At 33.1% G+C, this 125175-nt stretch overlaps 8 protein-coding genes, 3 long non-coding RNA genes and 3 pseudogenes across 11 annotated transcripts; 3 read left to right on the top strand and 11 right to left on the bottom strand.

The window, feature by feature from the left end:
* Positions 1-18437: 18437 nt before the first annotated feature.
* Positions 18438-24193, bottom strand: LOC142627002 (laccase-14-like). The gene is made up of 7 exons (XM_075800776.1): positions 23853-24193; positions 23459-23610; positions 21445-21689; positions 21120-21245; positions 20286-20874; positions 19076-19428; positions 18438-18789 (listed from the first exon to the last, which is right to left on the bottom strand). The coding sequence occupies exons 1-7, from the start codon at positions 23958-23960 to the stop codon at positions 18650-18652; spliced, it is 1713 nt and encodes a 570-aa protein (XP_075656891.1). The 5' UTR covers positions 23961-24193; the 3' UTR covers positions 18438-18649.
* Positions 24194-33178: 8985 nt separating this feature from the next.
* LOC142627912 (pleiotropic drug resistance protein 3-like) lies at positions 33179-34294 on the top strand. Its single transcript, XM_075801816.1, has 3 exons — positions 33179-33313; positions 33672-33926; positions 34028-34294. The coding sequence occupies exons 1-3, from the start codon at positions 33179-33181 to the stop codon at positions 34292-34294; spliced, it is 657 nt and encodes a 218-aa protein (XP_075657931.1).
* Positions 34295-36656: 2362 nt separating this feature from the next.
* On the top strand, positions 36657-44994 carry LOC142628254 (pleiotropic drug resistance protein 3-like). The gene is made up of 16 exons (XM_075802321.1): positions 36657-36687; positions 37825-37878; positions 37982-38072; positions 38189-38490; positions 38583-38864; positions 38987-39300; positions 39598-39758; positions 39837-39940; positions 40753-40906; positions 40999-41136; positions 41267-41340; positions 41442-41774; positions 41870-42160; positions 42502-42585; positions 42712-42845; positions 44164-44994. The coding sequence occupies exons 1-16, from the start codon at positions 36682-36684 to the stop codon at positions 44249-44251; spliced, it is 2610 nt and encodes an 869-aa protein (XP_075658436.1). The 5' UTR covers positions 36657-36681; the 3' UTR covers positions 44252-44994.
* Positions 44303-45322, top strand: LOC142627908 (pleiotropic drug resistance protein 3-like). Its single transcript, XM_075801807.1, has 3 exons — positions 44303-44335; positions 44702-44941; positions 45074-45322. The coding sequence occupies exons 1-3, from the start codon at positions 44303-44305 to the stop codon at positions 45320-45322; spliced, it is 522 nt and encodes a 173-aa protein (XP_075657922.1).
* Positions 45307-50075, bottom strand: LOC142628255 (uncharacterized). Its single transcript, XM_075802322.1, has 2 exons — positions 48188-50075; positions 45307-46106 (listed from the first exon to the last, which is right to left on the bottom strand). The coding sequence occupies exon 1, from the start codon at positions 50073-50075 to the stop codon at positions 48273-48275; it is 1803 nt and encodes a 600-aa protein (XP_075658437.1). The 3' UTR covers positions 45307-46106; positions 48188-48272.
* A 10411-nt stretch (positions 50076-60486) lies between these two features.
* LOC142626953 (11S globulin seed storage protein Jug r 4-like) lies at positions 60487-63299 on the bottom strand (annotated as a pseudogene).
* Positions 63300-68722: 5423 nt separating this feature from the next.
* Positions 68723-70524, bottom strand: LOC142627347 (uncharacterized; annotated as a pseudogene).
* Positions 70525-75886: 5362 nt separating this feature from the next.
* On the bottom strand, positions 75887-76650 carry LOC142629974 (uncharacterized). The gene is made up of 3 exons (XR_012843178.1): positions 76588-76650; positions 76141-76259; positions 75887-75969 (listed from the first exon to the last, which is right to left on the bottom strand). It is a non-coding gene; the product is annotated as an uncharacterized LOC142629974 (long non-coding RNA).
* Positions 76651-76664: 14 nt separating this feature from the next.
* On the bottom strand, positions 76665-78496 carry LOC142629970 (uncharacterized; annotated as a pseudogene).
* A 17910-nt stretch (positions 78497-96406) lies between these two features.
* LOC142629976 (uncharacterized) lies at positions 96407-99166 on the bottom strand. The gene is made up of 4 exons (XR_012843180.1): positions 98005-99166; positions 97488-97742; positions 96750-97063; positions 96407-96651 (listed from the first exon to the last, which is right to left on the bottom strand). It is a non-coding gene; the product is annotated as an uncharacterized LOC142629976 (long non-coding RNA).
* Positions 99167-99503: 337 nt separating this feature from the next.
* Positions 99504-101769, bottom strand: LOC142629972 (uncharacterized). The gene has a single exon (XM_075804031.1). It carries the CDS (start codon positions 101665-101667, stop codon positions 99868-99870), a length of 1800 nt encoding a protein of 599 aa, XP_075660146.1. The 5' UTR covers positions 101668-101769; the 3' UTR covers positions 99504-99867.
* Positions 101770-104086: 2317 nt separating this feature from the next.
* LOC142629973 (ADP-ribosylation factor 2-like) lies at positions 104087-105253 on the bottom strand. Its single transcript, XM_075804032.1, has 4 exons — positions 105097-105253; positions 104639-104757; positions 104410-104491; positions 104087-104319 (listed from the first exon to the last, which is right to left on the bottom strand). The coding sequence occupies exons 1-4, from the start codon at positions 105229-105231 to the stop codon at positions 104314-104316; spliced, it is 342 nt and encodes a 113-aa protein (XP_075660147.1). The 5' UTR covers positions 105232-105253; the 3' UTR covers positions 104087-104313.
* Positions 105254-106118: 865 nt separating this feature from the next.
* Positions 106119-111995, bottom strand: LOC142629975 (uncharacterized). The gene is made up of 5 exons (XR_012843179.1): positions 111068-111995; positions 110437-110573; positions 109161-109748; positions 106329-106505; positions 106119-106187 (listed from the first exon to the last, which is right to left on the bottom strand). It is a non-coding gene; the product is annotated as an uncharacterized LOC142629975 (long non-coding RNA).
* Positions 111996-115949: 3954 nt separating this feature from the next.
* Positions 115950-118091, bottom strand: LOC142629969 (uncharacterized). Its single transcript, XM_075804030.1, has one exon. It carries the CDS (start codon positions 117833-117835, stop codon positions 116015-116017), a length of 1821 nt encoding a protein of 606 aa, XP_075660145.1. The 5' UTR covers positions 117836-118091; the 3' UTR covers positions 115950-116014.
* Between the last annotated feature and the right edge of the window lie 7084 nt (positions 118092-125175).

Raw genomic sequence — 125175 nt, 5'->3', positions numbered from 1 at the left:
TACTTAAAATTCATCAAAAATTTAGTTTTTTTTTTGTCCCTAAATTTAAACAATTTTTTTTTTATCCTTCTTAAACTACTGAAAAGGTTTTCACTTTCGTCCTTAAACTCATTTTTTTTTCATCCTAAATTATTGAAGAATGTTTTTTTTTTCATATATATTTTTGTCTCTAAACTATTGAACAAAAATCTTTCACAAAGTTTAAGGACCAAAAAAAATATTTTACATTTTTACCCAAAAAAAGAAAAAGAAAGCTATCCATGCCCATAAATAAATCTTCATTCAATTGCAATGTATTCTTGCAAGAATGAAATATTTATATAGAGAAGTGTTGCATTCATAACACTTTTACAACAAATCGTAGGTACTATGTTTTTATTGATTCTAATTTGAATCCACAATTTAAATGACTTTTTTCCCCACTCATAACATCCAATAACAATCTGCCATTTAAAATTTGTTGTGAAAATGTTGTTGACATAACATTTCTCATCTATATAACTTAACAAGTGTGTTTTTTTTTTTTTTAATGGAGATTTTCAACCTATAGCGTCTATTCTTGATGATAACTCTTTATCATCAAACCAAAAGACCAATAAGTTTTTTGTATAGGCGGGGATTGAACCTTAGATTTCTTATTCAACCATCAAAGATTTCACCAGTTGAGTTAGCTAGAACCCATCTTAACAAGTGTGTTAGAGAGGAGAAAATTTAGTTTTTTTTACTGATTTTAAAAATAATTATATTTCATTTTTCAAAGATTTTTTTTTTTGAGAAAAAAAAAATCTTAGTGTAGTATTTCTTTTTTCCTAAAATAATAAATCAGCTGTGTCACAAAAAAAAATGATGATGTTGTGGATAGGGTTTGAAATGTCTTTCAACAAGATAACCTATGCTATCTTGTTGGATGGCCTTCGTAAGAAAAACAAAATTGGTGAGGCGATGGCATTGTTTCAGGAGATGCAAGACAAAAAGTTGGGCCATGATATTGTGGTGCATCTTGACTAACGGTTAGTGTAATATCAAGAAACTTACAGCTGCAAGGGAACTCTTTAATAGTCTACCGCTAAAAGGATTGCAACCTAATGTTAGGACATACACCATGATCAATGGGCTTTGCAAAGAGGGACTGCTAGATGAAGCAAGTGAGTTGCTTGAAAAAGTGGATGGGAATGGTTGTTCACCTAACGATTGCACATATAACACAATTGTTCAAGGGTTATCACAACACAATGAGACACTAAAAGCTATGGAACTTGTCCAAAATAATGGTTGACACTGCCTCCATGTTGATTGACTTGTTATCTGCAAATCCAGGAGATAAAACACTTTAAGAATTACTCCAATAACTTGTATGAAGGCTTTTAGTATTTCAAAGTCAAGAACAACTTTCCCTTGGTAGTCCATCTATAAGAGTATGGATATTTGCTCAAAGTAGTTCTTTATTTTATTTTTCATTTTAAATTTTGTTACCTTCCTTTGCAATTACCATTACTTTTTTTTTTTTAATGTTAACTTTATGAATCTTTATTTTTGAAAATTTATGAATCTTTATTTTTGAAAATTTGACTGCTGAGAAGTTATTGCAATTTGTTGTTATTGTAAATTGTAGAGTTTGAGACACTTGTATGCCTATTGGCATGTCAAATTAAGTTTTCTATCTAATGAAATAAGATTTATGAGATGTATGTTCAATGTTATGGAATGGTACTATATTGTTCAAACATGTTGTATAACAGATTCACAATCTATTACATTAATTGCGCAGAAAATTATTTATGCATTTATGACAACTGATTTTTTTTTTCCTTATAAGCTTTGTGGTGCTATTGTGCAGTGGACTAGAAAGCAATTGTTATTAGTGTAGATTGGTTTTTCAAATCAAGGAGGTTGCTGGTAATTATGTACGTGCTTCCCCTTGCCTTGTATAAGAGAAAGGCAACTTAGCTTGTAGTGCAATATAAAATTAACTTTACAGCTTAATCATATTGACATTTACAATTTAAAGTAGCAAAAGTAATAACTTTAAAACTCCAAGCTTGTGACCATATAGTTTGCTGAAGAATAATTCATTTGTTAGTGATCGACTACATTTCAAGGACTTCTCAAAATCTCACATGGACACAAAATATAGAAACTGGTCAGAAAGCTATCTTGGGAGTTGTCCTCAAGGCCAAAGAACTTGTTTTATATGGTATATATTCTCATCCTCACCAACAATAAGCAAATATAGCAAAATTGGAAGAACAACACCAAGACGCGTTGGAGAACTCAGATGTGGGTAGCAGATCTGCAGCAAATGACTCAGCAAGGGCTTACCTTAACCATCAAAACAGTTCCAGCAATGATCTTAGATGCTGGCCAAGGTAGAACAAGAAGTCAAGAACTATGGCCAAGACACCCTTCCAGCAATACAAGTTTTATTTAGTTGTGTTGATTCTGTTTTGCTGGCTGTGTTTCTTAGCTTCTTGTCACTCTGAAATTTTGTTTTCCTGAACTCCTGCTTGTTGTATATAGGGTTTAATTCCAGTATATAGTTTCACTAGTAGAGCAGTAAAGTTGGAGTTATTATGTAATTAGTCGCTTCAAGTTTTAAAGGAAAAACTATATGTGGCTATATTTAATTGACAATTTACGACTAATAATTCATGAATTGCACATTTATATTTTGTACTGGATTTTGTTTCATTTTTTAAGATGTTATCATAAATTGTACGTTTGTATAGACTTCATTAGTTTCAGTGGGTCATCCCTAATCCTTCCTAGTATAACACAGATTTCGTTGAGTGTAGAGTGTGATTGTTTTTTAATTAAGAAGTTGAGAGAGAGAGAGAGAGAGAGAGAGAGCTGCAGGTTTTGCTTAAGTTTTGGTAATTATGACTACCACATAAATTTCTTTCCATCAAAAGGAATCAGTTGAATCAACTTGTGCTTTAAAGTTTAAAACTCAACAAGATTTGCTCTTTGCAAAGAGCAAGGATTTGCTACAAACATGATGAGGTGGCAACTTATGCAGCTAACATGTGTCCTACGCCATATGCATGTCACATGATCAGCCAAATTCACTTAATCACAGTTACAACTTAAACCACCGGTCTCTCTCTACCAACCCAAGTAAAACAAAACCCCTATCATCTCTCACTTTGTCATCCAACACTCCTCTATCTCTCAAAGCCTCTCCACCACCGGTACAGCTATGCTCACATCCTCAAAAATTACAGTAAAAAATAACAAGACCATTTTTTTTTTTTAATTTGCGAAGCCACAAGATTTAGAGATTTAGAATGAAGCAAAGCTAAATAACTCAAGTATGTTATCCTTTGAGTTTGATGAGAACATCAAGCTTGTTAATGGGTTGCTAGGTTTAGGATCCAGATTTGGGTTTTGTTCTTCTTGTTCTTGTTTTTATTTTTCGTCTTTTGTTTCTTCAACCTAGAACTTTCCTCTTTTCATTCCTCAAAAGAATCATATGAATATGGACATGGAACTAAGCTTGGAAGAAAGGAACCCACTCTTTGTTGTGCTTTTAATCTTTTGCCCGAGTTGCTCAAGATGATGGGTTTAAGGAATTTTGGGTTTTTGGTAGAAAGGAATTTTTTTAGATTCAGTTAAACTCCTCAATGAGTAGATCTGGGCTTGGATTTTTAATTTTTTGAATTCAATTTCTATTTTCTCAATTCTGATTTCAAGTCAAACTTCCCAAAAATAATTAACCTTGACAATTCTACCCAAGAAATTTGAAGCAAATCAAATGTTATATTTACAACTAAATCCACCCAATTAAACCATGGGTCAATCACATCTTTTTCCTTTTTTTGTTTTTTGTAAAAGAGTAAGACTAAATGGACGAAGAGATGAGTGTTCTTAATTGAGAATAGTTGACCAACCACCAAGGTACGGTGGCGGCGATGAACAGTGGTGGCCTAAGAGAGAGAAAGGGGAGCTACGTTTGCAACAAGAGAGATGATAGAGGTTTTGTTTTGCTTGGGTTGGTAGAGAGAGAGGCTGGTGGTTTAAGTTTTAACTGTGGTCAAATTTATTAGGCAAATCATGTGACATGCACATGGCTTAGGACACATGTTAGCTTCATAAGTTGCCATCTCATTTTGTTTGTAGAACTCCTACAAACATGTTTGTGGCAAATCCATGCTCTTTGGGAGTTTGGCAAATGCTCAGGTTTTTGGTTTGCTAGCCTTAATAGGTATAGTTGTTAGTACATCACTAAGGCAAGTGGACTTTTATGCCATTTTGAAACATGGATAAAATTGATGTACAAGACCAATAAAATTGACTCACGTGTCTACATAGACCAATAAGACATGCACTTGAATTTATTTATCTTGAGAGAGATAATATCATTTTGAATTTCATTTGTGAGAGTAAATCACATGATTGAATTTAATTAAAGATTCCTAATAAATGTGAGAAGTTGTGTTTAATTTTTACTTTTAAAACAGGAGAAATGAAATGCCTATAATATTTTCACAACAAATTTCTTTTTTTTTTTGAAGAGAAAATCATACTCATAATTTTCACAACAAATTCTAAGTAGCAAGTTGTTATGGGTTGTTATTGTTGGGGTAAAAAAAAGTAATTTTAGTGATAAGTTCAAATTAGAACCAATAACAACTAATTACCTATAATTTATTATTAAAATGTTGTAGATGTAACACTTATCTTCTTCTTTTTTTTCTTTTTTTATACAAGATAGAATTTCTACGTACTCTAACCTAATCTAAGTGTATATGTGTGTGAAACTCCCTTCTGAAGACTTGAACCTCAGCCTTACCCTCTACACTCCACAAGCATTTATACTTATAAGATGACCGCCGCACTAAGGATGCGTAGTGGTGATGTAACACTTATCTTAAAACATGCATATATATATATATATATATATATATATATATATATATATATATATATTGGCGTAGCTTAAGCTTTGTTGTATCAACGGTTGATTTAAAGAAAATTTTTTACCAATTATTAGAACTTTGAAACAAATAGTTAGTTTAAAGCTGAGTAGGATTGTTTTCAAAGTGGATGTAGATACAAGATTTTATTAAAAAATTTCCTAGAATACTTATATTTTAGGGAAATAACTTCTATTTTATATATTTAATTTGATTATATTATTTAAAAAATTCTTAAACATCTTTTTTTCTTGATTTTTGTAAGTGCACAATTGCACCTGGACCCAAAGACAATCACGGGCTCAGGCCCAATGAGCCTTAAACAATAAAATTTGTAGAGTGTGGGCTTAAAACCTAGGTTAGAAGTACTGGGAGCTCGATAACAGGCTTTTATAAACAAATACAGGTAAATAACGAACAATAATTGCAATGGATCTCCTCGGACTCGAGCCGAGGACTACTTCTTTAGTATTTCTCTTTCTTCCTTAAAGATTACAATTTCTCAATTTCTTTCTTCGCTCTCTCCCCTATTTCTTTGGCCTTTACCCCCCTTTTATACGTCCTTCCCTGACACTTTTTGAACAGTGACTAGAAGTTTCCACCTCACTGTTCAGGGGTCACCTCCCCATTAATGCGGCCAGGGAGGCAGGTGCAGAGCCTTTAATGCGGAGGTGGCAGCCTTTACTCTTGATATTTTCTTTAATACTGGTGCATCTAGAAGATTTAGGATGTCCCATTTTATCCATTAGTCTTTCCAGAGTTGTGCCTTGACCTTTATAATAAAATCTTGAGTTCTCTTGGATCTGTCCGAGGTGAAACTCTCCCTCGGCTGTATCCTCGGACTCTCGGCGTATGGGCCAACTCATAGAGTTTAATCCTGGAGCAGGTCGGCCCTCCATGTTACAACCCAAAGGCCCATAGGCCCACTTGGGTCCTTTTACTCCCCACAATTTTTATTTTATAATAGTTATATTTCATTTTTCAAAGAAAAAATAATAATAAATAAAAAGAGAAAAGAAGGCAGTTGGAGGCTCTCTCTCTCCTTTTCTTTTTTTTTGCCAAATAGTATAATTTTCGGGCCAAACTTACTTAGTTATTTAGTGCTTTTTCGGAACTTGAGTTCCATAATCAATGGCGGCTCTAGGAATTTTTTTTACGGTGGTCATTAAAAAGCTTAAATTATACAAAATCTAATAAAAAGAGAACTTCACATATTGACCAAAAAAGCGCGCACACACAGATGCAAATACATAAAATCTTACAATTTCATTCTACGAACTTTTTTATTTTGAAATCGTTACATGGTAGTCTTATTATCAATGTTGCGAATTACATCTCTTTAAAAGTTTAGTTAAATAAAATTTTTCTTGGACTTTTTCTTTTTATTTGTAAGGACCTAATATATTGTTAAGGGAACCAAAATTTAAGAACAAAATTTGGCTACAAACTTAGTTGTAGTCACTCTCACTAAATGAATTAACAATGTTACATATTTTGAAAATTTAATTGATGTATTGCATGTTCTCTATGTTCTTAAAGCATGTCAAAATTTCATGTCAATCGGATGTTTTTACCATTTGATTCGTAAAATTATTTTTTAGTATAATTTTAGACTACAAAAACTCAAAATTTAATTATTTGATTGATGATATAACTATTGATCTTTTATCTTTTTGAAATTTTGCAAGTATGGAGGATTTAAGAAGAAAATGTAATTAAATTGTGGATTTATTAAAATTCTCATTCAATAAAAAAAAAACATTGCATAGAGTTGTAGCCTTAGTCTACAATCAAGCTTGGTGCCAAATTTTGTTTAAAACTTAATTATGTTGGACCTAAAAAAATTTAGGGTGGTCATAAAGTCTTTCTAAAGATTAAAAAAAAAATCATAAATTTTTAAAATTTTATACATAATAATTTTTTTTTTCCAAGTCAGGGTGGTCCTGTGACCACCCTGAACTCTATGTCGGTTTAAACGAAGCAAGTTTAATCATTAGCAAAGCGGAAGTCGTGAAGGGGTACTACTGTGAAAAAATTAAAACCTCGAGCTCGAGGGCGTAGTTATCCGATAAAAAGACCCGCTTTTCATATAACTATTGGATTAAAAGATATATATATATATATATATATATATATATATATATATATATATGTGTGTGTGTGTGTGTGTGGGTGTGTGTGGGTGTGTAAAGAAAGTACTACATAGAGCCACCTCTGTCCATAATGCTTGATACTCTAGTTCAGTAAACTTAAGTTTCACTTGGACTCGAGTTCCCGAAAAGTGCTACATAATTAAATAAGTTTAGTGAATGCATTTCTACTCATTTTTTCCTAACTAGGTCGGGTGGCTCGTGCAAGGCATGTGCTAACTCTTGAGTGAGAAAATTAAATAAATTTCTATTTGAAGAAGTATGAAATTATATACATAAAAAATATATGTTATACAAAGTTAATCTTATTCATATAATAATTTTAATATTTAATCACACACAAAGTTATGGTAGCTATTTAACATATGAATATCTATTTTACTATAATAGTTTCTTAGTACTTATTTGCTAAAGGTAATATCTACTCACTAAAAACTTCTAAAAATGATAATAAATATCATCATCTTCCAAAATAAGCAATTGAGTTTTGCTAGCAAAACTCAACTGCTTATTTTGACAATTTAAATATTGGGAAAATTTAAATATTGTGACAGTGTCTTAGCTAAGACACTGTCACAATATTTAAATTTTCGTAATGAATAATGTCATATGCTACAATTGAATTTTTTTATCAAATATCTTCAACCATACACAATGAAAATTTTTTCATTCATACTTTCTTCTTTATCAGTTTACATGAGTCTAGGTGCAATATTTAGCTTACTTAATTTTTAATGAACACCCATTTTAAGCAAGAAAAAAAAAAGATAACAAAAGGCATATATAATGAAATTTCCCATTAGATAAATTATAAATTTCGAAGATTTAAACCTAGAAAATAAATGTTCTTTAGGTAATAAATAAAACACCTTATATCACCATTCCAACTTTCTAAGCATTCCTACCATCTAAAACTCAAAATACATGAAGAAATTTTTGGAATGTTAAAATTTAGTGAGAGTATTTTAGACATTATACAATATAATATTTTAATAATCATAAGTATTGATTAGGGTTTAACTAAGAGAATAATAATATGACATATTTACTATTTTCCAAAATATTAAGCGAAAAATTGCTTGATTTTAAAGTATAAGAAGGTATTGTGATCTACCTCAAATATAAGTGATGAAAAGTGTTTTTATCCTAAATTATTATTATTATTTTTTTGTGTATAATACCATATATTTTTACTTAAAATGGTGCATAAATAAAAAAATACAATAAAAAAATATAAAAAGTCAATTCAAGAAAACTGTTTGTGAAATAGTAAATTTTAGTTTGACAAAGTTTACTAAACCCAAAAAACAATTTCTAGAAACACAACATAAAGGTAAAACATTTTTGTATTACTTTTATAATTTTGTTATTTCGACATTTTAGTAATTGTGAAAATATTATGATGATAACAAAATGTCTTCATATTTCACAAGAGAAATGCTATGTTTACAATATTTCATAACAAATCCCAAAGTAGTAGGTTGTTATTACAAGTTGTTTTTGGTAGGCAAAAAAGTCATTTCATTGATAAGTTTAAATTAGAACCAATAACAATTTACTACTTATGATTTGTTATGAAAGTGTTGTGAAAAATGTTGTGGATGTCATGCTTTTTTTCACAATACCTTTATTTTTTCATTGTGGTTAGTTATAATATATATATATATATATATATATATATATATATATATATATATATATATATATATATATCCTATAAAGAATTAACACCTCAATAATTGTGAAAATATTGTGACAATTTATTATGATAATATTTTATTCTTTTAGGGTAACAGCTCATATGCAGATAAAAAAATAAAAAAATAAACATAAAAAGCGTGTTCAATAGGCAACATTTCCCAAAAAAAAGAAAAAAGAAGAAGCTAGTTTTCATGAGAGAAATGCTACGTTCACAACATTTTCACAACAAATCATAAAGTAGTAAATTGTTATGAATTGTTATTGGTATGCAAAAAAGTATTTTCATTGTTAAGTTTAAATTAGAACTAATAACAATTTACCACCTATGATTCGTTATGAAAGTGTTGTGAAAAATGTTGTGAATGGTATTTTTTTTTTTTTTCATTATACCTTTACTTTTAGTTTTGGTTGGTTCTAGTACGTTATTTTTTTTAGCTTATAAAGAATTAATACCTCAATAATTGTGAAAATATTGTGACAGTTTTTTATGATAATATTTTATTCTTTTAGGGTAACAGCTCATATGCAGATAAAAAAAAAATAAAAGATGCATTTAATAGTTGATATTTCCAAAAAATAAAAAATAAAGAAAAAAGAAAAGAAAGCTAGTGAAACAATTTTGATTGAATAAACTAAAACTACTATAGCTTTGCTATTGTAGCTTTGAGCATTGACCCTTTTTATATATAGAAGATTAAATTAGAACAAATAACAATTTACCACTTGTGATTTGCTATGAAAATGTTACGAAAAATGTTGTAGATGTAGCATTTCCTTTTCTACAATATCATTATTTTTAGTTGTGGTTAGTCCCAATACGATGTTTTTATTATTTTATTTTGATCTATAAGAACTCAATACCTTTAACAATTGTGAAAATATTGTGACAATCTTTTATTTTTAATATAGTTTAACATGAAATAATACAAAAAAAAAAAAAAAAAAAAAGAAGAAGGGCCGGTGGAACAATGCCACTTGAACAAACCAAATGCACGGTTGCTTTACTCATTTGCACTTTATATATATATATGTGTGTAGAAATTTAAATTAGAACTAATAACAATTTACTATTATAATTTGTTATGAAAATGTTGTGAAAAATGTTGTAAATGTAATACTTTTTTTTTTCTACAATACTATTATTTTTAGTTGTGGTTGGTTTTAGTAAGATATTTTAATTATTTTATTTTGACCTATAAGGACTTAACACCTCTAACAATTGTAAAAATGTTATGATAATTTGTTGTTTTAATAGAGTTGAACAAGCTATATTAACAACAACAAAAATTAAAAATAAAGAAAGGTCAATGGAACAGTGCCACTTGAATAAACCAAATGCACTGTTCCTTTATTCATTCCCACTTTTTATATATACTAGGGTGGGTTGCACATGCAAGGCACATGCTGCCCCTTAAGCAAGAAAATTAAAATTTTTTTTTTATTACAAGATAGAATTCTACTCTAGCCTAATCTAAGTGTATATGTGTGTGAAGCTCCCTCCTAAAGACTTGAATCCCGGCCCTTGCCTCCCACACCCTACAAGTACTTATACTTGTGAAGTAACCATCGCACCAAGGATGTGCGATGATTTTTTTTTTTTTTTTTAAAAGTATGGAATCATGTACTTAAATTTAATATGGCTATTTAACACATAAATATCTATTTAATATGATAATTTCTTAGATCCTATTTTACTAAAGACAATATTTACTCACGAAAGAATTCTACTAAGAATAATAATGAATGTTATCATCTCCAATAATAAGCAATTAAGTTTTGATAAGAGATTGTCACAATATTTAAAATTTCACAATAAATGATGATATATGCTACAATAATGAATATATATTTTGTTATTCATATTTCCTTCTTTTTCATCTTATTTATGAGTGTAATTATGATTTTTAGCTTATTTAATTTTTAATGAACACCCTTTTAAATAGGAAAAAAAAATACATATGTCATTAAAGTTTTCATTAGATAAACTTATAAATCTAGAATATCTAAACCTCTAATAAATTAGTGTTCTCTTAATAACAAATAAAAATCATAGACATCACCATTCTTACTTTCTAAATATGAACACCACATAAAACTCAACCATTCTTATTTATGAGTGTCATCCCCTTTTTTGTTTTACATCCTCAGCAACCAAACATATTAACATAGTCAAAATGTTTAAAGCAATCAAAGTTACTTTATCCTTTGGATTTCTCTACAATCAAGCCATATCTACGATTACCTAGATCAAATTTTAACAAAAATAATATATAGTTACCTCATTTCTATCGCCGTCTAGTGAGACTTGAGAGGAGAAAGTGTGTTAAGGTGAGAGGAAAAAAAGGAATATATAGTATCCTACACCTAGCACAAAACGACCATGTTTGATGCGTTTGTTTTTAAAAAATAGTTGTTGCAACAGTAAAACGCGTTGTTTTAATACAATAATATATATACACACACATACACACACATATAGGTCAGTTCGGTTTCGGTAGATTTCGGTTTTGAATTTGAAAATCTAATCGCTCCACCGCACCGGCATCAAACTTCCCTTAGCCCTCTACTTGCCGATCTCTGCTCAGTCAGTCGGTCGGTCTCACCAGCGGTGCGGCTACGTCGGCACCGGTCGATCTTGTTGGCTCCGGTATTGGTTTGCACACTCCTATTTGATACTATGCCTAGAGATGAGTTTTGTAATTTTTGTAGCAATGATTACTTTTTGTGGCAAATATTGGCCAACAATCGGCTTTGGAAGATGACAGATGATAAGTCTTGATTTTTTTAACGGGAGTGGTGTTGAATTACTTTATATTCTCAGCCATCATCTGCATTTTTTTTTTTTTTTTACAAATAACAATAGAAAATGTTTTTTGGTCAATAATGTAAAGAAAATAACCCAAAAAAAAAGACTACATCATTTTATGGGGTTAGTAACAGTGCACAAGCTGTCCACCCCACCGGACCAATGACCTAGCTACTGAATGGGATGAGAGGAAGCCACCGTACGTTTTTGTAAAACATTTTACCAAGTTTTTAAAGATAAAATGTTTTACAAATTTTATGAAGCATTTTAAGATCAATGAAAAATATTTTATAAATTTGATCACATTTTATATGCAAGCAAATACCTGAAAATATTTTACTTGAAAATAAACGGAGAGTTGAAGGATTGAATTGAATAAAATGGAATTTAAAGGACCAAATTGAATTATAGGCAAAGTTACAAGGTGTAGTTTGTAATTTAGCCTAATTTTTATCAATAATAATTACTCTATAATATATAATTGTAACAAATTAAAATGTCATAGTCTCAAAAGTAAAAAATTAAACCTTAATATTTTAAAAAGTAACCAATTATCCCTATAATTTTTAAGCAAAAAATTAAATCATGATACGTGTAAGGATGCAATTTGGTTCCTAAGCCCAAAAGGTAAAAGGATCTAGGCCCAAAGAGTCCAATACAATGAATTTGTAGAAAGTGGGCTAGAAAACTGAGCTTAAATGAGTTAAATAACAATTATAGTGGGTCCGGATGACAAGAAAATAAGAATAAACTAGTTTTTCCCAAAGAAAATCATCCTCAGCATAGTCTGAGGAGATCAGTTTTTGTATATATTTCTCTTGAATTTGGTTACAAGTCCAGTTCTTATTGCTACAGTGTTTTTCTCTCAATTCTCATATGGATCCCCCCTGTAAGGGGCTTCTTTCTCTATTATATACCCCTCTCTTCTTCATCTCCACCATCTACGTGGTCAAATTATTGGCTTTGATCCTTGTTCCATTAGCACCTTCTTGAAGTCTTTGGGAATAGCTGTAAGGTTACTTGCCACTGTTTAAGTATCACCTCCACATTAATGCGGCCAGATGGTTAGCTGCAAAACATTCAATGCGGTGGTAATAGCTTTCTCTTAGATATTTCTCAACTTCCCTTTGTCCTACATTTCCCTAATGTTTATCCTTATCAGTAGAACCTTTCAAAGTGTTGCCCTTAAGGGCAGACCAATCTTCCTGACCTCTGCTTTGCCTAGCCGATAAGGCATTCCTCCTCGGACAACCTTTCCAAACTTTCGCAATCATAGCTTGTTCGTGGCGCTCTGACTCTGACATCTTTCCTATCGTCTATCTGTCATCGAACCACTATGCGTTATTGAACAAGGCCCACGGCCAAATATATGCTCTTGGGCCCCTTTATCCCTACAATACATAAAATAAATAAAAACTCAATCCAATTAAATAGAACAACCGATATTTTAATTTATTACTTGTTGTCTCAAACCTTAATTTGTTACATTTGAAATTACATAATTTAATTTGTTAGTTTTTGAAAAATTTTAGTATTTTTTTTTAATTTTTGAAACCATTGGATTTAATTGGAGACTCTTAAGGTTTATAGATGTTATTTTTTCAATAAATAATTTTTTTTATTACAAGATTTTGTATATAATATTAGAGATTAAATTTCATAAGAACGTGGTCTAAAACCTATGTTTTACTTCTTCAATCCTAACATGTTACATCATTTTATTATATTCTATCAAGTTAAATACCGGTCACTGGATATTTATACTACCACTGACCCCACAATTTTGTAACTTACTTCTCGACATTAGTTTGAATTAAGATTTAATTCTTCCATCTTAATTTGTGAGTATACTGTATACTTTTAGAAATATTTATATATTTGAACGAGTGATAGTATGCTATATATATGAATATGAAGTTTTTGAGATTATTATTAATTATTACTATTATTATTTATAGAATATCAAATAAATATGTGAGTTTTCCATCAATATATATATGTGTGTGTGTGTGAGTTTCATGTTGAATATTGATTTTGTAAGGTACCATGCACGTAGGTTCATAACATATCTGGCTTACAGCTTACTTGACTGGTGTGTTAAAGTCATGTGTAACGACCGTTCACCTTTAAATTTACCAACTTTCGGACTTCTTGTTGTTGAGTTTATACTCTGATGGGGGAATTCACCATACAAATGTCTGAAACATAGGTGAACTAAAAGCTTTAAACTGAGAGAGAGAGAGAGAGAGAGAGAGAGAGAGAGAGAGAGAGCTAAAAAACGTTTGAAAATTGAAATGGAGAGATAGAAACCTGTGGTAGAAAACTAAATAGATACTCCCTCATTTCAAATTGTTGGTCATCTATTCTATTTTTGGATGTCTAAAAATAAAGTTCTATTTTCAAAATTAATAAATAAAATTATTATCTTATTCTTTAGTTTATTTAAAAAGTCAATGATATTTTTTTCCCTTTAGTTTAAAGGGTAAACTATATATTTGGTCTCTATCCTTTATACCCTATTTTAATTTGGTTCCTAACATTTTAATATCATGTCAATTTAGTCCCTTTTTTTTAAAGAGTTTCAACCTATGGCGTCCGCTCCTGATAATAGCTCTTTATTATCAGACCAAGATACCAATCAGTGTTTGGTGTAAACGGGGATTGAACCTCAGATCTCTTATACAACCATCAAAGATTTTATCTGCTAAGCTAACTGGAACTCACCATGTCAATTTAGTCTCTGCCGTTATATTTTGAATGAAAACTACTGACATGGCAAACAACCAAAATAAAATTTTAGCTTATTCTCAAATCAACTGAAGCTAATTTTTTATTTTATTCATTAAACATATTATTAATTTTCATCCAAAAGATAACGACAGAGATTGAATTGACACAGTATTAAAAGGTTAGGAACTAAATTGACACAATTGAAAAGTTAGCAATTCAATTGAAAAGTTATGGATCAAATTGAAATATAGTGTATAGAATAAAAACAAAAAACGTAGTTTACCCTAATTTAAATTAATAAGGGCAGTTTTGAAAATTTTTACATTTTTATTTGACCAACAATGAATTAAATGATATTCCAGGTTGGATTTTCTAAACATGACCGCTAATTTGGGACAGAAGGATACCCCCTTGCCCGTGCTGACTATGAAGACTCTATGTATTGGCCTTTTTTCATCTGGAAAGTAGACGTGCAAAGCGGGCTACAGATTTTTGAAGGAAGAAGAAGCCCTCCCTGCTCAGACTAAAGCTAACCCCCAGGATAAATCTCTATGGAAAGGAGTGTGGTCCCTCGATTCTACAAATAAAGTAAAACATTTTATGTGGAGAGCCAGCCACAATTCTTTATCAACGAAGCAAAATTTGGTTCAACGCATAATGCTACAAATAAACTATTTTATAACATTTTTACAAATTATTGATGTGGCAAATTTTTATTAGTTCTAATTTAGGCCATCACTAATTAACATCACATTTTTACTTAACAATAATTATTTGGAAAATGCTTAAACCACATTAGTAATTTGTAAAAATATTATAAAATAGTTTATTTGTGGCATTACTCCTTAAATGCTTAAACCACATTAGCAATTTATAAAAATGTTGTAAAATAATTTATTTGTAGCATTAATTCTTAAAAAAAATACTAATCTTTTAATTATTAAAAGACTTCTAAATTTATCTATTTTAAATGTTACCTATTCATATATTAGTGGTAATTCTGAAACCTACACCGATATCAAAATATAACATTCTTATCACTAAACTGAAACAACCTCAATCTCCTGATTCATGACCAATGAATGTGAAGCAGCATCTTCGTGGGCCCAGCCCAAGGACACTGTCGAACTAGTAGTAACCAATCCTTGGGCATGACCCACTTATTATATACGGTTTGGAGGTGACCCGCTTATTATATTTTCACTACTATAGGCGGGTTGAGCTTGGCCCAATAACCCATGATCTTTGGTTAGATATCCTAAAAATGCCGTTAAGACCACTTTCTTCGAACTATGATCTTTGGAACAAGGAGGTAGCCCTAATCTAACACCATTTGGGGGGTGGACTCAGCCCATCAATCCATGGTCAACAACCGGACATGAATATAATAAACAAATTAAGACCATTAACTCAAGCATTATTGTCTGAAATTAAGAAGAAAAAATTAACAAACAAAAAAAAAAAATGTCATATCATTGTTCTTTTAGATACATAAGTAAGAAAACAAACAAAAAAATTAACAAATAGATTAATATAAATTATTTTTAAAATGTAATAAACCAATAACATTCATTTGAAACTTGATCTGTCAAATTATTATGTCCAAATTCTACTGTAAATTAACGTCCTTCCTTCTGGTTTTTAAATTCTTGAGCACCAACACACGCAATTGACCATTAACAAAGTTGACTATAAAGAAGAAATTCAATGTAATGGAGCCACCGCAATTTGGTAAGTTTGATGTTTGAACGATAAATTTTTTTAGGCCATTAACAAAGTTGACTATAAATTAGAATAATTTCATTGTAATGGGACCACCACAAGAAGCTTGGTAAGTTTCTAGTGTGTAGTAAGGACCAAAATGGCCAAATAGCACTGTTGGCCAAAATATTTGGTGATCTACCACTGTTTTGGAAATATATATGAATGAATCACCCTTTTGAAACTCGAGTTTGTTATGTAACTTGAGCTCCATAAACTCAAGTTCTTTGAAAAAATAGTTTTCAACTTTGCTGTGCTATATTTTATGAAACTTGAGTTACATGAAAAATTGGTGCCTATTTTTCATAGAACTTGAGTTCCTGAAATTCGAGTTACACGGCAAACTCGATTTTCAAAAAAGTGGTAGATTCCTAATTATTTCGTAAACAGTGGTAGATCGCCAAATATTTCCACCAAAGATGGTATTTGTCCATTTTCGCCTTGTAATTTTTTCAGGCATTAGATGTGATACCATCATACCAATTATCAAACCAAATTCAAGGGAAATATATCTTAGCGCATAAGCTAAAAGAAAAAAAAAATCTCTCTCTCTCTCTCTGGATTAAAATTGTCGTAGCTAGGGAGCTAAGAGTTTTCTTTAGCACTTTTCAAAAAAAAAAAAAAAGGAGTTTTCTTTAGCGTATAAGGAACAACTCGAGGTAAGATTTGTTGCATTAAAAAAGTGATTTGGGGTTTAATACACACTTATACCAAAAGTTAATTAGTATTTTGGCATAATGATAAAAAATAATTATCATAGAGCAAATCTCAAAGGTTTGAAATACTATGGTGTGTTTATCAATACTCACTTATTATGATTATGCTTGTATAAAAAGCTAAATATTCTATTATTAGGCATTTATCATGATTGTGTTATATATTCTACAATTAAAATAAAATATGATATTTCAAGATTTTAATGAATATATTAAATATAAAATGGAATTTAAATTCAATTAAAATATAAATAAATAAATAAATAAATATATATAATATTTTATAATAATGATGTATAAAATTGTGAGCTCTCAAAATTTTATGTGACATTGTAATGTTAAGCAAAAGTCAAACATTTTCGGCTTTATATAGATTATAGACTAGAAGGTAATCCATGCAATACATCAGAAAGTTTCACACACACACACACACACAGATATATATATATATATATATATATATATATATATATATATATATATATATATCTGTGTGTGTGTGTGTGTCTAAATATGAATTTTGATCGTTATGTTAGTTATTAATAAACATTTATTTAGATTATATCTGTAAATGAAACTATATATTCTAGTAGGGAAAAGTTAATGAATGTCCTAACCCTTGAGACATTGGTTTATGAAATATTTTTAGAAAGTTTTTATGAGAAAATAAAAAAGTTATTAACTTTTTTCACAACTTCTTATTATATTTTTCATATAAGCAATATTAAAATTTTAAAAAAATTTCCCATTAACAAATACCTAAAAGACACTCGTTAAGTGGACTCATTCTAGTATTAGATTTTTATTATAATTGTGTTTTCCCATGGAATTTTAGTGCATGGTTTAAAAATTGAACAGAATTAAAATTCATATAATTGGCCGTACTTAATTACTTAACTAATTAGGTGGGCTTATAGATAAAGTGAACTTTGATGCTGCAATTTTTTGGGAAGGTTTAGGGGTGGTAATCCGAGAGTCTACTGGGCTTATCATTGCTGCTCTTAGCCGAAAAGTGCCCCTGCCTCATTCGGTGCTTCTACCAGAAGCTTTGGCAACTAGTAGAGCACCGTCTTTTGTTAAGGAGCTTTGTAATTTTCCAAGTTGAAGTGGAGGGCAATTGCAACTTGGTAATATCGGCTATTAACAACCAGGGTCCTGCGAGAACCATGTATGGCACCTATGTTATTGAGGAGATTTGACATTTTTTGTCAACGTTACATAGTTGTAGTTTTAATCAAGTGAAAAGGGAGGACAATCAGCTTGTTCATTCAGTTGCTAAACAAGCAGTTTTATTTGCAAATTTGGATGTATGGGTATAGGAACTACCAAATGATTTAGATACTATATTTCAAAAAAAAAATATTCATCAATAAAGGCCAATTTAGACTTCTTCAATTCTTCTAAAAACAAAAAATAAAACAAAAAAGAGTATACAAAAGGTAGATGTGTGTTTTTAACGAAGTTAGATTGATTAAATCAATTAATTATCATCAAGAGTTTTATAACTCAATTGACACCTTTTGGTGTTTCCACGAAAACATTCACCGTTCAAATCACATTCTTTAACCATAAATGTAGTACTTGATTAATTCTCAAAGAAGTATGACTTCAGTCTTAATCTTTATAAATTTAATCAAAAGATTTCTCTTATGGGAAGAAATTTCAATAAATGTTACGCAAGGGCTAAAGGTAGCCCAATCTAACACCATTAGCAGATTGGACTCAGCCCATCAATCCATCGTCAACTATAGGATATAAGCATAAAAATTTAGGCCATTAACTCATTGCATTATTGTCTAAATTAAAAACAAAAATACTTATTTAGAATTATTATTATTGATGTATGACAATTTAAGTAAAACTTTCTTAGAACTATGACTTGGAACAAGGAGGCATATATTTAGGAGGAGGGCGAATGCTTGTTGCACTGGTTCCCCCATTCTTCACAATAAGCACAGTGTCCATGCCCCAGCTAGCGTGCCTTTCCAAATGACAATGCACGAACCATACCCCTGAAATTAAACCATCATTCAAGTTAGCCATCATGATTGTCTTTTTTTTTTTTTTTTTTTTTTTATCATTGTGGATAATAAATCACAAGTAATTTTCAGTAGCGTTAAACTTGTTCACACAAACTGTGTTACACAGTTTTATACACACCCTAAAAAGTAACTAAAATTATGACTTTCATTACTACTATTTTTTACATAACTCGAATTAGGGTAAGTATGACGGCATAGAAAAAATCAAAGTATTTTATTCAAAAATAAATAAATAAAAATTTATTCAAAAACATACCAGGATTATCAGCAATGAATCTAATTGTAACCCATCCATTTTTAGGAACTCCAACAGTGTTGACTTCTGGTGGATCAATCAAATTATAAGACTTAAGGTTAGTCTTATTGTTGAAATTTCCAAAACCCATTCCCACCACGTAAAAGCTAAAACCGTGAAGATGCATAGGATGATTCTCTGCAGCCCCAACATTAGTTCCTTGAAGTACTATCTCAACTGCATCGTTGTAATTTACTGTCAAGACTTTTGTCGCTAGGGCTGGGTACAATGAATTGTTCCCCACATCTCCAGTGAAGTTGAAATAATAAAGAGGCTGATAGGGGAAATTGCTTGCAAATACTCTGGGCAGTTTCCTGTGAAAAGAGGAAGCATAAATTATCCTGTTTTAAGCTTTCTATTCAGTGGCAAGAACTTGGCTATAATAAGACTAAATTTTTTGTCATAATTTTCACTTAAAATTAAGTTAGATTACTGATTTGGTCCTCTAACTATTGATTAAAGTTTAATTTTGTCTCATAACTATTAATTATGTCAATTTCATATCTCAACTTTTAAAATCAAATGAATTTTATTATTGGGTATCCTATCCATTTAAATTTTTATAAAATTAATAGTTCAAATTGACATGATTTTAAACTATTAATTTTGAATTATTTTATTTTATTTTTCATAATAACCTTTTAAAATATGTCACATTTTCATGTCAATTAATTTAATTTAATTTAAATAGATAGGTATTTCAAGAATAAAATTGATTCAATTTTAAAAGATTAGGAACTAAATTGACACAATTAATAATTGACGCACAAACATAATACAATTAATAATCGAGATACCAAAGTAAACTTTATTTAATAGTTGGAGTATCATATTAGTAATTTAACCTAAAATTTATATGATTATTTACTTTTAAAAAACAGTAGCTATATTTTTATGATATATATAATTACCCCCTTCATATATCAAATTTTGTTGGCAGTAAGTGAATTAGATTGTTTTATTCCCCACCAAACTTAATCCTAAAATATGTCAAATTCCTTTAATTTAAACATACACTATTAAGAGGTTTAAGTGATAACTCAATGGTAATACAATCCTTTATGGTGTCCTATGTTTATGATTCAAACACCACATCTCTTTTCCCCCACTGTTTACCTAAAAAAAATTACATGTACTATTGAATAGAAGTTGGAAGAAATTAAAGCAATACCTGTAATATGCTTGGAGTATATCAATATTGGGTGTCACAAAGCTTATATTAGTCAAGCTTGCTGACAACCTATTACCACTCGGACCTGCACATGATGCATTTGGGCAATATATCTGATTCACAGAAACTATCATAAAGATACTTTTAGTGATCTTTTTTGGCACATTGACAGGATGTTGTTTGCTTGCTAAGCTCCTTAAGCGTATTGTATAGTTTCCAGCAGCGTCTTTGTCGTTGTAAGCAGGAAGTGTTGGGAAGGGAATAGTTGATGGGACAGTATAATTGCCTTTATATTGCAAAATTGCTGTAGTGGTGGTGTTGTCGAAGGGAGCAGTGCTGTCTGCAAATGGTGTTGATGCAATGTAATATAGACTAGGAGACTGATTTGCTGTGACCAAAACGTCCATTGTTTGTCCTGGTGTTATCATGATATAATTGGTGTTTATTGGTTTGAGGTATGCACCATCACTCCCAACAACTGTGAGGTTGTGCTTTGCAATTCCGAAAAATTGTTCTTCATTCATTATGGAATTGATTATGCGTAAAAGATAGGTCTTGCCAGAGTAAACTGGTAGACGGTATGTAGTTCCTGCAAGATAAAGTAATGATGACCATCATTAGTCAAATTGATTTGATAAACAGGGAAAGAAAAAAAAATAGAATAGAAAAACTTATGTGTATCTTAGATTTTTCAATGAAATTTAATTATGCGGTTTATCTGGCCAATTCCACAAAATCTTGTGGTTTATTAGCTTATTGGCTAATGTATAGTTCTAGCTCCTAAAGTGCTATGATTGAATTTAGATTAAATTACTAATTTGGTCCTTCATATACCATTAGAACAATTATAGAGGTCTCCTGGTTGGCCATTAATAGTGAAAGCATCTGAGATGTTTGGATCGCCACCAGTTGCAAGAGCTTCAGTAATTATTGCCATCACATCTCCCTTATACCATTCTCCTGTGAGTACGTTTAAACACAATTATTAAGACTCTTAATCCGTGGTTAAAAAAATCAATACTTGGTGTTAGTGTCATTTTGGAAGTTTCTTATTGTTACACTAATTAAGAACCAACAGAGAAATAAGTAATCACCGAATACCACTCCCAAAAAGTAATAATAATCACAATAAGAGTATCTAAAATTTAAAAATGCATACCAAGAATAAATGTCTCTTCTGCATAAGGCTTAGGAAATGGGTAAATGGTTCCAGGTTTAGGTAAAATAATAATGGCACCATGCACTGTAGCACGGGTCCAATCACTGTGAGCATGCCACCAAAGAGTTCCCTCTTCTGTAGAAAATATTACCTCCTGGGTGAAGCTTGTGTTAGGAGCAATGGGGCACTGTGTAATGTTTTCTGGACCATCTGACCATGGATTTCTCAGTTGTCTAACTCCATGCCTGTGTAATTACCAAAGAAGTTTATTTCATATAAAGCTCCAATCAATTGATGATCTCATAGTCATACAATGTGGCAATAAATACATTATAGGGTTATTTATATTGTGATGCATACATAAAATCTGTCACTGGGAAAAAATTTATGTGCTATTTCTTAAAATCTTAGACTTTTGGATTAAATTTAATGATGTAATTGCATCATCAATATGACAAAAATTGTATTATTGTCTCCAACTGATTTCTCCATGTAATTACATAGTATGTATAAGATGTAAGAACTAGAACTCTGTACACATATACAATGAATAATTAGGAGCTTAAAGAGTTCTGCACCCACGTTAGCAAAAATAAAATTAAAAGAATTAATTATGTGATATATTAGCCAATGCAGTCGCATATATAGTTTAATTTCATTGGAGAACCAAAGGTTTATCTAGTTTTATTCATGTATGTATTGTCTTATATTTTCACTTCTCGTTTCATTTTTTTTTCCCCCATAATTATAGTCTCTATGACCAAAGGTTAGAATTTAAATTTTTACTGTCATTTTCCAATATTATTTACAAAAAAATGGAAAGTCGAATTTGAACAAAGTTACAAAGATACCGAAATAAATAAACAAAAAGGATAAGAAGTAAATCCAACTATCCATTATTAAAGTTTAGAAAAGAAAAAATAACTTCTGTTTTTTCGATAATTCAAAGATGAGAAAAATAAAAATTAAATTTAAGTTCAACACGGTCGAATTACTTTTTCTAGGCATCGACCCACTAAGTAAACAAAGTCTAACATTTTAGGTGAAACCTATTCTATTCGATCTGATTATCGAGTGCAACAAGTTAAAAGCAAGTAATAGACTAATAGCATGGTCGTAACATGTGGGAAAAGGATGCGTACTTTGTCAAAGGAGACTATAGTTAGGGACAAAGGTTGTAAATAAGTATTGTCATTCATTGGTCAATAACTGTGCCAAATGGACAGATTAGTTTTATATTCCAACTACCAAAGGGGTGTTTGGTAGGTAGTTTGTGTTATGTTATTTGAGTGTTTTTGATATATATATGAGTAAAAAAGTGTGTGAAAATATATGTAATGTTATTTAAAATGTAAGTTATTGTGTTAAAACTCACGTATCAAACAGGCCCTAACGTGTCCCACTCACTATCATGGGAAAAGTGGAAATTGCTGCTTTTGGTTGTTGTGTCGGGCGGCTATACGCTCTATGTTCCATGTTTTGGCAGAAAGATACAGATAAATTCTATGCTAACAAAAAATTTGACACCATTAATATGTAGCAAATTACTAATCATTGGCAAAATAAATAAATAATGTCAGATCCAAATAAAATATAAAATTACTTAACTCAATTGTTATTAAATTTTTTATGCATGTAACATTACTTAAAAGATTAAAAAAAAAAACTCATATTAGACCTTTCTTAGCTCATATTAGACCTTTCTCAAAAATAAAAAAATAAAAAAACTCATATTAAACTGTCATTACTACAACTCCTTTAAGTAAGAAATGAAACACAAAATATTTTTACAGCAATTTCATAGTAAAACTTAGATAGCAAGCTATTAATGGTTTGTAAAATAGTTATGGTAGTGGTTTACTTAGATGAAAACCGACAACAGCTTGTCACGTGACTAGGTTTTATTGTGAAATTGTTTTCTCCTTAGCACAACTCTTCAATCATTACTTACAAGTAGATTTTTGTCTAAACTGAGTTTTTCTCGTACACATGGGAAAAGGGTGAGTGAAATTACCAGTGGATAGTGACTCCATATTTCCCTTGATTATGTACGTTAACAAAGACAGTATCGCCTTTGTGAACCCGAATGGTTGGCCCAGGGAAACTTCCATTTACAGTTAAAATGCTCTTCGTGCTGCACAGCTTAGTGAAATTTGTTTCCTTCAGCTGCGTATGCCATCACAAACCCCAAGAAGAAAAACAAAATAAAAGTTTATGAGAGACGTACAATTATCGATATATGTCAAGCATTTAACTCTATTTGAAGCACTTTAAGAAGTGTCTCATAATGATTTTTGACTTTTGAGCATGAGATCCATTCTCATATGTGTTCCAAATGAAAAGCATAAAAACATCAACCCGTTTTTCAAGTTAACTGAAATATATATATAATGGACAAACGAACTTACAACAAAGTCATAGTAATGGACTTGTCCTGCAGCCATGCAAAGAAGCAGACTGTTAAGAAATATTAGTCCCGAAAACCATAAGGTAGAACTCATTTTTTCTAATCCCATCTTAGAACTCAACTCACTAAGAACAATGAGAGAAATGTGCCTTTATTTTGTGATCTTCTTGAAGTATTTATAGTGTAAGTAGCGTGTACAAATGCATCTTCTCAGCAACACCATTAACACAATTATATAAAATTTTCAAACACCCATGGCCCCCATTTAAATAAGAAACCAATTTTTGAAATGATTCAGACTATGCGTAAGAAAAATGAGCTTCTAGTGTTACTTTCATGTACACGAAGCTTTTGTTTTTGTACAAAAATCGCATGGTTTTGACTACTTAGCTGATTTGCTCTTATTGGATCGTAAAGGTGAAAACTGTTGGGTGCACTGTACCATGAGTCCAGCCCACGTAATAGACATGATCATTTAATGAGCAAGTCTTTCATGTTTCTTATCTTTTCTTCATCATGTTCAAAGTCAGCATGAGTTATTGAAGTTGGTTGGCTTAGGAGTGTTGGACACGTTGGGGGAGAAAAAGAAGAAAAGATGGCTTGATGCATTAAAGGCCATTCGGCCAAGAGAGCTGAAGAAAGAGTTTTGGTTGATGCAAAGTCAAAGTAAGTGGTTTGTATTTATTGTGATTTGATTTGAAGGGTGTGGAAGGAAGAAAAGAAGAAAAGGTGAAACAAAGAAATGAAAGGGCAAGGCCATTCGGCCATTTGGACAGGGGAGCAGAGAAAGAGAAGTCCCAGCAAGTGCAGTGCAGTCTTGAAGAACTGCGTCAGTGAGAGCAAGCAAAAGAGAGAAGAGAAATAGAGAGAGTAAGAGAAAATTGGGAGAGATATACAGTGAAAAAGAGAGCAGTGAGTGAAAAGAAAAAGAGAGTTTTTTTTTCTTTATTGCTAAAGTTGTATTTTTAAGTGTTGTAATCTTTATTTAATATAATGAAATTATTCGGAGTTTGTCCCATGATTTTTCTCTTCAAAGAGAAAGAGTTTTCACGTAAATTTTTATGTTCTTGTGTGGTTGTCTTTCTGCTATACTTGCCGAAATTTATTCACAATCATATAGAATTTTTCCCAACAAGAAAACAAGTAAATAATCCGATTTATTTATTTTAATAATTACTTTTTTGGAAGGTAAGGTGAATTACACAATGATTTCAGTCTGTTTCTAATCACAAATTCACAACTTACACGTTACCCTAAATTAAGCAGCCGCATCTGTTTTTATTTTTTTTAAGTCAATATAATGTAGAAAAATAAAGGTCTGAGGACGTGGGACATGCCTAGCTACTGATCTTATCTTTATTATTAGTTCCCACCGGCACTAGCTAACAATTAAGGGAAAAATGATAAGAACAATTCGTGTGGAAGCTGTCTCTGCAAATATAGAATACGTTTTGACTGTACAACAAGAAAGGTTAAAATATTGTTTAAATTTACTAATTAAACATATAGGTTAAGTTTCTGAGGTCACTCTGTAAACTAAGCTAGAACCACGTGCCTTGATTCTTGATGATGGGCATTAATGTTTAAATATGCTAATTTCGTTATCGCTTACGTTTTTAAAATTTCTAATTAGCAGCCTTAGTTTTTGAATCAAAATATTGGTAATTTATCCATTCTTAAAAAGAAAAAAACATTGTGGTAATTTAAAAGTGAAGGAAAATGGAATATAAAAGATTGATCCCTCGTTTCGGTGCTGCTGTATCGCGGAAGTTACCGCATTAAAAAAACGGGTCAATTAACTCTATATCATTCAACCATGCGATGTGTGAACATCCAGCGAGCAATGAAAACACGATAATTTAAAGAAGTATTATCCTCTAATGCTATCGTTGTGGCTTTAAAGAAAAAGAGAGTAATTCTATTATTGTGGCGTTAAAAGAATCAATCTGCGTCATTTTCAAAATATTTTCACAACATATTTTAGAAGATAAATTGTTATTAGTTCTTATTTAGGCTCATCATGAATATTATGTTTTTAGTCACCAATAACAACTTGTCACTCAAAATTTGAAGAGCAAACTTCCATCTTTAGCTTGTTCAATCAACTTACTAATTAGAATTATTAAATTGAAACAGTTGACATGTAAGTTAAGTTTGCTTATCTTCTTTCTTCTTCTTTTTCTTAAGATAAGTGTTTCGTTGGGATATTCCTGTGTAGAGAAGGATCGTTAATATATATATTTGTGTGTGTGTGTGTGTGTTAGGTTCTAAGGATTTAGGATTTAAATGTTTTAGAACTTTAATATGTAATGTTGGCAAATCATGATCAAAACGTAAAGTCTAGATTTAGGCTGCTCAAAGTGATGTATGCGTAAAGTTGGAATCAAGTAATTGCAGAAAATTACTGTTCAATTTTTGCAAAGCTCGATCGATCGAAAGTTAGACTCAATCAATCGAAGCTCTTACAGATTATTTTTCTGCAAAATTTTCCAACTCAGCCCAAACTCGTTTGACATGTAGGGTTTTATATTTTATGTTTCATATAAATAGAAAAATCCTACCCACGTTTTTAGATTGTTTTTTATGCTGTGTGTGTGAATCTCTTGTGAGGTCTAGAGGTGTTTGCCTTCATACACACTTAAAATTATCAAGATCGAGATTAATGTTGAGAGCTTGGCGATTGTTTTAGTTGCTGCATAAAGAGCTTAAAGATATACAAGTAGTGTACTTGTGGATGCCATGGATCTAAGAAAAAAGTAGTTTGTGGACTCAGAACTATCACATGGTCATGGTAGTAAGTTTTCTACTCGAGGTAACAATAGAATGTTAGTGGTCTAAGTCGTTATTGTAAAATTTCAATTCTTTTATAGTGGATCTTGTTTCACTTTGAGGATAGTTAGGTTAAATCCTCCCCAGGTTTTTAACCGATTTGGTTTTCCTAGGTTATCATATCGTGTGTTTTTTATATTTTTGCACTGCTTTACATGATATGATTGTTATTGTTTTAACCTTGATTTGAATAATTTACCTAAATTAATCACTTGGCTAAATAACTAGTTTAAACAACTTGTATTTTAAGGGGTCTAAAAACGGTACAATATACATTCCATTTGGATCTTTTGGAATGGATCCTTTCATGTTCGTTATTCAACTTCTAGAAAGAGAGTGATGACGGTGGCGAGCGGTGACACTATAACTTGCATTTTTCTTTTTCCTGCATTTTTATAAGTGAAAGCATGACGGTAAATTTACCTGCCAAGTGTCTTTTCCTCGTTCACTTTTGTTTCGAGAATGATATGTATGAAGTATTTTTTGGGGTAAAATATTACAACTTGCAACGGCAAACATCTGATCATCTGTACTAGACTAATTTCAACATAAAGATACCTTATAGCTATAGCTATTATATATATTTGGGGATGTCTTATGCTTATCTCTTTTGATTGATTGGAATTTTGGACGAAATCCTTTCCTTGTGTGAGCATTGAACATGGATGTCCATAGAAGCGATAGCTTCTTTAGCTATTTCAGTTAATAAAATAAAATTACTTACGATGAATTTCAATTAACTCAAATGGTAATATAAAATCATTTGTCATCGAATAAGAGATTTGGTTCCAAATTCCACCTTCATCAAAACCAATCTATATTTTGATCTAATGAAATAAAAATAAAAACAAACATCATTAGAGTGGTGATAGGAATAATGTACAAATTTCACAAACCGATGAATTACCAATGAGTAAGTAATTCAAACACTTATTTATTAATTTTTTTGGAGTGGCACAAGTCATATTCATTACCACATTAATTTGTAAATTCTATATACTAAAATTTGTAACATAACTAACCTCACTCTTTTCATTATCATTAAATAGAACTCATAAATTTAAGTCTAATCATTTCTTAAATAAATTAAATAAAAGATGATGATTGTACCTAGCTCACTCTGGAATGGACGAGAGTGGCCCATATGATCAAGATCGTTCTAGGTTTACGATTCAATATCATATCAAAATGCTATGCAAGATTCAAACATAAATTGTTTGGATTAGTAGAAAGTTTTGTAAAAATGCATTGATACTGCTGCACTACTCATATTCATTACTAGATTAGTTTTTAAATTTTTTCTCAACAAAAAAAAAAAGATTAGTATGTAAATTTTATATAGTAAAATTTGTAATATTTCTAATATCATTCTTTTCATTATTATTATTATTATTCCATAAATTTAAAACTATAATTTCTTAAATAATTCAAAATATATGCCAAAAAATAAAACAAAAGATGATGATTGCCCTCCAGCTCACTCCAGAACGGGACGAGAGAGACTGGCCCCATATGGTCAAGATCATTCTGGGTTTCTGATTCATTACCATATCAAAATGCAATGCATGACGTGCAGCCTACAGGTTTATTAATATTCAAGATTCGAGTATAAACGTGTTTGGATTAAAAGAAATTTTTGTAAAAACGTGTTGAACAGCACTTTGGTTTTTTTTAATTGTTAGAGCATCCACATTGAATAGGGCATATGGCAAATGTAAGCTCAATTTGCAATTGAAGCCCAAAAACAGCACTCCATCGATTATGGTAAAACCCAACAATTGCAAAAATTTTTGCAATTCAGCTACAGTGTAATTCTAAATGTAGAATGCACTGTAGCTGAATGGTAAATGAAAATAGTATTATTTAATTCTCTCTCTCTCCTCCTTTTTATTAAACAATTCCTATTCTTTCTCTCTCCTTTCTCTCTCTCTCTCTCGTTATTTCTCTGCTCTGTTCCTTCTCTCTTCAGTCTTCAGACCCAAAACCCATAAACACCACACCACGGCAGATCGGCCTGGCTGACGACGGCGACGTGGCTTGGTTTCTCTATCTCTGGTTGACGGCGGCGACATGGATCAGTGTTGGTTTGGATTGATTGGGTTGGATTTTTGGAATGGGTTTTGGAGTGGCGATTGGGTGGTTGAACGAAATCAGGGTGTGCTCGCCGTGGGTCTGAGTTTGCCTGCGTAAATCTGGGATTTGCTCACCGTGGGTTTGGGTTTTGCTTGCCGTGGGTCTTTTTTTTTTTTTTTTTTTTTGGTGGTGGGTTTTGCTCACAGTCATGCTCTTCAGTGGTGGCGGTGGCGGCAATGGGTTGTGGTTAAGGTTTGTGTTCACGGTGGTTGCTGGGTATGTGGTGTGGGTTGGTTTCAAGTTCAACGGATCACGGTGGATCGAGGTGTGGTTGAGGTGTGGGTCACAATGATTGTGGGTTGTGTCGTTTTGGTGGTGCTGGGTGGAGGTGGGTTGCTGTGTATTTTTTTTTTTTTTTTTTGTGGTGTTGATGATCGGAGAGGGTGGTGTTGATGGTCTGGGTTTTTTTTTTTTTTTTTTGGGGTTGTGTTGTTTTGGTTGTGGGTTTTTTTTGGTGTTGACATAGAGGGTGGAGGTGGTGTTGTTGTGTTCATGGTGTGGTTTTTTTTTTTTTTTTTTTTGGTGTTGAGGTGTGGGTCACCGCTGGTGGTGGTGGTGGTGGTGGTGGTGGTGTTAGGTGTGTGTATTGCAACCGTGGTGGTGATTGTGGTTTTGGAACAGAAAGAAAGAATAAATAATGTGTTGTATTGTAGATGATGGTGATTGTTTGATATATTATTTTATTGTGTAGAAATAATATTTTAATGAGTAAGATAGGAAAATAAAGGTTTGGATGTGGAAGTGTTGCAAAATTGTATTGTATAATTGATAAAGTGACTTTTTGAATAGTAAAATAGGATAGAATTAGGAAAAATGAATGTGGATGCTCTTAGACTTACATCGATGGATTAGCATAAGCTTTGTAGCCAGCTAGAGCTAGCCGGCCTGCTGTGCCTGCTGTGCCTATCCACAAAGAAATGTTGTGTCATTTTCTATCATTTTGTAAGAAACAGATACATACAATCATTTCCTTGCAATTATGGCCTAACTAAAGAATAGCGTCTATCTTTGCAAGTCGAATTCTAGTAATTTCTAAGCCTCCAAGGAAAATAACTTTTTTAGTGCCAAAGATGAATGCCATTCAACCAATGCCTTTGAAGATTCCTGGTTCTTCCATCATTAGTGTTTTCGGCCAAAAACCAAAAACAAGGTATAAAAAAATCAAATCAAATTAAGAAAACAATTCTAATGCAGAAATGACAGGCGAATCTAACAAATTTTTTTTTTTCTGAATTAGTTCCAAATAAAGTCATATATATTATAATAAATAAATAACAGTTTTAACATCAATGTGAGAAAGGACCAAAAAAAAAAAAAATAAAAATTTGAGAATTGATGCTTTGCATTTGGCACAATAATTATCATTCGCATGAGTCAAACTCAAGAAAATAGTATCCTCCTTAGTGGAGTTTTGACTATAAATTTCATTTTCAAAATTTAGTGTTGGAAGGAAGAACCTTACCAATGAAATGAACCTTGATTCCTTCGCAATTCAATTTCGCCTTCTGATAAATTTTGACCTAAACTTCCCACCAGAAACATAATCTTTGCTTAAGTCACGGGCTTTCTAGGAGTCTAAAATCTGTGGGTATTGCATTGTATCCACCAAAAAAGAAACGAAAAAGCTTTCTGAATGATCTACTGCAACAATATCAGGAAGATCTGCAGAAACTTTCGATAATTGAAGAAGACTGATAATTGAAGCGAGCTTCCTTGAGTTTCATTTATAGCGTTCCAATTTTTTTTAGTACATGGATTGAAGTACAGACCTTGTACTACATGCCTGAACCAAGTTGAATTATCAATTTAAAAAATAAAAATGTTTTAAAGTTAAGTGTTAAATTACCGATTGTTCCAAAAACTTAAATTCTTAGAAAATTGTGAATTTAATCACTTAACCATAATTCTAACACTCCCCCTTTCTTGTGGGCCTAAACTTCCCCTTACTAAGTGGAGGTCCAACAAGTGGAAATTTAACATTTTTAAATGGGAGGTAGAGTAAAGTAATGGATCAAATTCAGGATCTACTGCTCTGATACCATATTTAATTACCGATTATTCAAAAAGTTTAAGCTTTAGAAAATAGTAAATTTAATCACTTAACCATAATTCTAACATTAACAATAGAAAGGTTTTCATCATTACTAGTTGTAAGTGCACAATTTGTATCCGGTCCATTCGCTAGATGGACTCAGGCCTAAAGAGCCTTATACAATAAAATTTGTAGAGTGTGGGCTTGAAACCTAGGTTATGGATATTGGATAAAGAGAAAAACATGCTAGATTGCCGTTATCCACGTATTCAATCGATAAAAATAGCAAAGAAACTCTCCGAGGACGTACGCCGAGGACCACTTGTATTGTCTTTCTTTCTTTAAGAATAATATTACAATTACGGTTCAAGTATTCAATCCTTTCTCTCTCCTCCTTCTTCTTCTTCTTCTGCGATCTCCCTTTCTTTCCTACCTCTCTTGTTCTCTTATATCCATCTTATTCTTCCTTTCTTCTTCCACGTGTTACACAAATCTTCCAATTAGATACTTGTCCCATCCAGCACCTTCTTGAAATCTTCTAACACTAGCTGGAAGGCTGAACATTACTGTTCAGAGGTCATTTCTCCATTAATGCGGCCAGGGAGGTAGGTGCAAGGTATTTAATACGGTGGTAGCAGCCTTTTCCCCTCTGATATTTTTCATACGTTCTTCCTTCTAATAACTGTGTAGATCACACCTTTACCCAACATATCCTCCGGAATTCTCTCTCCAAACACCTTGGCATGTCCTATGACTTTTACTTGACCCATCCGAGGAGATACTCCTCCTCGGACAGCTCCTCCAACCCTTGTAGCATGAACTGGCTTGCGGGCCTCAAATGCTCTGCTTAGACAAGCTTACTCCACCAAATCAAGCCCAAGGCCCAAATACATATTTTAATCATTTTACCCTCACACCAGTTAAACTCACGATATTCTCTTAAATGTATCATTTTATTGTTGTTTGTTATAATCCATTAATCGTCATAATAACTAATGTATGTAAGGTAGTTGAGTAGTCCACCTCCTGGTTCAAGAGATCTATATTTTCCTACCCTCTTTCCACAAAATGGTTGGGGACAATTCAAATCTTGCCTATGGAAACAACATTTGGCTTATTGGAGGAGTCCTGCATACAACTTGATGCGTATCGTATTTGCACTCAATTTTTAGGGTACTATCTTGGAACCAAGGGAAAAAATTTTAAGTTTTAATATGTTTAAGTTTTCCACTCTCTTTAGAAAAATGTTTACAGCATAAGATAACTACTAGTAATGGTGACCTTGGACAAATCGAATTTGTAGTGTGAAGCTACAATGAGAGTGCTACCTATGATGTATGTTAAACGTGATTCTTACAATTGTAGATCTTCATTTTGCTTAAAATAGATTAGAGCATCCACATCAGTGGATGCATAAATGTGCAAAATGAAAAAAAGCCACTAATTTTACACATTTTGAGTAAAAAAACACCCATATCAGTGGGTATAAACTCGTCTATAAAATGCACGTTGCTACAGTATCGTGTAAATTTACACGGGTACTATAGCATGTCTATTTAATTTCTTAATAGTTTTTTCTCTCTCTTCTCTGTACTAACTCTCACCTCCTCCCTCTCTTTCTCATTTCATCAGAGACTCAGGTGCACAGCTCTCCCTTTCTCTCATCTCATCAATCTGGCCTGCTCTAGCTTCCACCGATTGCCGAGGAGCAAGTCAAGCCCGTCGCCTACAAGATTGAGCAAGCCGAGTCGCCGGATGAGTCTGTCTCCTACAACACGAACAGAGTTCTCCGACGAAGAAACCTGAGGCTTTGTTTTGAGCATCGAGGAGCAGAAATTAGGCCACCACGTTGACGAAGACAAAGATGAAGACTTGGACGCCGAGGAGCAGCTCTCATATTCTCTCATCTCACCAATCTTTGGAGTTTTTTGGTTTTTTTTTACTGGGTTTGTTTTTTTTTTTTTTACTGGTTTTCTTTGGGATTTCGATGTGATCGGAGACCAGAGGCGTCGATCTTAAGAGAGATGGTGGCTGATGATGGTGGCTATGCGGGTTGTGTTGGGTCTATGAGAGAGATGAAAGTGTGAAAGAAATGAATATTTTATTTAAATAAATGTGTATAATAGACAGACTGATGTGAGTGTTTTGTAAATTTGGGTGTGTAAAATAGAAAAAGTAGGTTTTTTCATGTAGAATAGAAGGAAATTTTACATGAACTGATGCAAATGCTCTTACATCTGTAAGATATATAAATTTCTCTACATGATAAAAGACTTGACTATTATTTTACTTTTAGATTTAACTAGCAGTATGTATTCAATATATTTGGGACAATGTACTCAGCTATGATCTTCTTGGGCATAAGTAATTGCTCAAAAGTCCTACCATATGTTGCTATAGAGCGAACTGTTATGTATCGGGAAAAATTTGCAGGGATGTACTCTTCATGGGCTTATTCACTTGCACAGGTATAATTTTCTTTGAAACTAATTGAATTTAGTGTAGATTTGATTTCAAGATATTATTTGTAAACTAAAATGAAGTCAATTTTATATATGGTGAATCTTGCTAGATCTTTGACAGTGACAACATGAATAGCCAGTGGAATATGGGGCTGTTTAACAAACATGTTCATGAGAAATTTATGACCTCTTTGCTGTATATGTTCTACTGGTTCATGCCACTTGTGTAGTATACTATCACCATTGATCCAAAAAAGGAAGGGGAGAGAGAGAGAGAGAGAGAGAGAGAGAGAGTTAAGATACTGATAGTGCCACTTGTTTTTCCTTTTTTTCAGCTTATAAAGTAATGGATACTAATTTGTAGGTGATAGTGGAAGTTCCCTATCTCTTCATTAAAACTTTCATATTCATGATGATCATATATCCAATGACTGGATATTATGGATTAGCTTATAAGGTTTCCGGGCACTTCTATGTCACATTTTGTTCCTTGCTGTATTACAATTATCTTGGAATGCTACTTGTTTCATTCACACCAAACTACATGGTAGCTACAATTTTGTCCTCCGGATTCTACACAACATTCAACCTTTTTGCTGGATTTTTGATTCCTGAACCGGTAAGGTTGCCAAACTCTGTCTCTATTGAGGCCATAGTGTGCGTGATTGTGAAAACTTATGAATATATAGTTGAACCGATTATGTTGTACTACTCTTGTAGCAAATTCCGAAATGGTGGATTTGGTTGTATTATCTGACTCCTACATCTTGTTCGCTAAATGGATTGCTTACTTCACAATATGGAGATAAAAATAAGGACATCATGGTATTTGGAGAAACCAAAACTGTTGTGGCTTTCTTAAAAGATTACTTTGGGTTTCACCATGATCAACTACCTCTTGTGGCGATTGTTCTCATTGCCTTCCCCCTTGTTTTTGCTTCCTTGTTTGCATATTTTATAGCACGATTAAACTTTCAGTGTAGGTAAATTTTTTAACAGGTATTCACTAAGCTGCCAGGTGTAAAGTCAAGTCAAACCAAGATAAGCATCATCAATGACGTTAGTGGTATCATAAAGCCAGGAAGGTAAGCTATAGCCTATATACAGAAATAATTGAAATGAGTTCCTCACTTTGTTGGTCTGTCTTTATATCTTCTTTAAATAGTATCTTTCTTGCAGGATACTTCTAAGTGGTATCATATACAGAAATTTCATTAAGTAAAGAACCTTTGAATGATTTAGATTGGGGTATTAAAGAAACTTTGAGGACTAGTAGTATATTGTTTAGATATGTGAGGGACATGTGATTGGCTTGTCGTGCTTTGTTCATCAGAGGTTCTTATTTAGAGCAGAATTTTCACTTGGGAAAGAGATTATACTGTGATCTCTTATCACCTGGTGCTATCCCATTTTTATGAAATCTTCATTGATACGCTACCTCTATACATAAATTTTTAATGCTTTGGAGTGGGGAATATTGTCCCTTCACTTTGAAATACTTTCTAGAATCTGTAGTACATTTTCATACTATACACTCAGAAGTTTTTTTTTTAATTTTTTTTTATAGTCTGTTTAAGGGCACATTAAAAATTCACTATAATTTTACAACATTCCCAAATTATACTAGAATTCTACAATTTCACTACAATTTTTGTTGTGTCCCTAGCTTCAATGATTTTTTTTAACAATAAAGAGAACTGAAAAATGTGCTTTGATGAGGCTAGAAATGTGTTTACATGGCATTGCCTTTCTTGCAGGATAACTCTATTGCTTGGTCCCCCGGGTTGTGGGAAGACCACCCTTTTAAAGGCTCTATCAGGGAATCTAAACCAATCTCTCAAGGTTTCACACTCACAATAATTGCAATGCAAATTACAGAATGATCACTACAAAAAAGATCAAGAAAAGCTCAAAGCAACACCTATGTAGATCCTAACATTTTAAATTCATAATGTTAAAATAGAAAGAATTAAATAAAACTCTCTTGGTCTCAAAGTGGCTGTCTTGGGTTTGACTAGGAGCTCTCTAGTTCAAGTCCAGACACCAGCACTTTGAAAAAACTCTTTGGGCTAGCGATTTACCCCATTATGGGCCCACCCATCGTGAATAGTGATTAGTCTCTGCTTGAAAGCTTTGAGGAACACTGTGGGAAACCGGAAAAAAAAAAAAAGAATTAAATAAAACATGTAAAAACAGAAAGTAGAAATAAGAGAATCTATTAACATAGTTCGGCTCGATGGCCTATGTCTATGGCGGAAAGACAAGTAGTCACATCTTTGCTATATTGAACTATATGTTACAATATTTAATGTAGTGTATATATAAAAATAGATTATGCTTAGTGTAGTAAGCCTAAACCACAATAGTCCAATGCATTACAAAACCACGATAGCCTATGGTTTTATACATCATGGCTTATGTATTTATGATAATCTATTCTAACATCCCCATCAAAATCAAGTGTAAACTTGAAGACAACTTGAATTTGGAATATACGCTTGTGAAGGAAACCACGTCCATGAAGACCAGAGGACAACTATTATGTTCAGAGGATAGCTACACCAGTGGCCTGGAGTTGCCAACATGTTCAAGTGAGGGAAGGCGTAGGCCATTGGCTTTGTTGGAAGAACTTTCTAGCAGAGTGTGAGAAGGGTTTTCAGCTGATTTTTGGTATGCTCGGGTGGTGGAAAATACCTAGAAGAAATTCTAAAATATAGAGGAATTTTCAAAATTCTAGCTATTATACCATTTTAGAGTTGTTGGGATTGAGAGTGAGAGATAAAAATATACTATGGTAATTTCCTAATATCTGCTAATATATAAAACTGAATATCAGAGTCTATATGCTACACCGAATATAGCGAACTAAATCCTTAGCTGCTTGTGAAAATATTGTAGGATTTTGTTGTGGCCATAGAAGAACTCTTAAATTATACCTATGTCCTTGTGTTAACAATTAAAATATGTGAAACAAATACTTTAGTGTGTAATGTAAGTGTTGTATTATGCTGGTATCTCCTTTTCTCTAATAGATTACTGGGGAAATTTCTTACAATGGATACAAGCTAGAAGAGTTTGTTCCCCAAAAGACTTCAACCTATATTAGCCAAAATGACCTGCACATTCATGATATGACTGTGAGAGAAATACTGGATTTTTCAGCACGTTGTCAAGGTGTTGGAAGCCGAGCAGGTAACTTTTCCTTAGAGATTCTCCTTAAAGATGATTCAGTTATAGATTCCCTATCAATTCATAACAATGATGATGATAATAATAATACTACTTGTTTTTGACCTAATGAAGAGGTTATGGTGGAGGTCAGTGAAAGGGAGAAGGAAGCTGGAGTTGTTCCAGATCCAGACATAGACACTTACATGAAGGTAACTACTGCATCTCTAGTCTTCTTTTACTTCATCTCTGTGAACTTATCTGTACTGCTATAGCATCATTCAAATACTGTTCTTTATATGTATGAAGGGGACATGCCGAGTGGTTTGGCTATGTGAGAAATTAATAACAAAGGTCAAAATACATCCCATGGTTTTGATCAACAAACAAGGTCACGGGCCTTCTAGCTCAATTGGTATTTCCTGGTGTTTCCAACAAAGACATCCAAGATTCAAATCCTTCCTCCTCCAACTATAAAATTAGCAGAAGGGAAAAAAAACGGAATCAAATCCCACCCAAATCCATTAGATAAATATTTTGTGAAAATGGAAAAAAAAAATTTTGATAATGTCAAAAAGTATTAATGGAATCCTTGAGGCTGAATCCCCTTACTCTGAGGAAATTCTTTGCTGTACATGGAAACAATCATAGCCATAGCAAAAGACATAGCAATGTGTAAGAGTTTGATCATCCAATTCGCATCTTCAAACTAAAGATGGCTTCCTTCAAACCACCTCAAGTATGGAAGGAGATGTTAGTGTATAGACTCATTTATCATATTATTACATTTAGCACATGTTATTGGTGTATCTTATTTAGCACATGTTAGCATTTGATTGTAACTAAAATTTAGGAACATTACTTGTCCTTAATTTTAGTCCAATCAAGAGATCCTCAAAGGCAAACTTTAGCATATTTATATATATGCTTCCTTGAACAGTACCAATATATACAGAAATACAGAGAATATGCAGATTCTTTCAGGATAGTTTTATTCTTTAATTTCTCTGTCTATTTGTTTCAACATACTCCTTGTTTGCAAATTTGATGGTGCACACAATGTATTTGAAAGTGTTCCTTTATTAGAAGATGTAACATTGCAATCCTAGGTTCTACATGTGCATTATCATGCGAGTCAAAGTAAAGCAATGTGCAGCATGGTAAAGTTAGTGCAGCTATTGATTGAAGTTACAAAACTCTAATATCTTTAGGTACGATAATTATTATGCGAGATCATTTAAAGCATTGTGCACCACGTTCATGTCATTCTATGATTCTTTTGTTCCAACCTCTTGATGGTATTCATAAGTTATATTTTGCTATATTAATCTTACCATTTTCTCTGACAGGCAATTTCTGTCAAAGGACTAAAAGGAACCCTTCAAACAGATTACATATTAAAGGTCACTCTCTTTTAACTAAGCTGAAAGAAAAGCTTGTACCTTGTAATTCCTATACGGATGAATGCCTTACCAGCTTATGTGTAATGCTTCCTTGGCTTCTCAGTTTCTTGCACTTGATATCGGTGCTGACACTCTAGTTGGAAATGCCATGAGGAGAGGTATCTCCGGTGGTCAGAAAAAAAGATTGACTACAGGTAGCTTAAATAATAGAATGATAGATGTTCTGTTATTTACTAGTGTTACTGAGATAGCTAAATCCCAATTTCAGCTTACAATTTTGACCACAAGGAATTAAATTAAAATTTGGCAGGGGAGATGATTGTAGGTCCTACAAAAGCCCTGTTTATGGATGAAATAACAAATGGTTTAGACAGTTCCACTGCATTTCAAATTGTTACTTGTCTTCAGCAGATGGCGCATATCACAGATGCTACTGTACTGGTTTCACTTCTTCAGCCAGCACCAGAAACCTTTGATCTTTTTGATGACCTTATTTTAATGTCAGAAGGGAAGATTGTGTATCATGGTCCACGTGATCAAGTTCTAGAGTATTTTGAGGATTGGGGTTTTAGGTGTCCAAAGAGGAAAGGGGTTGCTGATTTTGTCCAAGAGGTAAGTGCATAAAGCCTTATGTTTGTTTTTTTTTTGTTTTTTTTTAAGCTTTTGTTTCTTTAAAAGAACAACTTTGTCTTATCGTTATGCAGGTTATCTCTGGAAAAGATCAAGCACAGTACTGGTATCACATGGAAGTACCTTATAGCTATGTTTCAGTTGATATGTTCTCTAGGAAGTTCAAGGAATCTCCTTATGGAAAGAAGCTAGATGAGGAGCTCTCGGAGCCATATGATAAATCCCAAAGCCATAAGGACGCTATTTCCTTTAGTGTGTATTCTCTTTCTAAATGGGAACTTTTTAGAGCATGTGCATCAAGGGAGCTTCTTCTTATGAAAAGGAATTCTTTCATATATATATTCAAAACAACTCAGGTTAGGAAATGTACTTTTGTATTAAAACCGATTCTCATTCTTCCCATTGCAGTCATGTTCTTTATTTCCTTTGTCAAAGGCCCTGCAAATCTGAAACTCGCTTTGGTCTCTTCTATCTGCAGATTTTTGTCATTGCATGTATCACAATGACTGTATTTTTACGGACTCAGATGGATATTGAAGTTCTTCATGCAAATTACTATATGGGTGCCCTGTTTTATTCTCTTAACATACTTCTTGTTGACGGACTTCCAGAGTTGGCCATGACTCTTCAAAGGCTTGAAGTATTCTACAAACAAAAAGAATTCTGTTTTTACCCAGCTTGGGCATATGCAATCCCAGCAAGTGTTTTAAAGGTTCCACTTTCATTTGTGGAATCTCTAGTTTGGACATCTCTTACTTATTATGTAATTGGATATAGTCCTGAGGCCAAAAGGTGAACTTGACATGAAAATTTGTAAATTTACTGGTGCATTTCCCCGTATTTTTGGTTCATCAATTAGTGTTCTTGTTTTAAAGATTTTTATCTTCTTCTTTTTTTCTTTTTCTTTTTTTTTTCTTTTTATTTATTTATTTATTTTTTATAGAAATCAATGTTTACTTTATCTTTCTTGTCTAGTAAAAATAAATGAAATTAGCCTTTAATTTATATAGCTATCCAAATTTTGGAATGTAAGTGCAGAAGCAGTCTCAGTTTCTTTTTGTTATGACTAATAATTTTCTTTGTTTTCAGGTTCTTCTGCCAGTTCATTCTTCTTTTCGCAGTGCACTTATCTTCAGTATCCATATGTCGTTTCGTGGCTTCAGTCTTCCAGACTCAGACTTCTGCCATGACTGCTGGTACTTTGGCAGTATTTTTACAGTCTGTATTTGGTGGCTTCATTATCACTCAACGTAAGGTTATCATACCTCTTCTCCAATCTCATTCTAATATAACCAGTTGAGAGGATCAGCTGTGCTTTTTTGTTTCAGCTTCTATGCCTGTTTGGTTGAAGTGGGGTTTCTGGGTTTCTCCCCTGACATATGGAGAAATAGGCCTTTCATTGAATGAATTTCTTGCCCCACGATGGCAAAAGGTGAGTCTCTCATTGCATACCAAAAAATCCTGTCTATTTTATGCTGATACAACTGCTCATGAGCAAGGGGCATACCTGGTGATTTTATGGCTCTTCCAAAGAGATCAACAATGAAATCCAATCAGATAAATTCTCAAATGTCCTCACTAATTATTAGTGTCTTTATTTACGTATGTTATTTTAATTTGAATCTCAAACTTTTGTCCCAACTATATAAATCTTATTTCCTGTTACAACATATAAAGTTGATGAGCCAAACCTTTCTTCGAGTGTGGAAGTTCAAATCCTTCTTCAATATCTCCATCCACTCACTTCTGCCTTTTCTAATCTTAGCCAATTTTTTCTTAGCTTATGCGAATTCAAAAATATTTTTTCACTAACTACTTCCACCCACTTTTGTCTTCTTTTAGAATATTAGCCAGTACGTCATAATGTTGTATCAGGGCTTCATTACTTCTAAAGCACTGTAACTTCAATAGATTTTCTTGTAATATCACTTATTAATTGTAATAGTCATCTCAGATCAATTTTTTTGATTCTTGACCAATAATTTTTCCTTAACAAATCTTAGCTAGCCTTATACACTAGTAACTAAAGTAGTGAATATTTCAATTACAACCAAACCTTGTAGACTGCAGATTATGTGCTTATACTAGCTAGTATGCCACTAATTTTAGATGCGAGGCATGTGCACCAATACTCCTGCTATAAACCTTCTAATTGTCTGCCATTTCTATAATTAACTTTGACATTAACATCCTGAGTAAATAGATGTCTTACCTACTAAGTTTACTTTCCTTTCTTGTCTATAGATGCTTTCCACAAATGCTACAATAGGGCAAGAAATACTTAAAAGCCGAGGGCTATACTTTGACGGATATCTGTATTGGATATCACTGGGTGCCCTATTTGGATTCACAATAGTATTTAACATTCGATACATCTTGGCGTTAAGCTTCTTGAAGTGTAAGTCTGTCTTAATTTTTATTATATTTTAACTTAAACAGCAATGAAACAATAGCTAGATGTTTAGTCATCCTCATTTAATAAACATTCAGCTCCTGGATCATGTTGTGCTATTATCTCACATGAAAAGCTCTCTGAAATACGAGGAACAGAAGATTCACATGATGGTAACCATCGGGACAAAAAGTCTAGAAATTCTCCCCCACTGACTAGTATTGAACCAAAGAAAGGTTTGATCGATTTTATTGTTCTTCTGCTTATTCTTCAGATCATTGCCTCTCCACAGACTAGTATTGAACCATATAAGGGTTTGGCAATATTTCTCCAATGTTTTAATGAGTTTCTTGTCTTAATTAACAGGTAGGATGGTCTTACCTTTTACACCCTTAAAAGTAGCGTTTCAAGATGTGCAGTACTATGTTGACACCCCCTTGGTATCACATTTAACTTCATATAAGTTTCTGGTGGTTGCTAGAATGATAGCTGTGATCTATTATGTTAATTCCTGTCTTTATTTTTTCTTTTTGGCTTCCAGGAAATGAGAGAAAATGGATTCACCAACAAAAAACTCCAAATTCTTTCTGATATTATGGGTGCATTGAGGCCTGGTGTCCTTACAGCATTGATGGGTGTCAGTGGAGCTGGGAAAACAACTCTTCTGGATGTCCTAGCAGGAAGAAAGACCAGTGGCTATATTGAAGGGCAAATAATGATTGGAGGGTATCCCAAGGTCCAAGAAACATTTGCTAGGGTGTCAGGTTATTGTGAACAAACAGATATACATTCTCCTCAGATCACAGTTGAAGAATCAGTGATATTTTCTGCTTGGCTACAACTGTCTCCTCAGATAGACGCAAAAACTAAAGCTGTAAGTTCTCCAGGCACTGACATCAATCAAAGATTTGGTTTTATATTCATCATTGAGATAATAATTTGTCAGATCTGCTGTGGCACGTCATGCAGGAATTTGTAAATGAAGTCCTGGAGACCATTGAGCTTGATGGAATAAAGGATGCTTTAGTAGGCATACCTGGCGTTACTGGTCTATCAAATGAGCAGCGCAAGCGGCTTACAATAGCTGTGGAGCTTGTTGCAAACCCCCCTATTATCTTCATTGATGAACCAACGACTGGATTGGATGTAAGAGCAGCTGCAATTTTCATGCGAGCTGTGAAGAATGCAGCTGATACAGGAAGAACAATTGTTTGTACCATCCACCAACCAAGTATTGACATATTTGAAGCATTTGATGAGGTAAAAAAAAAAAAAAACTATTTTTTAAACATTTTAAAATTAAAATTGTAAATAGTATTTACTTTTGAAAACAAGAAGAGGTGCTCCATTGCTTCTAGGAGTTGTATTAATCTTAGGAATAAATGCATAAGTACTGGAGAGCTAAGTAAAGGCCTAAGAGGTTTTACTTTTGGCTACAATGGAGAAAATAATGCACTCCATTGTAGAGCAACCAGATTATAATTATATAAGCTCCATTCCAACCTGCTACCCAAAAAGAGAATGTGAGACCTAGTGTCGGATAGTATATTAGTATTGTATCTTGAAGAGTTACTTATCCCATGCTTCTCTTGCTTTTGCAGTTAATTCTTCTAAAAACTGGTGGACACTTGATTTACTCTGGACAACTAGGAGAGCATTCAAGTAGCGTTATAGAACATTTTGAGGTCTGTTTCCTGTAACAATATATTTATCCTCTGCATTTTCCTCTTTCTTCTTTCTTTTAGTAATACTATTTTCTTCAACTAGTTAAGTGGATAAATCTTCTTGTTACTCAACTTATATTCTAACAGAGTATTCTTGGAGTTCCAAAGATTAGAAATAATTACAATCCGGCAGCATGGATGTTAGACGTCACTTCTACATCTGCAGAAGCAAAACTTGGCATAGATTTTGCTCTGAAGTACAGGGAATATGCTTTATACAAGTGAGTTGCTGAGTTCAATTACGATTAGCATTGGTTTTGATGTCACATGAGTCAAATAATGTGTTTCTATTTCAAAATTAACTTTGATGATGCTGAATTCTATCATCCTTATTCCTAATGTCAGATAATAAGATCAAAAGAAGCAAGCAATTTGCTTGGCATCTGTTTTGAAAAGCATTGGGTGGCCCAGTATTATATTTTTCCTTCCTTATGCGACCTCAATGGGAACAAACTCAATAATTGTATGGCATAAAATAGAAAATATAACAATCTGTTGTGAGACAGATCAGGGTTTTAGAATGGACATGTTGTAATTGTACTACGTGGATCTCTCTCTTCCCAAAATCTCCGTTATGGTCGTTTTTATATGTCAAAGTTGTAGCCATATGATGACCAAATTGTAGGTGAATTTAGTGTAAACTATTCCTAACAAGCTTTTTGCTGAATTCCAAGTAGAAAATTAGCCTTGGTTTGCTTATTTTGAGCCAATCAATGTGTGTGAGATATCAGTAAAAAATCTTTATTTGTTTCACAACCTTCTACTCAAGCCATGCTGAGCATTTCAAACTCAACTTATTCATTCACTTAATTAGTGTTCAATTGTAACGGAGCTTAGAAAGGTCTCTCTCTCTCTCTCTCTCTCTCTCTCTCTCTCTCTTTATGTGTATGTGCCTGGATGTAGGTTAGAAGGTATCAAGATTGTGCTAATCTCTCTTAAAGCCATCTATTGTGTTGGTGTGGAGTAAAATAGTGCCCTTAAGATGAATGATCTACATCTAACATGTATTGTCATTTTTAAAACTTTGACTGTGACTCCTACTATTATCCCATTTGCAAAAAAAAACAAAGAGCTTGTAAGGCAGTTGAGTAGTCCACCTCCTAATTCAAGAGATCAGTATTTTCCTACCCTCTTTTCACAAAATGGTTGGGGAAAATTCAAATCTTGCCTATGGAAACAACTCATTTGGCTTATTGGAGGAGTCCTGCATACAACTTGATGCGTATCGTATTTGCACTTATATCTGCTTTAATTTTTGGGGTACTATATTGAAACCAAGGAAAAAAATGTAAGTTTTAATATGTTTAAGTTTTCCACTCTCTTTAGAAAAATGTTTATAGCATGAGATAACTACTAGTAATGGTGACCTTGGACAAATCGAATTTGTAGTGTGAAACTACAATGAGAGTGCCACTTATGATGTATGTTAAAAGTGATTCTTACAATTGTAGATCTTCACTTTGCTTAAGATAGATTATATCTGTAAGATATATAAATTTCTCTACATGATAAAAGCTTTGACTATTATTTTACTTACAGAAATAACCAGCAGAATGTATTCAATATATTTGGGGGAATGTTCTCAACTGTGATCTTCTTGGGCATAATTAACTGCTCAAAAGTCTAACCATATGTTGCTGCAGAGCGAACTGTTATGTATCGGGAAAAATTCGCAGGGATGTACTCTTCATGGGCTTATTCACTTGCACAGGTATAATTTTCTTTGAAACTGATTGAATTTAGGGTAGATTTGATTTCAAGATATTATTTGTAAACTAAAATGAAGTCAATTTTATGCAAGGTGAATCTTGCTAGATCTTTGACAGTGACAACATGAATACCCAGTGGAATATGGGGCTGTTTAACAAACATGTTCATGAGAAATTTATGACCTTTTTACTGTATATGTTCTAGTTGTTAATGCCACTTGTGTAGTATACTATCACCATTGATCCAAAAAAGAAAGGGTAGAGAGAGAGAGAGAGAGAGAGAGAGAGAGAGAGAGAGTTTAGATATTGATAAGGCCACTTGTTTTTCCTTTTTTCAGCTTATAGAGTGATGTATACTAATTTTGTAGGTGATAGTGGAAGTTCCCTATCTCTTCATTGAAACTGTCATATTCGTGATGATCATATATCCAACGATTGGATATTATGGGTCAACTTATAAGGTTTCCTGGTACGTCTATGTCACATTTTGTTCCTTGCTGTACTACAATTATCTTGGAATGCTACTCGTTTCATTCACACCAACAACTTTGTCCTCAGGATTCTACACAACATTCAACCTTTTTGCCGGATTTTTTATTCCTGAACCGGTAAGGTTGCCAGACTCTGTCTCTATTGAGGCCATAGTGTGTGTGTGTGTGTGTGTGTGTGCGCGTGTGTGTGTGTGTGATTGTGAAAACATATGAATATATAGTTGAACCGATTATGTTGTACTATTGCAGCAGATTCCAAAATGGTGGATTTGGTTGTATTACTTGACTCCTACATCTTGGTCGCTAAAGGGATTGCTTACTTCACAATATGGAGATATAAATAAGGACATCATGGTATTTGGAGAAACCAAACCTGTATTGGCCTTTCTAAAAGATTACTTTGGGTTTCACCATGATCAATTATCTCTTGTGGCGATTGTTCTCATTGCCTTCCCCCTTGTTTTTGCTTCCTTGTTTGCATATTTTATAGCACGATGAAACTTTCAGCGTAGGTAAATTTTTTATTGCTCCCATGGAGGATGGAGATGTTGTACACAGTCAACAAGCCTTCTTGTAACTAATGTGCCAATCATTTAAGTAATCAATGATGCTATGAAAATTGGTTCTGTTTTTGTAAGATCTATTGTAATTGAACAAGTTAAACTTATGTTTGTATGAGATTTATACATTAGAAGCTATCAAGCTTTGTTAAATAAAAAATTTACAACTTGCACTGTCTATGAATTACCTTGCCAAGATGTTGCACCTATACAAACTGTGTTTCGGTGGAATTGCAACTTGTTTACTAATTTTAAACTCAGATAACCACACTAAAATGATGTTGAGCAATTTTTATAGTAGTAATATAAAAATTCGTAATGATAATTACAGAATTATCATGTTCCACACTTCCACTTCTTAGATAATATGAAAACTAACAGAAAAGCACCTGATAAAAAAATTATAAAAAAAAGGGGGAACAATAAATAGTTACCTATGGAGGTCATATGTAGTACCAGAACCTAACATCGGGCACAGATTATGCCTGGCCTCAACCATTGTCATGGTCATTGCTATCAATCATGGAAGGCGTGTTTTGGTAGTAATTTCTCTACCTTGAGTAAAATGTCTCCACAAAGGTTGACCATAAATTAGTCAGGAAATTAATCTAACTACCAAATGTAGTTTTTCTTTTTCTTTTTCACCCTTTTCCAATTGCCCTCTACAGCCTCACAGTGTGATATTTTGATGCAGCAATCACAGTAACACTTTAGCACCTTACCTGTACATATATAGAACAACATAAAAATTGATAGCACAAGGAAGTGACCTCTGAAACATTGACCACTGGAAAAAAGCATCAACCAACAAAGAAATAGTGCATGCCACCTCAGACACCAAGTAGGATGAAAAAAGAAGAGAGTATAATGTTATTACTACATCACTTCAGGCACTAGAATTTTATAGAAAAATTGAGGCCAAAGAGGTTCGACTTGGTACAACATTTAATATAGGAGTTTTTGGTAAGAAAGAATCATTTTAAGAGATGATCAATCCCTATATATTATACCTTTTTATTTGATGACACCAACAGAAGCAACTCCATCACGATATCCTTCCAATACATGTACACACTCCAGCAGCTTTTACTCTTAAAGAAGATTTTTTTAAAACCAAAAAATAGTTTTGCACATTTGAACTGCCTTAATGGGGAAACTAATCAAGTTTTAAAAGTAACAAAGCTCCATATAAATAAGATTTAACCAAAAGAAAAAAAAAATACCATTGATTCTTTCATTTTAATTCTGCTTGAAGCATTCACTTTTCTTTCATACTGTGATTTTTTTTTTTTTTTTTGCTAAGTAGTGAAAGAGGCTTACTTATTATGGACTGGGATTCGAAGGAATTTTCAAGAAATTCATTTGAGCTGGAGCCCAAAAGAAAAGAAGGTAGCAGCTGGTTGGTTCCAATACCTTGGTAAGGCAGAAGAGAAAAGGACTTATGTAGGACTTGAAGCTTGGCAGAAAATCTGATCTGGAAGAGATATCTTCCGATGGGTTGAGGGATCACAGGTCCTCAATGATGCTTCTTTTTCCCCTTATTTTGGAGAATAAAAATAAAAATTCTTTGAACACATAATTGCCAAAGGACATCGAAATAGGTTCCTCTAAAATCACTAGGCATTAAAACTACAAAAATGTGACTTAGATGATGGGTAATCTGACGTTGCATTCAATCATGAATCAAATAAAAAATCAGAAAAATTTTCTATATCATAATTAAGATACCCTTCTAAACTTCAAAAAAAAAAAAAAAAACCAAAACCCTTAAATCTATACCACCAATTCTACATAACCCAGAAACCAAAAAGAAAGAATCACAGGCAAATTAAGCACCAAACAAATCATCTACATAAGAAAAATTATTTTCTTTTATAAGTAAATAAGATAACACATTTATGAGAAACCCCAAGTCTGGAACAAAATACTGAAAAACACAAATAGAATTCATAAATGAAGAATTTTGGGCAACAAAAGCCATAAACAAATGGATTGCACAAATAACTAAGCAACAAGTATTCCTTAAATAATTACAATTGTCTCATTCGTTCCACAAAATAACAAACTAAATTTAGTAAATATGATCTACAACTAGTCAACTCCCAAGTCTAGTGTCAATACAGTTCAGGAAAGCATGCAAAACTAAGACAAATTCAGCATAGAAATAGAAGTAAGGTATTCACTACACTTTAAATTTAAGCATAATATAAATTTTTATTGTAACATTCAACACGCAACTCCAGCACTTAATTTTATTGGAGGGAACGTTTATCTTGCACTAGCTAATGGATGTATGACCACAAAGAAGGCCAAACATTAGAACAACCATTTTTCACATTAACTTTACATTAGAAATTTTTTGAAATAACTATCCATGAAAATAGATCGAAAGCAACAACATGAGTACACAATAAAATCTCAACAAAAGATAGATCAATTAAAAGAACAATCAATCTTGAGCATATAAAGTTTGAAGCATGCACCATGCCAGTTATGCATCAGTTTGCATAAATGCAACTCCAAAACTTAATTTCATTGGAGGGAACATTTATTATTATTAATTCCACTGGCTAAGGGATGTATAACCCCACAAAAAATGCCAGATTTTAAAGCACAATACTTAGCATTAACCTTAAATAAGAAAAAATTTTGAAACAACTATCTAGGAAAATAGGTTCCAACTTCCAAGCAACAACATGAGTGCACAATGAAATCACAACAAAAGATAGAATAGTTAAAGGTACAAACAATCATGCATACATAAATGAAATAGAAAACCATCTTTAGAAACTATAAAATTTACCTGAAATGATACACATCTTTTAAAGATTGACATGTGATGGATAAAATATGAAACTTGTCCTTCATGTTGAGAAACTAAAAAACCTTCACACAAGCTTAAAGAGAAATTCTTGAATGTTCTTATCTACTTGATTAGATGATAACAAGTCAAATAACATGCTTGCAACTGTTGCATTTGCTGAAAAACCCTTGTCAACCATTATTTCAAGATATTTAATTGCCTTTGATGTCTCATTGTGTTGCAGTAACCCTTGGATTATTGTGTTATATGCGCGATCGTCAGGTGAACAACCGTTCCCATCCATTTTCTCAAATATCTCACTTGCTTCTTCTATCAATCCCTCTTTGCAAAGCCCTTTGAGCATGATGGTGTAAGTTCGAACATTGGGTTGCAATCCTTTTGCAGGTAGACTATAAAAGAGTTCTCTTGCAACTGTAAGATTCCCAACATTACACAAACCATCAATCAAAATGCTGTAAATCACAATATTGTTGCCCAACGTTTTGTCTTTCATCTCAAGAAACACTTGTATTGCCTCAACAACTTGTCCATTCTTACACAAGCCGTCTAACAAGACAGCATAAGTTTGGGGAGTTGGAAGTTGGCCACATGCCTGCATCTTATGAAATAGGACTAGAGCAGCCTTGTGTCTCTCCACTCGACAAAACCCACCTATAAGAGTGCAGTAAGTCACAACATCTGGAGTTACTCCCTTGTTGGACATTTCATGAAAGAGATTCGTTGCCTCGTCAATTCTTTTCTTTTTACAAAATCCATTAATCAATGTGTTATAGCTAACAATATTAGGTGAACAACCCCTCTCAACCATCATGTTCAATGCTTTGATGGCATCCTTCAATTTGTTTTGCAAACAATAACCATCAATTAGAGAATTGTAAGTGATTGTGTCAGGCCCAATTCCTCTTTCAATCATCACATCAAAAATTTCTTTTGCCTCTGTCAGCATTCCCTCTTTGCAAAGTGTGTCCATCAATATATTGAAGGTATACACATCTGGCATGATCTTCCTTCGCACCATCTCATTCAATAGAGTAGTAGCCTCTCTCCATCGGCTTAAATTGCATAGGCCTTGAATTAAGGAATTGTAAGTGAAAAGGTCTGGCTGAATGCCTTTACTCATCATTTCAGTCAAAAGGTTCAAGGCCTCAGTTACCAACCTATCCTTACATAAACTGTCAATGATTGTATTATAGGATGTCAGATCAAGCTCAAAATTCCCTTCTTCCATCTTCCTAAGCAACCTAATAGCCATACTAGTCTGTCCAATCTTACACAGAGCATTTAGTATTGTTCCACAAGTAATTGCATTAGGCTTATACCCATTCTTCTCCATTTCTTCGACCAACCTCACAGCTCCAGCAATGTTACCTTGAAGACAGAGACCCTTCACAAGGGTGTTTAGAGTAATAGAGTTTGGGTGATAACCAAGTTTCAAAATTGTTGCCAAGACAGAGAACCCAAAATCTAGACAGTTTAAATGGCAGAAGCAGTTAATCAAAATAGTAAGAGTATAAACATTAGGAGAGATACCAAATGATTCGATTCGTTTAATTAGAGAAATGACTACTGAGTAATGCTTCATTCTTGCAATGCCACCCAACACGTTATTAAAATCGGCAATGGAAGGCAAAGGGTGCGTGTGAAGCATTTTATCAAACAGCTCTAAGGCATGATCAACATTCCTAAAGCTTCTAGATTTGCACTGATCTCTAACAGGCTTCAAGAGTTGATTTTGATTCTGATTGTGATTCGGGTTTTTTTTAGCACTAGCAATACTAGTAGAAGTAGTAGCAGCAGCAGCAGTAGAAAGAGTAGAATAACAATAAGAACGAAAACAAGCGTGGGAAGAACGAAGAAGCGTACCCATTTTCCTGAAGATCCAGCAAGCAAACAATTCGGCAGCGGAAATCAGAACGAACTCTAAGCTACTGATCAGAGAATCGGTTTGGTTTTTGAGGGAAACGATAGAGTTTGAGAATTGAGAAAGAGAGAGAGATAGAGAATCGGGTCGGGTCGGTTTTGAGGGCAGTTTCCTTGAACTAACTCTAAGCTATTGATCAGTTTATCTGAAATGTGGTATTTATATCATGCTCCTACGGTTTTAATAATGTAAATAGCAAACAAACCAAGCAATGGCTCGAACTTGAGATCAGTTGGCCACAAACGTACGACACCACCAAGCTATTGATGAATTATGTCTTTAGGTTAATTAAATAAATAAATAAATAAATAAATAAATAAATAAATAAATAAATAAATAAATAAATAAATAAATAAATAAATAAATAAATAAATAAATAAATAAATAAATAAATAAATAAATAAATAAATAAATAAATAAATAAAAATAACTGAAGCCATTCAAACCCTCATTATTTTCCAAATTAGCACAATATTTATATAAAATTATCATCTATATATATATATGTAACTGAAGCCATTCAAGCTCTCATTATTTTCCAAATTAGCACAATATTTAAATAAAATTATCATCTATATATATATATATATATATATATATATATATATATATATGTAATTGAAGCCATTCAAGCTCTCATTATTTTCCAAATTAGCACAATATTTAAATAAAATTATCATCTATATATATATATATATATATATATAAGCCATTCAAGCTCTCATTATTTTCCAAATTAGCACAATATTTAAATAAAATTATCATCTATATATATATATAAAACTGAAGTTTCTGACTTTTGATTGACCATTGCACAATTTTACACATCAACATTATCAATAATTAATTGTAATTTAGAAATAAAAACACACCTAGTGAGGAAGGCAAGGATTTGAACGAAGCACCAAAAAGAAACCAATTAGAAATAGAACACTTAGGTGAGCTTTGATTTATCTACGTGGTTAAGTGCAACGGGGTTTATGTTTAATCATAGTGTTCGAAGGTCATATGCAGCAATTTGGTTATGGATTGCTTTGGTACTCTACTATGGAATGGTAGAGGAGTATAGGATTCCAAATATTTGATTGGACTTGGAAGTTATGAAATCATAGAACCAGTTGCTAATGTTAATACAATGGGATACGCTAATATAGAATAGATCGCATCTGGGGTTCACTTCAAGCTGGTGGTAATGAACATGCAAAATCACTAGGTCTCTTAAAGGGTCAGATGCTCACAAGGCCGCTGTCATAGGTGACAAAATTGGAGATCCTCTCAAGGATACTTCTGGTCCTTCACTCAATATTCTCATCAAGCTCATGGCAGTCGAGTCCTTGGTGTTTGCTCCATTCTTTGCAGCTCATGGGGGCTTACTCTTCAAACTATTTTAAAATGGAGGTTCTATGCAGTAGGTTTAATTCCAGTGTATCTTCACTTGTGGAGCAGTAAAGTTGATGAAGTTTTAAGTAATTAGTTGCTTCAAGTTGTAAAGAAAAAACTATGCTGCTTTACTAATTAGACAATTTACCATTAATAACCATGAATATGTATATCTCATTATCTTGTACTAAATTTTGTTTCAGATTCAGACTTTCAGTCTTGTAGATGACATCCTTCTCAACACACACACACACACACATATAGAGAGAGTCTTAATAATAATATTTCATTTCTCAAAGAAAAATATATTTAAACAAAAAACAAAAAAAAACAAAAACAAAAACAAAAGAGAGAGGAGAACCAAATTGAATGTGTCTAATTGTCAAGAACCTTGCCAGATATGAAGTGAAGCATGAACTCCCATATGAGTTAAGAGGTTTTACTGTAACTTGAACTAAACCTACATGTATGAAATTGTAACCTTATAATACTTTAAATTGGTTTAAACCTTAATTTTATGTTTTAACTGGTCTTTCAACTTCCTCCTTAAGATTTGATCATTTCTAAGTATTTTTTTCTATGAGATGGATTAACTTATTGTTGGTTTGTGGACTTGTTGAAACTTGAAAGTGATTGAGACATTGTTTTTAAATTTAAAAAAAAATTATATATAATTCCGTAGTTACAATTGGAGAGATGAATTTAAACTTGAATGTCTCCATAAGAAATACCAAGATATGATCCCTTCAAATCATGTTTTCAAAACAGAATTCTCAAAGAGGTGATTTTTCCAAATAATTTTACCACAATGTTATTTTTAATAATTAATATCCAAATAAAATTATTTTCTCAAAAAACCCCTTGTTACTAGGAGTTGCTTTCCTCTTCTCATTGTAGCTCATAGTTAGTACATGAATTTGACCTAAGTTGAAGGACATAAATTTGACCATATATATGATTTTGATGGCTCACATTATTCAATGTTTCGTAGGCGAAAAAAAAAAAAGGTAATTCATTCATATATATATATTAAAAGTCAATTGATTCATTATTTTTTTGTGTAATCTATTATTTTTAGAAACATTATACTTACTACACACCCTTGGTACGATAGTCACTTTACAAGTATAAGTGTTTGTGGGGTGTAGGGGATAAGGATTGGGGTTCAAGTCTCTAGGAGGGAGCTTTACACACATATACATTTAGATTAGGTTAGAGTAGAATTTCTTTCTTGGATTAAAAAAAAAAAAAAAAAACACTATACTTGGAAATACCTATTTTATCCTTAGTTTTTATAATTTGAAAGATACAATAATAGAAGAGGGGAATTTGACTATAGAATTAAGTTACAAGACTTTTAACCAATTCATTTCTATTTTACTACATTCCAATCATTTTTATTTTTATTTATTTTCATTATATTCTTTCAATAAATCTTAAAATACTTTTGAAATTGAAATCGTGGTTAAAAAGTCTGATTTTCATAATCATTTTTATAATAGTTCTTTCTAAGGGGAGAAAAATATACAATAGTTAATAATTATAGTTTTCTAAAAGGAAAAAAAAATGAAAAAGAGAAAAGAGGAAAGGAAAAAAAAAAACTCTACTATGTATCAAATAGAACCCATCTTACCTTGGGCAATTTTGGCTGATTAGCCATTTCTAGCAAAATAGCACCTCTTTTGAAATATTTTAGGACTGGCCCTAATACTAAAATCTAGTTCTAATTAAATCCTGCTGAGGTGACAGTAATGTCGCTTTTATCTAATAAAAAATGCTAGGTGGAACTAAAATTTTTAAGTTCTTGTTAGTTTGGCAAACAAATTCACAACTCTTGCCAGATTTTTCTTATTTAATAGATTGTAATTGGTGCCTGTTATTTCACATGGATTCATAACTTTTTTTTTTACAACTCATAATCAACCATGTGAGAGAGTTATAGTAAATTCTACATTTATTTCTGGTGCTATATTTTTGGTAAACTAAATTTTTTTTGAAGATGTTTTTAGAAACTTCTTAGGAAAAAAGAAAAAAAAAACCTAATTTTATTGACCAATTTTTTAATATTTTTCATAAAAGTGATATTAAAATTTTCTTGTAATGGTGAATAAAATTTTTTTTTAACAAATGCCCTAAAGCCGTAAAGGCACGGCTTAAATTGACGAACTTTTTAATTGTACTGGGAGAAATATAATAAAATGTCACAACATTTTCATAATACTTTTTATTTCTAGCTATGGTAGGTCTATTTGATATTTTAATATTAACGTCTATAACATTTTCACAACAAATTTTAGGTGGCAAATTGTTACTGGTTTTAAATTGTGACCACCTCTTAAAATTGTGTATTAAAAAAAACTAAAAACCAGCCCAAAAAGACTGAGTGGAATGGCTCATCCAATTTGACTAAACCAAAAAAAAAGTTTGGGAATGCAATAAAATGTTACAAAATTTTCACAATATTTATTTTCAGTTGTAGGTCCCGTTATGATATTTTATTATTTATTTTAAAGAAATGCTACTTCTATAGTATTTTCACAAAAAATTATAAATGACAAGTTATTACTGATTTTAAATTGAGTCCACAATCGATATCAATTTTTTTAGGGTAAAATACAAAACTGACCCTCTAAGTTTTTTCAAATTTTATTTCAGTCTTCTAACTTTGCTTTTGTTCATTTCAATCCTCTAACTTTCAAGTTTATTCAATTAAAGCTTTTCTATCAACTTTTGTTATATGTTTTAGTTAATTTTTCAATTTTATAAATTTTCTTCAAATTTTTTAAATTAAAAAAATTCAATTAATGATTGAAAAATATTTTTCAGATTTTTTTTTCAAAAAATTTTAACAAAAGTTAACGGTAAAGGCCTTAATTGAATAAATCTGAAACTTAGAGGATTGGAATGAACGAAAACAAAGTTAGAGGACTGAAATAAAATGTGAAGAAAGTTAGAGGGTCAGTTTTGTATTTTAGCCATTTTTTTTATGCATCAATAGTAGCTTGGCACCTACGATTTGTTATGAAATTAATGTAAAAATGTTTGGACTTCACCTTTTTTTTTTTAAATCTATAAGGAACTAAGATCTTGGCAATTGTAAAAATATTGTGACATCAACACGATGTTACAATATTTTCAAAATAAATTTATTTTCAGTTGTGGTTAGTCCCACTCTTCCTGTTCCAGTATATACTCCATAAATAAAAATATGCCACATGTCCATCTAATTTATTAAATGCTAAATTTATGCCTCTATTATCTCAATTACCTAAATATGATGGGTTGTTTATTTATTTATTTTAGGAAATTGAAATAATAGAATGCATAAATTTAGGATTTAATAAATTATATGGATATGTGGCATGTTTTTATTTGTGGAATATATAATGGAGCAGGAAAAGTGAGACATAATATTTAGACTCATAAAAAATTGACACATCAATAATTGTGAAAATAAATATTGTGAAAATTTGTTGTTCCAGTATAATAATGCCGTGTAAACGTATATAAATATTTGTAAAATATTATATTCATAATATTTTCACAACAAATCATAGGTGGTAAGTTATTATTGGTTCTAATTTAAATCAGTAAATTAAATTACTTTTTTGCAAATCCATAATAGCAAAATAACAACCTATTTATCCAGAATTTATTATAAAAATGTTATAAACGTACCATGTCCCTCAACATTTAAAAAAAAGAAAAAGATTAAAAAAAAGATAAGAAACGAAACTGGTGTACTGACGAAAAAAGAAAAAAGAAAAACCAGCTCAAGTAATATACAAAACGGTGAGTTTTGAACAACTCACCAAATAGTCAGTAGAGAGATAGATATTATGGGAGTCTTTTGGGTAAATATTGGTAAAAATGAAGTTTTTTGGGGTTATAGTCACTGTTCGAAGTTATTTGGGAAAATGAGGAGAGAGAGTGAATTTCGGCAACAGTGTTGCCGAAATTCGAAGAAAAGTATGAGAGAGAAAATCCAAACTGAGGAGAGAGAAATTTTGAGAATTTCGGCAACAGTGTTGCCGAAATTCCTTCTGCCCAAACCCTGCCCGCTTCACTGAGTGCCCATGCGCGTGAGTGCCAAAAGGAAAAAATAAAAATGGTTTGTGGCAATCCCATTGCCGAAAATGGAGGGAAAAGAAAAAAAAAAAAAGAAAAAAAAGAGAGAATTACAGCAATGGGATTGCCGAAATAGGGGGGAAAGAAAAAGAAAAAAAAAGTGGCCATGTAGTGCCGAAATAGGAAAAAAAAAAAAAAAAAAAGGAAAATTCGCAATGGGTTGCCGAAATAGGGAAAAAAAAAAAGTGGCCATGTAGTGCCGAAATAGTAAAAAAAAAACCAAAAATCATGAAATGTGACAATGGGATTGCCGAAATAGGGGGAAAGAAAAAAAAACAAATGTGGCACTACATAGCCACCTTTTTTTTTTTTTTTTTTTTGTCCCCTATTTCGGCAACCCCATTGCCAATTTTCCTTTTTTTTTTTTTTTTTTTTTTAGTCTTTACCCCCTATTTCGGCAACCCCATTGCCAATTTTCCTTTTTTTTTTTTTTTCCTTTCCCCCCTATTTCGGCAACCCCATTGCCAATTTTTTTTTTTTTTTTCTTTTCTTTCCCCACTATTTCAGCAACCCCATTGCCAATTTTCCTTTTTTTTTTTCTTTTTTTCTTTCCCCCCTATTTCGGCAACCCCATTGCCATTTTTTTTTTTTTTTTTTTTTTTTTTCCTTTCCCCCCTATTTCGGCAACCCCATTGCCAATTTTCCTTTTTTTTTTTTCCCTATTCGGCAACCCTATTGCCAATTTTCCTTTTTTTTTTTTTCCTATTTCGGCACTACATGGCCACTTTTTTTTTTTTTTTCTTTTTCTTTTTCTTTCCCCCCTATTTCGGCAATCCCATTGCTGTAATTCTCTCTTCTTTTTTTTTTTTTTTTCTTTTCCCTCCATTTTCGGCAATGGGATTGCCACAAACCTTTTTTATTTTTTCCTTTTGGCACTCACGCGCATGGGCACTCAGTGAAGCGGGCAGGGTTTGGGCAGAAGGAATTTCGGCAACACTGTTGCCGAAATTCTCAAAATTTCTCTCTCCTCAGTTTGGATTTTCTCTCTCATACTTTTCTTCGAATTTCGGCAACACTGTTGCCGAAATTCACTCTCTCTCCTCATTTTCCCAAATAACTTCGAACAGTGACTATAACCCCAAAAAACTTCATTTTTACCAATATTTACCCAAAAGACTCGATATTATGGTATTCAGCAAAATTATTGTGTAAAACCAGTTTCCCATGACACAGAAGGTAGCTTAGGTAGAATGTATGACAAAGGAGAGTGGCAGAAGAAGAAGAAGAGTGTATGAAACAGTCTCATCACTTCCTTCTCTGATCTCTGCCCCCAAACTCAACCCGATTTGTTTGCTGGATCTTCAGGAAAATGGGTACGTTGCTTCGTGCTTCTAAATTAACAAACTCTCTTCTTTTCATATCCAATGCTTCTTCTTCTTTTTATTGCTATTATTCTACTACTAGTACTAGAAGAAAAAACCCACATCAGATACAGAATCAAAATCAATTCTTGCAATTTGTTAGAGATGAGTGCAAGTCTGGAAGCTTAAGGAATGTTGATCATGCCTTAGACCTGTTTGATACAATGCTTCACATGCACCCTTTGCCTTCCATTGTCGATTTTAATCAATTGTTAGCTGCCATTCCAAGAATGAAGCATTACTCTCTACCCATTTCTCTAATTAAACGAATGGAATCATTCGGAATCTCGCCCAATTTTTATACTCTCACTGTTTTGATTAATTGCTTGTGCCATTTGAACCGAGTGGATTTCGGGTTCTCTGTCTTGGCAACAGTTTTGAAACTTGGTTATAACCCAAACTCTATTATTCTAAGCACTCTTGTCAAGGGGCTGTGTCTTCAAGGTAACATTGCTGGAGTTGTGAGGTTGGTTGAAGATATGAAGAAGAATGGGTATCAGCCTAACGAATTTACTTGTGGGACGACACTAAATGTTCTGTGTAAGATTGGTAAGACTGATATGGCTGTTAGGTTGCTCAAGAAGATAGAAAAAACTTATTTTGCACCCAATGTAGTGCTCTATAGCACAATTATTGATAGTTTATGCAAGGATAGATTGGTAACTGAGGCTTTGAACCTTTTGTCTGAAATGAGGAGCAAAGGTATTCAACCGAATGTTGTCACTTACACGTGCTTAATTCAAGGCCTGTGCAATTTCGGCCGATGGAGGGAGGCTACTACTTTGTTGAATGAGATGACACAAAGGAAGATCATGCCAAATTTGCAAACCTTTAGCATGTTGGTGGACACACTCTGCAAGGAAGGGATGTTGACTGAGGCAAACAAATTTTTTACTGTGATGATTCAAAGAGACATTGAGCCTAACATAGTCACATATAGCTCTTTGATTGATGGTTATTGTTTACAAAACAAAATGGATGATGCTATCAAAACATTTAATATGATGGTTGAGAGAGGTTGTTCACCTAATGTGTTTAGCTATAACATATTAATCAATGGATATTGCAAAAATAAAAGAATTGATGAAGCAAGGAGTCTCTTTGATGAAATGGAACATATATGAAATTCTTGACATAAACATAATTATATAAAATGTTGAGAATTAATTATACATATTCAATATAAGAATATAAATTTCAATTATCATGATAATCTCTTTCAAGAGAATGAATCATTTGAATAATTTATTTAAATAAAAATTATACATAAATACACACATATAAATTATTCAAATGATTCATTCTCTTAATATATATATATATAATTTTTTTGCTTAAATGTATAATCAATTTTATGCAATTCATTTAAAAGTGACTATGTTAAAACAAATTAACAACTGTCCTAAATATTACATTTGTATATTCATAACTTTTATATTTAAAAATACTTTCACTTGAATTTAGCGATACTAAAGTGAATTGAAATACTATGTTAATGTAGTTTAATAAAAATATAGCAATAATAAATATTATATTTAAGATTTTAAATATTACGAGATTGAGATTTATATATATATATTTTTAATAAATTTGGATTTAGGATAGTTGTTTTTCAACCTAAACATAGCTTCTCTTACTAGGTAAATGCACAAAAATGGATCGAAATGGACCAAAATAGTCCAAATAAACTGAATTAGACCAAATGGAACAAAGTATACTAAATGAACAGAATAGGACCGAATGGACGGAATAGGACCGTAGGGGACCCAATTACACCGAAGTAGACAGAATGGACCAAAGTGGACAAAAAAGAACCAATATAGACTGAATAGGACCGAAGTTGATAAAATGGACCGAATAAAACCAAAGCGGACAACAGGACCAAATAGCCTGAATAGGACTGAAGTAGACTAAAGTAAACAGAATAGACCGAATAGGACCAAATTGAACCAAAGTGAATAAAACGAACTGAATAGGACTAAAGTAGACAGAATGGATCGAATAGAACCAGAATGGACCGAATAGGACGGAAGTGGATAGAATGGTCCGAAGTCAACAGAATACGACTAATAAAGACTAAATAAGATCAAAGTGGACTGAATAAGACCGAATGGACTGAGTAGGATCATATGGACTAAATTGGACCGAAGATGATAGAATGGACCGAATAAGACATTTGAATATTTATCATTTTTATTGCATATTTAGGGCTCATATTTCTAATTTCTAACGTCTATATTCTTTGTATTTTTTAACTCAAAACTAAAGTTTTTAGCCCAAATATAATAAAATTTAATTTCAACCTAAAAATTAAGGAAGAAAATAAAATTTTGAGCTTAACTTGGAAATGCAACCGACAAAAAATAGAATCAATTTAGGGCCCAATTAGTATAAAACAAATGGAAGGAGACTGAAATTGACTAAATTGGACCGAGTGGACCAAATAGGACCAAAATAAACCAAATGGGACCGAAGTAGACCTAACTAGACTGAATATAAATTATTTAATTTTTAGGGAGAACAAATTGTCTTCAAAAAAATTTAGAGAAAAAATTATACATTATAATACTAAACAAAATAATTATTTATTCTCACGCATTGTATGAGTCTGCACAACTAGTTAAAACTAAAAATTAAGGAAGGAAATTGTAATTGTTAAATTAATAATGGCATTCACAAACAATACCCTCCAGAACCTTTCAAAAATGCAAAAAGTCAAGTCATTTTTAGATAGAGGAACCAATTAACATGTCCAAGAAAGAGAGGCATCCACCAAATACACACTTACTTTGGTAAATTCCTAAGCTTAGTACATGAATTCAAAGAGAATGTGGAGTCTAGTTACCAAAAGAATTTGGATGAGTAAGAAGTAGTTTAACCGTATATAAAAAAAATTACTAAATAAATAAGAAACAGATAGAAAATTCAAGTAATTTCTAATAAGAAGAAATGACTTGAGAGAGGCATCCAATGAAGAGAGGCATCCACTAAAATTGAGTACATGAGTTCAAAGAGAAGGTGGAGTTAATTTGGCTATCAAAGGAATTCGAATGAGTAAGAAGGAGGAACTTGAATGAGTAAGGAGTTAAATCGTATATAAACAAAATTTACTAAATAAATAGGGAATAGAAAAAATGTATTAACATAATTTAGCCAAATAAGCTATATATAGCATTATATTAACCTATTATAACCCCCATAATGGTACATATCTAGTAGCTATTTACTTGGGTAGAAACTTTTCCTCAACATTGATTAGTCAAAAGAAGACCATAAAAATATTAAGGAAAAAATAATAAATCTATAAACAAAATTTAGCCGAACGAACCATAATAGGATTTTATTAACTTATTAAAAGCTCACAAAGATACACATAACTGTGATTTATTTAAGCAGACACTCTCCTAAGCATTGATTATTTATGAGAGGAGTCTTGCAACCTCACAAAAAGCAAGAACTAAGTGTCGCATGATACAGTTTCGACACAATTACATTAGATTTTTCATCTGAGCTATAAACCTCCTCTGAGAAGAAGATCTAGAGGGTCTTATTAGAGTGTTCCCTTGTCCTTCCATATTAACTTTCAGTTCTAAAACATCTTCTTGGCGAAGTTGGAAAGCGTTGGCTAGTACGTCCGCTGGAATGGCCCTGAGGACAGAGGTTCGTCCTGCAAGAGGAGAAATCTGAGCCTTGTCGTTTGTCTTGAAGGCCACCCACTCGAAGCCCTCACTACTAGCCCTTTTCACCACAGCAAAGTTTTGTGGCACGGTTAAGATCTGTTCTTGTTGAAGCTCATCATCAAACACAGTTTGACCAAAGTTGTCAACCACTTGAACCTGAGCACGACCCCTTAATACATAGATCACGCTATGTGCATTCCAGGTCCAATGGGGAGCATAAATAGCATCCTGCATATATATGTTAATTTCTTTTTTCAATTTCATTTTGTTTGTAATGGAGGAGTACTCATATTGCTCTAATTAATTAAATCTTAATATCAAAAAAAGAAAATATATTTGTTAAGTTGATCATACCATTGGTAAGCATTAGAGCACTAACATGAAGTGCCGTTAAATACTAAATATTTTACATTTAATACACCAAACATAAAAAATCACGGTGTGCCAAATGTCAAATGCTAAAGTGATGTTTTATATATAAAAATGTTCTAAATATAGAAGTGTATCATGCTATAAATATTTGTGCATTTTTTATTCAAAATTTCTCTCTTCTATGTAAATTGGGGACTATGCAAACTTTCTCTCTCTTTTACTACCATTGGGAACAAAAAAATAAAATACAAATTAAAATGAATAACGAAATAAAATTGGTAAAAGAAGAGAACGTATGATCTAAGATATATTGTAAAATAGTATATTAAAAAAGATAAAATAACTTTTTGATACGTTAAAATAACAATTTTTTTAAAACAGCTGATACTAATACTAACGCTCTTACCTTCTGTAGCCTTCCAAACTCAGCACTAAGTTGGAGCCAACGGAGAATTGGGAGGTTGTGACTGTTAAGGGTACTGATTCGACCGGCATCGGGGTTGTAAATATCAGCTCGTGAAGGGTCATGGATGTTCTCCCTGAGCCTTAAGGTGCATAGAGTCTCCTCAATGCCATTGTAACGTCCACATCCACGTCCAAGTCCACGTCCAACTCGTCGGCTTTCACGTCGTTCCATCTCTTGCTCTTGCTCTTCTTCTCTCTCTTGTTGTCTCTCCTCTTGCTCATGCTCCTTGCGTCCGCGTCCACTTCCACCTCGGCGGCTCTCACGTTTTTCCCTCTCATCTTCTCTCTCCTGCTCTCTCTCTTGTCTTTCCAATCGCTCGCGCTCCTCACGTGACCTTGGTGGCCTGGCCACTTGAAGCCTACCTTTCACTCTCACTATGTTGCTCCTGTCTTCTTGTAAGCCTTGAAGGTTTCTAATGGTTCACGTTGAAAACTTCAGCCAAATCCTTAGCACGGAAGCCACTGAAGAGATTGTTGCCCTGTCCCTGTTGCTGACCATGCCTGCCACCCTCGCGATGGCCTTGGCCTTGTTCTTGCTGGTGGCGTCGCGATCCTCGCGGGCTTCGATTTTGTTGCTGAAATTCATCTTCTGGGTTTCCGGCAAGGTAAAAGTTCTACATATGTATGTATATAGACATATACACAAAGCCAACCATGATATGCATAGTCAGTTTTATACAGTTGGATTGTTATTATTAATTGGAATTAATATTTGGATTTCTAATTAGTTCTTACTCTAGGATTCTGATCAAGTTGGTTGGCTTGGTTTTTAATGTCAAGGAGAGAGAGTGCGACAACCTCAGACTCGCCATCATTGTACAGCCAATGGGTTACTCCGGCTGGCAATGCTATGATGTCACCCTGTCGGAAGTTTCGGATCTTCTGGTGTTGGTCTCGATCCTGGGACCTACGATCCTGTCCTTGCTGTTGTTCTTGAGATTCTTGGTATGTGTTGGGGCAGCCGGGAAGTACGACACCAAGGATACCATAACCTGTTGTACATTACACAAATTAATTTACAGTTTGCACATGCACATTAATGTACAAATTAATTAGTTATATATATATATATATATAACTAATTAGAGCACTCAGACCGAGCGTAAAGTTCATCCACATCATTATGAGTGTAAAGTTATAAAAATATATGTTTGCTATATATAATAGCACTGTAATTTACACCAACAATAATAATATAATTTTGTTATCTCCAAGTGATAAAAGGACAATGGTGCTATTTGTGAAAAAAGATAAAAAATTCGATAATAATAATATAATTTTGCATGCTTGATGAGATGAAAGATGATGATTGTTATGCTGAAAAATGATAAATTTTAAAAAATTTTAAAATTAATATTTTAATAAAATCTAGTATAAAATAGATAATCTATTTTTAAAAGTAAGTAAGTAAAATAAAATAAAAATGGTTTTTTTTTTATCTAGAAAATTTTAAAATTTTGCATGCTTATGTATGTATATGTACCTTTCTCAATGTATATGAGTTGAGGAGTATTGGTATATTGAGGCAAGAGAAGGCCATTATGCTCAATGGTACGGCGAACGACCGCCACCCCGACGCACTGGAACTGCTTGTTGTTAGGGTCCCAAGCCTCGGTCACACCGGCTTCCGCCTCGATGCGGTTGTTGGGTTCAAGGGCATCAAGACTGTCCAGTTGGCACTGGTTGAACTCTTGTTGTTGCTGCCACTGTCTATGAGCTAGGCATCCGTTGATGAAGAGAACAAGAAAGCACAGAGAAGTATAGAGCAAGATAGGCTTAGCCATGGTTGGTTTTTATGTGAGGTAGTAGTAGCAGTTTAGTAGTGAAGCAGCAACTCGGAGATGCTGGTATTTATAGGAGAGAAATGTTGGTAAGGGACAGACACGCATGTATGACATGCAAATATGCAATGCCATTCTTCACTTTGCATGGCTCATCAACCCCTACAGTTTTACAACTCAATATGCTTGTTAGGGCAGGTGTCTCTGGCTGCCTAAGAAAAAGAGACAAACGCTTATTCTCTCTCTGCGACTGTGCAGTGAGTGCTGAGAACAGGATTAATATTCAGTCACATTATATATTGAGAATATGGGTACTTCTAGTATCATAAATTATTTTACAATTTTTTTGTCAATTTTGACGTGACAGATTATGAATGATTAATTATCAATTAAATATAGTCTCACTATTTTTTCGTCACTACTCTGCTTCGTCACAGTTGCGGCAAGAAATTGTGAAAAATTTTGTAATTCTAAACTTTTTCATGACAATAGTTATCATTAGCTTCTACTATTTTATTTTATATTAAGTTATTCTATATATGTTTTTTTTTTCTATATATTCAATTTTGACATTAGTGATTGGCTTGTATACTTATTACATGGAGGTATTTTTATAAATTGCTTGGGTTTTTTTTTTTTTGACGGTACACATTATACAGTTTATTGTTTACATTTTCTTCAAAGAACATATATAACTAGATTATAAAATTTAAATTTAGATTCTTAATGTGTGACTAATTCGTGAGGAAACTATTCACAATTGTTATATATTTTAAGAGAAAATTTGTTTAAGATTTAGATGTTACTACTCAATATAGAAGTTTGGACTATAAACAATGAATTTATGAGCGATGGTTTAACTATGTAAACAAAAAAAGAGTTCAAAATCCTTTTAGTATCAAGAAAGAATGTAGAGCACAATTTTGCGGAGTTATAGCTTCTTCTTTTTTCGTTTAAAGAACTTTATTACATTTAGTTTGGCCCAGGAAAACATTCTTGGCTCCACCACTAAATGCACGTAGGTAGGACACATTTACACATTTTTTTTAATCAGTATACAAGCACACATGTTAACAAAATCCTTTAACTATTATGAAAGTTAGTCAAGTAGTAATCTATAAATGGAGGCCTCTTTATTCATGGTTTCCCTAAATACTACCGTGGCAAATAAACAGTCCAAAAACATTCTAAAACTAAGTGGTGCATGAGTGCATCATGGTTTTAGTTTTTATAGTTATATAATTACATGGAGGATTAACACATGGCTGTAAGTGATGCCCATATATGTTATATAAAGGCCTCAATTGGAGTTTTCCCAAGGTAGTTCAATCCAAAGATAAAAAGCCCTTGCCATAACAGGCTTTACCTTTTCAATTATCTCAAGCATGTGCCTATTCCAAATTGTAGTACTTCAATAGCCAAAGAGTTGCTAATCTATAGTTTATGGGAAGGGCTTAAATAGGATGTGCGGCTAAATGAAGAAGTTGCAAAGTACTCAGGTGAGTGTCAGTCAAACAGGTGGCAAAGAATGGAGTTTTAGTACTGTTTGTGTGCTAAAAGCAATCGAAATGTGTTGCCTAAATAGCCAAGCAAATGCTCTAATTTGAATTTTTTTCACATCTGTTGTGTTGCAGTATTCGGGCAAGAATCTGATAGCTTCAATGATGAAGGGCTCAGCTCTCCACCTAGTAAAATGGAAGGGTAAATGCCAAGGCACCAATTTGAATTCACCTGCAACAAGTGAACTCACTTTCTACCCAGTACTTATGTCAGTATTGTCATGGATCGAAACACCATTAGTCATTACATGAATAAGAACTAACGAGATTGAGAAAATTTCGAAGTAAAAATAAAATTGGTCATGTTAGTGACCAACTGTCAACAGCAAAAATTGTTAACCAGAGATACTGTTGTGGAGTTGTATTAATGGGAGAGAACCAACAACTAAAAAAGGATGCAATCCAAATTGACACAAAATAGAGATGAGTCAATATATTTCGAAAATTTTTCCATACTTGGACACAGAATCATAACTGATTGTCTTACAAACTTTTGGGACAACAGACATTGGTAACTAGTACATAACTTGAGATACATACATAAAACTGTGTCAATAGCATTCATCTTTTAAGCTTAATCACATTTAGCGACTCACAGGAATTTTAAAATCAAAGCAAGATTATCTGGATGAAGGAATTGCAGGAGGTGGAGTTCCTGGTGCAAAAATTGAAGTGTTGAAAGCTTGCAGGTCATTTGGATGTTCCTTGGCAAACATCCTGGCAAAGATGCAGTAGCTGATAGCATTGACATTATTTCTATGTCCCTTGGTATCTACCAGCCACTCTGCTTCTTTCCATGCTATGAGAAAAGGCATCTTGACTTCAAGTTCGATTGGAAACTTAGGGGCTCAGCCATTAAGCCTCTCCAAGTATGTACCTTGGATAATAGCTGTTGCCGCCAGCACCATTGACAGGAAATTTGTTGCTCAAGTTTGCTTGGCAAAGGACAAGTGTACACTGTGACTCTGAGCTTTTGATTGAAGTTATTTCATGAAAAAGAGAGCATTTCAATACAGTATTCTTTATTGATACCATACTAATTTTGTTGAATAATCTAAGAAGGGCCTCTCCATTAATAGCTTCAACTTCAACGAAACATCATTTCCCTAGATTTTGGCTGGAGATGCTGCAAACTACTCTGCAGGTGCTGACCTAGATAATTCAAAAATATTTCAGAAATGGTTCCATGAATTCTTACTAAGTACAAGGACAGATTTTTTTCTGTGAAACCTTATGGGATGACATTGTTAACTTTTTTACCCAGCAGTGTAGAAACCATTATGATTGACTTTTCCATTACTGATTTTAGCTTCAACTGCTCATTACCATCAACACTGATAAGTGTAGAAGATGACCCAAAGTTTGTTACTACATCAGATCAACAGAGTAAATAAATTTCTATACAAATTCTCTTCAAATTAATCACCGATACCCAAAAATAAAAATGAAATTTCTTATGATATTTAAGAAAAGTAATTAAATTTTGAATGGAAATGAAAAAAGCATCTTGGCATTGATAATGCATGTAAAGCATAGGCTGTAATATTATTATATTAATCTAATGGAGGATGCACAGATTAGCTAATGCTAAGAGAACACAAGGGCATATTTTATCTGTGTCCACAAACCATGTACAATTGCACCATTGTCAGGACTATATTATGCTCCAATCCAACCATTTGCTTGATAGATACTAATTAGGTGATCAATCATACCATATATATCATTTCAATTCAATGGCGCCAACCCATTCAATTGCTTACAGATTGACTTGTGAAGTGTTAAAACATGAAAAAATGTCCTTGACATTGAGCCACTTAAAAGCCTTCATGTAGACTTCTTAAGCAATTCTTGAATGTTATCATCTGCTTGATCAGATAACAAGAAGTTGATAAACATGGTTGCAGTGGTTGCATTTACTGAGAAACCCTTATCAACCATTATTCAGAGATATTTCATAGCCCTTGATGTCTCATTATGTTGCAGTGACCCTTGGATTATCATGTTAAATGTGAGATCATCAGGTGAACAATTGCTCCCATCCATGTTCTCAAGTAGCTCACTTACTTCATCTACTAGTCCCTCTTTGCAAAGCCTGTTGATTATTATGGTGTATGTCAACAGCAAATATTATTCAGCAGACATACCGTTGTGCAGTTTGTTGTGTTAATGGGAGAGAACCAACAACTAAAAAAGGATGCAATCCTCATTGACACAAAATAAAGATGAGTCAATACATTTCGACAAAATTTTATACTTGGACTCAGAATCATAAGTGATTGTCTTACGAACTTTTGGGACAGCAAACATAGGTAACTATTACATAACTTGAGATACATGCATAAGACTGTGTCAATAGCATTCATCTTTTAAGCTTTCATCTCATTTAGCAACTCACAGAAATTTTAATATCACAGCAAGATAATTTGGATGAAGGAATTGCACAGTTGAAAGCTTGCAGGTCATTTGGATGTTCCTTGGCAAACATCCTGGCAACGATGCAGTAGCTGATAGAATTGATATTATTTCTATGTCAGTTGATTTCTACCAGTCACTCTGCGTCTTTCCATGCCATGAGAAAAGGCATCTTGACTTCAAGTTTGACTGGAAACTTAGGGCCTCAGACATTAACCCTCTCCAAGTATGCACCTTGGATATTAGCTGTTGCCGCCAGCACCATTGACAGGAAATCTGTTGCTCAAGTTTGCTTGGCAATGGACAAGTGTACACTGTGAGCTTTCGATTGAAGTTATTCCATGAAAAAGATAGCATTTCAATACAGTATTCTTTATTAATACCATACTAGTTTTTTGAATGAAAAATCATTAATAGCTTCAACTTCAATGAAAAATCATTTCCCTTGATTTAGGCAGGAGATGCTGCAAACTACTCTGCAGGTGCTGACCTGGATAATTCAAAATAATTCAGAAATGGTTCCATGAATTCTTACAAAGTACAAGGACAGATTGTTTTCTGTGAAACCTTATGGGATGACACTGATATTTTTTTAGCCAACAGTGTAGAAACCATTATGATCTACCACTAGTCAAGCTCCTATGTCAGCCCATTTTATGACAAAATAGAAATGAGTTTTCTTCTTGTATACACCTGTTTAAGCATCCACAACATACATTAAAACATTGGACTTTGTGATCACCAAATCATCACGTTACTTTTGTACCATAATGCAACCAAAGTTGCAAATCTTCAAGTCAGTGGACAAAAAAGCTACTTCGTTAAGTTCAAAAGTGTTTCAAACTACACTAATCTAAATTGGTTCCAATTCCCAAGTCTAGTGTCAATACAGCTCTGGAAAGCATGGGAAACTAAGACAAATTCAACATAGAAATAGAAGTAAGGTATTCACTACACCTTACATTTAAGCGTAATATATATTTTTATTGTAAATTCAACATGCAACACTTAATTTAAGCATAATATACATATATTAACGTTTATTCCACTACCTAATGGATGAATGACCACAGAGAAGGTCAAAATTTAGAACAAATAAATTTCACATTAACTTTACATTAGACAAAATTTGAAATAACTAGCCATGAAAATAGGTCGAAAGCAACAACATGAGTGCACAATGAAATCTCAACAAAAGACATAACAATTAAAAGAACAATCAATCTTCCATATATATATATATGAAGAGAAAGTTCATCTTGTAAAAAATATAAAATACATGTTGCTTACAGATTGACAAGCAATGGGTAAAAATATGAAGCTTGTCCTTGATCTGGAGAAGTTAAAAACCTTCACACAAACTTATGAAGCAATTCTTGAATATTCTTACCTACATAATTAGATGATAGCAAGTCGACCAACATGGTTGCAACCAACACATATACATACACCTTATAGATTGACTGGCAAAGTCTAAATAAGTAATTCTTGAAGTGCTTTATCTACTGGATTTGCAGATAGCAAGTCAACCAACATGGATGCAGTGGTTGCATTTGCTGAAAACCCTTGTCAACCATTATCTTAATAAGTTCCATAGCCTTTGCTGTCTCATTCTGTTGCAGCAACCCTTGGATGGTTGTGTTATATGTTCGATCATTAGGAGAGAAATGGTTCCCATCCATTTTCTCTAGCAGCTCACTCGCTTCATCAATTAGCCCCCCTTTGCAAAATCCTTTGATTATTATATTGTAAGTTCGAACATCAGGTTGCAATCCTTTTGTAAGAAGACTATTAAAGATTTCTCTTGCACTTGTAAGTTCCCCGGATTGCACATACTATCAATCAAGATGTTGTGAAACACAATATTGTGGTCCAACTTTTTCTCTTCCATCTCTTGAAACAATGCCAACGCCTCCCCAGTTGTTTTGTTCTTACAAAGGCCATCCAACAAGATAGCATAGGTTTGGGGACTTGGAAGTTGGCCACATGCCTGCATCTTATGAAATAGGACTAGAGCAGCCTTGTGTCTCTCCACTCGACAAAACCCACCTATAAGAGTGCTGTAAGTCACAACATCTAGAGTTACTCCATTGTTGGACATTTCATGAAAGAGATTCATTGCTTCATCAATTCTTTTCTTTTTACAAAATCCATTAATCAATGTGTTATAGCTAACAACATTAGGTGAACAACCCCTCTCAGCCATCATGTTCAATGCTTCAATGGCATCCTTCAATTTGTTTTGCAAACAGTAACCATCAATTAGAGAATTGTAAGTGATTGTGTTAGGCCTGATTCCTCTTTCAATCATCACATTAAAAACTTCTTTTGCCTATGTCAGCATTCCCTCTTTGCAAAGTATGTCCACCAATATATTGAAGGTATACACATCTAGCATGATCTTCCTTCGCACCATCTCATTCAACAAAGTAGTAGCCTCTCTCCACCAGCTAAAATTGCATAGGCCTTGAATTAAGGAATTGTAAGTGAAAAGGTTCGGCTGAATGCCTTTACTCATCATTTCAGTCAAAAAGTGCAAGGCCTCAGTTACCAATATATCCTTACATAAACTATCAATGATTGTGTTATACACCCCTATTTTAAGCTCAAAATTCCCTTCTTCCATCTTCCTAAGCAAGCTGATAGCCATACTAGTCTGTCCAATCTTACACAGACCATTTAGTATTGTTCCACAAGTAATTGCATTAGGCTTATACCCATTCTTCTCCATTTCTTCTACCAAATTCACAACTCTAGCAATGTTACCTTGAAGATAGAGCCCCTTGACAAGGGTGTTTAGAGTAACAGAGTTTGGGTGATAACCAAGTTTCAAAATTGTGGCCAAGACAGAGAACCTAAAATCTAGATAGTTTAAATGGCAGAAGCAGTGAATTAAAACATTGAGAGTATAAACATCGGGAGAGACTCCGAATGATATGATTCGTTTAATTAGATAAATGACTACTAGGTAATGCTCCATTCTTGCAATGCCACCAAACACGTGATTAAAATAATAAATGGAAGGCAAAGGGCGCATGTGAAGCATTTTTATCAAACACGTCTATGGCATGATTAACATTCCTAAAGCTTCTAGATTTGCACTGATCTCTAACAGGTTTCAAGAATTGATTTTGATTCTGATTGTGATTCAGGTTTTTTTTAGCACTAGCAATACTAGTAGCAGCAACAGCAGTAAGAGTAGAATAACAATAAGAATGAAAACAAGTGTGGGAAGTACGAAGAAGTGTACCCATTTTCCTGAAGATCCAGCAAACAAATCGGGTCGGGTTTTGGTGCAGTCAGAGATGAAAGCGAAGCAATAAGTTTGAAAATTGTGAGAGAGAGAGAGAGAGAGTAGGCAGTCCCAATGGCAGTGTACCACGGCAGGGGCAGCCCTAGACATTTTGGGGCCTAAGGCAAGGACTAAAAATAGAGCCTTTTTTATACCTATATATTAATTAAATTAATGTATATTTAATATTTTTATATTATAATATATTTTATTTAAAATCTATTTTTCTTACTTTTTGAGATGCAAATTGACTAATTAAATTTTTGTATTTAACTTCTTTTAACACCTCCTTTTCAATCGATAATATAGCTAATCCATTTAATCTTTCTTGGGATATTGTCGATCTTAGATATGATTTTATTAATTTTAATTTTGAATAACTTCTTTCTGCAGAAGCTACTGTAATAGGTATTGTTAGTAAAATCCTATAAGCAATGCATATATTTGGAAATGAATCTAATCTTTTTATATAATTTAGTATGTCAATTGGAGTATAATCTTTTATTTGTAAAATTTCTTTTAAAATGTTTAACTCTGAAAATAAATCTAAACCATCAATATCATAATAAACATCATGTTTGAGAAACTTTTCAAGTTTAAGACAGTATTTTTTTAAACTATCATTATCTAGTGACTTCAATCTAGTGACTTCAGTATTCTTGCTCATTTGTGATATTTTCATTTAAATTTTGTGTTATATTTTGTTTATTACTAATAACAAATTTATCCATTGATCCTTTTTGAGACTCAATTAATTTTTCTTCTTTTTTTTTCTTTTTTTAAGTTTTTTATATCCAAATGCATATTTTCTAGTAGACATTTCTAATCAAACAATATATTTATAAAGACTAAAATAAAAAATAACTTTCCAGTGTAGAGCAAATGAAAAATAGAACCTGATTTATATAGAAATTATTGTTGTAATTCCATCGAATAATAACAAGTTTTTAGCAATCTCAGCCTGCATAAATAAAGACTTATTTAATCTATTACCACTAACTAAAATATATATATATATATATATAAACACAAGATTAAAATTTTAAAAAAAAAAAAAATAAGCACAAGCATAACAAAAATTTAAGCACAACTATAACACTAGGCTTATTAATTTATAATACCCACCCAAAAAAAAACACAAAACAAATCCTATTTATAACCTAAAAAAAAAGGGCTGAATCATTAAAAAAAAAAAAAACAAAAACTTGAAGCCCAAAACTGTTAGAAAACGTCAAAACTAGGCCCAAACTCAATCAGTCAATCTTATTAATTACAAGAATACAAGTAGTGCCTTGTGCCCCAATCTCAAACTTAATCAGTCAAACCGGACCCCAAATATTTATAAATTATACCTGAAGAATGAAGATGAAGTGAACGGTTGGTGAGTCCGTGAGTGATGAGGGAAGGAGGCGGTCCAGGCAGAGAGCAAATTCGAAGAAAGAATGAGAGAGGCGGCGAGTCGGACTGATGAGGGAGCAGGGAGGCGCCGAGGCGGTCCAGCCGTCCAACCTTGCTGCTTGCTTCAATTCAGTTGCAAGAGAGAAAGGTAATGAGAGAACCAGAGAGAATGAGAGACAGAGAGAGGCGGAGAGCAAGAGAGAAAAGTAAAATTTTTAGGGTTTGAATTGTTTTATTTGTTTTGATTTGTGATTATTTGTAGTTAATCTCTTAGACTGGATTTGTAGTTTATCTAAATGATTTTTGGTTTGTCTAGAGGATAACAATACCGGATTTTTGGTTTGTTTGATACTATTTTTTTTTTTTTTAATCTGATACTAAATTTTTTTTTCCCTACTACCCCTTATTTTTTAAAATTTGGGAGCCTCCCTTCCACTTGAGGGCCTTCGGCAATTGCCTAACTTGCCTTAGGGAAGGGCCAGCCTTGTACCACAGCAAAATTGGCTGAATAGTACTAGTGGCAGTTCTACTTTCCTAAATTTTTCTATACTATTTGGCAAATGTTGCCATAGTCACCAGAGAGAGAGAATGGCTTTTTTTCTCTTTTTTCTTTGAGTTTCTAATTTTAAAACAGTTTAAGAATTTTTGAAACAATATAATCAAATTAATTATCTAAAATCTTCTAAAAGAGAAATACTATGTTCAGTGGTGTGGGTTGAAATTAAAACAAGTAACAACATATCTTAAGATTTGTTGTGAAAATGTTGTGGATATAACAATACCCTATATAATTGTTTTTTTTAGAAGTTATATAATTTTTTTTTCAGGAATTATATAAAACTAGTAAGTTACCCGTCCAATGTACGGATAATATTGTAATATTTTATAGAAAATGATTTTGGAGAATGTTGTAGATGTATTATAGCATAGTTGTTATAAAACTTTATTAGTAATGAGTTTATCAAAAAAAGCAACAATTATAAATTGCATACACATATTCATTATAATTATTCAATTGAAGTAATGAAAAAAAAAAACTTTGAAGAAAAATAAAGAATAAAATTTCTTATAGAATATGTCTTTCTCTCTCCTTAATTCTAAAACAAAATACACATCTCAAACACCCACGGTTAATCACATCGTTTACAAAACCCACAAATTTACAACATCCGACGTTGACATCAAAATCATAATCGTCATTGTGACTCAATATAAAACGCAAACCCTCCTTCCTTGGTTGTAGCCAACTCAAACGGGGTAGGAGTAGATGAAGCAACAATGTTAGAGTTAGGTAGGTGTCGTTGAAAGATTGAAGGTAAATGACATCATTTTTTGTCTATGTGTATTTGACATGGGATAGCATGAAGGGCAATAAGTAGGTATATATAAAGGGCTAGAAGTGCAAGAGGTGAAAAAGTGAATTAAAATGCGAAGTGTGTATGTGTGTATGTGTGAGAGATAAAATGTCTTCAAACATTGAACCCAATAATACAAAGAATATCTTTTTTTAATTAGAAAAGTCTTAAAACATTGAACCAAATAAAACCAAAAGTCAATAATTAATTTGTTCTTACCTTTGATGTGAGTTAAAGTATTTCAATTCTCTTCATAGAGTGTGCCACATGGCAGACCTCATACTCTCCCATATGAGACCTTTACTTTTATATATATATATATTGATTGATGATTATTTAGAATGGAATAAAATAAAAGTCATTTCCCTAAAATATAAGTATTTAGGAAAATTTTTAATACACCTTATACCAACATCCACTCGGCCTCACCTGAAGCTGGAGAAGATACCGCATCAAGCGTCAAACAGTATCAAAATTTAATCATATTATGATTCTATCACTACTGTCATTTATTGAAATTTGATATAACTGATATGATATTATTTAATACTATTTACTTTTTCCTAAAATTGAGCACTCTTAATCATAGTGCATTCAAACAAACTCAATTAGCTTTAAACTATTTATTTGTTTCAAAGTTCTGATAATTTCTAACAAATTTTCTTTAATTCAATCATTGTACAACAAAACTTCCCTAACAAATGCATAATATTGTAAGAGCAAAATTTAAGCATATTTCCTTACATTTATTAGGACTCTATACCTTAGGTTTTTAAATTAAATTCATCTATGTAATTGCATTGGCTAATACAAAACAAAATGCGTTATCTTCTTTCTAGAATAAATAAATTAAAATGCGTAGCTTATCAGTCAATGCAACTACGTGAGTGAATTTAACATAATAGAATTTATTTTCTCTTCTATTTTTTTCTTGTCTAAATAGAAATTTGATAATAATTATAGTGATTTATAGACATTTATTATTACTATATTTGTATATGAAATCGGAAATCCTTTATTCTACTATTTATAGAAAATATAGTATACTAAGATCCTAATTCTACTATTTATAGAAAATATAGTATACTAAGATCCTAATTCTACTATTTATGGAAAATATAATATACTAAGATCCTAACGTAATTTCAACTTAGTTGATTTGAGCGTGTTTCATTTAAATCTTATATTTTCTAAAATGTTTCATTTAAACCTTATATCACGTTTTTCCTAATTGTCATAAAAAAAAAAAAAAAAAAGGTAGTGCTAACTAGTTGAGTTACAATACTCTTGGCTAAATAAAATGTATTTTGAAATTTTAAGATTAAAATAAAACATTTTGACCATAAAAATTTGAATAAAAGACATCAAGGTTTTAAATGTAAATTAGCTATGTTTTATTTAGTGGAGTTGTTATACTTGATTGTAGTTTAGTGGAATTGCTAGAAACTAAAGATGGGATAGGTGTCATTATAAGTTATAGTGTCTCACAGTAATATATTACACTGAACAAAGAATAAGTATATAAAACAAAATAAAAATTTAACAATATGAGCCATCAACACCAGATGGTCAAAACTTCTTGGCCTTCAGCAGCACCCAAAAAAAAAAAAATCGTAGCCTTCAACTTGAATATTGGTCAAATTCATGTACCATTAGCTACAAATATTAACAGCCAAAGGCCTTGTAGCAAAATTAGCACCTCCTCATGCATAGAGTACTTGGGGGTCTAAGAGGTAAAGGGTTTGAGCTGCGAGATTAACAGCATGTTGTAATTATTTCTCCAAAATAAAAAAAACTACAAATATTAACAAATTGTTGTGGTTGCTGTATACAAGATGCTCTCCCCACAGTTGGAATACAACTCTTTTTATCTGAAATTTCATAAAGACCCCTAGCTATATAAATGTAACCAATCACTTGTTAATCTATTAAGACTTCACACCAAAATCCTCGGCATTTAACCATAATCTTGATGGTTATGGATTAAAATTTCAACAGCTTTTTTAATGCACTTATGCACTGAAAGAGGACCCATGATGGAAGAGAAGATCAAATCAACTATCCCATAATCAAGCCCTAGAAACTAAAGTACCACTTACTGCCACTATTCCAAACGAAGAGATTGGTGACTCGCAAAAGATTAACATCAATGGATCTTCAAGTACCCATGCAACTTCACCACATAGGAGAATTGACCTTTTAATCATAAATGAGAATTAGGGGGGAGGAGAAACTATTACAAGTTTACAACCATATCCATTAAAGGAGAACCAAAAGCAAGGGTATCCCAAACAAGCTCTAACATTAAGAATCTACAAGGCAAATGTCAATTTCTATCATATTGTAACAATGATCTAATCAAACAAATACATTCTCAAGACAATATCAAATGTAAAATGCATAAACACCACATAACGACAAAATCCCCTTTGATAGAGATTGCAACCCATAAAAGTAAATGGAGATTTACGATCTCCTAAGCCTGCAAGAACCAAATAGAAAATATTAATAAACCAGCCCATAACCATATCGAAGATTATCACTTATGTTGCATGCAGCACTAGAGCCTAACCTTGTTAGCAATATTGTTGGAAAGCCAGTCTAGTCCCTCGTATAGCCCTTCCCCTAAAGTGGCACATGTGCTCTGGATATACCTGAAATAGAACCCAAAGTAATGGCCCCAATCAGTGGATACCAAATTTCCTATGCATAGGGTAAAACATGAGAGAGAGAGAGAGAGAGAGAGAGAGAGAGGGAGGGAGTGTGTGTGTGTGTGTGTGTGTGTGTGTGTGTGTGTGTGTGTGTGTGTGTCTGTGTTAATATACCAGTGGCGTTGACGGAGGGAATGAAGACCAAGCATATCAGTTATTTCAACAGCATTCATGGCATTTGGAATATCCTACTTGTTTGCAAATAAAAGCAGCACAACCTCCCTCAATTCATCCTAGGCATATTATTATGCTCAAGAAAATTTTAAACAAAACTCAGAGATGGTAAGTAAAATGAGCTATTGGCAATAAGATGTACAAGGGGTATATATGTTATTAATACCAAAACAGTTGAATTAGAATACTGCAAAGACTAACAGTATTACAAAGCAATGTCAGTAATAAAATGATCCAACTAATTATGTGAATTGTTAATTATGTTTAATTGTGTTAATTTCTAATAGGCTAGTAACATAAAAAAATCAATAAACTTTTCCAAGATCTAACTAAACTAAAACATTATAGGTTCCACTCAGTTTATAACAAGATGGAGCCTTTAGTTACCTCATTCAAAATCCTATGCAGCTCATCCCTAGCCTCAACCACACGGTCACGGTCATTGTTTTGAGATGAATAACCACCTCCAACAAATATACATACACCCTATAGATTGACTGGCACAGTCTTAATAAGTAATTCTTGAAGTGCTTTATCTGCAGGATTTGCAGATAGCAAGTCAACCAACATAGATGCAGTGGTTGCATTTGCTGAAAAACCTTTATCAACCATTATCTTAATAAGTTCCATAGCCTTTGTTGTCTCATTCTGTTGCAGCAACCCTTGGATTATTGTGTTATATGTGCAATTGTCAGGAGAGAAATGGTTCCCATCCATTTTCTCTAGCAACTCACTTGCTTCATCAATTAGCCCCTCTTTGCAAAACCCTTTGATCATTATATTGCAAGTCCGAACATTAGGTTGCAATCCTTTTGCATGAAGACTATTAAAGATTTCTCTTGCAGTTGTAAGTTCCCCGGCATTGCACATACTGTCAATCAAAATGTTGTAAAACACAATATTGTGGTCCAACTTTTTGTCTTCCATCTCTTGAAACAATGCCAACGCCTCCCCAATTTTTTTGTTCTTACAAAGGCCATCCAACAAGATAGCATAGGTTTGGGGACTTGGAAGTTGGCCACATGCCTGCATCTTATGAAATAGGACTAGTGCAAAATGGGGTCTCTTCACTTGACAAAACCCACCTATAAGAGTGCTATAAGTCACAAAGTTGGGAGCCACTCCCTTGTTGGACATTTCATCAAAGAGACTCCTTGCTTCATCAATTCTTTTATTTTTGCAATATCCATGGATTAATATGTTATAGCTAAACACATCAGGTGAACAACCCCTCTCGTCCATCATATTAAATGTTTTGACTGCATCATCCATTTTCTTTTGCAAACAGTAACCATCAATTAGAGAATTGTAAGTGATTGTGTCAGGCCTAATTCCTCTTTCAATCATCACGTCAAAAACTTCTTTTGCCTCCTTCAGCATTCCCTCTTTGCAAAGTGTATCCACCAATATATTGAAGGTATACACATCTGGCATGATCTTCCTTCGCACCATCTCATTCAACAGAGTAGTAGCCTCTCTCCACCGGCTGAAATTGCATAGGCCTTGAATTAAGGAATTGTAAGTGAAAAGGTCCGGCTGAATGCCTTTACTCATCATTTTAGTGAAAAGGTTCAAGGCCTCAGTTACCAACCTATCCTTACATAAACTGTCAATGATTGTGTTATACACTATCAGATCAAGCTCAAAATTCCCTTCTTCCATCTTCCTAAGCAACCTAAATGCCATACTAGTCTGTCCAATCTTACACAGACCATTTAGTATTGTTCCACAAGTAAATACATCAGGTTGATACCCTTTCTTCTCCATATATTCTACCAACTTCACAGCTCCAAAGCAATGTTACCTTGAAGACAGAGACCCTTCACAAGGGTGTTTAGAGTAACAGAGTCTGGGTGATAACCAAGTTTCAAAATTGTTGCCAAGACAGAAAACCCAAAATCTACTCGGTTTAGATGGCAGAAGCAGTTAATCAAAATATTAAGAGTATAAACATCGGGAGAGACTCCGAATGATTCGATTCGTTTAATTAGAGAAATGACTACTGGGTAATGCTTCATTCTTGCAATGCCACCCAACACGTGATTAAAATCGGAAATGGAAGGCCAAGGGCGCGTGTGAAGCATTTTATCAAACAGGCCTAAGGCATGATCAACGTTCGTAAAGCTTCTAGATTTGCACTGATCTCTAACAGATTTCAAGAATTGATTTTGATTGTGATTGTGATTCGGGGTTTTTTTAGCACTAGCAATACTAGTAGTAGCAGCAGCAGTAAGAGTAGAATAACAATAACAACGAAAACAAGCGTGGGAAGAACGAAGAAGCGTACCCATTTTCCTGAAGACAAGCAAACAATTCGGCAGCGGAAATCAGAACGAAAAGATAGAGTTTGCGAATTGAGAGAGAGAGAGAGAATCGGTTCGGTTTTGAGGGCAGTTTCCTTGAACTAAGCTACTGAGAGTGACAGGGCATCAATTGGCCTTTTTTTGTCCAATTTTTTTCTGAGCTTATCAAGAGACAAAAGTGGTCGGGTTGGTTGTGCTGCTCAGGGGATAGACATTTCCCATCAGGCTAATAAGTTAGCGGTGTGGTGAGAGAGCATAAAAAAATAATTGGGGAAGGGGGGTGGCTGAAATGTGATATTTATATCAGCTAATAGGCTCGAACTTTGGATCAGTTGGCCAAAACACACTTACAACACCACTACGCTAATGATCAGTAATGTGCTAAAGTTACATAATTATATATATAATCGGTTTCGTTAGGTCAATTTCAGGGCAAAAATATCCAGCGCCACCACCAAACCAAAAACAAAAAAAAAAATTGAAATTTAAAAACTGAAATCAAAGAAAACCGACCAAAATTCAAAATTTCAGTCAGTCCATTCAGTTTTTCGCACACCCCTAAGTGAGAGTAGGCGGTACTAGTCTTTCATACATTGTACCTAATAAGTTGCAATATCAACTAAAATTGCAAACTAACACCAATCTCCAAACAATTTCGTTAGTTAGCAAAGTTTCTAAACTATTTAGCAAATTAACATCTCGAGTATTTTAGACTCGATTTTTAAACATGTTTAACATGGCAAACAAAGCATAGTACTGACACATTAAATGCTAACATGATCATTAAAATAAGGACAAAATTTAGTTACAAAATTTTTTGTAGCTTAAGGCTATAAACTCACTAAATATCTTTTTATTAGAAATGAATTTTGACAAATCTACCGTTGTTGTAATATTTATTTTATTAAGTGAGCTTGTAGCCTTAACCTATAAACAATTTTGTTATTAAACTTTGTCCTTAAAATAATTAAAAAAAATTTATTTGTTATTTAATAAATGCCATGTCAAATCCATGTCTACTTAGAATTTTAAATTTTAATTGATCAATTTTAACAAAAAAAGGAAAAGAAAAAAAAAGATTAAAAATAAATAAAAACACTTGAATTTAGATCTAGCATCCTCTTCATCAAGAACACAGAAGAGCACAACCCACAAAAAATCATACAAATCCAGAAAATCAAACACAAGAACACAAGAAAATTAAACCTAGAAAAATCATAAATGAATATTGTACAAAACAAAATCAATCCACATATACACAAACCAAATTATAAAATTAAAAAAAATTAAAAAAAAAAAACTTGAATTTAGATCTGGTAATTCGTTGGTTTCTCTCTCTTCATCTCTCTCTCTCTCTCAAACACAGAAAAGAAACAAAACAAATCTTAAGTTGGGCTTTGAATTTGACGCTAAGTCCAAAAAAATTGCATTTTGTAATTGCATTCAAAATCAAATGGAGATAGATGAAAATACTATAGAAAAGGGAATCAATTACCTTTGTTCACTGAGAAAATTTATCAAACACCATAAGGGCTAACAACAACCCATGAATACAACAATTACAATCAAATTTGAACCAGGTGAAAACCCAGATCAACAAAATCATAACCCACAAACACAAAGACATGCCCACAATTACATAGACAAAATTTTGGAACCCAAACCCAAAACTCAACCCAGTATTTTTCACCAATTACATAGAGACAAAACTTAAAGACATTCAACAATTACGCAAAGATGAAACTCAAACCCAGATTTTTTGGCCCCAAACACAAAACTCAACCCAGATGTTCTTATACATTCTGAGAAACCAAACAGAAAACTCAAAACCCAAATCCCAAATCGATGAACAAAAAAAACCACATATAGCCATGGATGAGAGAGAGAGAGAGAGCTGGGTTTTTGGCCATGGGTTTAGAGAGAGTTCAGTTTTCGGTCAAGGTTGAGAGAGAGAGGGCTGGGTTTTTGCCCAAAGGGAGTTGGGTTTTTGGCCAAGGTTTAGAGAGAGAAAGCAATTTCCATTTGTGACATGATGGTAGGGACCAAAATGGAACACGTTTTTCGTTTTCGGGACTAATAAAAATGGTAAAATGAAAATGTAGGAACAAAAATAGAATTGACCCAAAATGTAATGACAAAAAGTGCATTTATGCCTAAAAAATTCTGTTAAATTTAAAATTTTAAACTAAAAATTAAATTTTTTTTGAAACTTTTTGTTCTAATATTAAAAATTCGGTTAATGTTTTTGTTGTTGCTGCATTTTATAAAAAAATTAAAAATTTAAAAAAAAAAAAAAAACAGAAAGAAAGCAGGAAAATGAATGATTCTGTAGCTAATGCACTTAGTCATAACCTTTGAAAGTTGAGGATATCAGTTGAACAATCTTACAGTTATTACTCTGGATATGATGGAAGTGACAGATCCTCAGGTACACTTAAGTTCATCTTGTGTTGCATATCTCTCTCAACCTCTCTTTTATTTATGTTCTGAAATTGCATGACTTAAAAGTTGAAAGAGTCGTTGAATTATCCCTTTCCGAGTTATTTTTCAGATTTCTGGGGCATATGTCTTCCGTCCAAATGGCAAATTTCCCATGAAGCATGAAGAACAGGTGTGTGATGCCTTCTGGTATTTATTCTCCATGGAGAACTAATAATCATGGTAATCTCAATTTAAAGCTGTTAAAAGTTTCAGGTTGCTTTGACTGTTCTGCGTGGACCAGTAGTAGAGGAAGTACATCAATAAATCAATCTGTGGATATATCAGGTGCCTTGCTTGTCATGATTGCTGTCTATGCATTATGTTTTTCCTCATAAAACTTTGTCCTTTGTTTCAGCACTGTGAACATTATTATTGCATGCTGAAGATAATGCAAATATATATTTCTTTAATTAACAATGAGCAGTCACTTCTAAATTTCAACTAAAGCATTTGCAATAAAAGTTAAATTTCTTGTACTTATGCACAGTTTCAGAGATTAGGAAAGAAATGCTAATTTGGGTGCAACTAGTTATGAGTGTTTTTGTAACTTCAGGGAATCTGCTGCTGTAGTTATATGTGTTCAGAAGCTTAGATATTACATATACGTATTTTTCTGTTTCTCTTGATTTTGATTGAGTGTGCTTCATATGATTCATACCCATTAAAGAAAAATCTTTCTTCAGAAGCTTTTAGCAAATACACTATCACATAAGTGTGTCATGTTTGTAGGTTTGGTTTGAAGCCGTGAAATGTGACGGTAATATGAAAACATACAGCAAAAAATTGTTATCATTGCCATGTACACCTCTATGTTCCAGCTCTGATTGCCCTTGTGCACTGATGTGGTGGGCTATAACCTAAAAAATTGATTGCAACTTTGACAATTAATGAAGCATCTTGAAGTAGGATCATTCATTATCTCTTTTTCTAATATCATTGTTAGAATAAATACTAAAATGCAATATCTTTAATATTTACTACTTCAAAAATATTCCGTTTCCTGTTGCTAGTAATGTTATGTAAAAATGTGTTTGCAGACTGCCAGACTTCACAAGGGGAAAGAGCATGCTGAAGCCAGATAGCTCATTTTGTGTTGTTTATCGGTGTTGTTGGATATTAGTGTTCAGCTCTGCATCTTATATTATTTTTAATTTTTTGATAATTTAATATTTACAAAGCAAAGGAGGGTGAATTCTAACCATAATTCTTCTCAGAAGGAAGAGAGAAAAATACCATTAAATTACAAAACTCTTGACTAATCCTATTTTAAATTTCATTCAACTAATTATGACGAGACACCATAGATACTTATCTCAATAATATTTGGTTATTTATAGAATTCAAGTCCGCACCTATTTAAAGTTTAGTAGTTCATTTGGATTAGTTTTTTACTAAAAGGTTTATTTATTTATTTGCTTAGAGTCGATAAAAAAAATTATAATGTATCATCATACTTTAAAAAAATGTTTTTTTTTTTTAATTTGATAGTGGGAGGAAGATTTGAACCTTGACATTTTAATTGGAAATATCAAAATATTCCAATTGAGTTAATAAAATAAGTGAATAAGCTAAAATATAAAAATAATACAAAAGGATTCCAGAGTCTAGGCTATAGTTATGACTGAGACCTCCTAGTATTTCAAAGTTCAAAACAAAACTTATAGATTTCAAACTGTAACTATCAACCCAAAGGGTTGGCTAAGTGGTTCTTAAAGTCTCATGATATATATAACGTCATGAGTTCAAAATTACTAAGTGTGAGATGAGGGGATTACATATAAGGGTGGCTTAATGCATTTAGAGGCCTAATGCAAAAATGAATTGGGGTCCTTTTATATATTTAACTATGATTTTTTTATATAAAATTTAAATCTTACTTAAACTCTATTATCTTGTTTTAGATGAAAAATTACTAATTAAAATAAACCATGTAGAATTTTTTTTTTTTTTTTTTTTTTTTGGTTGAGAAAGTCTATAGAGTATAGACACAAAAAATTTGTCAAATCTTTTCACACATGTTGATGTGTGGCAAATTGACAATGGTAACTGATAATTAAAAAAGCAATATTAGTAGAGGACCCAAATAAGAACTTGTTAAAATTTATTAACTCAATTGTTATGAAAAATGCTAAGAAATTTTTTGTGTATTGCTCTTTTTATTTATTTTTTTAAAAAAATGTTATATTTACAACATTTTCACAACAAATTCTAGACGTTAAGTTGTTACTCGTTTTGATTGGAACCCATAACTAAAATTACTTTTTTTCGTACACCAATAATAGCTAGTAACAACTAACAATCTATCAATTAGAATTTTTTGTAAAAGTATCGTAAAAAATTTTGTGAACATAACATTTCTCTTTCTTTCTCTTTTCTTGTTTTTCATTTGATTAAAAAAATATGCTTTATTTATTGACTAATATATGAGCTTAATTAATACTATTATAATGAAAAGAAAAAAAAAACTTTATTGGTTAATTTATTATATTAATCTAACGGAGGATGCACAGGTTAGCTAATGTTAAGAGAGCACAAGGGCATTTTATCTCCAAGTCCACAAACCATGCACAATTGCACCATTGTCAGGACTAAGGGCTATATTATGCTCCAATCCAACCATTTATAGATACTTTATTAAACATTGAGAATCTTACAAAGTATATAGTAATTGGTGTCTAACAATGTGAACCATTAGTGGCTGTCATTGTCACATTTTCAACAATGTGGGCCATCAACATCAGGTCTTCAAGCCCTTAAGAGACCAAAGTGATGCAGTTCTATCCCATCTTAGCTCTAACTGGGTGATCACCTTTGGCAACATTTACTTAACTTTCCCGTATAGTTGCATAATGTTTTAAGAGCAAAACTTACTGTACAATTCTTCTGTTCCTTAGATACCTTAGGTTCACCGTTCATTAATTAAAATCAATCATGTAATTACATTGATCAAGCAACACAAAAGCTGGTATCTTCTCCAACAGATAAATAAATTTAAGCCAACCACGTATGTGAATTTAATTGGGGAATATAAGACACAGCGTCTAATAAATTGTATCTAAGTTCTATCCACGTTACAAAATGGCAAAAGGGTCCACTTGTTTACCCAAAAAAAACCTTTGCTTAACAATGCACCCACAACAAAAAGGCCAACCTTCAAACTATGAATATGAATGTTGGACGTACTTGAGAACCACCAATGGGCTCAAGTACTAAAAGCAAGTGCTGGTATTACAAAATTGTTGTTGGTGCAGTATAATACATGCTCTCCTCACATTTGGGACATACTTTTGTTTATGAAAAATTTCATAAACATCCCTAACCATAGAGATGTAACCAAAACTACTTAATATAAGACTGGCACCCTAAAAACCTAAGCATTCACCAAATTCCCAATGGGCTTCAAAGCACAAGCATGATGCCATTGAAAGATAGTCATTTGTACACAAAATACTTGAGCATTCACTAACACTGAAAAGAATTTGAATGTATCCACACATTGAAAGATAATCCACAATGGAGGAAAGAATAGATCAATTCATCATAATCAAGCCTAGAAACCAAGGTACCATTGCCATCAGCTACTGTTCCTGCCAAAGATATTAGGAGCAATTCCTAATGATTCCATGTCTCTATCTAAATTAATGACTACAGAGTTATGCTTCATTCTTGAAATGCCACCCAAAAATTGATTAAAAATCCACTAGGGAAGGGAAAGGGTGCATGTGAAGCATTGTATCAATAAAACTAAGTGCAAACATTATTAGAAAAAACACAAATAAATACAGGAAATGAGATGCTTAAAACAAAGGACAAACCCAAATGGTCCCTCCAATGAAGGGTTTTTCCATCCTACATAAAACAATTTGATCTAGATGAAATGTTGTAACATATATCAATAGAGTTGTATATAGAAAACGCACTATGCTTTAGGGTGAGTTTGGTTCAGCTTTTTATAAAAGTACATAATGAAAATGTGGAGTTTTCAAAAAGTGCATAATGAAAAAGTGCATTTTCAAAAAACTGAGTATTTGGTAAAAGCTGTTAAAAAGTGCTTTTTGAAAAAACTGAGTGTTTGACTAGCACTTACAAAAGTAGCAGTTTGAGGGATAAATTACCAAAAAAGGACAATGTATATATAAGGGAGTTTATTTCATACTTAAATCAATATTGTGAAATTATTTTTTCTCACTAATATTAGCTAATAATAACCTACAGGCTACCACTTAAGATTTATTGTGAAAGTATTGTGAAAATATTGTAATAATTGATACTGATTTTAATTTGAACGTATTATTACAATTTTTTTTTTCTCTTTCTAAAAAAAATTACTATTTTCTCACTAATTAAGCTAAGAATAACTTACCACTTAAGATTTATTGTGAAAATATTGTGATAAAAATTGATACTGATTTTAATTTGAGTGTACTATTAAAATTATTTTTTTCTCTTTCTATAAAAATTATTTTTTTCTCACCAATATTAGCTAATAATAACTTACCACTTAAGATTTATTGTGAAAATATTGTGATAAAAATTGATACTAATTTTAATTTGAACGTACTATTAAAATTATTTTTTTCTCTTTCTATAAAAATTATTTTTTTCTCTTCAATATTAAAATTTATTGTGAAAATATTGTGATAGCATTTCCTTCTTCTTCTTTTTTCCTATTTCTTTCCCTCTTTTTTTTCCTCCACACACGTACTGCACTTCCTTCTTTTTTCCTTTTTTTTTCTTTTTTTTTACCCACTCTTTTTTTCTCCTCCACCCACGTATTACTCTTTTCCTTTTTTCCTTCTTTTCTCTCTTTTTCCCAGCCATTTCCTCCAGCCACTTCGTCCATACTCAAGAACATTCCACAGAGCTCTCCTCTTCCTCTTTCTTTCTTTTTCTTTTTTTTTTTCTCTGCAAGAACTTACCCGTCTACAAAGCTACCGCAAGAAACCCCTGTGTGGGATGGCCAATTAATCATCCATCGTCAAGAACTCATTCGTCCACAGAACTTCATTTGAAAGATTTTGGTATATTCTGATGTTTTTTTGTTTTGCATTTTGAGGAATCCTAACTTGCAAGGGATTTTTTTTTTTTTTTCCTTAGCTGATTTGGGAATTTGTTATAAATTTTTGTGTGTTTGGATTTGGAAATTTGTTATTATTATTTTTTTCCTTAGCAAATTTAGGAATTTGTTATAAATTTTTTTGTGTTTGGATTTGAAAATTTGTTATTATTAATTTTTTCCTTAGCTGAGAGGCGTTAGTGAGCTTCAGGGCTTTAGGGCAGAGTAGAGAGATGAGATGAGAGGAATGAGGGACAACGTGAGAACTGATGATTTATCAAGGGTAATTTGGTAATTTTCGGAAGAGCCCAACGGATAACTTCAGAACGCACATGGACTTTTTGTTTATGGAATTCCAGAGCTCCATAATTGGCTTGTACGTTTTATGCCTTGACCCAAAACGCAACTTTACCCAAAAGTTGCGTTTTTGCTTAACCAAACGATAATTTTTGTCCAGCTTTTAAACAAATGTGCGTTTCAGCCCCTAAAAGCTTAAACAAACGGGCACTTAATGGGCTACCATTTTCTATCTGGTTGATGTGCAATAGGATTGCAACGGCTACCAAAGTTAGCAGGCATATTGGCATAAAGTATTAAAGCTGCATGAGTGTCCTCATTTGATGATCCTCTAGTAGAACTAACAATCATCATCCAAACCCCAAATATTTTATATTGAAACTTTGTTATAGTAACTTTACTGCCATCATCATGCTACAGCGTTAACACACCTGTTCATGGATCAAATGTTTTAGGAGTGACCCTAAAAAGTCCTCGAAGAATTCTATTTTTTGTAATTTTTTTAAAAAAACTACAGTGCTTATAATCCAGACCTTGTAGTGAATGCATGCAACTAGATGTAGCATAAATCCACCTAAGAATTGATAACCATTACCATCTTTGTTGATTTAGGTATCTCGGTAGCACAGCATTCATAGTGAAATAAAGTAATACAATGTGTTTAAGTAGTATATCTATATTACTATTTCATTTCCTCAGATAGAAAACTTTAAATTGTCATGCCAATAGGTAAACAACAAGGAATTAAAATCCAAAACGAAAGGTATAGGGTACATGTGAACCGATTGATCAAACAACCCTAAGGCATTACCAAGATTCCTAAAGCTTTGAGATCTGCATTGATCTCTCACGGATTTAAAGAACCAATTTGAGGTTTTCCACATCTTCACTACTAATATACATGAAAAGAGAAACTCCATATAAGTTGACTAGCAAAGCATGAACTTATGAAACCAAATTCTTGAAGTTGAAAGACTAAAACCCTTCATACAAGTTCTTCTATATGTTGAAAAACTAATCCCTTGCATATGCTAAATAACCATGCAACTATTTATCCTAACTAACTTCCCAAATGGACCAAATTATCCCTATACATGAGAAAACCCAATTCCAGCCATCAAAACAGTGTTCCCAACTTGCCAACACATATTAGCAACTATCAAGGAGGTGTTGTAGGAATACAGAGCTTAACAGAACAAGATTGGCTAATCAGCACACACACATCACTTTAGGTCAGAGCTTAGGTGTGGAATTGTCATAAGTGTCATTTGGCACTGATATCCGAGACCAAAGTGCTGCTCAGCACTCTTGGTCAGGAACCCAATTTTCCAGTCCCACCTTCATTCCTCAAGCCAGTTTGAGTTTTGGGTTGAGATCCTTTCAAACTCCATAGAGACTAAAGTTCTCCTTCATGGTTCTCTCATCCAATAATTCCTTATGAGGATCTTACATGAGGTACACAACACTAGTTAAATTTATTTTTAGAGCCAAATCTTCAATTGCTTCTACTTGGAAACTCCAATGGCACCCAAACCAAGTCATTCCTAGAAGTATAGACCTTCACCATAAATGAAGTTTCGAATGATTTACTTAAGGGCAACAACTTGAGCTTGGACTAATGACAAATTCATCCAACCAAATAATTTGAGAGAATCTTGTTCTGTTAAAAATCCCAAACAAAAACGAATTTTCGAAGGAAAGTTAACCTAAGCATTTTTCTATCTATTTTAGCTAGAGAAAAGTTAAAATATTTTTTGATCATAAATCATTATAGATATATTTTCAGATGTTTGGATATATTATTTAATTTTTATTAAAATAAGTGCCACTTGCAAAGTTCTAAGGAACAAAAGAATTTGTAAAAGAATGTTAACAATATAGCAAAGAATACCAACGGTAGGAAGGGTGGTGACAATCTCTCCCAACTTCAGCTTCTACAAAATGGTAGTCTTGCCCGTGAAGACCCACCATTAGAATACGGCTCTCCTTGGCAAAAAGGCCAGTTGAAAAGCTTGGTGAAAGAAAACCCCATCTTTAATCTCAACCTAAATTCCCAAAATCACAAGCCAAAGACCAAATCAACCTAACAAGAAAACAATCATACACACATGCACATCACTTAGTTCCTAATAGTACACACAATATTCAAAACCGTGAATATTGGAATCGTACTAGAAGGTGTAGATACTATAATTATCTCATTATAATGATTTTACAGTAACCTATAACATGACTTTTATAAACCTTGTTGTATAATTCTGATGAAGACAAGGAAGAGCTCAAGGAAAAAGAAGATTAAATATACAAAGATTCAAGAATTGTGGTCTAGTTTTGATGTCGGACCTTCTTAGCACCTTTGATAGGTCATTTTAGTTATTAGCATTAAGTATTTTAGGTTGAGAAGCTGTTGGATCAGTTTTAATTAAGTTCTATTAGAATAAGGGCAATTTGATAATTTTTAGAAATTTGGAATGGGCGATGCCAAGGAACCCTAGATGTGATGCTTAGGAAGACCTAGGTGTGATTGCCTAGTGTTTTATTTATGTAATTTTCTATTTATCCCTTGTTTCAGCCCCCAAACAGCCATCAACATTCATACTTTTTCTAACCTAAACTCTTAAACAATAATCCTTATTCAAGAATTCATCAAGAAACCTAGTATAGTGCTGAAACTTCTTAATGGTCCTACATCAAATTGGTATCAGAGCCCAAATCAGCACTATGAAAGCATGATAGATCCAAAAAGGCAGAGCTATATCTATACAATTGCGGACAGATTTGAAGAGTTACATAACAAAAGCAAAAATTTAAGCAATAGGTTTGATCCTTATAGAAATCCTTATGAGAGACTTGATTATCGCAATAAGGCTGGAGACACAATGAAGAAGGTTCATGTAGAAGTACCATATTTTGCTGGAACAATTGATGCCCATGTATTTTCAGATTGGCTTGCTTCTTTGGAAACTTATTTGGAGGGTTATGACATGTCCGATGAGAGTAGGGCTCGTTTACTATTATGAAATTTATTGGACAAGCTCGTATCCGGTGGAGAGATGTAGAGTATGATTGTCGATGTGCTAGATAAAAGGCCTCCAATTGTTAGATGGGATGACATGAAGCAGCAGCTAAAACAAAAGTACTTGCCCTGTGGTTATGAAGATGAGATCTTTGAAAAATTCACTACTCTTAGGCAAGGTAATATGTTAGTAGTTGAGTGTATGAACAAATTTGAAGACCTCAAAAATTGGTATAGAGGAATTGAAGATCCACAACAAATCTCAGCCCGATTTAAGTTAGGATTAAGGTTTGAAATTCGTAGCCAAATGATTACACAACAAACTCACACAATTGCTGAGGCATTCCAATTAGGTTTTAAGATTGAGAAGCGTTTGAAGCAACCCCTTACAGAAAGACTTTCTTCCCAAGCTGGGAAAACACCTTTGAGAGAGGTTGACCCTAGAGCATCCACTATGCAGCCAAATTACAAAGTCCATATTGACTACAAAGTCAATACTGCTAATGAGTTGAAAGATAAGGCTACTTTGGCTGATGATCTCCTAGAATTAGAAGAAGACACGTCTCTTCTTTTTGTCGTTAGGCGTATTCTTGCTGCACCCAATCAAGAGGAGGATTGGAAGTGTAATTCAATATTTCAGACCATAGTACGTTGTGGAACTGAAGCTCGGATGCTTATTATTGATGGTGACAGTGACATGAATGTTGTTTCTAAGGCTATTGTTGAAAGGTTGAAGCTACCAACAGAACCACATCCAAAACCATACAAGGTGGTGTGGATAAATAGCACTTCTATTTTGGTAACTAAACGATGCTTGGTTCCTATTTCTCGTGGGCAATATAATGATTCTATATGGTGTGATGTTATTCCTATGACTCTGACACATATCTTATTAGGTTGCCCTTGGCTTTATGACCAAGATGTGTATTATTGTGAAAAGAATAATACATACCAATTTATGTTCAATAATGAAAGAATTGTATTAAAGCCTATGAGTTCAGGACAAATGAAACAAAAACAAGAGGTCGAGCCTAAGGATGTTGCTGAAACTCAGAAAAACCTCAAGAATATTGCTAAAACTCCAAAACAAGGAGCTATACAGCCACAAAAGGAAGTTGAAGAGCTAGAACAAGAAGCTGACAAGTCAGAAAAATTTGCTAAACAGGTAGAACAACCAGATGAGCAACTAGCGGACCTTAAACAGCAAGTGCACCAGTCAGATCAACACGTAGCAAAGTCCGTGGAACTAGAAGAACAAGCAGAAGAGTCTAATCAGAAAACGAAAACACCTCGACAACTTGAAGATGATTTAAAACAGCAACTTACAAGCTTAATGGAGGAAACTCTTGAATCAAAAGAAGATAGCATGATGGAAGAAGAGATGAATGAGATCGTGAAGCCTATTCCAATACTTAAACATGTGCAACAAGTTAAGGATGTTCCCATTATTGATTTCGTAATTTCAGAAAAGTTTAATGTTCCCATTGGAGAGAAGGATGTTTTACTGTCATCATGGTTCCAAGCGACAACGAAAAGAAAGAACCTGTGCACACAAGATTTTTATCCTATGTCAAGGTTGCTATACAAAAGGCAAGGAATTGTACTACTTCAACATTTCAAAACTCAAGGTCGAGTTTTCTCTAACCAAGGGAGAATGATGAAGACAAGGAAGAGCTCAAGGAAAAAAAAGACTAAATATACAAAAATTCAAGAATTGTGGTCTAGTTTTGATGTCAGACCGTCTTAGCACCTTTGATAGGTCATTTAGTTTTTAGCATTAAGTATTTAAGGTTGAGAAGCTGCTAGATCAGTTTTAATTTAAGTTCTATTAGAATAAGGGCAATTTGGTAATTTTAGAAATCTGGAATGAGCTGTCCTTGGCCGTACCAAAGGCCCATGAGTCTTATTTTATGTTTGCATATTGTTAAGTCTTTTATTTAATTATTATTAGTATTCCTATTCATTCTAGGGAATAGGTTATTTAGAGTCTAAGTCCTACTAGGAAAAGGATAACTATAGTCTCTATATAAAAGCTCTTTTGTAGTCATGTTATTTCAAAATATTTTGATTAATAAAATTCAGTAGCTTATTTTAAACTTTGTTTGTGTGATGCAAACTTCTCCGAGGTATGGTGCCAAGGAACCCTAGGTGTGATGCTTAGGAGTTATTTTCCTTGAGCAAACTTTGTTTGTGTGATGCAAACTTCTCCGAGGTGTTATTTTCTATTTATCCCCTGTTTCTGCCCCCAAACAACCGTCAACATTCTTATGGATATGAAAAGAAACATCACTCCATAAAAAGTAAATAACCACTTCCAACAAATATACATACACCTTATAGATTGACTGGCAAAGTCTTAATAAGTAATTCTTGAAGTGCTTTATCTGCTGGATTTGCAAATAGCAAGTCAATAAACATGGATGCAGTGGTTGCATTTGCTGAAATACCCTTATCAACCATTATCGTAATAAGTTCCATAGCTTTTGTTGTCTCATTCTATTGCAGCAACCCTTGGATTATTGTGTTATATGTTAGATCATCAGGAGAGAAATGGTTCCTATCCATTTTCTCTAGCAACTCACTCACTTCATCAATTAGCCCCTCTTTGCAAAACCCTTTGATCATTATGTTGCAAGTCCGAACATTAGGTTGCAATCCTTTTGCAAGAAGACTATTACAGATTTCTCTTGCAGTTGTAAGTTCCCCGGCATTGCACATACTATCAATCAAGATGTTGTAAAACACAATATTGTGGTCCAACTTTTTGTCTTCCATCTCTTGAAACAATGCCAATGCCTCCCCAATTTTTTTGTTCTTACAAAGGCCATCCAACAATATAGCATAGGTTTGGAGACTTGGAAGTTGGTCACATGCTTGCATCTTATGAAATAGGACTAGTGCAACCTGGGGTCTCTTTACTTGACAAAACCCACCTATAAGAGTGCTATATGTCACAACACTAGGAGCCACTCTCTTGTTGGACATTTCATCAAAAAGGCTCCTTGCTTCATCAATTCTTTTATTTTTGCAATATCCATGGATTAATATGTTATAGCTAAACACATCAAGTGAACAACCCCTCTCATCCATCATATTAAATGTTTTGACTGCATCATCCATTTTGTTTTGCAAACAGTAACCATCTATTAGAGAATTGTAAGTGATTGTGTCAGGCCTAATTCTTCTTTCAATCATCACATCAAAAACTTCTTTTGCCTCTGTCAGCATTCCCTCTTTGCAAAGTGTGTCCACCAATATATTGAAGGTATACACATCTGGCATGATCTTCCTTCGCACCATCTCATTCATTAGAGTAGTAACCTCTCTCCACCGGCTGAAATTGCATAGGCCTTGAATTAAGGAATTGTAAGTGACAAGGTTCGGTTGAATGCCTTTACCCATCATTTCAGATAAAAGGTTCAAAGCCTCAGTACCAGTGGCAGTGGCAGTGTACCACGGCAAAATTGGCTGAAATGAATAGTACCGTTTTAGAAAAACATGCTAAATCCACATAATGGGTCTAAGAGAGGTCATGCTACTTTCCTAAAAACAAGCTATATGGCAAATTTTGAGTTCGCCAGAGAGAGAGAGAGAGAGAGAATGGCTTCTTTTCTCTTATTTCTTTTCTTTTTTCTTTGAGTTTCTAATGTTAAAACAGTTTTAAGAATTTTTGAAATAAATATAATCAAATTAAGTATCTAAAATCTTCTCAAAAAAAAAATATCTAGAAGAGAAATACTATCTTCAGTGGTGTGGGTTGAAATTAAAACAAGTAACAACTTATCTTAAGATTTATTATGAAAATGTTGTGGATATAATAATACTCTATATAATTTTTTTTTTAGAAGTTAGATAAATTTTTTTTCAGGAATTATATAAAATTATTTAGAATGGAATAAAATAAAAGTCATTTTCCTAAAATATAAGTATTTAGGAAAATTTTTAATACACCTTATACCAACATCCACTCGGACTCACCTAAAACCAGAGAAGATACCACATCAAACGTCAAACAGTATCAAAATCTAATTATATTATCATTCTATCACTACTCTCATTTATTGAAATTTGATATAACTAAAATGATATTATTTAATACTATTTACTTTTTCCTAAAATTGAGCACTCTTAATCACAATGCATTCAAACAAACTCAATCAGCTTTAAACTATTTATCTGTTTCAAAGTTCTGATAATTTCTAACAAATTTTCTTTAAATTAATCATTGTACAACAAAACTTCCCCAACAAATGCATAATATTTTAAGAGCAAAATTTAAGCATATATATTTCCTTACATTTATTAGGATTCTATACCTTAGGTTTTTTTTTTTTTTTTTTTTTTTTGAGAATGAACATGAGGAGTTACTTGGACTAACAAGTCCAATAAATTTGTATAACCTCACTTTAAGTATGACAGTGCTTTTATCTACTTTAAACAAATTAGTAAAATCTAATCTGAATACACAAAATCGCTTGCCGAGCTTTTAGAGTTTTTATGGTGTTAAGCCTTTGTAATTGAGTTGGTATGATAATATTTCGTTAATCATATCTAGTTTTTGGGCTATGGATTAGGTTTGAATTGGTTTTATAAATGATTAGTTTACTTTATTACTTAACTTGAATAATTGGAACATACTTTAAATGGAAAGTAATATTTACTTAATAGGCAATTCCGGTTTTATTATGTTTGCCTTCGATAAAATGAAGGTTCAAACCCAATACAATTCGGAATTAGTTTTTGGAACACAAAGGGATTGCTATAGAAGGATGGAAATTCAGGAACACCAAGTTTATAATATATTGATATTGTTTAAATTTATATAGTTATATAAAATTTCTCAAGTATATTACTCTTATTATTTAGTGAGTTAAAAAAGAAGATATGTTGGGTGTCATTTAGTTGAAATGACTAGAATTTATAAATTAAGGAACTCAAAATGGTGAATGAATAACATTTTCTTGGTACCTTAGAAAACACTGAACAAGGGTTTCCAAAAAAAGAAAAGAGATAATTACACTGTACCCACCTGTGATTTGCCTTTAATTTGACTTGCTTACCCGTGGTTTAAATTTTGACACTTTACCCACCTGAGGTTCAATCCGTTACTGCTCCGTAACCCACCTCCTTGTCCGCCGTTTCTCTAACACGTTTTCTTTCACAATCAAAACACAAAACAGATCAAAAAGTTAGGGTTTTGAGTTTTTTTAGCAACGGTGATCCAAGACTACATGCCTTGAATTCAAAGTTTAATAGCGGCATATTGTCTTTAGAAAATTCAACTATCCTCACCACCTTATAATCATCATCACGTGGATCATGGCCGAACGCAAAAAGGGGCTTTCCAGAACCAGAATAATCTCTAGGTTTACTTGGCAATTATATTTCTTGTACTTTCTAATCAATGGATTCCAAATTGCTATCTCTAAATGCCAGAGGTGAATGCAAACCAAACCGTGGCAATAGTCCAAGATATTGGTTTTGTAATTTGGACAGCATAGTGGCGTGGGAATTTGCACGGCCTTGCCAAACTGATTATTGTTGTCGAGGAAAGGGACAGAGAAGTGATTGGTTGGATAGAAGTCATGTTCCTTGAGGATGAAGGTGCGATCTTTGTTGGTCTCGATGGAGCAATTAAGGTGCAACTTGATGAAGTCAGGGTCCTCGATTAATTAAGGAATACCATTGTTTGGAAATGCTGAGGAAGCGTACTAGAGACTTGACGGCTAATCGGGATAGTATTTCAGTGATTAACTCTAGCTGATCATAAGACTTAAGATTTAAATAAAGTGTACGGTGGTGTTGTATGAAACGCAAAAATACTTTTCTTTTCTTATAATCAAAATAAGGTAAACGTGAAAGGGTGCACACACACACATGTAAATCTGGTTGTTCAATTTCTCTTTTCACTTTTTTGGGTTCATGGATTTTGCTTTTGCAAGCCAAACTGGATTTTTAGATTAGTTTGCCCTTTCGCTACATTTCTCCTAGATTTGCCTTTAAAAACTCAAAATCCTAACTTTTTGATCTATTTTGTGTTTTGATTTTAAAAGAAAACGTGTTAGAGTAACGGCAAACAGGGAGGTGGGTTACGGAGCAGTAACGGATTAAACCTCGGGTGGGTAAAGTGTCAAAATTGAAACTACGGGCAGGCAAGTCAAATTAGAGGCAAACCACAGGTGGGTAAAGTGTAATTATTCCAAAAGAAAAAACATGGAACAATAACTAAGCCAAAAGTTGAAGAAATAGATGTGTTTTAACCCATTTTCCAAAATTTGAACCATCAATACTAAACTTAAATATTGGTCGAAGTCATGTACTAACCATGAGCTACAATAAAGAGGAAAGAAATTATTTCAATACCAAAGTAATGGAATTATGTGAGCTCTAAATGGGTGGTCACCGTTCTTTAGGATTTCGCAATGGCATAAAGATTCACCTATTCAACAAAACCTTTGCTCAACAATGCATGATAAAGGAAATGGACCAACCTACAGCTAATGTATCTGTTGTAATGCATTTAGATATGGTGGATGAAAATGTGCCTACGCTCAAGTACTAAAAGCAAGTGCAGGGTATTTTGTTGTGGGTGACATATAACACATGCTCTTCTTACATTTGGGATATAGTTCTTTTTAGTTTTTATCTGAAATTTTATTTATAAAAATTAAAATAAAATAAAAAACCCATACCATTGAGATGTACCCAACCACTTGTTAATCCATTAAGATCTGCAATCAAATACCTATGGCGTTTTAACCAAAATCCTGATGGTTATGCATTCAGTTTCAACCACATTTTCAATGTATTTATGCATTGAAGAGGATCCATATGGAAAAGAAGATCAGATCAATTATACCATAATCAAGACCCTAGAAACTAAGGTACCACTACTCCCATTTTAGCTAAAGAGATTGGTGACTCACAAAAGATAAACATAAATGGATCTTCCAGTACCCATAGCATTCACCATATAGGAATAGGAGAATTAACCTTTTAATCATAAATGGAAATTAGGGGAGCAGACAAGATATTTCAACCATATCCATTAAAGGAAAGCCATAAACAAGGGGATCCCAAAATAAAAAGGTTTATATCTATGAACTGTGAACCATTAATTTTTTAGAATCTACAAGTGTCAATTTCTTTCATACGGTAACAATGATCTAAACAAACAGATACATTCTTAAGACAATATCAAATGTAAAATGCATGAACACCACATAACAACACTAACATCCCATTTGACAGAGACTGTAGCCCAAAAATGTTACTGAATATTTACTGATCTCCTAAGCCTGCAAGAACCAAAAAGATAGAGACAAATTCAAATAATAAGTCCATAATAATGCATAAGGTTATCAAGAATGAATTTGAATACAACACTAGAGCCTACCCTAAATAGAAATATTGTGGGAAAGCCAATCTAGGCCCTCGTACAGCCATTCCCTAGAAGTGGCACATGTTCTCTGGATATACCTATAATAGAACCCATAGAAATGGCCCCAATCGGTAGATATTATTGAATTTCCCATGCATAGGATTAAAAATGAGAGAGAGAGAGAGAGAGAGAGAGAGAGAGAATGTCAATCAATATACCAGTGGTGGCATTGTCCGGGATTGAAGAACAAGTTTATCAAAGGCATCCACGGCATTTGGAAGATCCTTCTTGTTTGGAAATACGAGCAGCAATGCATCCCTCAATGCAGCCTAGGCATTCAACAAGAATTATATTATGCACAAAGTAACAGTATTACAATAGCAATGTTTACAACAACAAAAAATTATCCAACTTCATTCAATATGAGAATTGTTGATTATATTTATATAGTATTAGTTTTTATGAAGCACGGACACTTCATTTGGAGTCCCGTACCAATGTCATATCTGTGTCGTACCTGTCTCATAATAGTGTTCTATCTGCCATATCATGTTATAATTTTAAAAAAATTGCTCATGTCACCATATAATACCCATACCCATGTCCGTGCACCCTAGGTTTCTAGTAGAAGAGTAATGTAAGAATACAATCAACTTTTCAAAGATTAAATTTTTATTTCCTTTTAAGGCTGCATACCTAAATTAACATATTATACGTTCATTGAGCTGATATCAGGATGGAACCTTTAATTACCTCATTCAACATCCAGTGCAGATTATGCCTGGCCTCAACCATTGTCATGGTCATTGCTATCAACCATGAAAAGCATCCTTTGGTAGTAATTTCTCCACCTTGAGTAAAAGGTCTCCACAAAAGTTGACTATTATTTAGTCAGGAAATTAATCTAACTACCAACTGTAGCTTTTTCTTTTTCCACCTTTTCCAATTGCCTTCCATAGCCTCACGGTGTGATATTTTGAAGCAGTAGTCACTTTTAACCTTTAGCACCTGTACATATAGAACAATATAAAAATTGATAGCACAAAGAAGTGACTACTGAAACATTAACCATTGGAAAGAAGCATCAACCAACAATCAAATAGTGCATGCCACCTCAGCCACCAAGTAGGATACAAAAAGAAGAGAGTATAATGTTATTACTACACCACTTCAGACACTAGAATTTTATAGAACAATTGAGGCCAGAGAGATTCGACTTGGTACAACATTTTAATATGATTAAGAGATGATTAATCCCAATATATTATACCTTTTTTCATTTGATGACACCAACAGAAGCAACTCCATCACTATGTCTTTCCAATACAAGTGTACAGACTCCAGCAGCTTTACATGCTCTTGAAGAAGATCTTTTTTTAACAAAAAAAGGTTTTGCACATTTGAACTGCCGTCATGGAGAAACTAATCAAGTTTTAAAAGTAACAAAGCTCCATATATATAAGATTTAACCAAAAGAAAAAAAAAATACCATTGATTCTTTCATCTTAATCCTGCTTGAAGCATTTGCTTTAGTTTCATACTGTGTTTGTTTTTTTTTTTGGATAAGTAGTGAAAGAGATTTACTTGCTATGGACTGGGTTTTGAAGGAATTTTCATGAAATTCAATTGAGCTGGAGCCCAAAGGCAAAGAGGGTAGCAGATGGTTGGTTCCAATACCTTAGTAAGGCAGAAGAAAAAAGGACTTATGGAGGACCTGAATCTTGGCAGAAAATCAGATCTGGAAGAGAGATCTTCAGATGGGTTGAGGGATCACAGGTCCTCAACGATGCTTCTTTTTCCCCTTTTTTTTGGAAAATAAAATTAAAAATTCTTTAAACACATAATTGCAAAAGGACATTGAAATAGGTTCCTATATAATCACGGAGGCATTAAAACTACAAAAATGTGACTTAGATGATGGGTAATTTGACATTGCCTTCAATCATGAATCAAACAAAACATCATAATTCTTTTCTATATCCTAATTAAGATACCCTTATAAACTTCAAAACCCCAGAACCCTTAAATCTGTACCACCAATTCTACATAACCCAGAAACCAAAAAGAAAGGATCACTAGCAAATTAATCACCACACAAATCATCTACATAAGAAGACACTATTTTCTTTTATAAGTACATAAGAAAACACATTCATAATAAATTCCTCTAGCTTCCTAAAGAACTTCACAATGTACATACCCCAAGTCTGGGACAAAGTACCCAAATGCACAAATAGAATTCATTAATGAAGAATTTTGGGGGAAAAAAGTCATGAACAAATGGATTGCACAAATAACTAAGCAACAAGTATTCCTTAAATCTTTACAAATGTCTCATTAGTTCCACAAAATAACAAACTAAAATTAGTAAATATGATCTACCACTAGTCAAGCTCATATGTCAGCCCATTTTATGCCAAAAATAAAATTGAATTTCTTCTTTCATACACTTGTTTAAGCATCCACAACATCAAACATTGGATTTTATGATCACCAAATCATCAAGTTATCTTATCAAAGAAAAAAAGAAAAAAAAACCAAATCATCAAGTTATTTTTGCACCATAATGCAACCAAAGTTGCAAATCTTCTTCATTAAGTTCAAAAGGGTTTCGAACTACACAAATCTAAATTGGTTCCAACTCCCGCGTCTGGTGTCAATAAATTTCAAGAAAGCATGTGAAACTAAGACAAATTCAGCCTAGAAATAGAAGTCAGGTATTCGCTACACCTTGCATTTAAGTGTAATATATATTTTTATTGAATAACATTTAACATGCAACTCCAACACTTAATTTTATTCGAGGAAACATTTATTAATGTTAATTCCACTTGCTAATGGATGTATGACCACAAAGAAGGCCAAACTTTAGAACAAATATATTTAGCATTAACTTTACATTTGACAAAATTGAAATAACTATCCATGAAAGTAGGTTGAAAGCAGCAACACAAGTGCACAATTAAATCTCATCAAAAGATACAACAAACAATCTTGCACATATAAATGACGAGAAAGTTCATCTTGTAAAAAATATAAATTTTACTAAAAGAAAATACACGTCACTTATAGATTGACAAGCAATGGGTAAAAATATGAAGCTTGCCCTTGATCTGGAGAAGCTAAAAAACCTTCACACAAACTTGTGAAGCCATTCTTGAATGTTCTTATCTACTTGATTAGATGACAGCAAGTCAACCAACATGCTTGCAACTATCGCATTTGCTGAAAAACCCTTGTCAACCATTATTTTGAGATATTTCATTGCCTTTGATGTCTCATTGTGTTGCAGTAACCCTTGGATTATTGTGTTGTATGTGCGATCGTTAGGTGAACAACCGCTCCCATCCATTTTCTCAAATATCTCACTTGCTTCTTCTATCAATCCCTCTTTGCAAAGCCCTTTGAGCATTATGGTGTAAGTTCGAACGTTGGGTTGCAATCCTTTTGCAGGTAGACTATAAAAGAGTTCTCTTGCAACTGTAAGATTCCCGACATTACACAAACCGTCAATCAAAATGTTATAAATCACAATATTGTTGCCCAACGTTTTGTCTTCCATCTCATGAAACACTTTTATTGCCTCAACAACTTGTCCATTCTTACACAAGCCATCCAACAAGACAGCATAAGTTTGGGGATCTGGAGGTTGGCCACAAGCCTGCATCTTATGGAATAGTTCTAGAGCAGCCTTGTGTCTCTCCACTCGAAAAAACCCACCTATAAGAGTGCTGTAAGTCACAACATCAGGAGTTACTCCCTTGTTGGACATTTCATTAAAGAGATTCATTGCCTCATCAATTCTTTTATTTTTACAAAATCCATTAATCAATGTGCTATAGCTAACAACATTAGGTGAACAACCCCTCTCAACCATCATGTTCAATGCTTCAATGGCATTGTTCAATTTACTTTGCAAACAGTATCCATCAATTAAAGAATTATAAGAGACTATGTCAGGATCAATACCTCTTTGAATCATCATATCAAAAACTTTTTTCGCCTCTATCAACATCCCCTCTTTGCAAAATGTGTCCACCAATATGTTAAAGGTCCTCACACTTGGCACGATCTTCCTCTGTGCCATCTCGTTCAACAAAGTAGTAGCTTCTCTCCACCTACCAAAATTGCATAGGCCTCGAATTAAGGAATTGTAAGTGATAAGGTCCGGCTGAATGCCTTTACTCATCATTTCAGTCAAAAGGTTCAAGGCCTCAGTAACCAACCTATCCTTACATAAACTATCAATGATTGTGTTATACACCCCTAATTTAAGCTCAAAATCTCCTTCTTCCAATTTCCTGAGCAACCCAATAGCCATATCAGTCTTACCAATCTTACACAGAGCATTTAGTATCGTTCCACAAGTAAATGCATCAGGTTGATACCCTTTCTTCTCCATATCTTCTACCAACTTCATAGCTCCAGCAATGTTACCTTGAAGACAGAGACCCTTGACAAGGGTGTTTAGAGTAATAGCATCTGGGTGATAACCAAGTTTCAAAATTGTTGCTAAGACAGAGAACCCAAAATCTACCCGGTTCAAATGGCAGAAGCAATTAATCAAAGTATTGAGAGTCGGACGACTGGGAGCAATTCCAGACGAGCCCATTTGTTTAAATAGAGTAATGACTACTGGGTAATGCTTCATTCTTGTAATGGCACCCAAAATGTGATTAAAGTCCACAATGGTAGGCAAAGGGCGCATGTGAAGCATTTTATCAAACATGTCTAACGCATCATCAACATTCCTAAAGCTTCCACATTTACACTCATCTCTCATGGATTTCAACAACTGATACCGATTAGAGTTTTTTCTATCACAACTTCGAGTACGAGTAGAAGAAGAAGAAGAAGAAGAAGAAGAAGAAGAAAAAGCATGAAATGGAAATGGAACAATAATGAAAGGATAGGAAGCACGAAGCGTACCCATTTCCCTTCACTGAAGATTATTCGGGTTCCAGCTAAAAATTCGGATCGGGTTTCGCTGCAGTCAGAGATGGAAGCGATGAGTTTGAAGATTGAGAGAGAGAGTACGCAGTAACAGTTTACCACAGCTGCCAGAGAGCGAGAGAATGGCTTCTTTTCTCTTATTTCTTTTCTTTTGAGTTTCTAATTTTAAAACATTTTAAGAATTTTTGAAATAATAAAATCAAATTAAGTATCTAAGTTTCTCAACAACAAAAAAAAAAAAAAAATATATATATATATATATATATATATATCTAAAATCTTCTCAAAAAAATATATCTAGAAGAGAAATACTCCTACTATGTTCAACGTTGTGGGGTTGAAATTTGAAATTAAAACAAGTAACAACATGCCTTAAAATTTGTTGTGAAAATATTATATATATAGCAATACTCTATATAAATTTTTTTTGTTAAAATTTATATAAAATTATTTAGAATGGAATAAAATAAGTCATTTCCCTAAGATAAAAGTTTTTAGGAAAATTTTTAATAAAACCTTACACCAACATCCACTTGGCATCACCCTAAAGCTGGAGAAGATACGGCATCAAGCGTCAAACAGTATCAAAATTTAATCATATTACAATTCGATCACTACTCTCATTTATTGAAATTTGATATAATTGATATGATATTATTTAATACTATTTACTTTTTTCTAAAATTGAGTACTCTTAATCACAGTGCATTCAATCAAACTCAATCAACTTTAAACTATTTATTTGTTTCAAAGTTCTGATAATTTCTAACAAATTTTCTTTAAATCAATAATTGTACAACAAAACTTCCCCAATAAATGCATAATATTTTAAGAGCAAAATTTAAGCATAATTCCTTACATTTATTAGGATTCTATACCTTAGGTTCTTGAATTAAATTCATCTATGTAATTGCATTGGCCAATACAATACAAAATGTGTTATCTTCTCCCAAGAATAAATAAATTGAACTGTGTAAGTTATCGATTAATGCAACCACATGAGTGAATTTAACATAATAGAAGTTTTAATCTCTATTATTTTTTCTCTTAGTCTAAATAGAAATTTAAAGATAATTATAGTTATTTATAGACATTTATCATTATTATATTTGTATATGAAACTCAAAAATCTTTTATTCTACTATTTCTAGAAAATATAATATACTAAGATCCTAATGTAATTTCAACTTAGTTGATTTGGGCGTGATTCATTTAAATCTTATAACTTCCAAAATGTTTTATTTAGATATCGAAGTTTCTAAAAACATTTTATTTAAACCTTTTTTCACAATTTTTCTAATTGTCATGAAAAAAATGGTGTTAACCAATTAAATTACAATACTCTTAACTAAATAATATGTATTTTAAGATTTAAATTAAAAAAATTTGACCATAAAAATTTAAATAAAAGACATCCAAGACTCTAAGGTTTGAAAAGTAAATTAACAGTGTTTTATTGAGTGGAGTTGTTATACTTGATTGTAGTTTAGCGGAATTGTTAGAAACTAAAGGTGTTAGAAACTAAAGATGGGAGAGGTGTCATTATAAGCTTCAGTGTCTCACAGTAATATATTACACTAAACAAAGAATAAGTAAATAAAACAAAATAAAAAGTTCAACAATATAAGCTATCAACACCAGATGGTCAAAACTTCGTGGCCTACAGCCCAAAAAAAACAAAAAAAAATTCGTAGGCTTCAACTTGGATATTGGTCAAATTCATGTACCATAAGCAACAATGATGAGAGATGAATCTCTTTCAACACCAAGTGATGCAGGTATCTGAACTCTAAATGGGTGACCCTTCTGGCCTTCTCAAAGTGTGGCATATTGGTTCACCAATTCAACAACTTTGCTCAACAATGCAATGTTGAGCAAAGTGATGCAAATATCAGAGCTCTAACTTAAGATGTGATGCGCATTCAAAATTTACTTGGCCTCAAGTACTAAAAGCAAGTGCAAATATTAACAAATTGTTGTGGTTGCTGTATACAAGAAGCTCTCCCCACAGTTGGAATACAATTCCTTTTATCTGAAATTTCATGAAGACCCCCAGCTATTGAGATGTAACCAATCACTTGTTAATCTATTAAAGCTTCAACAACAAAATCTTTGGGCATTTAACCAAAATCCTGATGGTTATAGATTAAGTTTCAACAACTTTTTGAATGCGTCCCATAATCAAGCCCTAGAAACTGAAGTACCACTTACTACCACTATTCCAAACAAAGATATTCCAAACAAAGAGATTGGTGACACGTAAGATTATCGTCAATGGATCTTCGAGTACCCATGCAACTTCACCACATAGGAGGATTGACCTTTTAATCATAAATGAGAATTAGGGGGAGGAGAAACTATTACAACCATATCCATTGAAGGAGAACCAAAAGCAAGGGTATCTCAAAATAAGCAAGGTTTAATCATATCTATGAACTGTAAATCATGAATTATTTAGAATCTACAAGGCAAATGTCAATTTCTATCATATTGTAACAATGATCTAAACAAACAGATACATTCTCAAGACAATATCAAATGTAAAATGCATAAACACCACATAACGACAAAATCCCTTTTGACAGAGATTGCAGCCCAAAAAAGTAAATGATGATTTACGGATCTCCTAAGCCTGCAAAAACCAAAGAGAAAATATTAATAAACCAGCCCATAACCACATCGAAGATTATCACTTACGTTGCATGCAGCACTAGAGCCTAACCTTGTTAGCAATATTGTTGGAAAGCCAGTCTAGTCCCTCGTACAGCCCTTCCCCTGAAGTGGCACATGTGCTCTGGATATACCTGAAATAGAACCCAAAGTAATGGCCCCAATCAGTGGATACCAAATTTCCTATGCATAGGGTAAAACATGAGAGAGAGAGAGAGAGAGAGAGAGAGAGAGGGAGTGTGTGTGTGTGTGTGTGTGTGTGTGTGTCTGTGTTAATATACCAGTGGCGTTGACGGAGGGAATGAAGACCAAGCTTATCAGTTATTTCAGCGGCATTCATGGCATTTGGAAGATCCTGCTTGTTTGCAAATACAAGCAGCACAGCCTCCCTCAATTCATCCTAGGCATTCAACCAGCAATATTATTATGCACAAGAAAATTTTAAACAAAACTCACAGATGGTAAGTAAAATGAGCTATTGGCAGTAAGATGTACAAGGCGTATACATGTTATTAATACCAAAACAGTTGAATTAGAATACAGCAGAGACTAACAGTATTACAAAGAAATGTCAGTAATAAAATGATCCAACTAATTATGTGAATTGTTAATTATATTTAATTGTGTTAGTTTCTAATAGGCTAATAACATAAAAAAATCAATAACCTTTCCAAGATCTAACTAAACTAAAACATTACAGGTTCCACTCAGTTTATAACAAGATGGAGCCTTTAGTTACCTCATTCAACATCCGATGCAGCTCATCCCTAGCCTCAACCACACGGTCACGGTCATTGCTATCAACCACGAAGATAAGCCCTTGAGTGTTTTGGAAGTAATGTCTCCACAAAGGTCGAATCTGTACATGCACCATACAAGACTTAGAAAATGGACAGACAATAATGCCTAAGGGAAAGTATAGCGCTCAATAAATTTAACTTGGTGTATCACCAACAACATATTAATAACAATAGATCACCCATAAGCATGCCATTTTCAAAGTGTGAAAAGTACCTATGTTAACCAACTAATGCATGATACAAACATAAAAGCATTCAAGTATACACATGCCTAATTGCATATGTATGTATGTATACATACACACATACATACATACATATATAGAGAGTCGTGTGTATAGATTATGTACGATGTACGCCACAACAGGAATAGCTGTCCTCACATAGAATAAGGAAAAACTGAAAATACAATATGGCATTCAATGTAGCTTATGAATATGTTATGTGCTGATGGAATAACTAATCAGCACAAGACCGTCAATAAGCACATAAATCATGAATGACTACACATGCCTAACACAAAAACATACTTCCTCTTAAAACTAAGGAAGAAACTGAAAGGCAAGGTGGCTCAAAATAATGTACATACATTATTTTTATGATGCATGCTAATGGACAAGCATCTAATTAGTACAAGGCCAGACATATGCACATAATAACCAACAGCAACTAAACACAAGTTATCAGATACTTGTCTGAAATGTCTGCCACAAGCTGAATAGCTTTTCCTTAAATAGACAAGGAAAAACTGAATCAGAAGGTAGCTAGTAGATGTAGCTTATGAATTTGTTGTGTGCTAATGGTTCAATATCTAGTCAGCACAAGACCGTCCATAAGCACTAAAGAAACTAGGTGCACATGACAATTACAGAAACATGATATAATTAACAATCTTTTCCTGATTTCACATTTATGCTTAAAGTTTCAGTTGTTATCAAACTTAAATACTAAGATCACATACCTTGTCCTGGCCCCTGACATCCCATACAATGAAGCTGATGTTCTTGTATTCTAGTCTCTACATTGAAACCTGAGTAAAATGCAAATTGTATCAATTGCAAAAATCAAATGCCAAGCAACAAAAAAAAGGTAAAATCCAACTACCTCTAACTACAAACTAGCAGCACATCTATACAACCAAACAATTTTGAAAGAAATAGAAAAAGTATACCAATTGTAGGAATGGTGGTCACAATCTCTCCAAACTTGAGCTTGTACAAAATGGTGGTCTTACCAGCTGCATCGAGACCCACCATTAGAATTCGCATCTCCTTCTTGGTAAAGAGCCGACTGAAAAGCTTGGTGAAAGACAGCCCCATCTTTTATCTCAAGTTGAATCCCCAAAATTCTAAGTCAGATACCAAATTAATCTAACATAAATGAACTCATACCTACCTATATACACATCACATAACTCCTGATTGTATAATACACACAATATTCAAATCCATGATTATAATGACTTCTACATCAACCCGTATGGTATAAAGTGTCTTGTTTATCAACTCATAGTTATGATATGATATTTTTCAAGCATTGACCTAAGAAACCTACATCAAATTAGCCCAACAGTCTACATATATCACAGAATTAAATTACCAAAGATCTAAAAGAAACAACTTTATCTCAAAAATGAGATCATATACAATTCTCTTTTTTTTTGATAAGTAATCCGGAAGCTTTTATAAATAAAGGAAAGAAAGACATACAAGGAGTTCATGATGATGAACAATAAGAAAAATCTACTAGGAAACAAAGTTAAAGGAGGGCAAAAACTCAGCGAGAGAAGAGCAATTAGAAAACCCCCAACAACGAGACCACTCTAAGAGACTACGCTGGCATAATAGATTCAACTCAACCAAGGTCTTCTCTTTGTCTTCAAAGGAACAAAGATTTCGTTCCAACCACACAATCCACATTAAGCACCCTGGAACCAAATTCCATATGTCCGACTTATCCTTTCCATGCCACTGATGCCAACAAGGAATCAACTCCGCCACCGACCCTGGCATAACCCAAAGAATCCCAAAGGTCTGAAGCATACAAGACCAAAGAGAATGGGTAACAAGACAATGCAAAAGAAGATGGTTAACCGACTCCCCATCCTTGCAACACAAGCAACACCTATTAACCAAAGGCCGACCCTTAAGCATAAGGTTGTCCAAGGTGAGGATCCGACCATGAGCAGCAGACCACAGAAAGAAAGCCACGCACTTGGGGATCTTCGGTTTCCAAACCCCCTTCCAAGGAAGCCAAGAATTCGAAGCACCTCGGATCGCGAGGTAGTAAGACCGAGTGTCAAACATACCATCCCCTTTAAGCCGCCAGTAAAGGGTATCTCTCCTACTACCCTGTGGAATGCGAGATTGGATAAGCCGGAGTAGAGAATACGAAGCAGCCAACTCCCAATCTTCAAACGCTGTATAAAACGTTAAATTTCATACTCTAACAGTACCCCCTTCTGGAATCCACAAAACCTCAGAAATACAGGCATCCTTAACCGCTGAACACACATAAAGCTCAGGATAGAGAGCTTTTAGGGTATCATCACCAATCCACCTATCATGCCAAAAACGGATACGAGTTCCTTGCCCCACTACAAAAGAAAGATGCTTAGAAAAGTCCTCCCAACCTTCGTTAATGCTTCTCCAAAGGCCGCACCCATGGGACCTCCTGCAGTCTCTAGTCCTCCACCCCCTTTGATCCTCGCCATATTTTGAAGAGATAACCCGACGCCACAGGTGGGTATCTTCATGGCCATATCTCCATAGCCACTTCCCTAATAAAGCTTGATTAAACGACACCACCTTTCTTAACCCCAATCCACCCATCTCAACGGGTAAACACACCTTATCCCAAGCCACCAAAGGATATTTAAAACCCCCCTCAGAAGACCCCCAAAGGAAATTCCTCTGAATACTTTCCAATCTAATCGCCACTGCTTTAGGAATAGTAAAGAGAGATAGAAAGTATGTCGGGAGACTTGAGAAAGTACTCTTTAATAACATGAGCCTACCACCCTTAGATAAATAGAGACGCTTCCACCCAGAGAGCCTCTTCTCCATCTTTTCCAAAATAGGATTCCAGATCAAGGGAGACTTAAAAGAAGATCCCAAAGGCATCTCCAAATATTTCATAGGCAAACTGCCTACTCTACACTGAAGCACATTAGCCAAAGCATCTAGATTATTCACCTCCCCAACGGGGACAATCTCGCTTTTCCCAACATTGACCTTCAAACCCGTAAACGCCTGAAAACAAGACAACACCATCCTAATTGACAACACCATCATATACAATTCTCATTGACTAAACCCATCTAAAACACAAATATTTGCACCCATCAATAACCATATGTATCTTACACCATGAATCAGATCTATGAAAAAAGGAGATGATATTTTTAAAAAGGCCTATTATTTATAAATAATAAAGATAACATTTTTTATGGAAGACAGCCACTGATTCATGTTTCATCAATTTTCTACGAACACAAAACATTCTATGGAACAAAAATCAAAATGGGTTCCGACAAATTACATCTAAAAAGGTCCTAGATGTAACAGATCTATGAGAAACCTCAAAAGCAAAAACGAATAAAATAATTAGAATAATATAAAATAATGTTTGTCAAAATTCACATCCAATAAAATGATATTGAGTGGAGTTCTAGCTCTAGGTTACAACTAATTTTGTTGCCAAACTTTTTCCATATATAAATATATAAAATAATTAGAATAATATAAAATAGAAATTATTTCCCTAAAAATACTTATATTTTTATGGAAAGCTTTAATACAACCTTGAACCCACATCCACTTTGCAAACAAACCTTTTTTCTTTTTCTTTTTTGAGATTAACTTTGCAAACAAACCTAGTCAGCTTTAAACTTTTTTTTTTTTTTAAAGTTCTAATAATGTCTAATAACTTTTCTTTAATACAACAAAGCTTCCCCAACAGATGCATAATGTTTTAAGAGAAAAATTTAAGCACAATTCCTTACATTTATTAGGTTCTATACGATTTGAAGGACAGATATTTCTGTGGTAGTCATAATTGCCAAAAATTTAGCAAAACCTTCAACTCCTCTCTCCCAACTTCTTTGGTAAACAATCACTAGCTCTCAACAAAATCTGTGTTAGTTCGCAGGTCATTTGGATGCCCCTTGGCAAACATCCTGGCTGATAGAATTGATATTACTTCTATGTCCCTCGGTTTCAACCTGCCACTCTGTGTCTTTCCATGCCATTGGAAAATGCATCCTGACTTCAAGTTTGACTGGAAAATTAGGGCCTCAAACATTAACCCTCTCCAAGTATGCACCTTGGATATTAGCTGTTGCCACCAGCATCATTGACAGGAAATTTGTTGCTCAAGTTTGTTTGGCAATGGACAAGTGTGCACTGTCAGCTTTCAATTGAAGTTATTCCATGCAAAAGATAGCCTTTCAAAAGAGTATTCTTTATCAGTACCATACTAATTCTTTGAATTATCTAAGAAGGGCCTCTCCATTAATAGCTTCAACTTCAATGAAACATCATTTCCCTTGATTTCAACTGGGAATACTGCAAACTACTCTGCAGGTGCTGACCTGGAGAATTCAAAATATTTCAGAATGGTTCCATGAATTCTTTCAAAGTACAAGGACATATTTTTTCCTGTGAAACCTTATGGGATGATACTGGAATTTTTTTAGAACTATGTAGAAACCATTATGATTGAATCCATTACTGATTTTAGCTCCAACTGCTCGTAACCATCAACACTGATAAGTGCAGAAGATGACCCAAAGTTTGTTACTACATCAGATCAACAGACTAAATAAATTTCTAAACTAATTCTCTTCAAGTTAGTCGCTGATACCCAAAAATAAAAAAGCAATTTCTTATGATATTCAAAAAAAAGTAAATAAATTATGAATGGAAATGAAAACAGCATCTTTGGCATTGGTAATGCATGTAAAGCATAGGCGGAGATATTATTAATTTATTATATTAATCTAATGGAGGATGCATTGGTTAGCTAATGTTAAGAGAGCACAATGGCATACTTTATCTCTAAGTCCACAAACCTTGTACAATTGCACCATTGTCAGGACTCAGGGCTATATTATGCTCCAATCCAACCATTTCTAGATACTTTATTAGGTGATCAATAATACGTTAAAATATCATTTCAATTCAATGGTGTCAACCATCCAATTTAGATCAAAACATTGAGAATCTTACAAAGTATATAATAATTGCTGTCTCCGATAAACAATGTGATGTGAGTGGTACCTTAGCCAGGAACCCATTTTCCAGTCCTGCCTTCATTCCTCAAGCCAGTTTGAGTTTTGGGTTGAGTTCCTTTCAAACTCCATAGAGACTAAAGTTCTCCTTCATAGTTCTCTCATCCAACAATTCCTTATGAGGATCTACCATGAGGTACACAATGCTAGTTAAGTTTATTTTTAGAGCCAAATTTTCAATTGCTTCTACTTGGAAATTGCAATGACACCCAAACCAAGTCATTCCTAGAAGTATATACCTTTGCCATAAATGAAGTTCTGAATGATTTAATTAAGGGCAACAACTTGAGCCAGGATTAATGACAAACTCATCCGACCCAAATAATTTGAGAGAATCTTGTTCGGTTAAAAATCCCAAACAAAACATATTTTTAAAGGAAAGTTAACCGAAGCATTTGTCCTTCTGTTTTAGCTAGAGAAAAGTTCAAATATTTTTTAATCATAAATTATTATAGATACATTTTCAGATGTTTGGATAAATTAATTAATTATTATGAAAATAAGTGTCACCTGCAAAATTCTAAGCAACAAAAGAATTTGTAAAATCCAACTACCTATAACTACAAACAAGCAGCACTTTATATAATAAAAAAAATGTTAACAATATAGAAAAAGAATACCAATGGTAGGAAGGGTGGTCACAATCTCTCCCAACTTCAGCTGGTACAAAATGGTAGTCTTGCCCGCTGCATGAAGACCCACTATTAGAATATGCATCTCCTTGGCAAAAGGCCAGTTGAAAAGCTTGGTGAAAGAAAACCCCATCTTTTATATCAGGATAAATTCCCAAAATCACAAGTCAAAGACCAAATCAACCTAACAAGAAAACACTCATACATACATTCACATCACTTAGTTCCTACTTCCTAATAGTACACACAATATTCAAAACCGTGAATATTGGAATTAGACCAGAAGGTGCAGATACAATAAATATCTCATTATAATGATTTTGCAGTAACCTACAACACGACTTTTATAAACCTTGTTGTATATTTCACAAGACCTATGGGATTATCTACCTTATACTTGACCAAACATGACATCACTATGTTAACCTTGTGTATTTCAAAAATATTGGTTTCTTTAAGCATAACATCACTAACTAAAACTAAGAAACCTAACCCAAGTTAGCCTCGTACGTACCACAAAATGAAATTACAATAGCTCCATGAAATGTAATTAATCACTAACATATGAACTATCTTCAGCTATATGATCACAAGGTGGGAGTTTCCAATTCATTTCATTTACTTTAAATCGTAAATGTCATATTGACTAAACCATTAAGTTAATTTTGTATTGAAAATATTTAGCATTAATTTAAATCAAAAAAAAAAAATTTGAAACAACTATCCACTAAAATGGGTTCCAACTTCCAAGCAACAACATGAGTGCACAATGAAATCGCAACAAAAGATAGAACAAGTACAAACAACCATGCATGCATAAATGAAATAGAAAAATCATGAAATGAATACACATCACTTAAAGATTGACATGTGATGGGTAAAATATGAAACTTGTCCTTGATGTTGAGATACTAAAAAACCTTCACACAAGCTTCTGGAGAAATTCTTCAATGTTCTTATCTACTTGATTGGATGACAGCAAGTCAACCATCATGCTTGCAACTGCCACATCTGCAAAATAACCCTTGTCAACCATTATTTCAAGATATTTCATTGCCTTTTGATGTCTCATTGTGTTGCAATAAACCTTGGATTATTGTGCTATATGTGTGATCGTCAGGTGAACAACCGCTCCCATCCATTTTCTCAAATATCTCACTTGCTTCTTCTACCATGAATTATTTAGAATCTACAAGGCAAATGTCAATTTCTATCATATTGTAACAATGATCTAAACAAACAGATACATTCTCAAGACAATATCAAATGTAAAATGCATAAACACCACATAACGACAAAATCCCCTTTGACAGAGATTGCAGCCCAAAAAAGTAAATGAAGATTTACGGATCTCCTAAGCCTGCAAGAACCAAATAGAAAATATTAATAAACTAGCCCATAACCATATCGAAGATTATCACTTACGTTGCATGCAGCAATAGAGCCTAACCTTGTTAGCAATATTGTTGGGAAGCTAGTCTAGTCCCTCCTAAAGCCCTTCCCCTGAAGTGGCACGTGCTCTGGATAAACCTGAAATAGAACCCAAAGTAATGGCCCCAATCAGTGAATACCAAATTTCCTATGCATAGGGTAAAACAAGAGAGAGAGAGAGAGAGAGAGAGAGAGTGTGTGTGTGTGTGTGTGTGTGTGTGCGTGTGTTAATATACCAATGGCGTTGACGGAGGGAATGAAGACCAAGCTTATCAGTTATTTCAGCAACATTCATGGCATTTGGACGATCCTGCTTGTTTGCAAATACAAGCAGCACAGCCTCCCACAATTCATCCTAGGCATTCAACCAGCAATATTATTATGCACAAGAAAATTTTAAACAAAACTGAGAGATGGTAAGTAAAATGAGCTATTGGCAGTAAGATGTACACGGGGTATATATGTTATTAATACCAAAACAGTTGAATTAGAATACTGCAGAGACTAACAGTATTACAAAGCAATGTCAATAATAAAATGATCCAACTAATTGTGTGAATTGTTAATTATGTTTAATTGTGTTAGTTTCTAATAGGCTAGTAACATAAAAAAATCAATAACCTTTTCCAAGATCTAATTAAACTAAAACATTACAGGTTCCACTCAGTTTACAACAAGATGAAGCCTTTAGTTACCTCATTCAACATCCGATGCAGCTCATCCCTAGCCTCAACCACGAAGATAAGCCCTTGAGTGTTTTGGAAGTAATGTCTCCACAAAGGTCAAATCTGTACATGCACCATACAAGACTTAGAAAATGGACAGACAATAATGCCTAAGGGAAAGTATAGCTCTCAATAAATCTAACTTGGTGGATCACCAACAACACAGTACTAACAATGGATCACCCATAAGCATGCCATGTTCAAAATGTGAATAGTACCTATGTTAACCAACTAATGCATAATACAAACATACAACCATTCAAGTATACACATGCCTAATTGCGTATGTATGTATGTATGTATGTATACATATATATAATTGTGTGTATAGACTATGTACGCCACAACATGAATAGCTGTCCTCACATAAAATAAGGAAAAACTGAAAATACAATGTGGCATTCAATGTAGCTTTTGAATATGTTGTGCTGATGGAATAACTAATCAACACAAGACTGTCAATTAGCACATAAATCACGAATGACTAACACAAAAACATACTTCCTCTTAAAACTAAAGAAGAAACTGAAAGACAAGGTTGCTCAAAATAATGTACATACATTATCTTTATGTTGCGTGCTAATGGACAAGCATCTAATTAGCACAAGGACAAACATATGCACATAATAACCAACAGCAGCTAAACACAAGTTATCAGATACTTGTCTGAAATGTCTGCCACAAGCTAAATAGCTTTTCCTTAAATAGACAAGGAAAAAATGAATCAGAAAGTAGCTAGTAGATTTAGCTTATGGATTTTTTTGTGTGCTAATGGTTCAATATCTAGTCAGCACAAGACCGTTCACAAGCACTAAAGAAACTAGGTGCACATAAATATTACAGAAACATGATATAATTAACAATATATTCCTGATTTCACATTTATGCTTAAACTTTCAGTTGTTATGAAACTTAAATACTAAGATCACATACCTTGTCCTGGCCCCCAACATCCCAGACAGTGAAGCTGGTGTTATTGTATCCCACAGTCTCCACACATTAAGTTGCAAATCTTCAAGTCAGTGGACAAAAAAGCTACTTCATTAAGTTCAAAAGTGTTTCAAACTACACTAATCTAAATTGGTTCCAATTCCCAAGTCTAGTGTCAATACAGTTCAGGAAAGCATGTGAAACTAAGACAAATTCAGCATAAAAATAGAAGTAAGTTATTCACTACACCTTACATTTAAGCATAATTATACTTTTATTGTAACATTCAACACGCAACTCCAACACTTAATTTAAGCATAATATACATATATTAACGTTTATTCCACTACCTAATGGATGTATGACCACAGAGAAGGCCAAACTTTAAAACAAATATATTTCGCATTAACTTTACATTAGACAAAATTTGAAATAACTATCCATGAAAATAAGTCGAAAGCAACAACATCAGTGCACAATGAAATCTCAACAAAAGATAGAACAATTAAAAGAACGATCAATCTTCCATATATAAATGAAAAGAAAGTTCATCTTGTAAAAAATATAAAATTTAATCCAAAAAATTAAAATAAAAAATACATGTTGCTTACAGATTGACAAGCGATGGGTACAAATATGAAGCTAGTCCTTGATCTGGAGAAGTTAAAAAACCTTCACACAAACTTATGAAGCAATTCTTTAATGTTCTTATCTACTTAATTAGATGACAGCAAGTCAACCAACATGGTTGCAACCATCGCATTTTCTGGAAAAACCCTTGTCAATAATTATTTTGAGATATTTCATTGCCTTTGATGTCTCATTGCATTGCAATAACCCTTAGATGATTGTGTTATATGTGTGATCATTGGGCGTACAACCGTTCCCATCCATTTTCTCAAGCAGCTCACTCGCTTCATCAATTAGTCCCTCTTTGCAAAGCCCTTTGAGCATTATGGTGTAAGTTTGAACATTGGATTGCAATCCTGTCGCAAGTAGACTATAAAAGAGTTCTCTTGCAGCTGTAAGTTTCCCAGCATTACACAAACCGTCAATTAATATGCAGTAAATCACAATATCGTTGCCCAGCATTTTGCCTTCCATCCCTTGAAACATTTTTATTGCCTCAACAATTTGTTTATTCTTACACAGGCCATCTGTCAATATAGCATAGGTTTGGGGATCTGGAGGTTGGCCACAAGCCTGCATTTTATGGAATAGCTCTAGTGCAGTCTAAGGTCTCTTCACTCGACAAAACCCACCTATAAGACTACAGTGACAAAATTGGGAGCCACTCCCATGTTGGACAATTCAAATTGAAGTTTATAAAACAATAGAATATATAAATAATTGGAATAGAATCAAATTGAAGTTTATTTCTTTCATGGTACAACTTTTATGGCTATTTTAGGAGGAGAAAAGCTATGTCCACAACACTTTCATAACAAATCTTAAGTGGCAAGTTATTATTAGTTGTTACTAGTGAACAAATAAGTAATTTAAGTAGTAAATTCAAATTAAAACCAATAATAAGTTATCACTTATGATTTGTTGTAAAAATGTTATTGACATAGCACTTCTAATTTTAGGAGAGCTGATCGCATTGTTCATGTGTGATATGGTTCCCAAGACCTATTTTGTATCTATCACAACTCCATAGACAGTAAAGTTCTCCTCCCATCCAATAACTCCTTGTGAGGGTAAACCAAATCTTCACTTCAAATAAAACCTATTTAATTATAGATTTTTAAAATATATATATATTGAAAGGGAAAAAACATCAATGATATGAAAAGAAACATCACTTCATAAAAAGTAAATAACCACCTCCAACAAATATACATACACCCTATAGATTGACTGGCAAAGTCTTAATAAGTAATTCTTGAAATACTTTATCTGCTGGATTTGCAGATAGCAAGTCAACCAACATAGATGCAGTGGTTGCATTTGCTGAAAAACCTTTATCAACCATTATCTTAATAAGTTCCATAGCCTTTGTTGTCTCATTCTGTTGCAGCAACCCTTGGATTATTGTGTTATATGTGCAATTGTCAGGAGAGAAATGGTTCCCATCCATTTTCTCTAGCAACTCACTTGCTTCATCAATTAGCCCCTCTTTGCAAAACCCTTTGATCATTATATTGCAAGTCCGAACATTAGGTTGCAATCCTTTTGCATGAAGACTATTAAAGATTTCTCTTGCAGTTGTAAGTTCCCCGGCATTGCACATACTGTCAATCAAAATGTTGTAAAACACAATATTGTGGTCCAACTTTTTGTCTTCCATCTCTTGAAACAATGCCATCGCGTCTCCAATTTTTTTGTTCTTACAAAGGCCATCCAAAAAGATAGCATAGGTTTGGGGATCTGGAAGTTGGCCACATGCTTGCATCTTATGAAATAGGACTAGTGCAACCTGGGGTCTCTTTACTTGACAAAACCCACCTATAAGAGTGCTATATGTCACAACACTAGGAGCCACTCCCTTGTTGGACATTTCATCAAAAAGGCTCCTTGCTTCATCAATTCTTTTATTTTTGCAATATCCATGGATTAATATGTTATAGCTAAACACATCAGGTGAACAACCCCTCTCATCCATCATATTAAATGTTTTGACTGCATCATCCATTTTGTTTTGCAAACAGTAACCATCAATTAGAGAATTGTAAGTGATTGTGTCAGGCCTGATTCCTCTTTCAATCATCACGTCAAAAACTTCTTTTGCCTCCTTCAGCATTCCCTCTTTGCAAAGTGTATCCACCAATATATTGAAGGTATACACATCTGGCATGATCTTCTTTCGCACCATCTCATTCAACAGAGTAGTAGCCTCTCTCCACCGGCTGAAATTGCATAGGCCTTGAATTAAGGAATTGTAAGTGAAAAGGTCCGACTGAATGCCTTTACTCATCATTTCAGTGAAAAGGTTCAAGGCCTCAGCTACCAACCTATCCTTACATAAACTGTCAATGATTGTGTTATACACTATCAGATCAAGCTCAAAATTCCCTTCTTCCATCTTCCTAAGCAACCTAAATGCCATACTAGTCTGTCCAATCTTACACAGACCATTTAGTATTGTTCCACAAGTAAATGCATCAGGTTGATACCCTTTCTTCTCCATATATTCTACCAACTTCACAGCTCCAGCAATGTTACCTTGAAGACAGAGACCCTTCACAAGGGTGTTTAGAGTAACAGAGTCTGGGTGATAACCAAGTTTCAAAATTGTTGCCAAGACAGAAAACCCAAAATCTACTCGGTTTAGATGGCAGAAGCAGTTAATCAAAACATTAAGAGTAAAAACATTGGGAGAGACTCCGAATGATTCGATTCGTTTAATTAGAGAAATGACTACTGGGTAATGTTTCATTCTTGCAATGCCACCCAACACGTGATTAAAATCGGCAATGGAAGGCAAAGGGCGCATGTGAAGCATTTTATCAAACAGGTCTAAGGCATGATCAACATTCGTAAAGCTTCTAGATTTGCACTGATCTCTAACAGATTTCAAGAATTGATTTTGATTGTGATTGTGATTCGGGGTTTTTTTAGCACTAGCAATACTAGTAGTAGCAGCAGCAGCAGCAGCAGCAGCAGCAGTAAGAGTAGAATAACAATAACAACGAAAACAAGCGTGGGAAGAACGAAGAAGCGTACCCATTTTCCTGAAGACCCAGCAAGCAAACAATTCGGCAGCGGAAATCAGAACGAAAAGATAGAGTTTGCGAATTGAGAGAGAGAGAGAGAATCGGTTCGGTTTTGAGGGCAGTTTCCTTGAACTAAGCTACTGAGAGTGACAGGGCATCAATTGGCCTTTTTTTGTCCAATTTTTTTCTGAGCTTATCAAGAGACAAAAGTGGTCGGGTTGGTTGTGCTGCTCAGGGGATAGACATTTCCCATCAGGCTAATAAGTTAGCGGTGTGGTGAGAGAGCTTAAAAAAATAATTGGGGAAGGGGGGCGGCTGAAATGTGATATTTATATCAGCTAATAGGCTCGAACTTTGGATCAGTTGGCCAAAACACACTTACAACACCACTACGCTAATGATCAGTAATGTGCTAAAGTTACATAATTATATATATAATCGGTTTCGTTAGGTCAATTTCAGGGCAAAAATATCCAGCGCCACCACCAAACCAAAAACAAAAAAAAAATTGAAATTTAAAAACTGAAATCAAAGAAAACCGACCAAAATTCAAAATTTCAGTCAGTCCATTCAGTTTTTCGCACACCCCTAAGTGAGAGTAGGCGGTACTAGTCTTTCATACATTGTACCTAATAAGTTGCAATATCAACTAAAATTGCAAACTAACACCAATCTCCAAACAATTTCGTTAGTTAGTAAGGTTTCTAAACTATTTAGTAAATTAACATCTCGAGTCTTTTAGACTCGATTTTTAAACATGTTTAACATGGCAAACGGAGCATAGTACTGACACATTAAATGCTAATGTGACCATTAAAATAAGGACAAAATTGTTTGTAGCTTAAGGCTATAAACCCACTCAATATCTTTCTATTGGAAATGAATTTTGACAAATCCACCGTTGTTGTAATATTTATTTTATTAAGTGAGTTTGTAGCCTTAAGTTATAAACAATTTTGTTACTAAACTTTGTCCTTAAAATAATAATAAAAAAATTTATTTGTTATTTAATAAATGTCATGTCAGATCCATGTCTGCTTAGCATTTTAAATTTTAATTGATCAATTTTAACAAAAAAAGGAAAAGAAAAAAAAGAATTAAAAATAAATAAAAACACGTGAATTTAGATCTAGCATCCTCTTCATCAAGAACACAGAAGAGCACAACCCACAAAAAATCATACAAACCCAGAAAATCAAACACAAGAACACAAGAAAATTAAACCTAGAAAAATCATAAATGAATATTGTACAAAACAAAATCAATCCACATATATACATAAACCAAATTTTTTATAAAAAAAAATAAAAAATAAAAACATGAATTTAGATCTGGTAATTCGTTGGTTTCTCTCTCTTCATCTCTCTCTCTCTCAAACACAGAAAAGAAACAAAACAAATCTTAAGTTGGGCTTTGAATTTGACACTAAGTCCAAAAAAATTGCATTTTGTAATTGCATTCAAAATCAAATGGAGATAGATGAAAATACTAACGAAAAGGGAATCAATTACCTTTGTTCACTGAGAAAATTTATCAAACACCATAAGGGCTAACAACAACCCATGAATACAACAATTACAACCAAATCTAAACAAGGTGAAAACCCAGATCAACAAAATCATAACCCACAAACACAAAGATATGCCCACAATTACATAGACAAAATTTTGGAACCCAAACCTAAAATTCAACCCAGTTTTTTTCACCAATTACATAGAGACAAAACTTAAAGACATTCAACAATTACGCAAAGATGAAACTCAAACCCAGATTTTTTGGCCCCAAACACAAAACTCAACCCAGATGTTCTTATACATTCTGAGAAACCAAACAGAAAACTCAAAACCCAAATCCCAATCGATGAACAAAAAAAACCACATATAGCCATGGATGAGAGAGAGAGAGAGCTGGGTTTTTGGCCATGGGTTTAGAGAGAGTTCAGTTTCGGTCAAGGTTGAGAGAGAGAGGGCTGGGTTTTTGCCCAAAGGGAGTCGGGTTTTTGGCCAGGGTTTAGAGAGAGAGAGCAATTTCCATTTGTGAGATGACGGTAGGGACCAAAATTGAACGCGTTTTTCATTTTCGGGACTCAGTAAAATGAAAATGTAGGAACCAAAATAGAATTGACCAAAATGTAATGACAAAAAGTGCATTTATGCCTAAAAAATTCTGTTAAATTTAAAATTTTAAACTAAAAATTAAATTTTTTTTTGAAACTTTTTGTTCTAATATTAAAAATTCGGTTAATGTTTTTGTTGTTGCTGCATTTTATAAAAAATTTTTAAAAAAAATTTAAAAAAAACAGAAAGAAAGCAGAAAAATGAATGATTCTGTAGCTAATGCACTGAGTCATAACCTTTGAAAGTTGAGGATATCAGTTGAACAATCTTACAGTTATTACTCTGGATATGATGGAAGTGACAGATCCTCAGGTACACTTAAGTTCATCTTGTGTTACATATCTCTCTCAACCTCTCTTTTATTTATGTTCTGAAATTGCATGACTTAAAAGTTGAAAGAGTCGTTGAATTATCCCTTTCCGAGTTATTTTTCAGATTTCTGGGGCATATGTCTTCCGTCCAAATGGCAAATTTCCCATGAAGCATGAAGAACAGGTGTGTGATGCCTTCTGGTATTTATTCTCCATGGAGAACTAATAATCATGGTAATCTCAATTTAAAGCTGTTAAAAGTTTCAGGTTGCTTTGACTGTTCTGCGTGGACCAGTAGTAGAGGAAGTACATCAATAAATCAATCTGTGGATATATCAGGTGCCTTGCTTGTCATGATTGCTGTCTATGCATTATGTTTTTCCTCATAAAATTTTGTCCTTTGTTTCAGCACTGTGAACATTATTATTGCATGCTGAAGATAATGCAAATATATTTTTTTTTAATTAACAATGAGCAGTCACTTCTAAATTTCAATTAAAGCATTTGGATTAAAAGTTAAATTTCTTGTACTTATGCACAGTTTCAGAGATTAGGAAAGAAATGCTAATTTGGGTGCAACTAGTTATGAGTGTTTTTGTAACTTCAGGGAATCTGCTGCTGTAGTTATATGTGTTCAGAAGCTTAGATATTACATATACGTATTTTTCTGTTTCTCTTGATTTTGATTGAGTGTGCTTCATATGATTCATACCCATTAAAGAAAAATCTTTCTTCAGAAGCTTTTAGCAAATACACTATCACATAAGTGTGTCATGTTTGTAGGTTTGGTTTGAAGCCGTGAAATGTGACGGTAATATGAAAACACAGCAAAAAATTGTTATCATTGCCATGTACACCTCTATGTTCCAGCTCTGATTGCCCTTATGCACTGATGTGGTTGGGCTATAACTTAAAAAATTGATTGCAACTTTGACAATTAATGAAGCATCTTGAAGTAGGATCATTCATTATCTCTTTTTCTAATATCATTGTTAGAATAAATACTAAAATGCAATATCTTTAATATTTACTACTTCAAAAATATTCCGTTTCCTGTTGCTAGTAATGTTATGTAAAAATGTGTTTGCAGACTGCCAGACTTCACAAGGGGAAAGAGCATGCTGAAGCCAGATAGCTCATTTTGTGTTGTTTATTGGTGTTGTTGGACATTAGTGTTCAGCTCTGCATTTTATATTATTTTTAATTTTTTGATAATTTAATATTTACAATAGCAAAGGAGGGTGAATTCTAACCATAATTCTTCTCAGAAGGAAGAGAGAAAAATACCATTGAATTACAAAACTCTTGACTAATCTTATCTTATATTTCATTTAACTAATTATGACGAGACACCACAGATACTTATCTCAATAATATTTGGTTATTTATAGAATTCAAGTCTGCACCTATTTAAAGTTTAGTAGTTCATTTGGATTAGTTTTTTACTAAAATGTTTATTTATTTATTTGCTTAGAGTCGATAAAAAAAAAATTATAATGTATCATCATACTTTAAAAAAATGTTTTTTTAAAAAAGTTTGATAGTGGGGAGGAAGATTTGAACCTTGACATTTTAATTGGAAATATCAAAATATTCCAATTGAGTTAATAAAATAAGTGAATAAGCTAAAATATAAAAATAATACAAAAGGATTCCAGAGTCTAGGCTATAGTTATGACTGAGACCTCCTAGTATTTCAAAGTTCAAAACAAAACTTATAGATTTCAAACTGTAACTATCAACCCAAAGGGTTGGCTAAGTGGTTCTTAAAGTCTCATGATATATATAACGTCATGAGTTCAAAATTACTAAGTGTGAGATGAGGGGATTACATATAAGGGTGGCTTAATGCATTTAGAGGCCTAATGCAAAAATGAATTGGGGTCCTTTTATATATTTAACTATGATTTTTTTTTATATAAAAATTTAAATCTTACTTAAACTCTATTATCTTGTTTTAGATGAAAAATTACTAATTAAAATAAACCATGTAGAATTTTTTTTTTTTTGGTTGAGAAAGTCTATAGACACAAAAAATTTGTCAAATCTCTTCACACATGTTGATGTGTGACAAATTGACAATGGTAACTAATAAGTAAAAAAGCAATGTTAGTAGAGGACCCAAATAAGAACTTGTTAAAGTTTATTAACTCAATTGTTATGAAAAATGCTAAGAAATTTTTTGTGTATTGCTCTTTTTATTTATTTATTTATTTTTTAGAAATGCTATAATTACAACATTTTCACAACAAATTCTAGACGTTAAGTTGTTACTCGTTTTGATTGGAACCCACAACTAAAATTACTTTTTTTCGTACACCAATAATAGCTAGTAACAACTAACAACCTATCACTTAGAATTTTTTGTAAAAGTATCGTAAAAAATTTTGTGAACATAACATTTCTCTTTCTTTCTCTTTTCTTGTTTTTCATTTGATAAAAAAAATATGCTTTATTTATTGACTAATATATGAGCTTAATTAATACTATTATAATGAAAAGAAAAAAAAAACTTTATTGGTTAATTTATTATATTAATCTAACGGAGGATGCACAGGTTAGCTAATGTTAAGAGAGCACAAGGGCATTTTATCTCCAAGTCCACAAACCATGCACAATTGCACCATTGTCAGGACCAAGGGCTATATTATGCTCCAATCCAACCATTTATAGATACTTTATTAAACATTAAGAATCTTACAAAGTATATAATAATTGGTGTCTAACAATGTGAACCATTAGTGGCTGTCATTGTCACATTTTCAACAATGTGGGCCATTAACATCAGGTCTTCAAGCCCTTAAGAGACCAAAGTGATATAGTTCTATCCCATCTTAGCTCTGACTGGGCGATCACCTTTGGCAACATTTACTTAAGTTTCCCGTATAGATGCATAATGTTTTAAGAGCAAAACTTACTGTACAATTCTTCTGTTCCTTAGATACCTTAGGTTCACCGTTCATTAATTAAAATCAATCATGTAATTACATTGATCAAGCAACACAAAAGCTGGTATCTTCTCCAACAGATAAATAAATTTAAGCCAACCACGTATGTGAATTTAATTGGGGAATATAAGACACAGCGTCTAATAAATTGTATCTAAGTTCTATCCACGTTACAAAATGGCAAAAAGGTCCACTTGTTTACCCAAAAAAAACCTTTGCTTAACAATGCACCCACAACAAAAAGGCCAACCTTCAATTTATGAATATGAATGTTGGACATACTTGAGAACCACCAATGGGCTCAAGAACTAAAAGCAAGTGCTGGTATTACAAAATTGTTGTTAGTGCAATATAAGACATGCTCTCCTCACATTTGGGACATACTTTTGTTTATGTAAAATTTCATAAACATCCCTAACCATAGAGATGTAGCCAAAACTACTTAATATAAGACTGGCACCCTAAAAACCTAAGCATTCACCAAATTCCCAATGGGCTTCAAAGCACAAGCATGATGCCATTGAAAGAGAGTCATTTGTACACAAAATACTTGAGCATTCACTAACACTGAAAAGAATTTGAATGTTTCCACACATTGAAAGATAATCCACAATGGAGGAAAGAATAGATCAATTCATCATAATCACGCCTAGAAACCAAGGTACCATTGCCATCAGCTACTGTTCCTGCCAAAGATATTAGGAGCAATTCCTAATGATTCCATATCTCTATCTAAATTAATGACCACAGAGTTATGCTTCATTCTTGCAATGCCACCCAAAAATTGATTAAAAATCCACTAGGGAAGGGAAAGGGTGCATGTGAAGCATTGTATCAATAAAACTAACTGCAAACATTATTAGAAAAAACACAAATAAATACAGGAAATGAGATGCTTAAAACAAAGGACAAACCCAAATGGTCCCTCCAATGAAGGGTTTTTCCATCCTACATAAAACAATTTGATCTAGATGAAATGTTGTAACATATATCAATAGAGTTGTATATAGAAAATGCACTATGCTTTAGGGTGAGCTTGGTTTAGCTTTTTGTAAAAGTACATAATGAAAATGTGGAGTTTTCAAAAAGTGCATAGTGAAAAAGTGCATTTTCAAAAAGCTGAGTGTTTGGTAAAAACTGTTAAAAAGTGTTTTTTGAAAAAGCTGAGTATTTGGCTAGCACTTATAAAAGTAGCAGTTTGAGGGATAAATTACCTAAAAGGACAATGTATATATAAGGGAGTTTATTTCATACTTAAATCAATATTGTGAAATTATTTTTTCTCACTAATATTAGCTAATAATAACCTACAGGCTACCACTTAAGATTTATTGTGAAAGTATTGTGAAAATATTGTAATAATTGATACTGATTTTAATTTGAACGTATTATTACAATTTTTTTTTCTCTTTCCAAAAAAAATTATTATTTTCTCACTAATATTAGCTAATAATAACTTACCACTTAAGATTTATTGTGAAAGTTTTGTGAAAATATTGTGATAAAAATTGATACTGATTTTAATTTGAGTGTACTATTAAAATTATTTTTTTCTCTTTCTATAAAAATTATTTTTTTCTCACCAATATTAGTTAATAATAACTTACCACTTAAGATTTATTGTAAAATTATTGTTATAAAAATTGATACTGATTTTAATTTGAACGTACTATTAAAATTATTTTTTGCTCTTTCTATAAAAATTATTTTTTTCTCTCCAACATTAAAATTTATTGTGAAAATATTGTGATAGCATTTCCTTCTTCTTCTTTTTTCCTATTTCTTTCCCTCTTTTTTTCTCCTCCACACACGTACTGCACTTCCTTCTTTTTTCCTTTTTTTTTTTTCTTTTTTTTTCCCACTCTTTTTTTCTCCTCCACCCACGTATTACTCTTTTCCTTTTTTTCCTTCTTTTCTCTCTTTTTCCCAGCCATTTCCTCCAGCCACTTCGTCCATACTCAAGAACATTCCACAGAGC

Source organism: Castanea sativa, chromosome 3, assembly GCF_040712315.1.
Source record: "Castanea sativa cultivar Marrone di Chiusa Pesio chromosome 3, ASM4071231v1".
Taxonomy (NCBI): Eukaryota; Viridiplantae; Streptophyta; class Magnoliopsida; order Fagales; family Fagaceae; genus Castanea; species Castanea sativa.
The sequence above is the reverse complement of the archived record's forward strand: the minus strand, read 5'-3'. Positions and strand labels throughout refer to the sequence as shown.

Bases quoted from the DNA above. Each gene is read 5' to 3' on its own strand.
- LOC142629969 (XM_075804030.1), bottom strand. From the start codon at position 117,835: ATGGGTACGCTTCTTCGTTCTTCCCACGCTTGTTTTCGTTGTTATTGT.
- LOC142629973 (XM_075804032.1), bottom strand. From the start codon at position 105,231: ATGGTGCATGTACAGATTCGACCTTTGTGGAGACATTACTTCCAAAAC. The intron at 104,758-105,096 runs GTAACTAAAGGC...TTGAATGCCTAG, and splicing joins TGCATCGGATGTTGAATGAG to GATGAATTGAGGGAGGCTGT. The intron at 104,492-104,638 runs GTATATTAACAC...GTTCTATTTCAG, and splicing joins TCCCTCCGTCAACGCCACTG to GTATATCCAGAGCACATGTG.
- LOC142627908 (XM_075801807.1), top strand. From the start codon at position 44,303: ATGTACTCTTCATGGGCTTATTCACTTGCACAG. The intron at 44,336-44,701 runs GTATAATTTTCT...CTAATTTTGTAG, and splicing joins GGGCTTATTCACTTGCACAG to GTGATAGTGGAAGTTCCCTA. The intron at 44,942-45,073 runs GTAAGGTTGCCA...GTACTATTGCAG, and splicing joins GATTTTTTATTCCTGAACCG to CAGATTCCAAAATGGTGGAT.
- LOC142627912 (XM_075801816.1), top strand. From the start codon at position 33,179: ATGTACTCAGCTATGATCTTCTTGGGCATAAGTAATTGCTCAAAAGTC. The intron at 33,314-33,671 runs GTATAATTTTCT...ACTAATTTGTAG, and splicing joins GGGCTTATTCACTTGCACAG to GTGATAGTGGAAGTTCCCTA. The intron at 33,927-34,027 runs GTAAGGTTGCCA...CTACTCTTGTAG, and splicing joins GATTTTTGATTCCTGAACCG to CAAATTCCGAAATGGTGGAT.
- LOC142629972 (XM_075804031.1), bottom strand. From the start codon at position 101,667: ATGGGTACGCTTCGTGCTTCCTATCCTTTCATTATTGTTCCATTTCCA.
- LOC142628255 (XM_075802322.1), bottom strand. From the start codon at position 50,075: ATGGGTACGCTTCTTCGTTCTTCCCACGCTTGTTTTCGTTCTTATTGT.
- LOC142628254 (XM_075802321.1), top strand. The intron at 37,879-37,981 runs GTCACTCTCTTT...TTGGCTTCTCAG, and splicing joins AAACAGATTACATATTAAAG to TTTCTTGCACTTGATATCGG. The intron at 39,941-40,752 runs GTGAGTCTCTCA...TCTTGTCTATAG, and splicing joins TTGCCCCACGATGGCAAAAG to ATGCTTTCCACAAATGCTAC.
- LOC142627002 (XM_075800776.1), bottom strand. From the start codon at position 23,960: ATGGGATTAGAAAAAATGAGTTCTACCTTATGGTTTTCGGGACTAATA. The intron at 19,429-20,285 runs GTATTGCTTTAA...CTCTTTTCACAG, and splicing joins ATACTCCAAGCATATTACAG to GAAACTGCCCAGAGTATTTG. The intron at 18,790-19,075 runs GTATGTTTTTGA...GTTTAATTTCAG, and splicing joins ATTCATTGCTGATAATCCTG to GGGTATGGTTCGTGCATTGT.